Genomic DNA, 144,179 nt, shown 5'->3' with positions numbered 1-144,179 from the left:
ATTGCTTAGAGACTCTGCTATTAACTTCAAAGATTCAAATGTAAATGTATGACAGAAAGAGCAGCAACTGATCAGTGGCTATGAGAAATGGGAAGTAGTTTCAGTTTTCTTTGGATAATTGTGATTTTTTTTTGTGCATTATCAATAGATGATACATTTGGAATCACAAAATAAAAGCACAGCGGGTTGCAGTTAAATTATGTATAATCAAGCCTCAGCGTCCTCACATGGATTAGCTATCATTGACAATGTTTCACTGCAGTGATTACTCAGTGCTTTTAAATCAATCATTTACATCTACTGCATATCAAATTACCAATAAAATATATGTATTTATATCCTGCATTAGCAGCATCAATGCAGTCCACCTTAAATGCTTCTTAGTTTAATTTTCATAACTCTCTCTTTTAATTGATGTTAGTTGAACTAGTTCAGGACATATTGAGGACAAAGTGTAAACGACATTAAAACAGTTTTAACACTGACAGAATGTGGTTTAATGAACATGTGATTTAAGTTACACAGCGAACAAGCACCTTCACTTCTTTGCATTCCGTGATCATCATATTACTGTACATGAACAAAGCAATTAAAGGTGAATGAGTATTTTAAAATAGCTGCATGTGCATGTTCAAACATTTAGATCAGGAAATACACTTGGGAAAGTCTGTGGTGAGGAACATGCATTTATTAAACAGCCCCAGGAATAAAGATGGAGCTAATGGAGGTGGTGCAGGTGAAGAAGGTGAAACTGCATGAACAGCTTTAGCTTTAGGTAACAAAATATGGAGGGACGTTAGGAGAGAGGCTAACAGGCTAATAGGCTAACTCTAACAGGGGCTGGATTACTAAAGATGGAGGTGTGTAAAAAAAAAAGAAAAAAAAAAAAAGCTTTGTTACCTGTGGAATAAAAAAAAGATTTAACATTCAAGCCTGCAACTAATTTTTTTTCAATTATTCTCTCAAAGTTGCAGATTGCAAACCGACTGAATGTCTCTCCATTTCCAAAAAGAGTAGGACAATTAATGGTTTCCTTCAGGTGATCAGCCGTCTCTGTAGCCATTGTTTGGCTTGTCTCCTCTGGGCTTCTGTAGTGCAACAGAAAAGGCTCAGTCCGAGCTAATGAAAACACAACGATCCCCAGTTTCAGGCGATTACACACTAATGAAAATATAATGATGAATAATGTAGTCTGTTTCTGCCAATAGAGCCCACCTCCTGTCTGGTCCTTTAAAAGGTCACATGAAATTCTGTCCGTAGGCCTTTTTTTTTTTTTTTTTTAGTTTCCAAAGCCCTTTTTGTGGTCTGACAAACACACAACAGCACAAAAGCACAAAATATGATGATTGCCTCAGGTCCTGTCAGATGAGTTGTGTCGGAAGATTTCAGGTTGGAAAATGGAAATGTAACTGTAGTGGCTTGGTGTTCACCTCTGCTTCAGGCTACGACCTCCAGGCGATGTTAATTACACACCTGAATCTCAAACTGAAGCTGGTCAGTTTGCATTGTGGGACGTGACAACAGGAAGAATGTGTGGAATAATAAATAACATTTTGGGTTCTGGTGCATCAGCTGCACCGAGGAGACTTTTTGTACGTTTTCTATGTTGTCGAACATTGTCTGTTGTTGGGAGGGGGGGAGTTGATGTCCCGCAACCCCACAACTGCGGCACGGTTCATAGTGTCAACACAACAGGCCGAAGAACGCCCCTTAGCTGTGGTATAGTGAGCGTATATACAGTATGACGGACTGGAGTGATATTGCTTTTATAAAACCGTTACCAATAACGGCAATATGACAGAGGAATACACAATCGATTTAACATTGTCAAAACACAGGCTACCTTTTAGTTTAACTTCCATTACTTGCCTGACGTGGGGTGATATGCTGTGATAAGGCTATAGAATAGTAGCTGTGGTATACACTCATTATATCACAGTTAACGACTCAGATTGCTGGATTTCACCTTTCCGTTTTATAAAGTGGTTATAATATGTCCTCCGAGCACATGGAGACGTCCACATCTTAGGGGCAGAGCTAGGGCAAAAGTTACAAAACCGGCCAGGTCTAGTTAGCAGTTCAAATGTTGTCACTTATCTATTCTCCCACTGAAGTTAGCATGCTAAGTTAACAGCTGTTGCAAAATATTTCCTTTAAAGGGACAACGAGGAGTTTTGGAAAAGCGAAGCGTTTTCACACTACATTTATGAGCCTCCGCGCGGTGAACTCGTACCAGATCGAACTGGTACCACTTCACGGTCGGAAAAATACGAGTTTCCTTGAACGCACCATAACAGTCCTCGTCCCTACGTCACCACATTCACGGCGTTCCTTGGCTGCACACACAGCCCTGCATGCCGTTCTCTCTCCTCATTGGATAAAAACTGTAGGATACGATAAATGTTTTCTCCTCGGCTCAGAGCAGAACAGAGGGACTGACAGACCCGTGATTCAGTCCAAACACTCTATGTAAGTGATTGCTGTCGGAAGATATAACTATTTAAGACTTATATTAACACAAATATATCACTTACTTCTGCTTTAACAAGTGTGGGTAGCGTAGATTCATCCACATTAACGTGAGACTTTTTTATAACCAAATAGAAACTCCTCGTTGTCCCTTTAAACTGTCCATCATGTCTACGAGTGTATTCAATACTAAAAAATCTGTGAGAAATTCCTTCTCAGATAGTTATTACAGCGACTAAAATGCTTCTATTTCATAAGAAACACCAACACTCTGTTCAACATCTGCAGAGATCAGTGAAATTCAGTGGAAGATTTTCCTAATATTTTGGAGTGAATCATTTCAAATGTAGGTACAACAACAATGAAAACCAATGCTTCAGAAATTCAAGGCTCAACACTCACACTGCTGGGTAATGTAATGACACTTTTTTATTGTCGAGATTTATTACGCTGGTCCTCAAAACGATTTGTTCTGAAATGAACTACAGCTCTGTTCAGCTCAACACGAGTTGGTGCAGGACAGAGAAATGCAGCATCGATGCGCATGTAGCTGCTGGTTTTTTAATCTTAGATGCAAACTGCACAACCTGCAAGGAAAAACAACTGCATGGCAGAGAAAGAGGGAGTTAGACAGAGGTTAGTGGTTTCCTCTTTCTTTGTGCAGCCTCATTTCCCATGACATGGCCTTTTTTAATGGATTTTCTCATCTATGTGTGTGAGGTAATATGATATGTACTCATCTGAGTGTGACTTGCACCACATGGGACGGGCGACTGATGGAGAGGTCGCTCATGTGAAAACATAACCTGATTTCTTTTCCATCACTGCGATCCTTCCTGTTCCTTCCTTTGTTTCATTCGGGGCTCAGCTCGGTGTCAGCAACATTATGACATCCTCACTATGTTTGTGGCTTTTCTTTGCAGCCATGTGTGTATATTACTATCATATCATTTTCTATAGGATCTTGGAAATAAATCTGCAGCTGTATTCCAGGATATAGTGCATAGGCTATAGTACATTTGACAAAATATGTTGGAGATGTTGTGGAAAAAGGATGAAAAAAAGGTTCTGTAAATGAGATTTAAAGACAGGTATATCAGCAAATAACTGTTTTCTATTATAATCTGAGTTTCTATAGAGAAATTCAATATATCTACAGCACTTTGGACTATGTTGTACAATCATGGCACCGCTGCACTTTTTTTTTTTAGATAATACCCCATTTCTCCCTGAAAATCATCGCAACTACAAATGTTTTGGTATTCAGAAGTGTATTTCTTAGGTTGCTATGGAACAACACAAAAAACTGAGGGAAAAAAGTAAAATCTGACATTTTACGCACACAACTCCAAAAACGAAATGGAGAATGTCATTGGCACCTTTTCAAAAATGAAAGAAATTATTAGATTTGAAGCATGTGATGCACCTTTAATTTATATTTTAACTTACCTGTTACAATGAACAGAAATCACACTCGTGTCCTTCTCTTGCCCGTTCTAGGAGGAGCTCTGTGGCCAACTTGGATGCGTGGCCACATAAAGAAGGTGCCACTTTCAAATAGTTGACATTAGGACGTTGATTGTATTCAGACACAATCAGGAAATGCTCCGAAGGCTAGACCGTCCCATTTACCAATGGTTGATGCGGGCGATGAAAGGGGCCTCCAAGTTGTTGCCTCGAAGTCGTTGCTTCCTTAGACCACGTAGGCTGGGTCCTCTGAAGGAACAAGCCCCTGAGTTGGGACACATGCCATAACTTACAGTGACATGCAAAAGTTTGGGCACCCCTGGTCAAAATATTGTTGATGTGAAAAGTTAAGCAAGTGGAAGATTAACTGATCTGCAAACGGCAGAAAGTTAAACATGAAACACTCTTTTTCAATATTTTAAGCAGCATCAGTGTATCATTTTTGTTTTGTGAAAAAGGGAAACAAAGCAGCAGCCTGCAAAAGAATGGGAAACCCAGGAGACTTGAGCTCTCAGATGACTTTGACCAAGGTATCAGACACTGTAATAGTTTCCAGAGGGGGGGCTACCAGGTACTAACTATGCAGGGTGCTCAAACCTTTGCAGCAGGTTGTTTTCCTTTTCTGTCATTTTGAAAATGTAAAGGATGGAAAAAAAGTAATCTGTAACTTTATGCCTTTGGAGATCATTTCACTATCCACTTGCTGAACTGTTAACAGTTTTGACCAGGGGTTCCCAAACCTTTGCATACCACTGTATGTGGAGAAAATCAGCTTCGTACTTCTCCCCTCACAGCACACAGGTAACTTTTTCCTGTTCAAATTAGCAGTCCTTGACACTGTCTGACTGACATGTATAACATTTAAAGTCCCCCTCCCGCGACCCTTTTTGGTTATTTTAAAACATTCTCTGTGGTCTTTAAATTGTGATTATGAAGTTTTTAGCCAAAATCACAAAACCTGTGCTATTTCCCAGGGCTCTGCTTCTGCACAGCACCAGCAGCTCATTAGCAATGCACCTCTGGAGGGTGGGCGGAGACTGCTCTGCACCCGCCCAGCCCCCCCCCCCCCCCACTGACAGCAGGACATTGTACAATTACCGATTCAGCGCGTTTAGCATAAAACTGCACATTGGGATTCAATCCCAGCCTTGCTCACGGTGCAAGCTGCTCTACCAGGTGAGCTATACCTGTAATACCTTGACCGCTACACCGAGCTGTCAAGCCTTTCACCTCTGAGCCAGATGCAGAGCGGGGCGGGAGCTTGTAGCACTAGTGCCCTCCCCTGGAGCTGTGACACGTCAGCTCCAGTCTCCCTGAAACGGCCAGTTTGCGTCTGCCATTGGTTCACAGCAATTTGAAGGCAGAAAAACTCAGAAATGCAATTTTGCACTTCCTTCCTAACACAAGAAAAATGCCACAGGAACATGTGAAAAGCACGAAAAACACTTTTTTCATGGGAGGAGGTCTTTAATACGAAACCAAATACATCATCAAACCATTACCGTGGTACGAAGCCAGAGGCGACCACTATTAACTTCTCCCACTCGTTCGATCATTTGGCCGGTGTTCATTTCCCGTCTCTGGCCACATTATTCTGCAGCTGGCCTGTATGAATCTAATCTCTTTGTGAGCTGCATTAGAGACTTAAATGTCTGTTTCTTCTCTGTGTGTATAAGTGTGTGTGTTACACTCTGACTCACCCTTTCTGATGAAGGCATAATTGAGTCCATTCGAGGCTTTTAGGCGACTCGGATTCAGCCGCAATGCCTGCAGACAACTGTGTAATATTACATTAGCCTGAGAGCTGCAGCCGCCGACTCCGCAGGTAGTATTTGCATAATAATAATAACGCTTAGCTTTTGTTGACCTACTCTCAGAGAACAAATGTGTGGGGGTTTACGGGGCTTCAGCACAACTCAGTGTTGTGCAAGTTGTCAACCGATTGTCTCCTGAGGTCGGTGAGAAGAACAGGACAGAGGATGTGTTAATGCAGGAAAATCCGGGTGCGTTTGTTTGGTCTTATCTCACAGAGACAATCGTACCATCTTGATAGAAAAGCCTGAGGATTTACACCTTTTGGACGAGGTCAAGAGGTCAGAGTTTGGTAAATATAAATGTTGGTCTTCAGCTCAGTTCAGTAGCAAAAAGAAACAACTGCTCACAATCCTAAAAACCTTTAGTTTTGTGAAAAGAATGTTTCATGTTGGACACATATTGAGATGCAGAACGAGAATCTGGACCAGACCGACCGGATCATTTCTGTTCAGACTTCACAAAATACCCCAACCTTTCTACATCACGTCCTCCAATAGCTGTGGCTCCTGAATAACAGGTTTCAAACTTACAACAGAAAATAAAATCTGTTTCATTTTTCATCATTTGTGAAAGAACTTACTTGACGACAACATATTTAATTGTCACAATGCAAGATTCATAAAGTATGCAGATATTTCAAGACTTCAGCTCCTTTTTTGGGGGGGTTTGGTTTGTGGTTTAGCCTACAGATCGATGCTGAAATATTGGTATTTCCAATTCCAAATGTTTCTGTTCTAGGAACGATTCTGGCACAAACTGGCTCAAGGTGTATGACACAGAAGGACACAAGTCAGCTTTCAGAGTGCCAATGAGAGATGTTGTAAAGTAAATCATATAAATATTTAGAAGCATCATCAGTAGTGAATGTAGTGTACAGAAACACCAAAACAACACAGAACCTGTACTAGAGAGATAGAGAGAGTATATGTATTGTATACCTAGACAGAGGCCTAGCCAGGTGTCAGCCAGTCACCCTAATAAACCCTCCTCAACTGCAAGCTTCCTGCAGAAGTGACTACCTGCATAAAAGTGAGCAGAAAGCGGGGAGGGGTCGTGACAATTCTCACATTTAAAAATTGAAACCAGGACATCCTTGAAAAAGAGATTGTTAAATCTCAATGGATCCTTCCTGGATAAATAAAGTTTTTCCAGTTTAGTTTTTTTCCACAGTGCCACTAGACCATATTGAGCTTTTCTACAAAGTATTGGTATTGTATTGCTAACATATCTGTATTGGCAACACCAGCCTGCAGCCAGAAAGCAAAACTGTGGTATGGTACAAAGTGAAGGAGATACTGATACTAAATATGATAATAAATATAGCAACAAACACTACATCCTGTCCAGAGTTGATATTCTTCCAGTATATGATTTTATATTTATATCACTTTAGCTTATATGTCACGTCTACGTGATTTGCACACAACCACCTCTGAACTAAAGCACAGAAACAGAAACAGTGCAGGTAGCGCAGAGGAGTGAAGTGCAGAGTCTCTACAGGAAGTAACATACAGGCTATAAATATTCATCATGTTTTGAAGATACTTCATTACGGTATTCATCACCATGGGAACCCACTTATTTAGCAGAACTGCCTGGTGGAGGCAAAACACTAAAAATCTTTTTTACACATTTACACACTCTGTAATGAAACTGGATATTTGCTCTGCTTTGTTTAAATGTGCTCAACCTTTCCATGAATGTAGGGGGGGGAAAGCTTTTCATAAAAAAAGATGGTCTCTATATCAACACAAGTGGATTTCTAAAAAGCAGCTCTTGGATAGTTGAGGATAAAATCCCCATTGTTTTCGGGTTGTTATGGTTTTAGCTGCAGGAACATCTGCTATGCATGTCACAAAGAAGGGATCAGTGAAATCCATATTGAGTTTCCACCCTGTCTACATCTCTATCTGATATCCTTGTGTCTGCAGCATCACGATTTAAAGTCGACATCTGCTCCGTGCAGTTCATGAGTCATAAGTTTACAAGGTGAAACTCACAGAACTCCTTCGACTTTGAGCAACAAGCTACTGTAACTCTGCAGTGTCTCAGGATCAAAGAGGCCGAAGCTGTCGGGAACAACAGATTGTTGCAGCTCATTACGTGCATCATATGGAAACCAGGGTCAAGAGTTTACAAAAGGGACTGCAGGTGACAAACTTGGATTTAAGAGGGCAACACGCCTTCCCTGTTTATTCCGGACTTTCAGTCGTTTGATCTCAACCAAATTTACAGGTGTGAAAGCACCCCTGGACCCTGGTCCGGACCAAAGACCAGAAATTTGGTCCAACCAAAAGAGGCGGTCTCGGTCCAGACTAAACTAAACCATGGTTTGGACTTCTGCAGTGTGAAAGATTTTTTTCTTTTTTGCTATGGCTTGGACATCTTCTCTTTTCCTTCCAGTGAAGATAAAGCCTGAGCGTGACAAAGATGTTCATCCGGGGTAACACTAATAATAATAATAATAATAATAATAATAATAATAAATTTTATTTAGAAAGCGCCTTTCACGCCACTCAAGGACACTTTACAGCAGTTAAAATCATCAAAAACACAGAATAAATCATCAATAAATAATACCAAAACAAAACACACAGCACGGAATAGACAACATTAAAAAGCACAAAATAAACAACAATAAACACATCAGTAAGAATGAATAATGAAGAGAGCAAATAAATAAAACTGTGCAGAATAAAAGGGAAGTGTTAGGGTGAGGGGTGGTGGGGTGGATAGGCAATTTGAAACAGGTGGGTTTTGATTTTTGTTTTGAAAAGAGGGAGAGAGTCAATGTTACGGATGTGAGATGGTAAAGAATTCCAGAGTCGGGGAGCAGAGCGACTGAAAGCTCTGCTCCCCATGGTGCTGAGGAGAGCAGGGGGGACAGTGAGGTGGAGAGAGGAGGAAGATCTGAGGGAGCGTGCTGGAGTGGCAATGTGGAGAAGATCAGACAAGTATGGAGGGGCAAGGTTGTGGATAGCTTTGAAAGTATACAGAAGGATTTTGAATTGGATTCGTAATGTGACCGGGAGCCAGTGAAGTTGCTGTAGGATGGGAGTGATATGGTGGGAAGAAGGGGTTTTGGTGATGACACGTGCAGCAGAGTTTTGAACCAGTTGAAGCTTATGGAGAGACTTGTGAGGGAGACCAAAGAGGAGCGAGTTGCAATAATCAAGACGGGAGGTGACGAGGCTGTGGACAAGGATGGAGGCGGTGTTGGGAGTGAGGGAGGGACGGAGTCGATTGATATTACGTAAATGAAAGTAGGCAGCCCGAGTGGTGTTATTGATGTGAGATTTGAATGATAGAGTGCTGTCAAGGATGACACCCAGACTCTTAACCTGAGGGGAGGGGGAAACTGAGGAACTGTCGATAAGAAGGGGGAAACGGTCAATTTTGGATAGTGTAGATTTGGTGCCAACTAGAAGGATTTCTGTTTTATCACTGTTTAATTTGAGGAAGTTGGAAGTGAACCAGGATTTGATTTCGGTTAAGCAGGTGATGAGGGAAGAGGGTGGGAGTGCGGAGTTTGGTTTACTGGAAAGGTAGAGCTGGGTGTCATCCGCGTAGCAGTGGTAATGGATGTTATATTTACGGAAGATGGTGCCAAGGGGGAGGAGATAAGTGATGAAGAGAAGGGGCCCCAGGACAGAGCCCTGGGGCACACCTGTAGTGACTGGGGAGGGGTCAGACTTAAATGATTTGAGCTGGATGAACTGAGTGCGGCCTGAGAGATAGGAGTGGAACCAGTGAAGGGGGGTGTGGGTGATGCCGATGGAGGAGAGTCTATGAAGGAGGATGGGGTGGGAAATGGTGTCAAAAGCTGCACTTAGGTCGAGGAGGATGAGGATGGAAAGTGAACCGGAATCAGCTGCAGTGAGAAGATCGTTGGTGATTTTTATGAGTGCAGTTTCGGTGCTGTGGCGGGGGCGGAAACCAGATTGAAAAGGGTCATAGAGGGAGTTTTGAGTTAAGTGGGTGTGTAATTGGGTGGCGACTATTTTTTCAAGGACTCTCTAATAAGTTCACACTATTAAGCATTACTTAAGCATTAATAAATACTGAAGGTATCATTTATAACGTATGAATAGTCATTAGTATGTAGTTTATAAATACAGTTAGTGCTTATCAGTGATGAGTAAAACAGTTTTAACTGTGTTTATAAACTACATACTAATGAGTATCCATGTGTTATAAATTATACGTTCAGTATTTAATGCTTAATAGTGTGTACTTATTATAGTGTAATATGAAGTGTTACCTTCATCCAAATTCGAATTAGGCTCCATACTGGGGATGGCGTTGATGCTGCTGGTAGCACCACAACGGCTACTTTTCTAATGAGCTAATTTAAGGAGAGCTTTGGTGACACAACTACACTACGTCATATGCACTCGTCAGTATGTCATAAAATGTTCTTTGGTCTTCTCCCATTAATGCAGAGAGAAACCAGAACCAACCGGATCAAATGGAGACAATGAAGCAAAAACACCTTGGTTCAGACATTCAGATGTGAAAACCCCCAATGTGACAAAGTCCCACAATCCTTCAGTGCTGCAGCTCCAACAACAGACTTCACAGACACATGTTAGTTTGAACATCATTCATCCAGGACTGAACGCTGCCTCTGTTTGAATTAACACACTCTTGCTTCATAGGAAGGAGGTGTGTGTTGTACACAATGAACTACAATGAGTTTGTGGTAATGAAGGAAACTTGTCACCCAGTACAGTAGTAAGGCTTTACTAATGTGTTTTTAATAGTTTGTTGACAACAATGGAGCTCTGTGGCTCAGAGAAATAAGACATATCAGACTTTGGCTACACAAACAAGACTTGTTTTGTTTGTTGACAATATAGAAATACTGTCTATAAAATTGAATAGGAAACTGTATTCATCCCTTTTGCAGAAGAATAAATTAACATAGATGTGACCTGGTTGGTCAAGGACACACAGATGATATTCATAACTTGTTTTCGGCAACAAGGGAAGAGGAACCTCAAGTATTGAGAGCAACTTATTATATATACGGACACAATCTCACAAATAAAAAGAGAGTTCATTCAGGTAGGAGAAGGTGAAGCTGTAATAAGGTGAATCAGGGAAAGGGTTTTTGCATTAAATGGCAAATACATGTCCAGAATCAATAATGAAATTTCTTCTATTTAATGCATTTTGACTTCACCTGTGGCCAAACTATTATGTAAAATAACCAACTTTGAAAGACAGTGTCTCTCTTGATGTTGCAGAAGTGAGAACTAATGAATGCTTTGTAGCTTAAGTCTAAAGAGATCACATATTTTACACTTCTCTACATTGTTTTGCTGGAGTTTTGATCTCTAAAATAAGGTATATTTGTTGGTTTATTGTTTACAGGCTTCTCTCTGAAGCTCTAGTAACAACAGCTTGGTGTCAGCCGATCAGAAGAGAGGAGGAGGCTCTGATCTTCTATTCGGATTGGCTGACTGTTTTCTTAGAACTACAAAAAAGATATAGCCTATAGCAGAGTTCAGAATAAAACACTCGGAGAAACCAAATCCTGCAAATGTTGATTGGGGGGTCCAGGTGGTGGTGGGCGGGGTTTGGTGGCTGCTTTGTTGTGACATCACAAGGTTAGAGGAAGCCCTTTAAGGCTCAGTTTCTGAATACAGGCTGTGTCTATTTTTCTGTGGACTGAGGCTTTGATACTTTCACAGTATTAGTATAAAACCTGATCTATAATCAAACAAACACATGGACATCTCATTTTTATATAATAGGGGACCTTTAAAAGCTGCAGTGTTTGTAGCCTTCTCACTTTTGTGTGTGTGTGTGTGTGTGCATCTGTGTTCAGGTTTAATGTCTCATCTGTTCTGTGGCTTTTCTTTCAGCACTAATGGCATATATTAGCCACACTGACAGAACAAGCCTTTCAGTTCTTTCACATTTGAGAAGAGAGAGAGAGAAAAAAAACATGAAATTACTCATCACAATGCTCAGTGCAGGGAGTATTACCTTTCATCTGTTAGAAATAAGAAGATATGAAAAACACATCATGGTTGCAAGCAAAGCTGTGCAGTGTAAATAATTAACAAACAAAAGGAGTCTCGGCGAGTTCCTGAAGCTGCTGCCACTGGTGGCGGTGGCGGTACAGATGCTGCATTTAGTCCCCGGTTACTAATGAGGTAAAGTTGAAAACAGGTTATTAAATCCTGGCTTCAGTCTTTTCCTCCAGTGCGATGACAAATCACTGTCATTTGCCTGAACGCCACATTCCTCTCACTTACTCCAATGTACGCCGCGGTAACAACAGCGACCTTCGCAATGAGCCCGAGAGCCACGACGCCGGTGAGCGAGTGTCGCCCTCATTAGTGTGGCCCTGCGCTCGCTGTCTGCTGGTCGTCTCACTGGGGGAAACAAAAAAAAAAAAAAAAGAGACACGTTTGCTGTTGAGGCGGCGTCTCAGGTGAGAGTGTCCCTGCAGTGTCCTCGTCCTCTCCCTCCTCTCCTCCTGTTGTGAAGCCCGAGCAGGGACAAAAAATGTCAGCAATGCAAGGTGCCAGACAGGCCTTCGCCATCTCCACGGGTTGAGTACTATTTTCTGCTCATTAGGAGGTATAACAAGATTTCACCCTTCTGCCCAAATCAAATAAAGGCTGCGTGATGATCGCCTCAGTGACCTTCAGGCTCCTAATGAATCTGACTGGACAGCGTCTCCGCCCCCCCATCACCACCACCACCACCACCTACACCACCCCGTGTGTCCAACAGTATTTGTCTGCTCTTGTCTGCCGGTGTTTCCTGCTGTATAAATACATTAAAGTGACCCGATGATGCGAATAAGAAGCCGTGGAGGTGAAAAACATTGTAAATAGGTCTGTAATGATTTGTATTAGACTCCGTATTTGAGGCTAATCTGTTCGCATGTTTACAGCCTGGCTGATCATTGGTAGGTACAGTAGCCGTGTGTGTGTGTGTGTGCGGCTGCTGGAGGTGACAGTGTTATTAAGTTTTATTTGTCACAGTGGAGACGTTTCAGGAGTGCACTGGTTATTGAAAATCCACAGGCACCGAGCACATTAAGCTGTTTTGCTATATGTTCCACTTTCTCTACAGTCAGTCTCTAACTTCCTCTGTCTGTCTGTCTGTCTGTCTGTCTGTCTGTCTGTCTGTCTGTCTGCCTGCTGACTTCTCATGTTGTCTGTACTTTACACTGAAATAATTAGAGGCTGGAAACAGTCACAGTCACGGCGTCATCCAAGATGGCGCCGTCCCATGGCGACTCGGTTTTGCTGCTCAGTGCAGAGAAGGAGCCATGTTTTACATCAACGTTATCTGTTAAGGATAGCACCACTTCATATTCTTTCTTTTCCTTTTTTTTAATTGTTGTTGCTTGGATAGCACTACTGTTGATTGTTGAATAACTGAATGTCGGCACTGATTGCGTTACTGTCATTGTCTGTCTTGTTTCTATGTGTGGTTGCACTATAAGGTTTAGCTTTTTAATCTTGTTGTGCTGTTGTGCAATAACAAATAAATTCTGATTCTGATTCTATACAGGCACTTTAGATAATCTATATTGTGTTTTAATCATCATACTACCACTATTATTCAGTGCAATTTTGATGTGTTTTTTTAATAGGCTATACCTGCTGCTATAATTCACATTTTATTAGTGTACTTTTTAAAAATCAAATATAGGATTTTGAATGTTGTGTGATGCTGTGTGTGGGAATGTGTCGGTACTTTATGTTTTATGTTAGGACTATGGAAAGTATCTTCCTGCTGAATCTGGTGCACACATCTTTTCATTTTTTAAAGATTAATACAAGTGCGCACTGTCCTCAAACGCAATAAAATATCTTAAAAAAAATTATATTTGTTTTATACATTTTGAAAAAATGACATGAAGCTGAATGAGGACTTTTAGTGGAAATGACAGATACAGGAAGTGGTGACATCCAGCCAAAACAGAGATAGAGCAGAAAGAAAGGAGACATAATGAAGTTAAACTATTATGTTATTAGTTATTTCTATGTGTGTGCGCAGCACTGAGACAAATCCTAATTGGCTGCTGCTGTTTTTTTTTGTTTGTTTTTTTACCATCCCACCAACCCCCCCACCCCCCACATCCCACTGAGGCACTGGACAGATAAACATCAAAAACAAATCTACAAGCTGAAGGAGGCTTAGAAGTCTCTGTGCAGCTGCATGTCTTTGTTTGGAGCTTTCACTCACATCTCATGGCCTTCATCTTACAAACTGACTTCACTCACCTACTCTGCATTTTCTCCTCATTTTGTATTCATTGACTTGTTTCATATCATCGCTCCACATTTTCCCCCCCTGCTCTGTTTTGAATTTTCTCTTCTTCACTTGGGTCCATTACATGTGATTATTGACAATCACGGCATAAATAATTGATTAATGCAGCTTCAAAAGAGGAAATGACTTAATTTCACAGAAACTGTGTCACCTGCAGGCTCCCTGCAGAAAAAAGGTGCCTGTTGTTTTGATATATTTTCACTTTTAATTCATCTCTTCTTGTGGAAGAGCTCAGGAGATTTGATATGTCCTGAGATTATGTGATTAGGTTTTTCATTTCCAAGTGTTAATGTTTCTGTTTTTCTCAGTAAACTACTTTTTGGTGTTTTTCATCAAACCTCCTCTCGCTTTTTTGGGCTAGACATAATTTGGTTAAAAGGATTTGCCCATTTTCTGTCTGCATTTTGTGTTTCTGAAGGGAGTCTTCCAGCCTTTTGTCAGGCAGATGGTGTCTGGATGTTTTTTTTGCACAGTGAGGTGACTATGACAAAAGCGACAACGAGGACGAGAGCAGCAGAGGAAAAATGATCTGTCATCTGTATAAGGCGATGCGGTGAGCTAGTGCTGCTCTCTTCATCAGATGTCTTCACTTCAAAATGTCAGGTTTTACAGGTGTTTATGCATCAAGATAATAAACTGTCCACTTGTTTTGGTCGTTGTGCTGATCTAATTTTTTTTATTTTCTCATGAAACCGATTACATAGAGTTAGAGTACATCTACAAACTATGTCTGATTCCTGATGGCCCATGCAGGTTAACACAGATGCAAAAACATAAACACAAATTACATTTTTTGTATTTGTCCAGTGACTATTGGATCGTGTTGAGGTCCCCCACACCCTGCATTAATTCATGTATTGAGTTTAGGAATTCAACACTTATGACTTTTTCCTGCACACCTGTGGCCCACTGCAGCTTCCAGAAAGGCCACACACACACACACACACACACACACACACACACACACACACACACACACACACACACACACACACACACACACAGAGGCCGTCATTAAATATTAATCATTTCTATTAATGCGATATGAGGCCATGGCATGTAAACAATGGCAAACCTCCACTGTGTTCCAGATTGATCATTTTAATTAAACTGGCTGGGGGACAAAGACGCCTCAATACATCATGGGGTAACTGGTGGTGTGTGGGTTTTATTTTTTTTTAACGTGGTGATGGTTTTCTCAAGGCCGGAGCGGTGTGTGTGTGTGTGTGTGCGTGTGTGTGTGTGTATATTTTTAACTACAGCCAGTAAACACACTGAGCTTTTCTTTTCTAATGCATTATACTTTGACTTTGTGTTTTTCATCTTTGTCTTTGCTCTGAAACCTCATTTTAATTCTTAAAAAAGTTTCCATAGCGTTTCCTACTTTGTCCTCTGGTTTCATTCATGCCAGGATTTCTGTCCTCTGGGACTCGGCTCTGATCAAACATGTTATTTTTACCATCAGTAGCCTCATATCTGATTGAGATTGAACACAGCGCAGCGATGGCCTCTCTGGTTTCACACTGGCATGTAGGAGTAGAGCAGGAGGAAGAGGAGGAAGATTTCCTACAATCACCAAGTAAAAAAAAAGAAAAAAAAAAAAAAGGTAGAAAAACAGGACCTGAAACCTCATCTGAGCTCTGATCCAGGGTCTGATTGCTTTTTGAAGGCGCAGAGTTATTTGGGATGTAATGGGATCTACATGTGGTCTGGTGATTGCACTGGATTGCATGTGAAACAGCAACACAAGCCTTTTGGCTGTAACTTCCACTGGTCTGATCAGAGGAGCTACACACTGAAGGAAATTCATACTTTTGGTCAAAAATAGACAAAGTTTAAAATGGCAGCAGAGTTCAAACTGTCTTGTGTCGAACACATCACCCACCATAACCTTCTCCAAGGTGTTTTATGGTGGAGGAAATTGGTAAATGTTGCCATGAGCGTGAGAAGTGAACCTTTAGAAAGTATTTCTCACAGCTGTCAGTTTTTCTTTGTGTTTCCCTCAGGAGTCAGAATGAGACGGAAAATAGTTCCTCTGCAGTTGCATGTGACTCTTTGATCCAGTAAAAACTACAAATCCAAACTGCAGGACATGTTAGATTTAGATTTGCACCCTCCATCAACACATGTAGACCACTATCACCTCTTCATTCTGATCCACTCTTGACTCATGTTCACATGTAGCCAGGTATCTGAAATAACTGATATCTTTTAATGTATTTTCTTGCTTTTAGAAAACTATGGCCAAAGTGGAGTTTTGGGCAAACTTGGGAAAAGTTTGCAACAGAAAATGCACTGACGTCAGTTGTGTGACCTTTGTTTACTGTGACATCTTTACATCCACAGTGAGATCATGGATGCTGTTTAAGTAGCGCTCTTACTACAGTATGTTTGTCCAAACGCTGTTCACTTGTTTGCATTTGCAATGAGATGGAGAAGGAGAAGAATTGGTCTGAGGTCACTTATAGCATGGCTCTATGTGTGTGTGTGTGTGTGTGTGTGTGCGAGAGAGAGCGAAAAAAAACTCTATCCAAAGCTCTACGACATCTGGACTGCGGAAGTCCAACTCAACTTAAACCTTGGCTGTCCTTTCTGTCCTGAGATATGAGGACATTGACTGTTCCCCTGAAAATCCCATAATCCCCCTCTGCAGCTGAAGTTCCCTTTGATTTTAAACTTTTCTATAATGAAACTTTTAAACTGAGCTGTGCTGTTGTGCGTTGTTTTTGCCTCTTGCTGAACCAACTCGTCAAATTAAGAGCCCAAAGTGTTGAATTACTTCACCTTGCTGCACATTGTGAGTCATTCCCTCCATGTTTACCGTGCTTTGCATATCTGTATACACCCAGTGAAATATTTATTATGTAAATATGTGTTTTTGTTTTTCACTGTTATAAATAAAATATTCATGTAATATATGATGCATTTTGAAACCTTATCCTCATGCAGCTCTGCACATTTGCTAATTTCCCTCTAATGCAGCAGAAGTGAAACAAAAGTGAACTTCTATCAAAATTTACTGTGAACACAGGCTCATGTACACAAGTGTTGATTAATGTTCATTGTCCCTGTAAAATAAATGACTGAATGAATCATAGGAGGCAGCGACAGCCAGGGAGGAGGGAGGGGAGTTATTCATCATTAACTGCAACTCAAAGACATTATGGAGGTCTTCACAGTCCAGAGCATTATTTAGCAATGAAGTGTTGTTGTTTTTTTTATTCAGGTCATGTGCCTTTTTAATTATTGGACCAGTATCATCATAGAGGAGAAACCACACAACTGTAAAATACTGTTTTTTATTTTCCAGTGTGTTTTTGTGGTTTTATTATGGGGCTTTAATTGAATACAAGGTGCAGGCCGAGGGATTCGACAACACACAGAATTTATACTGTTGGATAATTTAACCTCTGCAGCTTCACAGTTTTTAGCCTAATGGGTTTGATTAATTGGACGATGTGTATTCTGCTTTTTATTCGTCCTTCCTTTCTTATCTTCCTCTAACAATGAATATCTTCAGTAATTATGGGACTATAACAATATTTCCTATAATAAGGAATAATAAAATAAAAGATTTCCAGACTGACAATAACTGACAAATAAAAACCCTGAGCTTTCACAGACTGATGGGAGACAATCTTCAAAGCCTTAAATTCCATCAGAGACGACACTGGGACCAGCTCTTCGTTGGCGACTCACTAAAAGAGATGTTTTTTCTCGTTTTGTCAGCAGGTACCTATTGATTTTCATACTACACAGGCTGCTCTTTATCCAGTGGGGGGTTGAGGCTAAAAAAGCTTTTAGCTTAACATTAACCAAACCAACCCCCCAGGACGCAGCTCTGTATCGTTTCAAGGAACATTTGCCGCTGGGCCGGAGGGAAACTACAACTCTGTTGAGTCGTGATTATAAAACTCCCAAAGTCATTAAAGCTTTTCTGTTTTTCAGCTGTGATTATATCGAACTCTCTGCTGCATTTTTCTTCATTACTTCCTGTCACACCCACAACAACAAGCTGACTTTTAATTTGCACAAAACACAAGTGCATGAGGTAACCACGGCAACACAATAAGGTATATTATATTAATCTGACTATGACTATGACTGTGGTACCATGAGGTCCTAGTAAGAGCACTAGACGTAATGGACCTTAACTGTCATGACGACAATAATAGATGTTAAAGATGCAAGAGACACTGGTTGGGAAGTGGTTGGATAGTGATTGACATCTACAGTAGCCAATAGTATTGAATGTAGCACCAGCGGGATTAGACAGTATACAAAACAGGCTGCACTCTGTTGTGGAAGACTTCTCTTCTCCACCTCCACGTAACGACCTCACAGATGAGTCGGGAGGAAGATGATGATATGGATGATGAAGATGTTTCTGGAGTGAGAGCGTACAGTGCCGTTCCTGTTGTTCTTAGTTTTTTGCATACGTATTTACACAAATATATATACACACAAACACAGAGGAAAAAGCGACCTGACTTGCATAGAGCCCATTCAAAGGGGAACTATGCAAGTCCGGTGGCTTTTCCGCTGTTTTGCTAACCCTCCTCTCGACCATGTGCATTTGTTTTTAACGAAGCCGACGAGAAATCAATACATGGACCAGCGGACAACGTTACATAATATATACGATGTTGTTACAACGTGTGTATTTGTGTAGTTTTAACTGTCATAAACAAAAGATTGTCGGTTACAGAGCACGTTTGTGTCACAGTGCCGCAGAGACGAGAGCTGGGACACCGGGGCAGCGACCGAGTAACTACACTGATGTTGCAAGGTTGATTTTCAGTCGCGAGATGCCAGGTGGAAGACAGAGAGCCTCCGTTCTCACTCGTAGCTCGGAGCTTTTTAATTAAGATAAAAATGTAGCATAGCCACAGGAGATATCCTTCTTAGTTCCCCTTTAAAGCTGGAAAATGCATATTTCATTTCATTGGGTCTTTAAAAGAGACATATTATGCCCCTTTTCCACAAATTAAAATGTCAGTGACATGCTTTGGTCAAAATACCCCAAGGATCAAACAACACAGCTCTTCTCATCCTCTCAAAACAACCCTGTTCAGAACGACTGGTTTCAGTTCCTGCCCCTTTAAATGCAATTGAACCACTGCTTGCCCCGCCCCTTCTACTGGTACCAGGTAGAGGTGGTATTATGCAAATTCGAAAACTAATTACATCATAGCCAGACAACTGAGGGAACATCTTGTAAAACCACATGGATTTTAACTTAGGGAGCCTGGTAATTACAGATATTTGTTTGTCAATTCTCACATTTTGGGGGCCGGAAGGCAAGACAAACATCCAAATATATGTTAAAGAGCCTTCAAAAAGTGATATTTCTATAATATGTCCCCGTTCAGGTTGTGGAAGTGCCATGGTTTGGTATTTGGCTAGAACTACTGTAGAAAACACTGTGTTCTTGGTTTAATGAAGGGCCTCCCTAATAGGTAACAGGACATCCATCATCACTTCCCCTTCTCCTCTTGTCAGATTTACTACTATGGCTCTTAATAAGCTTCCTGCACGAATGACCTACAAGCAACTTCATTTTATTTCCCATCTGTCCTGGTGAAACCTTTGGATCCCCAAGAGGCCCAGGGAACTGCAGCTGCAGCTCAGTATAAGAATAACATTTGGGTTTACTTAGATAACTGCCTCTACAACAACATGTATCTGTATTGTTGAGAACTGATATTAACAAGTTTCAGTCTCTAATTGTAGCTACATGCTGTAGAAGACCCCCCCTCCCCTCCCCCTTCCAACCTCCTGCAGAAACAATGATTCTTGCACAGCCCACAATAACTGATGACTCGTCATCGCTCCAACAAAGGGACCTATTCACAGACTCCCACAAGAGCATTAGATTTTACCCAACCCTCTCTTTCACTTCGAGACAAGGAGCCAATTGCACACGCCTCATACATTTCTAATAAACATCACCCCCGCGCCACACCCCACGCTCAACACTCAGGGGCTGGAGAAAAAAATAAATAAAAACTGGCTGTTTATCAAATGCCTCTCAAGTCTGTGGATGAAGTGAAGAGGAGGAGGAGGAGGAGGAGGAGGAGGAGGAGGAGGAGGAGAGCGAACAGCTTCCTCCCAGTGGCCCAGAGAGATACCAGTATAATCATCATGAACTCTAGTCTGGTCTCAGGAAAGTTTACGAAATGAAGCGCATGAGCTCCAAATAGCAGAGGTCAGAGAATTAACTCATCGTTAAGTAAAAAAACACCACTAACAGCACAGTGGAGGTATTTTGCCTCTCTAATGAAACAGGATGTGATCACAGAGCTTTTGCACAGAGGTTCGTGTGGGGGTGGTGGACCGTACCCGTGACATTTTCCACCGAGAGTCCAAGTGGCTTTTTCTTAACCTCTTCAACACCAGACCTGCTCCGTCCGCCATCGCTGGAGTGAAGCTACGGCGCCAAAATGATTCAGGTCGAGTGGAGAGATTTACAAGCGACATCACCAATCAGGCTCAAGTCCTACAGGGGAAATGTGGATGCATTAGTTCACAGGATAAAGTGGTGAAGCCGTAAATAACACAGAGAATTACATTTGAACATTTTACCTATTTGGACTGAGGTGCTGGAACAAGGTGATGAAGGAAATTGTTGAATTTCATGTCTTTTCCAACCGTAAATCTGATTGGAAAACAAAACAGGACCTGAAATTAATCTCCAGCAGGACCTGAGGAATAAACCAACCCTAAAATACAGCCCCAACCTCAAACCATAACTCCCTGTGCTGTGTGCCACATAACTTATTTCTTAAACATTATTTCAACCGTGAATTCTGATTAAAAGCTTTTAAATGTGACAACCTTGGGTCAAGATGATTCTTTCAGACATTTAACACTCGTCTTTATCCCGCCTCAGTCTGCTCTCTGTGAATATTTTTTGTGTTCATCAGTGAAAACCAAGTTCAAGCTGTGACTTGACTCAAGTTCATTTCTTTATTCTCACTTGAAAAATGCGTTACCTTTACAAGAGGTCATTTATATCATTTATGTATATGTTTTCACAGTTGGAGAGGAACTTGGGTGAAAAATCATCAGATCATTTAGACGTATCCCCCCAAAATCGATGTCTGCAAGACAACCAATTCAGGTAAACTAGCATTTGATTGGCTGAGAGCGAGCCTTTTATCAATCTATGTAATATTGCTGTTTTGAAATTGTCAAGACATCTGTTTTGAATCAGAACAAAGATCCACATATTTATTTCCTGTTTGTCTTAACACACATTTTAAGACTGAAGGAGTTTTTTGAGCCTTTAATTAACTGTTGCTTCTTGTCCAGTCACTAAAACAACATCATGTTTGACTAGAGTCTGAAAAGCAACAATTAATCTTTAAAAATGTTAATTTATGAGGTCATTAGTGACTTATTATCAGCCAAAATGATCCATAATCATCCACACTGCCCTAAATACTCCCAACTGAAGTCCTCCTTAATAAAATACTCTTGAGATATGATCGATGTTCTCTGTGGTCATATGTAAATAAACTGCTGATATGTTTGTTTTCTCTCTGTCACACGTCAATTAAACAAACACATTTCCAACACTGAACCCATTCAACATCGTGGTTGGTGGTGATTCATGTCAGCAGCCCATTTCCTCCCAGAGCACATACCCATGATTCATTTCCTCCTCATCATTAAGCATTATGGTGGCACGGTTGAAGATAAAAAAAAGAGATCATCTAACAAATACATATGAGTCAGATGATCTAATACTGTTATCTCCCCCTGTAGAGGAGGGATTACACTGTGAGCTTAAAGAATCTGACCGTACAGTTAGTGATAGTTTAGTCAATGTGCAGACGCTGCACTGCCTCGGTCGACCCCGAAATAAGAGACGAGGACATCAGGGAGGGAACAAGAATTTGTGAACACTGACCACAGACGAAGGGAAGTTAATGGAAGTTAACTCGAGCTGACAAATCCAAGAGGACGAGGTTCAGACCAGGACAAAAAGGAAAGTACATCTAATGGTCACACTTATTAATAACTAGGCCTACACATTACTTTAAGCATTGTTTTACTTCATTGATACATAATTGATGTGTGATTTATAAACAGATACAACATGTATTTAAATCAAGTAGCCTATTATATTGATTACAAACAGGTGATTAGGAGTCAGTGGTTTATGAGTGAAAGTAAATTATTGATAAGCTATTTAGATGAACATTATTACCGTAGGCCTACATGTTGTGGCGATCATACACATGCCCCAGGTGGTGCGATCCATTTACATTGGAAGCAGAAAAACTAATATGGAAGTTTTTAAAAAATGGACGATTAAATGAAAATACAACTATTTCATACTAGTGGATGATAGATTTCAATGCAGTGTTATTTTTTTATCTGATAGCCATTGTTAACAAGACTATTTTGATAACAACACTAGGCAGTTGTTACACACACACACACACACACACACGCACAGTGTAGGAAAATGTCCCGGGATAAGAACTTGAACAGTGCTACCATAGACTGTAAAAAGAATGGACGTAGCACCCGTGACGTCACTCATTGTTGGGGGAGTCTGTTTTGTGCCTCTACTACGGGCATTTGAACTGCGCCATCAACCCGCCCACTGAACTCGAAGCAATTAACCAATTAACGGCTGACAACTGCGAACCTGTCACTCAATGTAACCACGCCCCCATTTATTTATGAATTTGAAGCCTAAACAACACTGAAACGGTTGTGGTAAACCCCCCCCCCCCAACCTTTTTTTTGCCTGGCTTTGTCTTTTTTTTTTGGCTGGCCCATACTCCTTCGTAATTTTAACATGGGGGTCAATGGAGAGTTGCCCACTTCCGGTCCCAGCCCCCAGTGGCCGCTGGAGAACTGTAGCTTTTTGAACGCAGAAGTGGTATTCACTTGTAGAACCCACAACTTGTGCTACACATGACTTAAGTACGAAACAATTACGAGAGAAATAAAATAACTGTATAAAGAGAGTGACTTCATGCAACAAAGTTAAATATTCCGACTTTCTAGTATAGCCCGAACGCATCATGAATGGCGGCTTGTTGGCCTTTTGAAAAAAAGGAAGATGGTGGAGCGGGGCTCCGGAGGCAGTGCGGGAAGGTTCAGTCACCCAGCAGCAGCAGCAGCAGCAGCAGCAGCAGCAGCCTACCTCTGGCATGGCGCTTCCCAGTCCGTGTAGCTCAGGCCGCCGTCGATCCGGATCCGCAATGGATTACTTTTTCACTGGGACCTCTACTCTCCTTTCCTCTCCTCTGTCCCGCGAACACACGGCTTTCACTGGGGACTTGGAGGACAGGAACCGCCGCCGGAGATCCTCCACGGACAGCAGGTGAGCTAACTAGATAATATAACACATCCATGCAGGTGAGCTGTCTGGGCTGTCTGGGCGGGAGGGGGCTGGCGCCTGGCGGCAGGCAGCCTGCGGTTAACAAATACAACAGTGACGGACTACGTTACACTAAATCAGTTTTCAATTCCCACACAACTTTGAGCACGAGTGCGGTGCGTTTGGGTCAGAGTTTTGTGATCGCGGCCGAGTTTGAGAGCACCAACAACAATAGTACAGCCAGAGTATTTGCATTAAAAATCTTTTTTTGCAGACTGCAAATCATGTTTATGTTTTGAATTTACGTGTTTACATGTTGCGCCACATAGCGCTCTCTCCCAGTCACGGCGGCATCAGCGGCATTTCAGCCTCAGTTTAACCCTAACCCTGCCTCCACTGAGCTGCCGCTACGACTGGGAGAAGAAACCAGATCACTGTGTTTTGAATTTGACTGCAGTAACCGTTTTTTGGCCACATTCTTATATATTGCACCTTTAAAACACAGCTCAAACTGCCTAGTGTGCGCCGCAAGTTTGAGACAAAAAGGCTTCCGTAAAAATTAAATGACCAGTGCTACAGACTTGTAACAAACATAACACTCGACCAGTGGTGACTGGTGGTTGGGGGGGAATTAAATTGAAATTTTGTTTTGATGGTAGGCTAATATGTTATTTCACTTCCTGTAAATACCCTCTGATAATTGCATTTGGGCTGTGTGAGATACTTTGTGCTGCTTTGGGAGTTTGGAGTGTTGTTGTTGGAGTGAGTGAATTTGAGAGGGCTGATATGATAGCTACACCTTAAGTGTGTAGGGCTGGCTGCTTTTTCACAATTCATCAGATGCATTTTGTCGCCCGGTGACCATGACAATAGGCAATAATTTAGACATGTAGGCTACTAATGGTTAGTGAGTCTATTAGGCTAATAGATGTTGTATTGTAGATTGATAATTAAGCTTACATAGGCTACTAATTAGTATCAATGCAGGCAAAATACTTAATAAATGATGAATTATTAGTATTACAAAGTGATATAGTGCCCAGTGGTGTGTAGTTATTATAACTTAACAGCATGACGTCAAGCATTTAATACAAGACTAATTTTAGTTCTCAAAACATTAAACACCAATGAGAAAACACATTATGACATTGTTTAATAACAGAAACAACAACAGTAAAAGTAAAAGTAGTGAGCAGTTGGTCCAGTTGTAGTAATGAACAGGTGTATGTAAAAGACCTGAGTGACTTTGAAAAGGCCAAAGTGGTTTCAACCTGATGACTGTGTTGGAGCATCTCTGATAAAGGGCAACACTGGTGGGGTGCCCCCCCAACCCACTGCCCCCCTTGCCTCCCCCCAGTCAGCAGTGGTGAGTAATACCCACCGACTGGGGTCCAAAGACGGACGGACAGTTTATAACTTCTCAGTTTTTCAGTCTATTGAAATATTAATGAAAGGATCCAGCTCGTCTTACTCCCACAGTTTTCACTCTTCATACACAAGATCAAGGCTCAGAGACTTTGCTGCCTCCACACAGTGTAACTAAAGACATCTTGTGCTTAATGGATAGTAAATGGAGAGCTTTTCTCGTCTATTGACCGCTCAGAGCGCTTTGCAAGATATGTGTCGTTCGTCCGTTCCCACACACATTCACACATTGATGGTGCAGCATCGCAAGCAGTTAGGTCTGATCTGCAGCTCCTCCTGCAGCAAAACCCTGAGTATAGATTCCTTAGTAAAACAGAAATAAAGAATGGCAGTTTGTTTTGTGTTTGCAACTTGTGAAAACTTGTGTTTAAACTTTTTATTCTCTGACAGAAACACAGCCGACTGTGACGGGCTGATTAGACATCAGGACACTGTGGCAGTTGCTCTTTGTCGGCTGTTAATGTGTCAAAATCTGCAGCTTTTCATCTCGTCTCCCTTTGCCTCCCCCCTCTCTCTCTCTCTCTCGGCTTTTCAAGCTGTGCATTTCACCTCCCACTGATCACATGACATGTCCTCTACCTAAACTAAAAACACACGTGTGGGTGTGCAGGGTGCTGGACAGTTTATGGCCGCGTTCAGACTGCCAGCAAAAATCCGATTTTTAGCCCATCCAGATTAGAACCGGATGACTCTTTTGAAGCCTGAACAGTCCCAAATCACATGAAATCCGCCACCTCCGGGAGGTAGTTTCAAATCGCATTTGGACAGATGCGTCTCAGTCTGAACAGCTCCAAACACTCAGATCGGTTTTGACTGTCCGTGACGTCACTCTCCGAGGCGCTGTCACTGTGTTACAGGTCCCGCCAGGTCCCGTGAGCTCCAGTTAAATATCAATTTCCTTCTTGTTACTTTTTTTTAATGCAAACTACCGTGTTGTCGACGACAGGAGTGACGGCGACGGCGAGCTCCCAGCTCTGGGGTGCTGTTTCCCCGTCTCTGTGGCTACACACACACACACACACACACACACACCAGTCTCCGGTACACGCACACGTAGCCTACACACACACACAGCAGGCGGGCTGAGGTTGAAACTAGCGGGGTAGTGCGGCTGCAGCACCGGGCAGATCACTGTGCTGCAGCGAGAGTAGCCGCCGCGTCCGCAAGGCATCGCCTGTCACATACCACGTAGCCTCCGCTCCGACGTTGTTGCTACAGCAACCTGTCAGATGGGTCAATAATGTGGCCCAGTCTGAACAGAGCCAAATGTGATTTGGACACTTGCTAAAAACAGTGTGGACAGTCAGCCCTAAAAATCGGATATGAGAAGGAATCTGATTCGAATCAGATTTGCCTGCAGTCTGAACGCGGCCAAAATGTTCTGTTTTTGCTTAGTGTGTAAGTGTTTTTTCATTGGCCCAGTTACAAATTAAAGTGTAACACTGTTAGAGATTTTCTGACTTCAGGGAGTTTAATTCATCTCAGGTGTTTTAATTTTAAGTGTTGATCCATAAGAAGATATATTTGTGGTTTTAGGAACCCAAAAACCATCTCAGTGTAATTTTCCATCTCCTCTCTCAGCTTCTCTCTGGAGCTCTATAGTAACAACAAGTCGGTGTCAGCCAGTCAGAGGAGAGGAGGATAGGAGCTTCTCTTCTGATTGGCTGACTGTTTTTCCTGAGTGATCCAATAAAAATAGAGCAGATAAAACACTCAGAGAAACCAAATCCCGCAAGTTGTTGGATGGTGGGTCCAGGTGGTGGTGGGTGACTGCTTTGGGGACTACGGATGGAAAGTAACTAGTAAGCTAAATCCGCTACAAGGCATCTCTTCTCATTTCGAGACTAATGTTATTTTGTACATTGTACTGATACAAATAAACTTATTAAACTAAACTAAACTTTGTTGTGATATCACAAAGTGACTGGAAGTCCTGACGGAAGGTTTTAAGACTCAGTTTCTGATTACAGGCTGTGTGCTTTTCTCTGTGGACTGAGGCTTTGATACTTTGACAGTAGAGCTGCTTTATAATCACACTACACATGGACATCTACCTTTATACTGTATGGAGCTTTAATACAAACATCTACCTTTATACTGTATGGAGCTTTAATACAAACATCTACCTTTATACTGTATTGAACATTTGAACCTCCAAAACTATCACTATAAAACGATTCGTACTAATGCTCCTTGACAAAATGCTTGTTTTGATTTATATCCTCCTGTCACTAATTATAACACCTCACTTGTTTTCGTTGCTAAGCACAATTACCCAAATCTATGTTCTGTTTTTGTTTTTTTTGCATAGCAACATTATCATAGTAGAGTCTCCTCTGCTGTATATTGTTTTGAAGCATTCGTAAATCCAGTAGTGCTGCCTCCAATTGTTTGACATTTTGTAGAATGATGGTTCTGGTGCCAAGAAAACAGAGTCATTCCTCAAGGTCGGACAAGCCACATGGTATAAAAGCCTCAAAATGTAGTTTCAGCTCCACCACCATAATCATGCTCAAAGTGATTTTTGCAGTGAAAATGAAAGTGCACATACCAAGCTACTGCAAAGAGAGCAGTGTGCACATTTTTGTCTGTTGCTTTCCTTTGCCCACAGTGAGCTGTCAGGGGTGATGGAGAACAACTGCTGCACGTCTCCAGTCGATTCCCACTCAGATCCCAATTGCTGGAGTTGCTATGATTGACTTATTGACTCTGAGTCCAAAGGTTAAGCTGCTGCAGACATGTTGCAGAAGAGAAACCTGAAACAAACTTCAAGAAATCTGCACAATTAAGAAAGATAAATGTTTTTTATTTATTTATTTTTTTTTTTCACAACTCATGCCCATGGCTGCAAACAAAATACTTAATAAAAACAAATCAAGCTCTTTGATTCTGCTGTGTTGAAGAAGAAGAACACTGTTTTCCTGCAGCCTGGATTTTTCCACCAAGCACTGGATTGTTTTCTGAAAACAGGGCTGTTTGTATGTGAACTAGGCCTGTGGGTGGCATTTGATGGCCCAGCTGAGCAATTTGGTTTTATTATGAAAAAAAAAAAAAAGGTCCACAACTCCAAAGCAGCACTTCATGGTGAGAGCAGTTTAATAATGCAAGCTCAGTCACTGTGAATGCATATTAAGGAAGCTCCAGCTCCTCCTGGTATAAACACACACTCGCGCACACACACATAATAAAAAGCTACAACACTAAGGGGACCGACACAGCAGGAGTCATTTGTCAGTGGTTTTCTCTGGTTAAGCATAAAGTTCTATGTATTATGAGATTATCTATGAGCTCCGAAAACTTGTATGTAGGGACGTCACGATTACTTGTTTTCACAATTAATCGCGGTATTAAACGCCACAATTAATTGATCGTAAAGATTCCTAAATACCGTCACTTTCTGAAAAAGATTATGTCGGAACTACTGTATATCAGCAAATGTGCGCCAAAGTAAAGGAAAATGCACAGACACTGGTCCATTTATCTAACGTAACGCTGAATTGGTAGGAATTTAAATGTTAGCGTGTCATTTGTAATTTTAAAAAATGATTAAAATGAACTTAAACATTTGGTATCGATGACAATTAATGACTTAGCTAAATATTCCAAACACTTCCCCCGGGGGATTAATAACTGGTCCTATATTAAAGGGGACATATTATGCTCATTTCTGCTTCTTGACATGGTACCTTGATGTCTAAAAGTAATGTTAGTAACATTTGGACAGAAAAACCAAAAGATTGCGCACAGCTGGCTTCTCTACACACCAGTTTCACAGCACATTTTCTGACTATGGCAGTTTACAAAATGTTGATGTAGTTGTCAAAACCTACGTTTAAGGGGTGAGGAGGCACTCTGGATACGCAAATACACATACTAAAGCAATGAAAAAGTGAGTTTTGCATAATATGTCCCCTTTAAGAGATTACTAATGTAATTATATTTTAACTTTATCTGATTTTCCACATTCATAGTGTTGTGAAATTTATTGATGCATAATAATCGTGATAATCATAATACCGTGATTATTTCTCTGACAATAATCATATCAAGAAAATCTATAATCGTGACGTCCCTAGTTGCATGCATTTTGATTTTATCACTTTCTGAGGACTCTGTGTGTATAAAATAGTGCTTGGATTTAAGGAAGTGAGAAAGTTAACAGACTGTTTTGTGTTGATGTTTTAAGCCGAATGTAGAACTTGGATGACTAGGAGTGCAATCTTGGATCGTATAAGTGAATTGATCCGTGATCGGACAGTTTGTGGGCAGTTAATGGTGTGGAAGTCCGTGCTGGAGCTTGGCACAGGAACCAGAGGATGACAGAGTGTAGCAGGTGAAACAGGAAGTCCACAGCATGGATCATAATGTGTCATATGAAAAATGAGGAGTGTTGCTGTATTATTACTACACAGTGTGGCTGGGAGCGGGACGATGCACTGGGGCCTTAATGCTGCTGCTTCAGGTGTAGCTGCTGAGCTCACAAGTCACAGGTGCGCAGGTGGGGGAGGGGACACAGGAAGTAGACGTACATGCACACAAGCAGAGACACACAGGGGACAAACCAGAACCACGAGGGAAGAAGGAGGGAAAAGAAAACAGAAGGAAACACAAGGGATGAAGGAGAGACGGAGCCTGATCATGATGACACACTGTGAATACGACTTCCTGTTGTTTACAGTGCAACGCGCACATGACTGCAGCAGGACAACTGGAACAGCTGTTACCCGCCAATCAAGTCAAACACCTGGTTGTTTCTACAGGAAACACTAATTTAAAAAAAACTGTTTATCATTTAATGAAAAGTCAACATCAAAAAGCCAGAGCAACGGATACAGTGATAAACATGTGGTTACGGTTGGGAACAGACGCTGACCCGCCTCCTCACACGACCACGACCTGACGTCATAACGGCCGCCGCCACTAGATGTCACCTGACAATACAGTTTTTCTCAATTGCTAAAACACTAAACCCTATTGTCTGAACAAAATCCTCAGTGCCCTGAACCCATTTATTAAAGTGGCCGCCCTTTTGTCAGAACCTTAAGCACTTTTCACCTAGTTAGACACAACTTGCAAACCTATTCTCACCCACTAAAACACATTCTGCACTGTGATGCACTTGTGTTGCATAATGGTAAGCACAGGCAGCAAAAGTGAAACTCGATCAAAGCACGGGTGTCTAAACTTAAATACAGCAACTCAAAACTGATCACACTTGTGGCTAATGATGTGATGAAAGAAGAAATTTCGCTATGGATAAAAACTAGGGCTGTCAAACGATTAATTTTTCTAATCGCGATTAATCGCATTTTTTCCATAGTTAACTCGCGATTAATCTCTATTAAAAATATTATATATGGCGCTTTGGACTTTCAACACTCCAAAGTGTTATAATCTCTAGACAAACAACTTTTAGACCAGACCTAGCAGGCTTACCGCCACCTACTGGACTGGAGGTCCCACACTCCAGTCCTCCAGTCCAGCAGACAGAGGACAAAATGGGCCGCGATTAACCGCGATTAAAAAATTTAATCGCGTTAATTTTTTAAATTAATCTCATCGCGATTAACGCGTTAACTCTGACAGCCCTAATAAAAACAATCAGAGAGGCAGAGTACAGTAAGTACCCAGCATGTTGACATGACGCTGTAGATGAATAATTGTACAGTAGATAGATACTGTATGCCCTTTTGAAGTTGTAATGTGATTCTTGTTTATCTTTTTTACTTTTTACCACAAGTGCTAAACAGGAATTTTGTTTTATTTTGCAAAATGCATTTTCCTATTGTGAACATGTGATCTTTAGTAAACTTGTTAACTTGCCATTCTGAGTCGAGACAAAATCAGTAATTTAAAAACATTAGTTTGTTCAATTTGCAACTTTAAATTCAAAAGCTGCCTTAAAAACATGAGCTAAAGTCACTTAAAATGCAATATAGTAAATAGTTTGAACTAAAATCATCAAGTTTAAATAGTACAAAATCACGAGTTAAATAACTAGTATAACTGAACTTTATGAGTTGAAACAACATATAATCATAAGTTAAGTTAACAAGAGAAACGTTTTATTTAATGTACAATGTAACATTGTAGGTAATTTCAATTCAGAGTAAGTTCAAACAATAAATGGTCATTAATTAAGCGATTTATATAACTTAGCTTCCTTAGTTGAAATAAAGCTTTTGTCAAAGTTGAGTTAACTCATGTTTCTAAGGCAGCTTTTGAACTTAAATGTATAAGTTAAACCAGCCTGAAATTTGTTACAGTGTAATGAGCTGCACTGAATGTAAATCCTCATGTTTCCTTCTTCCTCTGCTTCCTGGACGACGTTTGGCAACAGTAACCAAACACAAACCGTAGCTATAGCATTGCATCATGTACCTCCAGCGTCCAGGTCGGTCACTCAAACTTCGTCCTCCAGGGAAATCTGCGGGGCTGAGCTCAGATCAGCGGCCTCGCTGGGGAATAAATACGATACGTCGATGCCGCTGCGCTCGCTCCCCGTGTTGATTAACAGACCACCTCGCCACTTAAATGCACAGATCAGCTTTGGCAAGTCAGTGGGGAGAGAGTCTGAGTCCTGTGAGTCACAGAGCGAGCATTTCTCTTCAGCCTGCACTGGAAACCAAAGATGTATCATTATACTTTCTGTTTGTGTGTGTGTATGTGTGTGTCATAGGAAAAGAAGCAGTGAGAGAGAGAGAAAGGAGAATATAGTACATTAGAGTTGGCTGGAGTTGCATTAACAAGATGTCAGGGGAGTATGGGTGAAAGAGAGGGGGAGTGTGTGATAGTGTGTGTGTTTTGGGCTGTTCCACATAACAAAAGTATAACCCAGCAAAGGTGAAACTTTCCCACGATCAGCTCCTGAACAAATTGTCGTTCACATGGGACTTCAAAACTTTGTTCAACAGAAAAATGAAGTAAATTTAATACTTTGGACTAAACTCCTGAAGTTCTGATCGTGATCTAAATCCACATCATGTCTCTCAAACCTGACAGACAGTAAAGTCCTATCACTTTTTTTTCTCCTTTCTTCGTGAGCTGAAATGTTTCACATACTTTTATCCAGAACTGCTAAATCCATCACATCTTCACCTAGGCAAGGCAAGGCAAGGCATCTTTATTTATATAGCGCATTTCATACCAAGGCAACTCAATGTGCTTTACATAAAGACAAAACATTTAAAAAGAACAGCATAAAACGGCATGAAAACAAACAATTTTTTTTAAATGAAAAAAAGAATTGTAAACATTAAACATAGAGTTAAAAGCAAGAGCAAAGAAGAATAAAAAGTAGAGAGAGAAAAGAAAATAGATAAAGTTTAAATTTCTACTGACATCGAGTCAGTAGATCTCAGCGCTCTACTGGGCTTACACTCTACTAACATGTCATTCATGTATTCTGGACCTGAACCATTCAGTGATTTGTAAACCAGTAGCAGAACTTTAAAATCTATTCTGTAGCTGACTGGGAGCCAGTGTAAGGTCTTAAGAACTGGGATGATGATCCGATCTCTCTGTTCTGGTTAAAACTCGAGCTGCAGCTGTTTGATACTTTTACTATCATTACATTCGGACAGCATTTACTGTATGCATGCAGAATATCTCTCAGAGATCAATAAACCACTTCGGGGTTTAATATTGTACATTTCAATTTAAGGCATGAAAAAACGTCACATTGTTTTATCTGAAAAACTACTAAAGTGTCAATAGTCACCGATGGATAATTACAATAACACCTTGAAGTGATTTGCTGTGTGACTGGCACAGTGTCGGCTAAGCTTGTAATCTCATTTACAAAACATAATGGATAACGACTGGTCTCAGCTGAAGGAATAATTAATTGCCGTCCTTCATTTCAACGTCACCTTTTGATATTTCCTCTCAAACTGCACCTGCAGCTGCTCCCGTCGTTGATTTGCATCAGTTTCATCATCATTTGGCAAAGTGCACTTCGCTGTGACACATGTGACCACTGAAGTCTCCGGAGTCGGCACGACACGCTCTGCACATTTCACACAGCTCCATAACTGATCAGTAGAATTGATCAGGAGACACAATGAACGGATCAAACACGGTCAAAACTGCCCCGCAGGGATGGGCATTGTGCAATACTGGCCTGACAGAAATGGCTTTTAAAAAATATCACTTAATGTGAGTTGCTATTGATCTGCATCAATAGTCATCTCCGAGGCCGGTGGGTGCACGACCTCTGTGCTTTTGGCCAACCGGCGTCCTGGGAGGCGACCTGTGGAAACAGCAGAAGTTAATGGAAATAAATAGCAACACAATTACAAAACAATCCTCCTGTTTATGTTAGCGATGCTCGGGTTTTACTCTGTGCTAATCACAGATGGTTTAAGTACAAGATCAACTGTGTAGATACAAACCATTGGGAGTTGAAGGTAATTTGTTTGACAGATGTATATTTGCTTCCTTTCTATATCCTTTCTCCAGTGGATCATCATCATATCAAGGCAAGGTGAAAAAATAATCAATATGCCAAGAAATATCAACTCAGATTTTAAAAATGTATTCCTCATTTGCACAAAATTGACTTAATTTGTTTTACAGTAGGGATGAACAATAACTACCAGTACTAGAGCCAATTATAATTAGCCAGCATTGCTTTATTCTGCTCATTGAAGTTGATTTGAAACAATGTTGATTTTGAGTCATAACTGTGTTTGTTTTTGTTGTGATTACAGCAGTGATGTCAGTTTTATCATTGTGTTTAGTCAGAGGCAGAGCTATAATGTTAAATTCATCTTTACTGCTTTCTTTATTCTTTAATTATATGGCACTTTTCATACATTTGGGTAGGACAAAGTGCCTCACAGAGAATAATAATAATAATTTCTTAACCTCAGGGGTGTTTATAAACTATTAAAAATGCCATCAGTTATCTATATCATTGGGGAAAAAATCAGTTATCAAGAATCCTTGAGTCAGATCTACTGTGTCAGTCTTTTAATTCCCTAAAACATCTGTACAAAGCAGGTTGAGGCAGAAAGAAGCTGCTGCAGTGTTAAGACTCTACTCAGTATCTGTGGAGAATATAAAGGAGAGGTCACTTTAATGTTTAAGGACCTGCAGAAATCCTTAAAGGTGACATCAGTGAGATACGCAGCATGTGCTCATGCTAATCCGCCCAGATGGTCTTTAACGCTTTGTGTCAAAAAAAAAAAAAAAAAAAAGGAACCAGAGGGATGATGGTAGTAAATCCAGTCCTTGGTTGTTTTTACTGCTTTGGGCGTCTGTCTTCACACAGTCTCGACAAATCATATATTTTCCTTTTTTAAAAGCTCCAAGTGTCCCAGTTTGATGTGTGCAAAGCATTTTAGGATCCTCAGATCACTGCAACAGCTGCTGAAGCAAAACTGGTTCAGACCTCCTCCAGCTCCATAGTGTTTCATTTCCCATCAGAGGTTTTAAATGCCGAAATATGCTCTACCTTGTTTGTGCCTTAGTTCGCTCTTTCTGAAAAAGCACATCTGGCATCAAGCAGAATACGATCCTGGAAATTATGAATTTGGTTTAACCTACTTCAGTTCTTCTCTGCTCTGGTCCTTCTATCAACGATGGATGTTTTCCAGTCTTCCCTTGTGCTCCTTTAACTTCAATAGAAACACTGCATACATCAGCTGTACGCAGGTTAACACCTCCTGTGCCTCTATTACATCATAGCAGGGATTGATGCGAACTCAGCCGGGCTTGTTGTGGGGATTTGAGGAAAGTCTAATTACCTTGAGTTTGAGTCAGACTGTTCAACCTTTCGTTACCGAGAGGCGAGATAATAAAAAAAAAAAGAGAAAGCAGGGATTAAAATTCTCTACATGCAGCCTAATTCCAGGAAACCTGTCAAGTCCCAGCTATGCGACTGAATAGTGAAGGGTCTCGATGGAGTTGGCACAATTTTACATATAAATTACGCAAAAACCTGAAGAACATCCAGCGGTAGTCTAAATGAGATGATACAGAGGAAAACGGTGTTAAGATGTGAAATTTTAGTGTCACAGCTTTGCATACATTTGTGGATCTATCATCTTTTGGGATGAAGTTTAATAACTGTATTATGTTTTGTGAAAAGAACAGGGTTAAACCTCCGCGCAAGAAAGATAAAGATCTGGAAAAATGTTATGAGCTGGGAATGAAAAGGGCTCAAGTGGCTTTATAGACTAAAACAAGCTCTATCAAAGTCGTATTAAGTCGGTCGTCACTGGGAAGAATGAGGCAGCAGCTGTAAAACCTTCCTGTGGCACAGTTGTGGATGCTTTTTTGATCAACCACTGATTAAGCTCCAAAAATGCACAGTAGATCAAAGCCCAAACAAAGTGAATATCTCAAATTAGACGAGGATTTAAGAAAGTAGACAGATGGTTAAGGAAGCCACTTTGAAATCTTTTAAAGGTCCCAGGTTGTATACAATGAGATTTCCATGTCTTTTTAAAATAAATTATTATTATAAAGCAGCTGTAGGTTTTATATTAATACTGTGAATGTATCAAAGCCTCAGTCCACAGAGAAATGCACACAGCCTGTATTCAGAAACTGAGCCTTAAAACCAGCCGTCAGGACTTCCTGTCACTTTGTGATGTCACAACAAAGCAGCCACCCTAAGCCACCACCTGGAACCACCATCCAACACTTTACAGGATTTGGTTCCTCTGAGAGTTTTATTCTCAAATTTGCTCTATTTTTCATTGGATCACTCATAGTCAGCCAATCAGAAGAGAGGCTCAGAGCCTCCTCTCTTCTGATTGGCTGATACTAACCTGAGAGAGGAGATAAAAAAACTACATCCAGATGTTTGTTTGTTTGTTTTTAACCACAAATAGGATATCTTCTTATGAATCAACAGTTTTCTTAAATGTTAAATATGGACTTCCTGTAACTTTGTGATGTCACACTGAAGCAGTCACCAAGCCCCATCCAGCTGGACCCACCCGAACCATTCAAACCCTGCAGGATTAAATTTCTCTGACATATTTTTTTGTTTGCTAAGCCAATCAGCCAATCAGAAGAGAGCATCAGAGCCGTCATGGAGCCTGTTGCCATGCATGCACTGGGATGGAAACACTTCTATAAAGCGCAGGATATGTCAGGGTCACACTTTGATGTGTCATTTTTTGCACTGCTGACGCCTCTGATGCTGTAGTGTAAAAAAAACAAACACAGACGAGGTGCCTGTTCTGCCCCCCGCCCCCCCCCCCCACAATACCTCACAGAGTCTGTGCACGCCCCTGGCTCGTCCTCATGTCTCTGATTATAATGCAACAATGGGATATAAAGAACAATATGATCACCACCACACACTGTCAGGCAGCACAGACACTATAGACCCCCCTGCAGCAGCAGCAACAGCAGCAGCAGCCCAACGGAACATGCTGGGATTTTTCACGTCGCTCCACCACCTGGATTCAAACCGAGTGCAACACACAGACACATCAAGCGACAACTCCCCCCCACCACCACTATCCATCACATCACATCACATATCTGCTCTGTTCAGCTCTGCCGTTTTAAGTGCAAGCCGAGTCCCTCTTCCCCGTTGCAGAGGAGAGGAGAGGAGAGGAGAGGGGGGCGGGCTGTAAGCACGGAGCAGCCATCCAGCGTCAGGGGCTGAATAATTGATCTCTCTCTATCGGTCGGTTAGTGGGACTTTTCTCTCTCTCTCTTTCTCCATGTGATTCAGTCGCTCCTTCCCATCACGGTGTGAACGGCAGCTGCTTCACCCTCAGCAAACCACCACCACCACCACCACTACTGCCCCCCCTTCTACTCCTCCTCTTTCTCTCTACGTGTGTTTGTGTGAGTGTGAGAGAGAGGGAAAGAAGAGAGAGTGTGTGTAAGAGAGATAGTGTGTGTGTGCAGGAAGACGAAGCAGGCAGGCAGGCAGGCAGCAGCAGGAAGAAGCACCACCAAGGACGTCCTTTCCTTTTTCCAGCCCCGGGGAACCAGCCGGAGATGCGAAGAGGGACGAGCAGTTAGATTAAAGCCCGTGCTGCTGTTTGTTTTCCCCGCTGCAGGAGAACTTCGCTCCGGAGGCTCGAGCTTTTACATACAGGCTATATATAGGGTATATATAGCTTCACGCATCTCGTTCCCGCTCTCGTTCCCGCTCCCCTTTCTCGGTGTGTGTGGAAGTGTGTGAGGAGGATTTCATCCAGGCGCCGGACGGAGGTAAATCGATGCCTGATGTGTAGCCTGTGTGTGTGTGTGTGGGGAGCTGTCCAGTCGCCGTGGTGCTGAAACCAGCCTCACAACGAGGAAGTGCATGTGTAGGCTATACCTCCGCTTTCACACCGTCTCTTCTATCTTTGCACGCGAACACACCATCGGGTCGTTGGTTTAAATTATAAAAAAATATATATATAATTACCACATATGTAGCTGTGAACACGCGCATGCTGCGTAACGCACTGTACAAGGAGCAGCAGCTTTTTTTTCTGTTTGATGCCGGAGTCGTTGGGATGGCTCCGGTCCAATGTCCCTCCAATGGAGAATGGAAAGTTTTACCACATGATCAGGTGCAGTGGTTCAGTCCGGCGTGCACACACATGCATGACAGCAGAGCGTCCTGCCAGAGCTGGGGACTGGCACCGAGACCGAGTGCACTTTTTTCAACCCCTCCAAACTCGCCTGGCTGCGGGCAAAGCAGAGGTTATTACCGATGGTCGTGACACACACACACACACACACACACACACACACACACACACACACACACACACACACACACACACACACAGATAGGGAGACACTGTCTGACTCTGTCCGGATCCTTTTTCCATAAAATGATCCAGTGAGCCACAGCGGCTCAGCAGCCTGTGGAGGTTTGGCGTTGCTCCCGTGTGCTCTCCGTTGTGCTCAGGTTGTGATTGAACCATTGACCTTGGTGTCCTTCAGTTGGCGCATTGGAGAGACGTGCCTAACATACACACACATGCACAAGCCTATAGGCGTGTAGGTGACTGCAGGTTGCATCTCATAATTGATCCTTTCATATTTCTATACTGTTTGAATATTCAATCAGGAGCCTGTGTAGTAGTCTAAAGTGGCATTTGAAGTCATTAATATTCTATATGCTGTATAGAGATGAGCTTTTTCTGTTTCATAAAGGATGATGATTGATCCTTTTTCATGAGGCAAACCTCAAATTTTTTTTGTGTGGTTGTCTTCTCAGATCTGGCACCAAAAGGACTTCTACTTTTCCGCTACTATTGAATGTAACATTGCTTGGACAAGGAAGGCAGGGAATTAAAAGCCATCATCATGAATTTCGTTATGAAACAAGCGTTGGGAGGTAAGTCTGACCTTTCTTTCTTTCTTTCTTTCTTTCTTTCTTTCTTTCTTTCATTCATTCTTTCTTTCTTTCTTTCTTTCTTTCTCTCTCTCTCCTCAGCCTGTCTGTACTGTGTGTGCACGTCCGATGATGCTCGGTGTTTTTTCCTCTGGAGGTGTCTGAACTTTTTTTTTTTTTTTTTTCGAGATTCAGTGCTTCCACAGTTTGGTTTGTTGCATAAATTTTCACCTTTCCTTTTACTTTTTCCATGATCATGGACAGATGTGCTTTCTTTCTTTGTCATCCCTTGGGGGGGGGGTTGTGTGTTTTTTTTTTCTTCTCCTCCACATCTGCTGCTGGCTCTCTGCACACATGGTGCAGTTGACCCCTGGGGCAACACTGAGTACAGCTTACTGTAACAGGCTGGTGATTTGTAACGCAGACTGAACTGCCGTGGCCAAAAGGGCATTTCATGTTCCAACGAGTGCAACCTGTTTATGGGGAGGTGTTAAAACGGGGGTCTTTGCTGCAGCTCGGTCTTATAGCATTAATCAGGCTGCGTGTGTGGACGTTGCAGTGACTCTTATCTCCACATGCTGAGTCCACACATTGCACCTGAAGAGAAAAATAATCAAGGCAAGAATCTAATCTTCAATAATTTCATTCCAGCATGCCCGGCTTGTGAATGATTTTCTAATTGCCTGTGCTTGCAACGACTCCCCGGACATGAGATTATCATAACAGAGTAATGAATTTTGAAGGAACATGGACTTGTTATCGTGTGTGAATATGCAGATGTTGAGATGGAAGGTGAAAGGACCTTAAGTGGGTTTTAGCAGAGCGGAGGCGCTGCGTGATTTTGTCCACAGCGGAGCCCTGAGTAGAGCGAGTGTTTGTACAGAGCAGGGTGGAAATAAAACACTGCGCTCTGCTGCTGCTGCTGCTGCTGTTATCTTCAGGAGGTGAAGGGAGAATCTGTGCTGTAGTTTCTCAAACACAAACCAGGAAACAATCAAATCGAAGTTCAAATCCAACACTAGGCTAAGCAGAGGATGTGGTTTGGTCATATTTGGTGCACCCAAGCATGCAGCTGAAGCCACAGCTGCACAAAAATCACCATGAACGCCACTGAGTTTGGCAGAAAATTGTAAAACCTCCACGGCCCAGGACATGTTTTCATGGCCTTTTAATATTTATATTTCACACTGTTTCACACTTTTGCCTCTTTTGAAATGGCTTCATTAAAATCTACAAAGCTGCAGCAACTGTTGCGTTATTGGAGCCAGGGGATGATGTAACCACAGAATACAGTTCACACACACCCCACCCCCCCGTCCCCTGACAGAAGACAAACTTTGGTTCTTTTAAACATGAAGTAGATCCCCCCCCCCCCCCTAAACTTGGTGGAGTAGACCAAGTACACCAACGACCTTTGAACATAATCCACTTCTCTGATGAACCAAACAGCCGTCAAAGGGCCATGAAAATGAAAAATACTTTACTGCTAGTGGAGCTTTTGAGTTGTGAGGAGGAGTGGGGGCCACTCTGCAGTGTGTTCAGATATGTTGTGGAGAAAATCATTAGTGCTGCGCATGTAACAGTCCGATACCAAGAACTTCGATCCAGACGTAGATCGAATAAGGTTTAGGCAGCAAAGAATTAAAGGTCCCATATTTTAAACGTCTATCGTGTTTTATTGGAAGTGTGTATCCATATTATTTGTTGTTTTAAAAAGAAAAAAAACATCCCAGTGTAGGTTTCGATCTCCTCTCTGGAGCTCTGACACCGACCTGTCAGCCAATCAGAAGAGAGGAGGCTCTACTGATTGGCTGACTCTTTTCTGACTGATCCAATAAAAAACAGAGCAGATTTCAGAATAAAACACTCAAGAGAAACCAAATCCTGCAAAGTGATGGATGGTTGGTCCAGGTGGTGGTGGGCGGGGCTTGGTGTGACTGCTCAGTTGTGACATCACAAAGTGACAGGAAGTCCTGGCTGCTGGTTTTAAGGCTCAGTTTCTGGCTGTGTGCATTTCTCTGTGGACTGAGGCTTTGATACTTTCACAGTATTAATATAGAACCTAGAGCTGCTTTATAATCACACTACACATGGACATACATACACATACCTTTATACTGTAGAGCTTGAACACAAACATCTACCTTTATACTGCATGGAGCTTTAATATTAGGACTGAATTAAAACTGTTACTGTGTCCCATGGTTGGTATGATATTAGTAATGAAAAGTAATTGTGCATTAAGATTTCAGTATTAGTGAAATTAACATTTTTATTGAATCCAGGGAACAAAAAACCCCACCTTAAGTTCTCCTTGGGGACGAGTAGAGTGTATAAAAGTCTATTCATCTGATAATTAAGCACTAGAGGCTGATGGATGAAGATATTGTCAGTGAAATTAAATCCTTGTGGATGGAGTAATAGTGGAGGAGGAGGAGGAGGAATGAGCTCCCGTTTCATTACATCATCATCAGCGCATGAGACTTTGCTTCCTTGACCACCAGTTCTCCGTGACGTGACTGTGTGGAGCACGCACACGCCGTCATCACTGTTTCCTCTGGAGGTGATGGAGGATCTGAGGTCGTGTCACAGTGAATCTGCTCAGTGCAGGTGTGAAAAAGCACACGGGGCTGAGCAGGAACCTCTTCATTAAACAGCCACTGAATGTGAAGCCTCGTTGTCATCGTCCTCTCGGTGGAGGACAGACATTGACATTGACACGGGGGCAACTGATGCTGATTTGCCTACTATTATGACAGTTGGTGAGGTTGATTTGAAGTGTTTTTGATGTTATGTTGATGTTTTTGACGCCAGTTGAGCAGGTTGCCTCTCTCCAGTGTTTACAGATCGGCCGCTCTGCTCCTCTTCAGTTTTGTCCAGTGAAAGCTTCCTGAAGGAGCGCATTGATTCACAAACATTAAAAATGTATTACTGCTGCCCGTGAGTGAGTGAGGGAGGGAGCTATAGCAGGAGTCCCGGGGAGCTGCGGGCGCCTCACCACCGGGTTCGTACAAAAAAAGGATCCTAGTCAATAAAGACAAGAAGTCAAATCCGCTGAACTGAGCATAAAAGAGATTTCACACATGAGGAAAAAAAGCAGGCAGTTTGTGCCAAGGTCTTCACCTTAGGCAGAGCGGCGCTCACTCTCCGTCTTTTGGGGGGGAGCACTTTTCTTCTTTTTCTTTTTTTTGTGTTTCCTTCTTGAGGAATAATGAGTTTTCAGTGTGCCGTGGATTAGCTGTGGGCTATTATCTCACTTCTCTTTCTTTTCCTCTGCACTCCGAGGAGAAACTCACACTCCATCTGCTCCCGTCCGTCCAGGCCGCGCAGAGCAAGGTCGTCTCACCAGGCACAAAGGAAGTGCTCGTCTCTGTCACCCATGACCTTTACTGCCTCGACCAGAAGTTCCCAAAGACTTCAGAGGAGAGATATATATATATATATATATATATACATAATACAGAGGCAGAGCTTAACAGTCTGTACTGAGAGCGACCCTGCTAATCCTTTACAATATTTAAGCCCATTAAACACCAGTTATGTGTATTTACCAGTAATAATCCTGCTCGTGCTGCCAACTAGTGGTGACAACAACACACTCTGCCCACAACCCATGCAACACAGCTTGTACAGTATAAGTGCAACAGAGCACAGCTGTGATGAGGATGATGGGTGTGGTCACAGCAGGAAAAGTGTTTTTATAATATATTTTATTTAAAATAATAACATTTTATTTAAAAAGGCGCCTTTCAAGCCGCTCAAGGACACTTTACAGAAGAAAGCATCAAATAAAATCATCAATAAACAACATCCAAATACAAGAAACAGAACAAACAACATTCAAAACATCAGCAAAATATAAAATGTACACAAGTAATGATGAAGAGAGTTAGATGGTTTCAGCGTCATGAAAGTTGCTAATAGAGCCAGTAAAGAGAGGTTACAGCTGATGTCTCCATGGGAGGTTTATGATATGGAAAATAAGACACAGTAAAGTAAAGAACGTCCGTAACCGACTGATGTCTGCTTCTGTCATTTGTGCATGAATTTCAAAATGAAACTTGATTGAGAGCCTCGTGAAAAAAAAAAAAAAACTACTTAAACGATGACGTCTCGAGTCTCTAGACCCGAGATCTGGCCACAGCTGATCAGAGACGAGTCGGGAGTCGGGACAAATGAGGAATTGATTCAATCTGCCGGGCAGTTACAGCATCGTGCGTGCAGGGGGAGCGGGGAGGATTTATTGCAGATGACATCATCAAAAGTGCTCGTAAATAGAAGTCGGCTTTCTCACCTCTTTCCCTCGATGAGGTCACAACTCCAGCTCCTCCTCCTCCTCCTCCTCCTCCTCCTCCTCCTCCTCCTCCTCCTCTGGCGTCTCTGCTCCCGGTCTTCGAGGGAGAGGAAGAGGAGGAGGAGGAGGAAAATGAGGTGTAGGAGGAGATGAAAAGTGACAAATTGATCTTTAAAACGGGGTGTTGTATCATCAGCGGCTGACAGCAGAGGTTGTAAAGTCGCAAAGCACTCTGGGCCGGCAGAGGCTGTAATCTCCGTTTAATGGGAGATGTTTTCTGTCCTCGGCCTCAGAGTTTCTCTCTCTCCTCTTTACTGCTCTCCACTTCTAATCATCCCTTCATTCATCATTTCTTCCCTCCACTCCTTCCTGCCTCCAACACTCCCATCTTCTCCTCCTCCTCCTCCTCCTCCTCCGACCTTCCTCAGCTTCCCAGTCACGTTTCTTCCCTTTGTTCCATCCCCCTCCTGTCCTGCACTCCTCCCTGAAATCCTCCCTCCTTTTTACTCCATCACTCTCTCCCTCCCCTCCGTGCTCCTCCATCCTTCAATTTAACCCTCCTGTTTCCTTCCTCCATCCTTCCTTCTTTCCTTCCTTTCTCCCTTCGTCCTTACTTCTTCTTCCTCCCTCTTTTGATCCAGTTGACCTGGTCTGTTCCCTCCATCCATCTTTCTTTCCTTCCCTTTCCCCTTACTTCTTTCCACAATCCTTTTTGCCTCCCTCCCTTCCTTCCCTTCGTCCTCACTTCTTCCTTCTTTTTTGACCCAATCTGTTCCCTCCCTCCATCTATCTTTCCTTCCTTTTTCCCTTCCTTCTTTCCTCCCATCGTTCCCTTTGTCCTTCCTTCCTTCTTTCTTTCCCTTCATCCTTCCTTCTATCCCTTTATCCTTCCTTCCTTCCTCCCTTCTTTCCCTTTGTCCTTCCTTCCTTTTCTCTCCTCCCTGCCTTCCTTCGACGATTACAGTGAATCTAAAGGGCGAGGCACGGAAACCTCAATCAGGCAGCCACACGGGGGAAACTGGGACGTGCGTGTGTGCATGAGAGAGAGAGAGAGCGAGAGAGAGAGAGAGAGAGAGAGAGAGAGAGAGCAGTAAAGTGTGTGACAGACAGACAGACAGACAGACTGGGGGTGGGCCTCAGTAGTCGGCTTTAGCTGGCATTAGATGATAAAGTGAAAGTGTGTTCGTGTCCGAGTCAGGTGCAGAGAGAGAGAGAGAGGTGATTGATGCAGCACAAAAACATCAAATCCAAACCTACTGACACACTGATTAACCCAGAATACACACACACACACACACACACACAAACACAGAGGGGTCGTAATCAGTGGGATGCAACAGACCTCCCTCCCGGATGAAAACCACAGCAGGGGAACCAAACTGCAGCAGAACAGACAGAGCAGCTGCAGTGACGCCCCCCACACACACACACACGCACATGCGCACACGTACACACATGCACAGACACACACACACTGGACAAACATGTAAACACCCTCTGAGACGACAAACTTAATGTGCGTGAGTGTACACAGGAAAGGAGGCTGGATAAATAACAGCGACTGTGCTGCAGGATGAATAAACACAGAGATTCACTGAGTCTGAGGAGCTGAAACTAAAAGTCCAACTGTTATTGATCAATTTGAAAATCAACTCCTCTCACCTCCACTTCCTGTCAAAAGGATTCCTGTAATAAAACAATGAAAGAGGTTATTGATCCAATGGTCTTTAGTACATTTTCCTCCTGTGTAGGCGGCGTTGCACATTAATTAATTCATACTTCTGACTGATTAATCGTATCTGAACATGCAAACATCAATAAACACATTGCAAAAGGCTGCCTAAAATACGATGAGTAAGGACAGTGAATCAAACCAAAGCAAAAACAAAAGTTTTACGGTAGGGTAGCGCCTGACGTTTCCATAGATACAGCCTTGCATCCATGGTACGTTGCTATCAGTCACCTACTGTATAACTGATACAGACACATGTACTACTGCTGGAGATGGTTTGCTTAAAGTGTGTGTGTGTGAAGTGACAGATGGGGAAAAAAATGACATATGCAAATTCTACAGAGGCTCATGGGATTTCTTGGTTTCCCTCATCAAACTCATCAAATACACAGTCCAACAACTCCAAAACGCTCTGGTGGACAAGTTGTGACCTGCACATTCACCACGCTATGAGATTGCGAGACTGAGTTGTTTTAGAGGTAAATGCAGAGACTGCTTGCAGAAAAACTGTCCCTGAAGGCAACGCGCATCAGCAGTTTTGCATGAATTTACCTCTAAAACAACTCTGTCTGGTAATGTTCTGTTATTATCTCATAGCGTGGTGAATGTGCAGGTCACAACTTGTCCACCAGAGCATTTTGGAGTTGTTGGATTGTGTATTAGATGAGTTCGATGAGGGAAACCAAGAAATCCCATTAGCTTCCGTAGCGTACCTCTGAGCAGCTCGCGGCTCTGCTCTGCCATTCTAAAAACAGCTTGCATTGCATTGACAATTAAAGGTAACAAACCTACTCCTAAAACTATAGGGATTATGGCAATGGGCCAATTTGCCAAAATGTTGAACTATCCCTTTACGAAGTAAAATATATTTCCAATATTACCATTTGAATGTGAATTTAGTTTAAAAACGAACCATGAATGTGAAAGAGTTCATATTCTTCTGTATGAGCTTAACTTTGACTTTTTCGCTTTAAGTGTGAACTGTTTCGACATCGTGTGCAGGCGCCTGTGACCCTGACATGGTTTCTACCTTTATTTATTCAGCGTGGGTTTACTGTGCAGAGATGTGCAGTGGAGCAGATGGAGGATGAAGTCTGTTTTTTATTTATTTTTTTATTTTTTGGCTCTTTTGCCCAAACATACTTGACCTGTGGTGATGGAGGTCAGAGAACTGAACCGAGGACTTTCAGTATCAGGTACTCAACACTGCTGCTCTTTGAAATGGTGGAGAAAAACAGACCTCAGGCCAGTTTGGAGTTTCGTATTGATCTGGACTTCAGATTAATGTAATTAGTGAATAAACAGAGATAAAGCTTAAGTGGTTGGAGGTTTGGTAATTGGAACTGATTTTGCTATAAATTGCTAATTTGCTAATAATTACGACAGGGAACCCACATCCCTTATTTCAGAAAATAGTATAAACTTTTGACAAATTGGAAAAAATTATTTCCCTACAAATCACCACACACACATACACATACAGTACATACGTGAGATAATGTAGGTTAGTAAGAGACACCGTCAGGTCAAAAACATGCATTAATTACAAAGTGTCATCAGCAGTATTGATAGTGAAACTGTGAAGATGTAATGTGCAGTACGAGGCGATTCCCTGAGTTCTGGTTGTGCAGTCACACAGGAGATAAAACGTAATTATCCTAAAGGATTAATTAGGATTAGCTGAAGAACCCTGGAGAATATGAAATATATGAAGATACTATATGACTCACGTGCGACCTTACAAACCTCCCCTCCCCCGGGGGCGTAAAGGGACTCATATTTATTTACTTTTTCAAAGACAGAAAAAAAGACTATTTTATGAATCGTGCTGGGATTTCTTCAGAGTTCATGCAGTTTATTCACGCGCTCTCTCTTTTTTTTTGCACGTCCTCCCTCTTTGCTCATCCTTTTCATCCTCCCCCTCCCTCTCCTCTATCTCCATCTTGCTCTGTCCACTCTCTGCTAATGAGGCTGATATGGGCTGTGCCTTCATGAGCTGCAGGCATGGCCTCCATCCAAAGAGCTGTGGGACACACACACACACACACACACACACACACACACACACACACAAACGCTGTCTCTGTGCAGTTAGATGATCAATTCTCTTTTCATGTTAAGCTTTGATTCAGTCACGCAAAGCTAAAATGGGATGTTTATGCATTAAAACTCAAATATTAGTTTTTCTTTTTCTCTATGGTTAACAGGAGTGACCACTTAACCACCGACTGAGATAACGTGACATGTAATTTCTATATGACACAAGCTTCCTGCTGGATTTGATATAACACCGCAGCGCATGGGTGGGCAGTGTCCGAGAGCAATCCAAATGAGTTCCTTCACACTTAGCTGGCTTTCAGCTGACTTGGCATGTAAGAATAATGTTTTATGGTGGATAAGAATATATATATACACTATATATATATATATATTTTTTTTTTAATGCAGAGAAATGAGCGAAAAGGGAGCGAAGAAGGCAGCGCTCTGTAATCCTGATGAATTGATGTGCAGTAATGATATCTGGCCTCTGTAGACACGTCCGCTGCTCAGCACAGTGGCATTTTTTATAATTTGTGCTGCAGAGCGACTCAGAGTGAAACCACAAATCTGGACTGAAATGTTGACGATGGGTTCAATGATTGTGATTTTTCTTTTTTTAACACAAAAGATCAAATTTGATGCAATGGTTCAAATTGAGTCAAGTACACATCCAGTTATCTTTACCCAGGGGCGTCAAACTCATTTTAGTTCAGGGGCCACATACGGCACAATTTGACCTCAGGTTGGCCGGACCAGTTAAATGATAGCGTAGTAACCTGTAAATGATGAGAACTCTAAATGTTTCCCTTTGTTTTAGTGCAAAAAAGATGTTTACATTTAATGAGCAATCCTTCTACAAAACATATTATGAACAACCTGACATTTCTTGAGAAAAATATTGCAATTATTAGTAGTATGCCTTACCTGTCTTCTGTCTGCCTTTATGTCATTTTTATTGGACCGGATCGGACCCTATTAAGGCTTAAATACCACCCATCCATCCATATATCCAATAATATCCATCCAAACCTCCAATGGGAGGAACCCAGGAGGCGTCCTCCAAACCAGATGCCCCAACAAGCAACAACCTCTTGTTCTTTTGGTCACCAATCAAAGTTTTTGAACATTGAGAAATAATCAACTGATAAACTGAGATCTTTTCATTCTTCCCCTCGACAATCCAATAGCCGTAATTCATAAATTTCACTTGATAAGAAGCCATGGTCAGGTATCCTCCTGATATTATAATAAGATGAAGGTGTGACTTTATGAACAGGATACATGGTTCATTATTTACCCGTAATCTTTTGTTTAAAAAACGACTTGTGTCCAGTTAAACTCTGAAAGTTTGTTAATGTTTTAAATTGTTAATTATGTTCATACATGTTTTAAACATTAGTTTTCCATGGAAGGTGCCAACGCCACCAGTTTTGCCTTCTCCTCCTCGAGGAGCGTTGTTATCACAGGCAAAGTGTTTTAATTAGCTCAGATGCAGAGCTACAGAGGGCTAGAGAGCTACCGGTGGATCTTCAGGGGAAACAATCCGTTTCTTTTGCAAAACAGAGAAAAACTTTCAAATTATTCAGCTCATTCAAACTTAGATGCAAATAAACTTCCAGTTTTCCCTCTCAGGGTTCTTGTTTATTATTCAAACTTTCATTATCGCTGCACTCAAGACGGGAAACAGGACAAATTAGCATCCGTGTTGTTATTAAGCTCCTGAGGTCGGTGGCTGGACCCGGCTGAGACAACACGACACCTCTGGCTCCTCTGGATGCTGATTCAACATGTTGCCTGTGATCACAGTTTTGTCCCACTGGAAGAAAACAGACGCCGGTTCAGTGTTTCTGACGTCCAGAGTGTCTGAGTTTGACCAGACTCATGAATCATTCATTGGACTGAAGAAGGAGAGAGACGGGAAGAGAGGCCACTTCACTCTTCACACAGTCAGAGCTTCATACCTTTAATGTGACTAACAATTAAACTAAACCATATTCACACCACGTCAACCTCTTCAACAACACAGTACAAATATAACAAAAATACCAAATTACAGCTCCTACTATTGGAGCCCAAACTGGTACAAAGCCTGTGCTTTTATCAATGTTTAAGTTTGGAAACGACATAAAAATAACTTAAATGCTCATTTTTATTATTATTATTTGTCAAACTTAGCTTATAATGATCCATTACCTTATATTTTAGAGGCACAATATACTTTATCATCAAATTTTTGGCATAATTTTTTGTACCTCTTGAATTTGTTGGAGTGAAATAGCGCCCCATAATGCATCAGGTGTATCAGGCCTTGGTTGTCATGGTTATAACAATAAAAACAAGGCTTAGTAAGGCTAAGGAAAAGATTGACGAAAGTATTTCCTCTACATTTCGTAATATTTGTTGTCATGGTTACAACCAAAATAACACATAAGGGCCTTTCACACCGAACGCGGTATGCGCTGCGCCCACCGCGAGGTACAGCGCAGACAGGCGCAGAGCAGGGCGGCAGCGCGTACACATATGGCGCGAGTTGCTGAGCAACCGAACAAACAAGACAGGATTTGGGGGGGTATATGCAAAGATATGTTCGCCAGGAGCTACAAAACGACCGCTACCAGGTGAACTTTAGCGTCAGGCTGAGCAGGGAGCAGTTTAACAGCCTGTTAGAGAGAGTTGGTCTGATCCTCAGGAGGATGACAACTCACTTCATGCATCCCGTCACTTTAACTGAACGTCTGGTCGTTTGTTTTCTCTCTGCAAGCGGCTGATTTTTTTTCAGACTCCACTACATCCTCTCCTATTGGACGCGCCGAGATGTCGTCACAGCGCGCTGCGCCCAGATTAAACATTTTTTAATTCGGGCGCAGCGTGCCGCCGCGGCATGCGCCCACCTCGCGTGCCGCTCAGCTCGGTGCAGAGCCGTTCGCCGGTGCGCCGCGGTAGCACGTACACAATGAATGGGTTTGCTGCCGCCTTCCGCCGCCTGCCGCGTTCGGTGTGAAAGGCCCTATACTTGCGACTGCTACTTCCTTGTTATATCACTGTTTTGACCCATCAATCCACCAGAACCTCCTCATAATGTGGATTTTATCTCTTTAAAATGCATCACTACGCTGCATCAATGTTTGCCCTTGTCATTATTACTGTGACCACTAGATGTCGCCTAGCAACAAAATGTAACTATGGGTCATAAAAACCTGCTGCACAAACGACCTGTGGGCTTGTCTCTTAGGGACAGATAAACACTATCTTTCTGTTCAGTTCCCCCACTCTGAGCTGACGGCATGTTCTTGTATGTCGCCTTAGCGCTTAGACTAACGTGTTCAGAAACAACATGGAGAAGAAGAAAAATTACCCAGACTCTTTTACTCCACCACCACCAGGCCTCCATGTGTCTCTGCTGAGGGGGCAGATTTGAAAGAGTGTCAGACGAGCACAGATGATTGATGTATTGATATTTTACTTGTCATCATGGTCCAGCGACTCACCCTGAAGGTCTTCGTGTCACACCGTGTGTGGCGTTTTTGTGTTATAATCATGGCGAAGTGACAGCGACCAACCCACAGGGCGTTTTCTGAGTTTCACGTCACAGATCACTGCTGCAGCAGCAGCCATGTCCAAAGGATCTGTTTTAGTCACCTATGAAGCCGACTGTGGCCTCAGCAGTATTGGAGTAAATGAAAAAGAATAAGGCTTTTTCTTTTAGCCGGATTTGGTTCTGTTTTTTGTGAGAAACTCTTTTTCTATAATACCATTTGAACATTGAGGGAAGTTTCAAGAGCTGCAGTCCAGACCACCTTAGTTAATACCAGGTCAGGTCCAAGACCATGTCAAAAACAAGAACGCCCATTCAAAAGTAGGTTGCGAAAAGTCTGTTTTTCTACAGTCGAAGTGATGGAAATAAAATACAGTATATATATGCAAATAATTGGGTCAAAATGCAAATCAAAACATGCTTCTAACAAATTTGAGTAACTTTCACTTTCAATTAAGTTCACTTAGTCCACTTCACAGTTTAATAATAGACTAAACCCCTGTACTATAAATTCAACATTGACAAACTCTTTCAACATCTCCACTTTCCATTATGCCACCAAACTAACTGTCAATCATATCAGCGTTAAAAACTCACTTAAGTGCTCTGTCAAAAAATGAGCTTTGAACAGTGCAGCACGACCATATCACATAAGATTATCAGGATCTCTTAAACTGTCTAAATGTCTTAGTCTGTTGTTTCCTCTGGACTGCAGATATCTACACTCGCCCAGACGCCCTTTGTGCATTGCTGATCTATATTTCTCCCTTATGTAATAATGACAATAGATTGACATTCTCCGATCTGTGGGGGTTTTCTGCCCTGCAACAGCCTGCCGGGGGCGGGCCGTCCAACGACTGCACAGGGAATCCCCATGTGGCCAACGTGGCTGTCAATCACAGCTTTTCATTTTCAACATGAAAATTCCCTGAAGTATTCTCTATGCAGAAACATTAGCAAGATAATGGCCTCTTGCATAGATGAATGCACACCTATTCAGGACACACACAGGAAACCAAAACATCAACTGTTTGACTGACAGCTCGCCCACGCTGTGATGTTTAGATCACTGGGTGTCTTTGGGTTTCATACTGTCTAAGTTTTATTATGTGTTTGAGGCTTTATTGTGAACTCAGCGCTAAACCTAATGCTGGCATCAGACACTTTATCTGTATCTCCACTGATGGTCATTGTATGTCAAGTTACACACTGATACCTGACCAATAATAGCTTCCTGCCTTTCATTAACATGCATGATGTTGTAATACCAAAAATCGTCAACATCATCTGATAATTTGCCAACAGGGGCAGTAGAAACATGTAAACTATTAGTAATCAATTGCCCAGTTCCTATAGATAAACCATTTGTTTGTCTTGTTTGGTAAAAGTTGTCTTTTAGCTCTGTGTTGGTCTCCACCAACTCCTGATGAAAACGTGGCTTTTTTGCAGCTAAATAAGGCGAGTAGTTGCTCACTTTGTCCATTTGACATTTGATTTTTGGTAAATACTCTAGATTTTTCAATAAAACCTGTGCTGAAAGATGCTAAAACAGTGTAAACTGCAAGATTGGTCATAATTCTGTATCGTTTGATAAACTACTGGTTATTGTGTATTTTGTATGCTTCATTTATGGTAGTTAATGGTAATATCTAATCTTAAAAACGTATTTCCAAACAGAATTTATTTCTATTTATTTTATTTCCATGTGGCATCATTATTTTCTGCAGGAATGGATGAACTGTGTGTGTGGGATTGATGTCACAAAGTGATTAGCAGCAGCCAGTTTGAAAAAAAATGCTTTCAGACAAAAACCTGTGGACATCTGTGGTGTGACAAGCACTAATGATGAGGAAGCAGGCTGAGATTCCTCAGTTAATTGTCTTGTATTTCTCTTTTATTATATCTGGTACAAAGAATATGATTAAATCTATTAATTATGGTCCAAATTTCACAATAAAAGCACCAAATTTCACCTTGTGTTCATTGTGAATCATGCAAATTCCTTTACAGTTTTTTTAATACTAGTTTTTAATGATGATGCTCTTCACCTTGTGTGAACCAGAGAGTGATTTCATGTCAATGGCTAATTAACTGTGGAAGGTAGTAAACCCATATTTACTACACAATACAAATGGTTTCTGTAGACCGCCATGGGCATCGACAAATAAACACACACAGACGCCGACGTAAACCACATGGTGCTCAGTCATCCATGCAGACAAATGAGCCTCTATGAACCCGCAAACACATCAGCTCTTTTTCCTTCTCTCTGCTAATTATGTCTCCAAATGTGTTTTTTTTTTTCTTTTTTCACTTTCTGATCTTGGTGGAGAGTTCGGGGAATCAAAAACACTCCACCTGCATTCGCTGGGGAGTCGAGAGACGCCGCGTTGCATGAGAGACGATGCTGATGCTTATTACTGATTCATGCTTTGACCTAGAAGGCAGTTAATAGCGTACGCTGAGGCTGCATGATACTTAACTACACGCCATGGTGAAAGGGATGACTAGCACACATTAGCGTTATGGAGCACCCTCTTGATTGTGTGTGTGACTGTGTGTATTTGTGTGGCTGTGAATGCATAGGGTGTACAATTTATCATCATTATTCTGCAGAAAACGCTGCTGCTCTTTTTTCCCGCTGAAATTTGCAGTTGACTCGCTGATCTCGCCGTAGTTATCGTTTTATGATACAAGTTTTTATGGCTCTCAGTTATAGGCCAGTACCTGATTTGTGACCTTGAACGTTCTCAGTTTTATATGCAGCATATTTTTTTGTCCTTTTTCAGTATTAATGTGAAGAAGGAGTCTCTTTTTTTTATATTTAGTCTCACATATCCTGGACGGTAATAAAGGAGCATCTTACAGGTTTGTTGGCAGAGCTCAGACAACCTAAACATGGACATGATCAATGCAAAGCATCTATAACAACACCAGCTGGCGTCCTGCCACCCTCATCCACCCTGCCAGCCAGATGGGTGGTGTGGGACTAAGAGACTGAGGCGACCTATAGTAAATCCCAACCTTCATAAAATCAGAGCTGTACCGTACAGTATAGGTGTTCACATTTTTACATCAATTCAACATTTTACTAACCTTATTGAGATCTAGGGACAGAGGATCAATGCACCCATTGCAACATGTTCAATCAAACAGATTCTTTAACCTGCATTTGGAGCCACAGATTAAACTCAGCTCACCCAGAGTGACAGTTTTAGGTTTTTATTATTGAGAATTAAAAACAAAATCTTGTATACAATGTATTAAATCAAATGTAGGAAATACTGGCAAATAATTCAGTTAAAATATTATAAAATAGGTTCGTTAAAACTTGGTTTTAGTTTTTTTGATGATGGCCTATGCTCCGTTGGCATTGATTTGGAAGGAAATTGAACCAGAGTATCATGGAACATTTTGGGTTTTTCTATTTCTGCAAACACAAACCATTAAAAACACTAATTGAAAACTTTATGTCGTTAAACGGCGAACGAGAGCCTGGCACTAATGGGTCACCATTAGCATTGTGACTTGTAGAGTGCTGTACAATATGTGATGTGCAGGACGAGCTAATGGACCTTGGTGCAGCGCTGCCAAGGTTTCTGCCACGCAGGTACAATATGAGTCACTGTGTCAGACAAATAATGGATGAGGAGCTATTTAATGTTGCATCCTCTCTTGGCAGAACTGCTCCTGTAAATGAGTAGCTGAGTGACAGTCACCTCTGCTCTTAAATAGAAATGAAGATGTCAAACCAGAAAAGTGTCCAACAGCCCATCTTTTTCCTTAAAATTAAAATGAATAATGTTGGTTTAAAGACATCCAGTTTCCATTATAGATCAGCTAGGGCCTGTATTATCACTGTGAAAGTATGAAAGCCTCAGTTCACAGAGAAATGCACACAGCCTGTATTCAGAAAGCCTTAAAAGGATAGTTCAACATTTTGGCAAATTGGCCCATTGCCATAATCCCTATTGCTTAGTTTTAGGAGTAGGTTTGTTACCTTTAATTGTCAGTGCAAGCTATTTTTAGAACAGCAGAACCGAGCCACGAGCTGCTCAGAGCTACGCTACGGAGGCTGATGGGATTTCTTTGTTTCCCTCATCAAACTCATCAAATGCACAATCCAACAACTCCAAAATGCTGTGGTGGACAAGTTGTGACCTGCACATTCACCATGCTATGAGATAATAACAGAACGTTACCAGACAGAGTTGTTTTCGAGGCAAATACAGAGACTGCTTGCCGAAAAACTGCCTCCGACGGCAACGCGCATCAGTGGTTTTGCTTGAATTTACCTAACACTTGAAGGATCTGGTTTCTTTGTTTCCATGAAAAATATGCTATCCCAATTCAATCACTCTTGAAACAGTCAGCCAATCATAAGAGAGGCTTAGACAGATCTTATTGGTTGACCTTTTGTTGTAGCACGAGAGAGAAGCCTGAGAGAGGAGACATACAGTAAAACTGAGATTGATTTTGGTATTCAACCACATATGTATTTTCTTTTTGATCAACACTATATAGATATAAAACACAAGAGAAATGCAAGACGTTGGACCTTTTTTTTAAATACACAAGTGCACAGATGGAGAACAGACACGAGAATTGGCCAGGACAGCAGGTCAGTCAGCCCAGCAGCATCCAGCACTTTCTGCAAGGGTCAGCAGCTGCACACTTGGCACAAGCACACACACACACACACTCACACAATCACAATGGCACTGCTGTCTCAGCTGAGGGCACGGGGAATCAGTGATGTGTTGCGGCCTGCAGAGCCGCCCAGAGGACGCTGATGCAAAGAGACGCCGCCCGCTGCTGTGACACACAAAGCGGGCGTGAAGTTTATCGACAGCTGCTGTTGCTGCTGCAGAGTTTGTTTTTTCTCAGACACAAGTTGGGTTGTGAAGTGAGCTTTCAAAGCACGTGGCCAAGAAATTACTGAGTCACTGTTGCTGCTCAACAACCTCAACAACCTCTGCAGATGCACTGAGGGAAGTTTGTGCAGAGAAAAAATAAACTTTTTGCTCTTTTCATGGTGAAACACAAACTCATGAACATATGCCTGTCCACTGAGAGTGACATGTGAACATAAACATAAAAAAGTGAACATGCACAGACACTGCAAATGGCTCAGGAACAAACACAGAGGTATAATGACAACAGATACTAGTGAAAAAACAACATACATGAAGAGTTGTTTCTGATTCACAGAGATCCAGCACATTAGTTGCACTCATGCACATCACAGATGGGCTCCCTCGCTCTGCAGCGGCTGTGCTGTGAGGAAGTGACTCATCTGTTTGGCCTGAACATTTTTTTACCGTTACCTACATTATGCAACATTGCTGTGCCGACCTCCGCTGTCTGTTTGCAGAGATTTACCATCAAACGACAGTGTTTAGTGTGGGTTGGGAGGAGAGGTGAACAGGTAAAGTTTTTTTTTTTTCATAAGTGCCAGGCCAAATTGAAATATAACGACATATTAGGCTACTGAGGTGTGAAAGTTACTAAAAATCTTCCTGTTTTCAGCGAGACTCTCAATGTGTCAGTACATTTGATTTTCATTGGGGTCAGGCTGCTCTGAAGACAGAAATAATCGGATTGGTCGGCTGAAAAACACCAGTGGGAGGAGCAATCTACTTGGCAAATTCGTAATAAGCAAAAAACATTAACAAAGTTTCCAAGTAACATAAGAAATAAGATATATTTCTATGGTTCTAAAGAATTAAAGTTGTTAAGATGATATCATACAACATCAATTCATTTTAGGCACTAACAGCATGAGGAAGAAATCAGATAGCTATTTCAGAAATGTTTACGCCACAAGAATTTGTCCAAGAATCTGAAAGTAAAAAGTTTTAAAGTGTCATCAGGCTTCTACAAAGTTTTATATTTAATTTAGTTAGCTCACCATTAGCAGTGCATGCTACATAACTTACAGCAGAGTTTAAGGCTAATAGCTAGCTAACATTATCTGAGCAGAAAATACACTGCACTTTTACTTCTAAAGGAACTACCTGAATAAATGTCTTCTGCTTTCCGAAAGATACAAAACTCAACCTGGAAATGTGTTTTTAAGTAAATATAGAGTTGGTTCTCAAAACATTAGCATTCATTTAGAGCTACAAACTAGCTTAAAATTAAAAACGAGACTGGATTCATGGCAGCCGATTGAAAATTAACAAAAACTTTAAATAATTCACCTTCTCAATATTGTTTAGGTCTTTACAACAAGCTGTTGTGATAAAACTAATGATGAAAAAATAAAAATATAATTTATGACTTTATTCCAATCTCATCAAAATGTAGGCTAATTGGAGCTGATTATGTAAAGGAACCACTGTTTCCTAAAATAACTCTGCTGACGTCTTTCCTCCTTAGATAACCAACTAATCTTCCACTTGGCTCGACATGACTCATCACGCTGGGCTGCTCCGCCCAGTGAGAACTATTGTAATTCTTTGGCGAAGGGCAAAAAAGCAACAGCTGACCTTCGCTGCTTCCTTCTTGACCGGCATCCAACATGGCCGCCCTCTTCAATATGTCACTTTGGCATTAAACGACCATCCTCCTGCTCCTTGGCCTGATTTATGGCTTCATCACCAAACACTTGGAGGATTAGAAGTGATTCCCTTAAGGTTGCAAACACATGCTCATGCTCGGATACATATTTTTCCATGAAAAATAAAAGATGGCCACAGAAAGCCCATTAATCTGCCTATGTGATGTTAAAACAAAGAAACCACACTCTCTCTGCAGGTGTGTGTCCTCACCCTGCACACATGTTTCACCAGTCGGTAGGTGATCCCGGTGCTAATGTGAGTCAGAAAGGCAGAGAGAGTCTGGAGGCATCAGAGCGACGTCTTTGTCTGAGATTGAAGCTCAAGGTTGAGCTGAAAGCGTCGAGGATGAAAGACGCAGCAGTGGAGACGAACCACAGAGGTTTCACTCAAGGTCACACAACGAGCTGCAGCTTTTATCCTCACTGTCATTAAAATCCTGGAGATTTTTTAACCTGAGAGCAGAGTGGCTACGGTGCTGCTGCTTAGTCCGACATTATCACATCACACAGTCTCAGAGTGTCGATCAGTTCCCATGATGTGGGTTTTTTTCTGAGTGAAACATTTGAGGGAGCTGAGCTGAACTACCAGTGTTTTAAAGGGCAGGAGGACGAGATGCAGATACACAACCAACCTCCACCCTGTGTTCTGTGAGGTTCAATAGGATGTACACGGTTTGTTAGTCACCGCAAACTATTCAGAAAGAAATATAGAAATTGTTTTTAACTGATTCCTGAACAATTAAGAAAGGAAGAGAAGACTATAATTCACTTTCACTGTGTCTGCTCAGTCTAATAAATATTGCATGCACGTACCATTTGAGCACAATCCCACATTTTCCAGTCTGGTATTTGTTTAATCCTGCACGCTGCCCACACACTGACTTCTAAATGTCCACATACAGTCTGCCACTGTTTTTATTGTCTGAATTGTCCAGAATTTTTCTGCCAGTTTCTTGTGTGAGGAGCCATCAGCTCGACAACAGCTCAGTGCATCTTTGAATAGATAACACTGTACTGTAAATCAGGTTCAGGTTCAGGTTCTTTTTACTGTAGCCGTAGGTAAAATTTTTCCGCAGTTGAAGTGTAAAGCGTCCACACACATTCTCGAGCAGACAAGACGGTAAAGTAAAGCATTTAAAATGATTAAAAACAGTTAGGACAACTAAATAAAAAAGTAAAATTTAATTAAAATGAAAAGAAATGAATGTACTAAAAAAAACAACAACAACAATAAACATTTCAAAGAACAATTAATGAATAAATAAATAAGCCACCAAGAAATACATCCATAAAAAGTCAAAGAAGAAGAAATTAATGACAGCCAAACAGGTGTTAATTTAGGTCAAGTGCTGCTTCTTTCCACAGTCTGATCCTTTAACTTCTGTGACAACATTAAGTTATCTGGACATGAATGACTCACTGAACAAATATTTGCTTTTAGATGCAGCAGATGAAGCCACTGCTGGTTTCCCCGTTTTGCCACATAACTGGTGTTAAAAGCGTTTACCTGCCCCCCCAGGTGTAAGACAAACGCTGATTAACCGGCAGGAACAAGAAGCAGCAGGACGACGACCTTTACAACCAACAGAGATTCACACTGAGTTAACACATCAAGTAAAATGCAGATTCACTCTCATTATTACCCCATTTGTTGCTTAAGTTGTAATCCTATATCACAGATAGTTAGTTTCTGTATGTTTCTCCACATGGGTCCATATAAGTGTTTCCTTTCCTTTCCCAGTCCGAACAGGCCGGCCTTCACGTCCCGCTGCTTCACATATGCCGAGTGTCCTGAACAATCGTTGCTGCCAGAGCTCTGCCAGGTTCTCTGTGGTTTCATACCCACTGGGTCAAGCCATGCTGAAAATGTTTGCTCTCACGATATTGAAGCCTACGTTTCTGTGGATTAATAACTCGTAGTATTCGGCGGAGTTGGACAATGCGATGGGGAAATGAAATTTGGACGTGTGGACGGTGGCCGGGTGGTTGAGGTGCGGGGGGGTGTGTGGAAGGCACACAACGCTGACCTGAAAAGACCGAGGCGACGTCATCCGCCATCTGTCTCAGGGAAATTCCTCCTTTCTTGCAACAGGAGTTGGATGCAGTGTGACCGCGGAGGTGCACGCATGCGGAGGCTGAAATTATGGCAGTAGCTGGGTGACACCAGCGACGTAAACCCACGGAGAGGAAGAGGTAGAGGCAACATTTAAACGTATAGCTTTTTCCCCTCAATTTCCTGCAGTGCAATCCTGATGTGCTTTTAATCAGAAGACAAGGTGGTGCAGATGATCACACTTTGCAAGATTGAGCTAAAAAACCTCCAAATTGGAGCCTGTCAGCAAAACTAAATCCAAAAAGCTGCATTTACGACCTGGACTCCGAGGTGTTTGCACCGTGTCGAAAGCACTCGTGGTGCCTGTGCGGAGGAGAGTAACAGTGAAGGTTAAAACAAAAAAAACTCCCACACACTGTCACCTGTTCCTGAGAGAGCGGTGATTTTGCACAGTGGTTTTCCATCAGGCTTGAAATGCCAAGGTGACTTCACCTGTGTGGTCAAGAAATCGCTGTCAGTTCACGCTGCTGCTCCAAACTCATAATAAGTGGGTAATTTTGGAGCAGAGAAACAAAAAGCTTTGTTTCGTCAAAGCTGAACGGAGGCAGGTTTTTTTTTATGTTTTCAACACTTCAGACGTTCGTTATGTCTCCAGGGATTAAAACGTTTTCATTCTTCTTTACCTTGACATGTTTTGATGGTTGTCATCCGTCTTACTTAGAAGTTTCACCACTTCATTTTACGAAACACTGTGCCACTCATGCAATAAAACAGGAATAAATCGGAGAAAAAAACTGTCAGATGTTTCATCTCACGAAAAAAGAAAAATCAAAAAGAAAGCGAAAAAGAAATAAACTCACAAGAGAGGAAAAAGCACAACAAGAAAACTTAAAATCGGCCATTTCTGAACCACTGTTCATGCAAAAACCACATCATGAATTGGGAGGAAGCCAGAGTCATCGTCGTGGAAGATGAGCGGTACCGAAGCTGGATCATGGAGGCAGTGGAGATTAAAAAACGAAATAATCACCTTTCCTCGTTTCCTCGTTGTTTTCCACCATTTGAGGTTTGATTGGTCCTCTTTTAATGACATCATCACATTGCGCCCCCTTCTTCTTCTTCTTCTTCTTCTATGGTTAAATGACACATGAGTGGAGCCTCAAACTGTTCATCTTGAGGAGCTTCATTTCTAATATTCAACGACTGCATTTCGATGAGCATCTATTGACATTAGCATCATGTGTATAAATGGCTCTTCTTCTTCATAAGGTCTTTGTTTATCATAAAACTATGAATAGAATAGAACAGAAACGTTATTGTCATTGTATCAAATACAACGAGATTGGAGATGCTACTCCTAGTGGTGCATAAACACAATGCATATATAAATAGAATTAATTAATAAAAAAAAAGCAGCAGTCATCTCACACATCACACATATATAAAACCATCATAGTCCAAGTCCATAGTGCATATTGGCATCAGCTGCCATATTACTGTTTAGGCCTATACTGTAATAGTGGCATAAAATGATAAGAAAAAGACAATTAAATTGTTAATCACAATTCCGATTAATCATCTGAAACTAAAATTTCATGATTGTTTCAGCCCTACTTGTCTGCAAAAAACGAAAAAAAAGAATTTTATATTTCCTGTCTCCTCCGTGGTACAGGAGGCAGCATCACATCTTTTTGCCAACTTGTAGTAAAGTAAGTTTGCGCTGCATAAAATTAGCAATGAGGTGAGAAAAATCATTCAGATGGTCTGTGCACACACATCTGCTGCTTCCACAGCTCCGTCCTGGTAACTGGCCAGGTCGCCTCTCCTCTCTGAGCTGAGCTGAGTTAAAGTGCAGTTTAAGCTGGAATCTCCCCACGGCATTTTATTTTTCCTTGTTTGGGGATTACTGCAGCCGGGGGCTTTCGTTTGAGTGTGTGTGTGTGTGTGAGTGTGTGTGTATGTGTGTGTGTGTGTATATCCCTGTAGTGCTGAGTCATGGCAGCGGTTCATCTGTCTCCTGAGCTCAGGTGACGCCTCCCGGGAATCGACTCACCGATCCTGAAGCTGGTTTCTAAGCTATCAAAGGCTGAATGTGCCGTCCGCAGCAGCAGGCTGCAGTCTGGGCTTCATGCATCTCTACTGTGTGTGTGTGTGTGTTTGTGTGTTGGTGAAGCACAGAAACACTCTGTGGACACCCACACACCTCAGGTTTGCTTGGAGCATTTATCTCGGTAAAGTTAGTTGTCAGGAGAGAGAGATTTTAAATGGAAGACACTTTTAAAAAATCAATAACAAACATTAAATTCACATTATTTCAGTCTTTTATCACAACCACAGTCCTCACTTACATCCTAAAGACATTCGTTCAAACAAAAACTCTAAATAGAGACTACTTGATTTTTTTTATTTGTCCCTGTCAAATGGATGTGAGTTTTTAGATCTTTTTTTTAGAAAGAGAGAAAAAAAAAGACAAGTGTGCACTTTGAATACGCTCCAGTTTATCGACAAGGTGCAAAACACCAGTGTGTAAAAGGCTGGTTTTTGCACAACAAGCAGTTTAGAGAAGAACTTTGTAACAAATCACAGGTATTTGGTCTGTGGGTCTTCTGAAACGAGGACTTTATTTTCTTCACGGCGTTGGAGCTGCAGCACTTTCTCGCTTTGTGAAGGTCCACACAGGTTCAGGAGATGTAGGTGTGCGAGGTAAGAAGCTGAACCCTGAGTGGGAGCTGCTACTAAAGCTTTATGAAGCCTCCTGCAGCAGCAGCAGCACGGGGGCAAACTGGAAGCCGGGTTGTACCATTATTGCTGGAACCCGGGGGGGTCACAGGTCAGATTCACCCTTTAACTGACTCTGACTCCGTATCTCTTCTTTGCTTCACTGAGGGAGCTTTCTCCGGAGCTATTCTTATCCACACGCAGGCAGATTGCAAAGGAAAGAAAAGAAAAAGAAGAGAAGGACCACACTTTTATTTCTCGTATACAGTGTGAAGATTTGAGTCTTTTGATGATGGGTATTTGCTCAGTTGAAGAATGCACGCTGTGTGAAAAAAGCTATAAACAAAAGCTCAATCACTGAAGGGCAGTTTATGGAACTGAGCAAATACGTTCTCAGTGAGACGCCAGCGGAGAGCGAAAAAAACAAAACAGACACAGAAACGAAGCCAAACTGACACAATGCTGCTCTAATTAGTTTGCAGATGTGAACTGGGATGGCAAGCGCCTTGATTTTTTCTCTTTTTTTATTTCTTTTTTGGAGGAGGAGGGTTGGGTTAAACATGTCACTGGTGAGGCATGAAATTAGGCTGCTTGTGTCGTCGCTTTAATGAATTGACGGTTAAGGTGCAGGTTTTTAACACGACTTGCATGTTTTTCCAAACAAACTCTGCAAGGACGGCGAAATCAAACTACATCAAACAGACTCTGGGATATTAGGGATTGTGTTGACGTGTGTGTGTGAGTTTTCTTAGATGAAGAGAAGTTGTGAAACATTAAAGGAGAGAACAGAGGTTGAAAGGAAGCTGATGTTGTTTGTGTGATGAGTTTCAGTCGTAGCTTAGCATTCGTAGCTCGTAAGCTAGTCTGGTCCGTTGCTATGAAGACGATATCTCAGTAACGCCTTGACTTGGCTTCTTCAAATTTGGTGCAAACATCCACAAGGACTCAGGGACGGACTGGTTAGATTTTGGTGGCTGAAAGTCAAAGGTCAAGGTAACTGCCACCTCAGAAATGTGACACAAACACTCATCAGCACTCAAGGACATGGTCAAGACTTGACTAGACTAGATTTATATTAGATTTCATGCACTAATTATGACAGAAATTTTGCAAAAAGGTTGAATTTTTTATGACGCAAAGCAAGGTTAGTATAGTTTCATTAGTTTTTTTTAAATTTTAATTTAGCTTTTCAGTTTGTTTGTTTTTATTTCAGTTTAGTTTTAGTTCAACAGTTCAAGTGATTGGGCAGTTTTAGTTTAGTTTTCACTTAGTTTTAGTTTTTCAGCTATTATAAGGAGGAAAGTCTTGGACATTGGTCTGTGATGTTTTCCTCATGCAACTTTAGCCATTTCTAAATAAAAGCATAAAATCCACGCTAAGCTAATTCTCTTCTTGCCTTATGCGGCAGCCGATGTCCGCTCTGCTGCCCCCTGTGGAAGCAGCCTGTTATCACAAGGAGTGAAACTGAACAGGAAACCGTAATCGAGGAAGAAAACGAAAAAAAAAAATTTATCTGCAGTTCAGTTTAGTTTTAGTCAGTTTTGCATTGTTCATTGTAGTTTTTATTTAGCTGCTAGTTTTATTCTTAGTTTTCGTTAGTTATAATAACCCTGCTCAGGAGCAGCTTTGTGAATGAGTATGGTAACATAATGAACACATTATTAGCATGATGCTGCCATGTTTTTTTCAGCCCTGAGAGCAGATTATCTTGCAGAGCAGCAGGACATGTATCCTGATGGTGCAGGGTGGAGCCGCCTTTCAGGGTCTCTCAGGATGGTGATTTATTCTGTGGTGCTGAGGGGTCAGGACTGAGGGCGAGGCTGACGCTCTCCTGTTAAGACGTTTTATTTCGACCTCCAGAGCTCACAGACAGGAATAGACTTCACAGGACTGTAAAAAGAAAGTGCAGACAAACATTTGCTGTAAAGGTCAGCTCCTCCACCGGCATCCTGGCCACCACCGACTCACATACATTAACACTTTACAGCTTGTGTGACATTGCTGAAGTTGTGTCACCTCACCGACTCCCCAGAGGTAAGAAAAAATAAAAAAGCCAGAATCAATAGCGGCCTGAGGGTCAGAGCTGAAGAGGAGAATTATTCTTTCTGTTGCCAGAGTGATTATGAGGGTGAATTGGCAGCTTTGTTATCAGGCGAGTGCACAGTTGAGACGTCAATGCCAGTTTTTTGTCCTGCAAGACAAAAGGGGAGGAGATATCTTCTCAATCCATATCTACAGTGCCACTACAAAGGGTGCTGTGTCCCGCAGGCCAGAGAGAGAGAAAGAGAGAGAGACATTAAAGCTCATCTGACTGAGCAGATGGAAAAGCACTGATGGAGTCGACGGAGGAGAAAGCTGCTGCAGCTTCACATGGGAGAACGTAAACACTCAACATGAAACAATGAACATCACAAACAGTCGACAGTGGACATTTTGAGTCTTCATAATGTTGCAGAACATGTAGCGTCAACAGATTTAACTTGATTTTTTGTCTCTGTGCATGAAAATCATGAAAAACGATACTGATTGTTGCAATTGACAGTAAATCAGATCAATTTAAATTATGTAAATTCATCTTGTAATAAAAAACAATTAAGAAAAAAAGAGAAGAATATGCAATATGCAAATGAGCTGCTGATTTTATGCACAGTAAATCTTACATTGTCTTTTCACTCAGATTTTTAATGATTGTCAGATCTGGAAATAATGAGTCCAGACTGTGTTTAAGGCCTGAATCCTGTAATAGTTACGATATTTAAAAAACCTTATAATTTGCATGAACCTGGAACAATTTACAGCACATACTTACACTCAATACATCTATTACCTTGAGTCAATTTAAAAACTATGATCACAATGATCATATAGATACATTTTGAATGCCTCTGCTTTTAATTATATTTGGTCAATTGCTAAGATTTTGGTTGATGTTGTTCTTCTGAATGTGCTTCCTATCTTTCTTTATTTAGATGCACAAACTTTCAGAATGACTCCATAGACCAGTGTTTCAAGTTTCAATAGTTTATTGCCATGTCAACAACAATGTTGACTGGAATTTGTTTCAGTGGGCTTCACACACTGACATAAAAACACAAACATACACCCAATACAATACATGATAAAATCAGAGTAAAGTGCACAAAAAGTAGTAATAAATAGATAATCATCATACTAATACTACTACTGCTACAGATTACACTATCAATAAAGTTTGGTTGTTCCTCTCCACCATCCTGACCTCCTCCAATGAAGCTACAGACCGAGACACATTTATTTATATTTCATGTTTAAAGAATTAGTCGTTGTTGCTTCGAGGCGTTCGAGCTGCACCGACTGAACGCGTCGTCAGCTACATCCCACGCGGTTTATTAGAGCGACTCATTAACCAGCTAATGAAGACAATGACAACGACCACAGATTAAGATTAAAAACGTCTGCTATGAGAAGATTAATGTCGTCCACTGAGTGTCTCCAACTGTTCCTGTTGTTGTGTTTCTTCTTCTTCTTTTCCTTCGTCAGGCTCATTTTAGATGCTGCTTTGCAAAGTAAAATCATTTATTGCAGAAATATAAAACATGAACAAGAAACAGTCCAACGTGCCCAAAAGCCCCGTTAACCCTCTGATTATAATTAGTTGCATTAAGAATTTAAAAAAAAACTTGTGGCTGAAAACCACGGTCACGGATCGACAGAAAAACCAAATGAGAGTGAGACTCGATGATGAGATTGCAAATGAAAGCAGATCATTTACGGCGCAGCGGCGGCGATGGTATGCTAATACTAAAGCTGCTAATTACCAGTGATGCTGCCGGGGTGAAAAGCGGAGATGATATCGAGTCATGTGACGGAGAAGAAGTGTTGATTAATTAGTTTCTATTTTCACCTTTGAGGGCAGACGGAGTTCAACATCTCATCAAACAGTAAAGACTTAACTTTTTTCGTTCTTATTTAAAAGTATCTGCTGTGTTTTGAGCTCTGTCTCCTGAAACAACTTGTGTAGCTTCAGTAGAAATAACATAACATTGGTTTTTGTCTTAAATGACACCCTGAAACCGTGTTTTTCATAGGACATAATTAGAGAACAACTTTCTGGAAATGATGATGACAGTCAGTATGTTTAAACTGAGCTCACACAGAAAAAAAAACTTGCATGGACAAGTTAAAAGAATCAGTTTACAGGGTTTCCAGCTCTCAAATCTTTGGGAGTGCATTTCAGTCTCATCTCAATTATGACTTATGTCATAATTTTAACTTTAACTGAATATTTCAATAAAACCAAGAGGCAGAAATCGACTCTGAGTGCAAAAGAGAGGAAATGGGGAATCGAAATGGAAAAGAAACCAATGTGGTCTTACATTTCTATTTCTTGGGAAGTCAGTTAGTTTATGTTGAACACCCAAAAATGTCAAAATGTAGCCTACAAACATTTAGTCAGTTCATCTACTTACATGTCTGAGCACTTTTTTTAAAAGGTTGCTTTGGTCACAAAGTGTGGAGAGAAAAACTGAAACCCTTAAGTAGCTTTCGTATTTAAAATATTGAAGTTTTCATGAGCGCAGATCAGTTCAGGATCTGAAAACTTGAATCAGAGCCTCATGAAGCTCAGAGACTGTACTGGATTATAAATAGAGACTTTTCAGCCTCAGTCGTGGGCTCGTTCTGACAGTCTGGTGTCCAGAGGAGAGTTTTTAATCATCAGCCAGTTGAGTGATCTAAGCTGCTCTGACATCAGTTCACTCCCCATCTGACTCCTTCCAGGTCCAGTTAGCCTCCTACAAACCTGACACCCGCCAACGCCGCCGCCCCCTCCCTCCCTCCCCCTCCGCCGGGGTCAACACACCCACCACTGCCGGGCGTTCCCCCGTTCAACCCCGAGGAATAAAGGTTAATTTTCCGAGTGAGCTGCTCCTGTCACATGCACTAACGTTGTAACGCTGTGATTCATACAGTGCAGCAGCTGCAGCCGTGTGTTGGTATGTACAGTACACAACGTCTCACTCGCCGTGAGTCACAGACATGGAGCCTGTCAGGACCGATGCGTCGCTGCTGAGCGGGGAAATCGACCGCGGCGGCTAAACCAGGCGGTGGCAAGTGTGATTATGTGCTGTGTTTATGTGACAGCGGAAAATCTACTGAGTTTATCCAGTCGAGTCGCACAGATAAACTTCTGCCTCACACATGTTGTTACAGGACTCAGAGATAAGCACATCAACTTTTTAAAGCCAGAAAAATCATCCACTAGCCCAGTGTTTTTCAACCTTGGGGTCGGGACCCCATGTTGGGTCGCCTGAAATGTCTAGTAATTGATAAAAAAAATTATATTTTTTTAAAGCAGAAGAAAGCGATCCGGTCGTTTTGGCTAACTTCCTGTCAGCAGATGGAGTTAGCAGTCCCCGCCCTCGTCCCTACGTCACCACATTCACGCACATCCCTTGGCTGCACACACAGAGAGGACCGCCCCTTTATGCCGTTCTCTCTCCTCATTGGATAAAGGTTGTAGGATACAAGGAAAGTTTTCTCCTCGGCTTACAGCAGAGCAGAGTGGCTGACAGACCTGTGTTTCGGACCAAACACTCGTCGGAAGATATAACTATTTAAGACTTATATTAACACAAATATTCCGCTTACTTCTACTTTAACTAATTATTAATCTTTTTTAAATTATGATTAAAAACACCACACACAATCTTAAACAACTGTATTCTATACTTTAACTTTCTCGGTAACACTTTACAATAAGGGTCTCTTAATTAACGTTAGTTAGTACATTATTAAGCATTAATTAACTATTTACAGATATATTAACAATCATTATTATGTATTACTTAGGATTAGGAAACACATTAATTAATGTAGCCTATTAGTAAGCAGTTAATTAATGTTTACTACTCAAAGTTAGTTAATCAGTTATTAAGTAATAATAAAAGTTGAATAATGTAATTAGTTATCATTATGTATGCATTACTCAGCATTAATTAACACATTAGTTTATATATTAATGCTTAATAATATACAAACTAACGTTAATTAAGGGACTCTTAATGTAAAGTGTTACCACTTTCTCTAATATAAATTGAGTTCAAATAAAATGCAGCATATAAAAATATCTGAGCTGGCACATCTTGATTGACGAGGTCGCCAGGAATTTGTGATGTCAAAATGGGGTCACGAGCCAAAAAAGGTTGCCACTGCGCTAGTCCATCATCACTGAGAGTAACAGGTTTATATAAATGTGTAAACCTGCTAATAACTGGAGCAATGTCATCACATGCAACTACACATGAAGTGTGAGCTGCGAACTGGTAAAACAGATTTGATCCCGGCTCAGCACTCCTGAAAAATCTGAATCAGAAATACTTTATTAATCCCCCAGTGGGAAATTGTTGTATAAATAATAATAGTATAACCTCCCTGTACTCAAAATGTAAAAAAAAAAAATGAAGAAAATATACACATTCCCTGTCAATAATACACAATATATAGTGAATCAATAACAGACTGTTTAGATGACTAATTCATCTACATAATTGTTATTGATTGTTGCACATGATGGAAGAGGAGTTGAAGGGTTGATACTAACCTTTATAACTGTAAAAGGGAAAAAAAAAAGGATCCGATCTTCCAAAGTACAATTTTTGTTATAAAAACTCATTTTCGTGCTGCGTTCGCCGTCTCCCCCTGGAGCTCAGTGTAGCTGTAGCTGTGGTGTTTCTGGTCACACGTCACCTGAGCAGGTGACAGGTCCTGACTCACAGTGTCGGCGCTCTGAGGCGTTCACCCAGATGTTGCGTTTACACCTGATCGGAGCCGATAAAAACCTGCGTCATTTCATTTGACCTCAGTGTGAATCCAGATTAAACCATTTTCCACTCCGATGTTCACAGGTCACTTCATTTGAAATCAGTAGCAACATGGCGACCCAGAGATACACAATTTAAAATATTTTCTCTCTCTTCCTGTGTTTTTTTTTTTTTTTGCCATGAATTCGGTTTCACATTCTCAGGCGGCACAAAAGGTGTTTGGATGACAGATGGAGATATTAAAGTTGAAGAAATTGGGTCATATCCATTGTTCTTCCATAAACAAACAAATCCTTGAGCAGCAGTCTGCTCCACTGATAATCCTCCACATCGCACTCAGTGTTATTCTTCTCAGTATCAGAGTGATTTTTAGGTCTTTGTATTTCTAGTTATCTCATCAATCTTAACTGGTTTTTATTTATTTTATTGTGTTTAAAGATGAGAGGATGATTAGAGACAGGATATTCCTCGCTGAAATACACTATATTGCAGCAGCCAAAGGAAAATGAAGCACAAATGATGATAAATACAGCAATAAAGTTTAAAAAAGATAAAATTTGTACATAATATATACAATCCAGTAGTGAATAGTGACAAAATATGCAATAAATTATATACTGCCCATCCAAAAAAAAAGTCACACACTAATATTTCGTTGGACCACCTTTAGCTTTGATTACGGCACGCATTTGCTGTGGCAGCATTTTGATTAGCTTCTGCAATGTCACAACATTTATTTCTGCCCAGAGTTGCATTATTTTTTTGCGAAGATCTTGTATTGATGATGGGAGAGTCGGACCTCTGCACAAAAGTTTTCTTCAGCACATCCCAAAGATTCTCAATGGGGTTAAGCTCTGAACCCTGTGGTGGCCAATCCACTCTCCTTCCAGTTTTTAATAATGCGTTGGACAGTTCTTAACCCAATTTGAGTAGTTTCAGCAATCTCCTTAGATGTTTTATTTGCTTGATGCCAATAATTTGACCCTTCTGAAACAGATTAACTTCTTTTCCATGACCACAAGATGTGTCTTCCGACATGGTTTAAGAAATGAGACTGCATCAGTTAGGGTTAAATAAGTTGTTGCCAGCTGAAACATCAGTCTTTGAAGGGGAGGAGAGCGCACACCGGCGTTGATGAGGTGCTCACTAATGGAAAATAGACAGAGGAGAAAGGATGTGGCACACTCGTAGCCTTAGATGCAGGAAAATGTATTAATAAAGTTGTGTTAAAACCAACGTTTCGACCATGATGGTCTTCATCAGGGTATGAGAGACAAAGCAAAGGTAGGCTACATTGTTTAAAAAGGGGAAACTTGATCCATGCAGTAATTATTCATTCATTAATGGGAGGCTCTGACCTATTAGCTTAGTTAAGTGTAGGAGGTGACTTTTTTTTGGACAGGCAGTGTATGTACAGGTGTATACTAGGTGTTGTCCATGTGCAGTTGCATTTTGCAACACTAACAAGTGTTAAAAGTTGTTAACTCTGCAGACTGTGGTGCTGAACGCCTCCATGTGCACGCTCCCAGTGGGAGGATGCAGGTTTTTACTGAAACACAGCGACATAATCCAAAAGGCTTTGTGTGGAAAATCTCCTTCGTTTTACCTGCTCGTTTCTAATCAGGGTTCATGAAGGAGATGTAATAAAAGAGCATTAATGAGTCAGTCTCAAAGGGACAGAGCTCCTCTGTGTGTATATATATATAGAGCATCCATCTTCGCTCCCGGGCTAATAATACCTCAGAGTGTCCTGGCTGACCTCACCTTCACAGCCTCCTCCCATGATGCAGCAGGAGCAGCAGTCGGATCCATTTAGAGCGGAGGAGCTTTGAAATGTGTTTTGGTAATGTTGTTACTGTTGTGTTCAAGGGTCAGAGGACCGGAAACAGACTCAGTTAATCCTCCAGAGTGATGAAGACAAGACGAGAGAAGCAGCAGTAACTTCATGTGTGACATTTTGGACGACGCTTTTAGCAGGACGTTGATGTTCACCATCACCCATAATGCACCTGAAGTGTCGTCTCGTCCGCCCACTGACCAAATAGCTGAACCAAACACGGTCTGTTCTCCTCGCGCACTAATGTGAGAGACACGCACATCAGTATCATCAGCCCGTTTTTCACATTACACAGTTTATGTAATGATCGTCCCCAAATAGAGGCCACAGTGAAGCAGCTCATCCAGTTGCTAAACTTGTAACCTGGCTGTTTTTAGAGAGGGGGGAATCTATAGTCCTAAAAGACAGACAAGAATACCCACTGATACATTAATTAAACATTTTACAGATCAGCCTGTGACTGACATTTTTAGATACTGTCAGCTTGTTTGCTCATTAAAGCTGAAAATATGTTGTGTTTATTTCTATCAGTTCATCATTACTACCTCTTCATGTGAGTGTCAGGTTAAGTTGTTGTAGACGAGTATAGGGTATGACTCTAGACTTTAGACTATTATAGAGGTTATGAAGTGCATAAGTTGTGCAGGCAGACAAATGGAAACACCTGTAAACATCAGAGAGGATAAATAGATGAGATCACTGTGATTCCAGACACACAAGACACAATTGGACTGGCTATCTGAAAAAAAACTGACATCTTTAAATGCATCTCCTCCTTTCATCCACACAAAAACTCAGTTTCAGGTCAATGAAAACAATTATTACTGAAAACTCCGGCCAAAATGGAGATTTGCTAAATATCCAGTTTCATGTTTGTGTGAATAAATATGGGAAAACTGAGTTCTAGGTTCCTATGTGACAGAAAATGCATTGACCGTGGGCGGCCTTCAGGGGGGACTGGGAGGGCCATGCTCTGTGGGGTCCACAGGGGCCCGTTACTGTGACAAGGATTTTTCTTTTCTTTTCTTTTCTTTTTAAGTATTTTGTTGGGTAGGCTTTTATGCCTTTGTTTTGAAAGGACAGCTGTAGAGAGACAGGAAGTGGGCAGAGAAAAAAGGGCTAATGACAACACGCAGGACCCAGGTCTGATGCCTGTTCTACTGAGTGAGCTATACAACACTTATTATAAAATGCTTTGAATTGTGCGTCAGAAATGCAGTAATGCTTGTGAGCCCCGCTGTTGCAGGCATGACCGTGTGCTCCACCCCTCGGCTCGGCTTCGGTTTGTTCCTCTGACGTCAGGTGTGTGACCTTTCTTAACTGTGAGATCTCGCATAAAGATAGTGTAAATGTTTATTTTTATAAATACTCAGCTACATGTGCACACGTCCTTAAACACACTAGGGAGGGAAGAGGTAGCTGAACCCAGGTGAACCTCCACCATGAGGGCGGGGCAGGCAGGTAACTAGACAGAGACAGGAAGTGCAACATCCAAACAGACACAGACACAAAGCTTTGTCTCTAAAAAACCCCACCAACACTGTGCATGAAGCAGGTCGTCAGCAGATTCCTCAGATTTAGTCAAACACAGAGTGGAGAAGTGAAGACATTGATATTCTGTCCTGCTCCTCTTCCTCCGTCAGCCAAGGTCACCGGCTCGGATGAGTCAGCAGCACAAACCCGCCGCCGTCACACTCTACTTCCTTTCTGTCGTCTGCGACAATACAGCTCTCAGCCTCTTTCTTTCCTCCACACCCCTCCCTCTCTGCTCTCTCCCTCTCTTTCTTTCTATCACTCTCTCCTTCTGTCGTTCACACCCTCACCTTCTCTCACCTCCCATCTCACTCTCTCCATCACTTGGGGATTTTTATTTCTTGAAAATCACACAATACAAAGACCGGGGGGAGTGCCTCTTCCTGCCTCTTCTCGCCCGCCATGGAAAACTCGCCGAGGATCCAGCGCTGACCTCAATTCTCAGCTCCCTCTCTCTCTCTCTCGCACACACTTTTTCTTTTTTGCCCGAGAAGAACTTCAAAGAGCCGAGGGAGAGGCAGGGGTCTGGTCGCCTGGTGGTGAACATCAGAGGACATCTAGAAATACTCGAACATCAACCCAGCCTGCTGAAAGTGTGCCAGAGCCACAGCGTGCGGCGTGACTGGAAACTCAGTCAGGGGAGGGAAAGGCATGATGGGATTTATTTTTTTCTACTGCAGTTAGTTAGACTTTTTTCTTCTACACCTAAATGGCAGGATGTGGTGATTAAACTACAAACACAAGGCCCTCTGAATATGATAAATCCTAATATGCCCTCATAAGACGATCTCTGCAGCTTCCAGCTTTAATCACGCAGCAGCACAGATGAAAATCCGCCCGGTGTGGATGGGTCACATTCTCTCTACTTGTTTGCAGTTGGATTCCTTTCAACTACGCCCACTGACAAGTAGGAGTTGTGTGTTTGGACAAAGGTGTGAGCCAAACAGGTTCACTGTTTGTTTTGGTCTGAAATTCAAAAAAGTCCAAAACACTGAGACGACTTATCTGTCCAAGAGGAGAGAGAGAGAGAGGGAGACAGAGACGGTCTCAGATGTTTGGATCTCGCAGGATAATTGAACAATTCATGTAAAATTCATGATCAGTCAAAGGAGAAATTATGATAATTGGGGGGAAAAAAAACAAAAAAGAAAAGTTTTGCCATTTTTTGTTGATTTCATGAATCACTACAGGTTGTTATGCAGAGTCCAGTGTTGCCAGATGTTTATTTACCTTCAGACGGAGCCAGAGAAGACGTCTCCACCTGTTCACAGACTTTATGTTCACATGAACAAACCGACTGTTGGCAGAGACATCAGATATATGAGGGTGACATCTCACAAATAAGCACATCTCCTAAACTGATATACTATTTTTTTTGCTTTGGCTGCATTTAGACATTTAAAGGGACAACGAGGAGTTTCCCTTCGGTTATAAAAAAGTCTCACGTTAATGTGGATGAATCTCCGCTACCCACACTTGTTAATGGGCCCATTTTCGATAAATATATCGTTCTGTCTCTATCGTTATTTTGTTATTATTAGTGGTGGCGGAAATGCTGGTCGAGCCGACCAGCGTTTCCTTTGTGGCGAGTCATGAGAATAACGTAGCTGAATCGCCGTTTATGGTCGGAACTACGACGGTATGTGAACCTCTTTGAACCTCTGACTTTAATTATTGATGAATGAAAACATGAGTCCGTCTTGCGCCGGTCAAAGAATTTTACAGTGCGCGCGGAGGCTCATAAATGTAGTGTGAAAACGCTTCGCTTTTCCAAAACTCCTCGTTGTCCCTTTAACCCTTTATAGGCTGCTCATTAAAGTACTTGGAAATTCAACCCTGGACCAAAACTGGAGGGTATACAGTAAGAGGATTTTTTTGTTTTTACTTTTTAAATGATATAGATGAATAAAATAAAATGCAAATGACTGCAAATCAAGATCAGTGAAGTTACCATGCACAGTTCTTCTCTCTGCTTGGGGTTATAAGAATATTTATCAAAACTTAACAATGTGTAAAACTTAGCTCAAACTTAAAGAGCTTACATTTAAAGGATTAAACAGCTCCTGCAATGTAAATAAAGTTATAAAGCATACAAAACATGAGTGAAATAACGGGGTGTGTACATCACAAAGTTAAGGAGCCAACCCTGTGAGAACAGAGCTGATGTCTGAACTTTCAGATTTTAGTTAAGTCAAGTTAATTTGTAATTCGTACAACAACCCAGCCAAATCACAAACACCAAGACCGATCCTTCACTGTCTCCACATGCAGGTGACAGATACAGATCCGTCCACACGTACTTTTAATTAATCCAACAAAAAGTCTCTCTGCGTCAGGCTGCAACAAATTCATGAGAGTGAGAATGAAATGTGGTCGCCCTTTATGAAAAGGGATGGAAGTGTTTTATTACACAGTACCACATCATTTCAATAGAGAGAGAGGCTGCAATTATTCAGCAGGCTGTGATTCACTCTATGAATCAGCTCTGCTGTATTTTACTACCAGCTGTCTCCCAGACAGGACGATGGTGAATAACTCAGGACGTCGAACTTCACAGCCGAGTTTGGAGCTTGACAAAAACTTGACAAAAGAATATTTTGATGCTCACACATTCGATGCATCTTTGCGCAAGTTCTTCACCAGTCAGAGTTGTGTATTTAGCAGGGGTGGAAAGAGTACCAAAAAAATCTACTCAAGTAAAAGTACAGTTACCTTGATGAAATTTTACTCAAGTAAAAGTAAAAGTACTGGTGTAAAAATCTACTCAAGTAAAAGTAAAAAGTAGTTCATTTAAAATTTACTCAGAGTACAAGTTACTTAGTTACTTTTTTTTTTTTTTTTTTTTTTTTTTTGGGGGGGGGGGGGGGGGGGGGGCTATAATGGCCAGAGATTGGCCTCACATTCTCCGTGCATGTCTCTGTGTTTCAAATGTGTCCCTTCTCCATCGATACACTGGTCATCATCTTTTAGCTCCTGTGGCTCCAACTTGATTCTGACCTTCTGACACTGCAGCTGTCCAGAGCCAATCAGATGGACAGTTACATTTACTGGCACTAAGGTCGTCACGATCATGATCATGATACTAACATTTTCAACTCAATATCGATATTAAGGAAAATATTCGATACTCAATACCATTTTCAATACGGATAAAAAAAGAAAAGAAAAATCTCTCTCTCCCTCTTTCACTCACACACACCTGTTTTTTTACTGTCTTTCCTGTCTGCTCTCAAGGAGGAGGAGGAGGAGGGGGGAGGTTACTGTAGGTTCTCTCTCTCTTGCCTCTTTACTGTAACTGCCCTGAAGCAGTGGGCTGCTTGTCTGTTCCTCTGAGCATGGCCATGGATCTGACTGGGCTCCTACATTTAACTCAACGGACTGCCGGTCCGGCCTTCAGCCCCGGTGTGTCTGGCACGGTCACCATAAACGTAGCCGAATAGATGGACATGCCTGATAACGTTGTCTTTAATCATTAACGTCAGCTTTTAACCGCTAGCTGTGGCTAATGGCTAATATTAAGACGACAACATAGCGACGAGCCCTGTTACGCACTAACTCACGTAACAGTGAGGGGGAAAGAGGTGTGTACCTGCCTGCATAGATGACCTGCCTGCTGCTGTGTGCGTCTGTGAAGGGGGAGAAATCGAGGCGGCAGCAGCGTAGCTACTTTTGACAACCCACACAGAGTTATATATTTTTTACTTTGTAACTTAAGCTATTCAAAATGTAACTAAGTAAATTTCTTCCAACAATATGTACTCAAGTAAAAGTAAAAGTACTGATTTTAAAAATTACTCAAAAAAGTACAAGTACACAAAAAAGCTACTTAATTACAGTAACTTGAGTAAATGTAACTAGTTACTTTCCACCCCTGGTATTTAGACACTTTTGGTATTGGTTCTTTTGCGTCCGTCTGTTTGAAAACATGACCAACACCTGAAATTTGATCTGACCTGAATTTGATTTTCAGATTTTAAAATCCTACAGAGGGATTTTTGATAAGTAGATGGTGGTAACTGTGGTTTATGATGAGGATGCAGATGGTTCAGGATGTTTGCACCAGATCTCATAATATCTCATAAAAGGAATAGTTCTTTTTATTGGTGTTTTATATCTGTGCAGCAGCAGCAGCAGCAGTAGGGAAAAGTAACGTGCCCTAATTCAGTTTGTGGAGCTTGTATACTGAGGTTACAAGATCTGTTTTGTCCAAATTGACTTCTGAGTTCTTTAATGTCTCTGATACGTCCATGCGACATAACTCCTACTTCTCTCCCTCTCTACATTCATTGCACCTGACAGATTCACTGCTAATTTCTCTGCACGGCATCTTAAAACGTAGGAATGTGCTGCCTTTTTCAGGATCTAAGTGCAGCAGAGAGAACCATACTTAAGCAGATGTGGGTGTGAATGAACCGGAGCAGCAGCTGTTGTCGATTCTCACAGTTGTGTATATGTACATTTAGAAATCATGACCCAATCTGAGCCATGCAGAGCTCCACAGTCTCACTCTGCATGTGCACGACTCTCTTTTGCTCCCACATGACCACTCATACTGTGTGGGGGTGTGGAGATGGTGGGGAGGGGGGGAGTAGTTGGCATGAATTGCATTTTCATATTTTCACACACTCAAAAAGCTCCAAAGCTGCACAAATCCAAAGCCACGGGGTGACGGTGTGGAGGTCGGAGCGATCTCATGTTTTAGTAATGGTGTTATTTATCGCTGAAATCTGATTTCACCCTCCCTCCCCTCCCCTCCACCTCTCCACCCCCTCCCCATGTGATTGATGAGTGTACTCTGAGAGTGGCAGGGGCAGGGTGATTATGCGTAGTGGGAAGCCGCGGCTCCGTCGAGCTAATTCACACACCGAGGCGCTCTCCAAAAGCCATGAGGAGCCACCGAGGATTGAATCATACTTCCTCGTATTAGCATAAAGGCAGGAGGCAAAACTGGAGCTAAAAGCATAACTGTAGGGTGGGGAGGGGAGAGGGGGGAAGCACAAGCACAGCCGCCGGGTCTCGGGGATCAATGTGCATACATAATGCTGAGAATACATTCCCGAGGAGGATCTGGACCAGCTTAGCTCCACGGGGGTTTTCATGGTGATTCTTATTCCGGGGAAGGTGACAGCAGCATCGTGAAAGGGGCCCGGGGTTTTTTTGAAAAAGACGACTTTCCTCAAAGATAGCGCAGCAATTTGGGATTTGGGTTATATTTCACATTCACCTTGGATAAATGAATAGAAATATTGCATCTGAAACACATTTAAAATCACGTATTAATGTTTTTTTTTCCCCCTGAAATCCATTCAAAGGTTCTTTTAATTCTTTTTGCACGACCCAATTCTTTGTTAATAAAGTAAACAACTTAGCTGTTTTGATTAAAAAAAGTTGATGACCCACTTCTAAATACGATACAGTGAAATCCTTCAGCCTGTAAAAGCTTTGTAGATTATGATTTTTCTTTTTTTTCCTCTCTTGGAAATGCTGCAGGCTCAGATTGTCAACCTCTCGCTGTTTAGCTGACGACTTCCTGCCGTGTATGTGTAATTTTAAATGAACATCAGTTTTTAGCCTTTAGATGCTGCACTCTTTCAAGCAGACAGGGGTGTCATCATCATCATCATCATCATCACCATCGCCATCATCATCGAAGCTCGGCTCATTGATTTTTATTTTTTGGTAGATGACACATCCGGAAACAGGGGCCATGTCAGAAGCTGCTATTGTCCTTAATGTGAAAGTCTTTTAGCTGCAATCGATGATGGGGAGCTGGAGACGGAGCTGCATTAGTGTCTGTACTCATGTGGGAAATACTGTTTCTGAAATTGCAAATGTCACGTTGATGGATCGTCCTCAAAAACACACTCCCCTGTTTGTTTTTTGTTTTGTTTTTTTGCCCGATTAAACAAATCCATTTTCCATTCATGCATGTGGAGGAAGTCAGTGTTTTTACTAACTCAGATCAAAGAATTTATAACTCCTGATGATATCATGTCTGGAAACACGGTCAACGACATCTTTCCATCGATCACACGAATACACAGAGGATGTGAAGTAGAGAAGAGAACAACGTTTTATTTCTGTGATCATTTGCATACAGAACTGTAACATGGGGGTGGCGGTGGGGTATGAATCTGTTAGAATTAGTTAACCTGCTAATTGGCTCTGGTATGTTAAAATTCAAATGTGTTGGAAGTCACATCTCAGGTAGGAAGTGTAGAAAATGACAGCTTGAGAACAAAGTGATGGTTTCAGGTGTGAAAGAGTAAAACACAAAGCAAAGAGGTAATTGTGTAGCCTATTATTTTTTGTTTTTGACAGACATTTAATTAAATTCAACTCCTTTTATTGTTCACATTTTTATTATTTTTTAGAAAGACTTAAACAATATCTAATTTGTTCACTGGCATTTGCATCTTAAAGGAGCTAATTGCTTTTGCTATTGCTATGTAGCCATCGTTCGCATCATCAGTTGTAGATTTGTGCAGCAGATAAAATATATGTTGTTTATGTCATGTTTATGTTCAGGTAAACGTTTTAAAACGTAAAAACATTTTGTTGGTTTGAAATTGCTGCAATTGCAATGCTTAGGCTATGTTTGTTAGCCTAGCTGTCTATGGCGTTTTCACTGTAAACTGAAGACAACGTCCACTTATCTTCAGTATTTTAGCAGTTATGTCAGCTGCAATGAAATACGTTTAAACACTGTTTCAAGCTGTCTCGTTTTAGATTGGACATGTTTTATGATTGAAAATATGTTTAATCCTCTTTCCTTATGTTGTTAAAGTAACTTCATCTGGGAAGTGACGAATAAACAGCTTGAGCCAGTTAAGCCTTTTAGCCTGTTTAGCTATCTGCCAATCTAGACACTTTAACGTGACGACAATGGGCCAATATCGCTATGCAGTTAAAAAAAACAAAAAAGGGGCAAAGAACATGCAAGAAAGAGCCTATAAGCTAATTCTTTCCTAAAGTTAACTGGCAGTTAATTTTAATAGCGGGGGAAAACATATTTAAACACAGGCTGAATCGGCTGTAACAGACCGTGGATGGAAACCAGAGGACGTCTCATGTCAAGTGAACCAAGGTTATTCTCATCCAGGGATCACTGACTTCATGTAGCCTGTTGAAATGTTTAGACACGTACACGATACGAGCTCAGAGGGAAAATGACAGGTGAAGGGAAGTAGGTCTAGTTCGTCCATCATGATGTTGGTGTTTTAGCTTCTTATTCTGAACAGGAAGTAACGTGATGATTTAGTTTTTCTATAAAAACCAATTATATTTCTTCAGCTAAAATTAAACACAGAGTGCAGGACTCCCTGTTATCCCACAGATGCATTTAATGACCCATTTGTCAGGCTATTTTCTAAATATTACCTGTAATGTATGCACACACAGGGACCAGAAAAACCAGACAAAGCCATTTAAAAAACGCCCTTGTGTAAGATTATGCTCTCAAAGTACCGTCTGATACCTTATTGATCCCTAAAGAAAATAAATCTTGTTGGCAGGGCTGGGATCAGCAGATCTGCTGTTTTTCTCTTTTGACTGGGGCCCTTAAAGCAGACAGAGGTTCAGTAATTTGCTCAAGGACGCTCTTCAGACACTGTCAGAGGCTGCACCTTCTGAATCGATACCGTGACCTCAGCCACAGCCACGTACATGCATCACGTGTTGGATGTGCTACATGTAATATGTGCAAACAACAGCACCTACTGTATATGTTGGAACCAGGCCTGCAGGCTTATTAATAGAGCATCGCAGACCTTGGATCAATTTCTGTTTACTTGAAAAAGCAATTTATTACAGGGAAGTTGTGCATGAATTGGACATTCAGAGTTGTTCTTATTTAAGTTAAAAAGCGAATCATTTTATTGCTCATCTACAGGTACATAGTGGATTACATACATGAGCTCCAATGAAATGCAGTTTTTGTTGCAAAACTTTCTTTACATGTCAGATTTTGCTCCATTCAGAATAGACTCCACTTTATTTCTGGTGTTTTACTTCCCTGTGTAGTGGTTGATGTTGTCCTTGGTGTTGCTGGCAGGGGGGAGCACCCTGCAGCCACACAAACTCCATGACTCATTACTGCAGCGGCTCTAGAGTAATTGCTCGTGAAGTCGTTCAGCAATCCTCACATCGTCGTCCTCGTCCTCCTTCTCCTCTCCGTGATCTCTGGCACGCGACCGAACGTGCCACCCCGAGCTGTCGCCGGTTGTTAGGACACGCTCCAGCGGAAAGTGTTTATCTGCGGAGCCAGAGGAGGCGATCAGACCTAAATTTAATACAAAGTCAGTTATCATATAATGAACATCGTGATGATGAGAGTGGCAGCTGAAGTGATACGATCCCAGGGAGATTTTATTCTAATAGGGTGGAAATGACTGAATTTGGGGTTATTATTATTATATCTCACGCTTTTAAATGAAGTCTTTGATGGAGGCTGGGATTTATGACTACATATTGTTTCTTTTAAAGCCCACTGGGTTTTGTATCTTTATATATAAGACACAGTGGGGGTCCTATGTATGTGTATTTTCCAATCTCATTGTTGATATATAGTGTTTACCCGGCTGAATGTGCCTTTGTCTGATTAGAAACTATAGAAATCCTCCAGTAAATACCTGTCACTGACCTGCAATCTGTGTGTGTGTGTTTCTTTTCGTCCTTGGTGCCAACCTCAGTGCTGATAAATGTGGCCTGTCCCTGCTCGCTCATCACCAAGGCCAGACTCTGTGGGGCTGTCTCCCAATGATAATGGCAGCAAACGGGTGATAAAGCACAGGAGTGATGCTCCTGAAGCCTCTGTTCCCCACGAAGCCCCACAGAGTCACTGAGGTGTGCTGCGGTTCAGAGGAGGAGGGAGAAGGTGTAGGAGGAGGTGTAGGTACCAAACAGCTCTCACCTCCATTTTGCTTGAGGCACATGAAAAATCATTCAGTGTTTCTGTCTGGTTTTCTTCCAAACACTGGCATATTGTTTATATTCTAACTCCCGTATAAGTGGCTTCATTTAATTTCATTTTCAATAAAATTAACTTTAATTGCTTGTTGGCTCAATTCATATTTAATTTCCACATAAAATTGCACAGAAAAACAACATAATTACTACAAACAAGCCTCAAGTTACAAAACTGGAGCACTTATTGTTCTATACGGTGGCTGATTAGTAAAAAACTGTAACTTCTCTCAATGTCTTAAAGGTCCCATATTCTGTGAAGTGACTTTTACGTATAATTTTTCATTATAGATCAGCTCTATTGGTTCTGTATTAACACTGTTAAAGCTTCAAAGCCTCAGTCGACAGAGAAATGCACAGTTTGTATTCACAAAAACTGAGCCTTAAAACCAGCCGACAGCACTTCCTGTGACTTTGTGATGTCACAACCCTCAGACGTCTATGTACTAAGCCCCGCCCACTTTTGCCAACCTTGCAGGAACTCCTTCCCTCTGGCAGTTTAGTTGTTATGGTAACAAACCCTTGATGAATCATACAAACGTTAAAGCGAGCAGATTTGACCCTGACACATTTTTCACTGTAGCTTTTGATGATCAGCTCATCAGTTGAAGATGCATCGATTATCTTGTCATAAACAGTCTCATAGACACATCCTCTTTATTCCATATGAAGTGCACCTTCATCATGTTGATGACATAACGAGACTGAGATGATAATAATTGCTCTGATAGACATGTTGATGCAGATCTTTTCATGTGAGAGAAACATGAACTCTCTTGTCAGTTTTCATTTTCATTCATTTCATTATTGAAAGATAAACACAGTGATTCAGATAAAAGACTCAGTGACACATAGGAAATACGTCTCCATATGAATGTATAAGGGCTGAAAAGGAAAACAACTCTGGGTCTCGCACAAGGACACTTTACTGGAGATTCATCCCACCCTGCCTACTCCCTCCCCACAGTGTTGTTAGCTCCTCTCAAAGGACGGCCGTGCTCCACAAACCCAGACTGGTCTCCCAGATAGTCGATAGCTGTGAAGAACCATCACAGGCGGCTCGGTGTGAAAAGTGACTCAGTGCTGCTTTTAAAGTTTCCAAGGTCTGACATTGATTAAACTTTGAGTGGGAGTTCAAACTACAACCACCAGGTCTTTGAAAGCATCACGATGCGGCAGCCGTCACCTCTACGCGACCTTTGAAAACAATTTGGAGAGAGCAACTTTTGTGTAATGTTTTTGTAGACAACAACAACACACACTCCCTCAGAAACACTGTTTTTACAAAGTCAAGACAAACTTGAAACTCATAAACCACATGATGCAAAATCACAGCTCTTTAATGGCGTCCTGCATCCTCTGGTCTTCATCGTGAGGTCAATCCTCCGTCAAAAGCTCAGTGGTTTGATTCCCGTCTCCTTGGGAAAGATGCCGAAACTCACAATGTCCCTTTAGGATGTGTGTGTGTTTATAGTCAACTTTCTGCATGAACATGAATGAATGTGGCTCGTTGTCTGATGTGAGTTGAGTGAGTCCATTTATCTTGATCTAAAAAGAGGCAGCTTCTTTTTTTTTTTTTTAGCATTGAGATCCAACTACTACTTTTTCCCTTGTAAACAAAGGAGAGGAGTGTAAATAGACGATAGATGCATCATGGGAATTGTGTTGTGTTTACAGCAGCGTGGTGGCAGGGAAACCTTGAGTTAAGATTTATGGCGCTGGCATCAATTTGAAGCTGCAATGACAGTGGGCGTCCTTGTTCTTCTGGTTCTCACAAAAGTCATGCAACTGCATCAGAACTTGATCGATTATGTCAAATAAGTTTCAAATGAGCCATATTTATGAACAGATTAATGTTATTCATAAGTGTCAAAGGAAGAAAAGGAGTCAGAGTAACATTAGCTGTAACTCACTCAACTGTTTGCTCTGTTTTGGTCTCCACCAGCTTCATTTAGCTCTTAAAGGGATAGTTCAACATTTTGGCAAATTGGCCCATTGCCATAATCCCTATAGTCATAGCAGTAGGTTTGTTACCTTTAATTGTCGGTGTCTGAGTTGTTTTCGAGGTAAATTCATGCAAAACCGCTGATGTGCGTTCCCGTCGGGGGGCGGTTTTTCATCAAGCAGTCTCTGCACTTGCCTCGAAAACAACTCTGTCTCGTAACGTTCTGTTATTATCTCATAGCGTGGTGAATGTGCAGGTCACAACTTGTCCACCAGAGCGTTTTGGAGTTGTTGGATTGTGTATTTGATAATTTCGATGAGGGAAACCAAAAAATCCCATTAGCCTCCGTAGCGTAGCTTCTGAGCAGCTCACGGCTCTTCTCCGCCGTTCTAAAAATAGCTTGCACCGACAATTAAAGGTAACGCATCTACTGCTATGACTATAGGGATTATGGCAATGGGCCAATTTGCCAAAGTGTTTAACTATCCCTTTAAGCATGTTCAGTCAGGAACCATGTTTTAATATGAATAAACCTATAAAATTAAAACGAGGCTTCTTGTCTCTGCACTCTGCTGCACGTTGATGTCTCCTCTCTGGTCTTTCTACTGGGTTTTCAGCCCCAGGGCAAGAGGCTGCTGCTGCTGCTGCTGCTGCTGATGATGATGATGGTGGTGGTGGTGGTGATGATGAAGGTCTGTTGCGCCTGGTGTGGGCCGTGGGGGTTGAAGCAGCGCCCCGTTGGTCGGCAGCCGTGGGACTGCTGAGGACGGTGACAGATGGGAGAGCAGGAACACTGAGTCCTTGAGCTGGTCCCGCTGTTTCCTTTCTGTTTCACTCGCACTTTTTTTTTTTTTGCAGTAACATTTTCTCTCTCATGTTCTCACACCACCCGCGTCTCTTTATTTCATCTTTCTTCCTCTGTTTTTTTTTCTTTTAAATCTGCTTCGTGTCTCCATCCCTCAGTTTCCTCTCAGCTTCTCCTCTGTGCTTCCCTTCACTGTCCTTTCATTTATTACTCCTATATTCTTTTATAATCCTTCTTTATCGCAGACATACTTTTTTCTGACCCTTTTTTTTTAAACTTTACTCTCCCATTTCTTCTTTGACTTTCTAATTTGCTTCATTGTAGTGGAAATAATCTCACCCTCATCCCAGTTAACCTCACTCCTCCGTCTTGGCCTGTGTCCCTCGCTTCATTTTCAGCCATTTCTCCATCCTTATGCACGAGCCCCTGGGCTCCACAGGGAGCGTGCACCATGAAATAGGCAAATCATAACTCATGCACACACACACACACACATGGAGTAGGTCTTGGAGCTAAAATGCACCTAGAGGACACACACTTGATCTTCCTCCAACACACCATACGTGCACAAGTCACATAGTGGGAAATTAAGAGCTTCACATTTTGTTCCCATCCTACAGACCCGTCCTCCACCTCCACCTCCACCACCCACACACACACACTCTTTCCTCATACATACATACAAATCATATAATTCACAGTCTAATCCTCTATAACTTCCGGACTTTTCCTCATTTTTTCATTTCCATCCTTCTCCTCTTTAATTTCTTCACTAAGTAGCAGAAGAAGCCTTCGACTTTTTTTTTTTTTAAATTAGCCTTCAGGCGTCCGATGACCTAAAAAGCCCCTTTAATGCTGTAATGAGTTAGCAGGGATAACCAGCTCTCCACGCTCCTGGCAGCCGTGTCACTGTACGAGTTAAGCTCTGTGGTGATAGTGGAGTGGAAGCTGCTCTGCTCCGGGGATCGAGACGATGGCGGTTCAACGCTTTGGTTGCAACTGAAATAAAATATCTCAACACAGATGAACAGGACGAACATGAACTTGATTCTCATTGACTTCAGTGTGTTTCACAGTGGGAATGTCCCAGCAGCTGCCATGGTTGATGGTTGATGCAGATACGTTGTTCTTGAACCCTTGTGATGTGTTGACATCTCATCCAATAATCACCAGTTTAGCTTTATCAATGTACAAATTTGTGGTATAAAAAGCTGTAGTGTGACTGCAGCCGAGGCAACACTGTGTTGTCATGTGCTGTGTTTACATTTCTACAGCGTTGAGTTTTGAACAATTGAATAGTGGACAGAATGAGACTCGATGGTGCCGTTACTATGTTATCTTGTACTAAATCTGACAATTTTGTGTCTTTTATTGTGAACGCAGACACATTAACAACATAACTGCTTGACTCTCTACTGTGGTACAATGTACTGCAGTCACTATTATTCATATACAGATTCAGGAACTTTATGTCGTGACAGAACATTTTCTCTGATGTGGCTCATGTACATAAAAAATAATGAATGGGCACTTGGACTAAAAGTGTAACCAGCATAAAAAAGTATGATTTGTTTAAAGTGGCATTGTGCATTATTGATGTTTTGTCTGTGTGGAAAAACTCTTGCTTGAAGAGGTTTTGACAGGAGTTTTTTTTTTTTACTTTTGTGTCACCTGCCTATCACCTGAGAGTGTTGGAAATCCGTCATCACATTTAATTGGAACAAAACATCCCGAACTGAGAAAAAACTTTACTTTATTCACAAATCATCTCTCGATAAAACCACGAGATCAGTCACAGATGTGTTTTCTCAACTTTCTGGTTGAAAAAAAAAATCACTTTTGTGCACAAAGTGCTTTGAAATCTGGAGCTCTCCTCTAAAATAATCAACTTTCTCTATACAGCAAGACCAAATGAACTCATGCTGAGGAATGACTTTTCACTCATTAAGTCCGTTACAGAGCGTTTCAGTGTTTTTCCTACAGTAACTGAGCCCGAGGTTCTCGGCTCCTCCTCCTCCTTTGGAGCGTTTGTCGCTTCGCGTGGCGCTCCCAGACTCCACAGCTGGCAGCGTTTCATGACACCGAGGCTTTTGGGAACGTCAACTGTCTCACGCTGCTGCACGGCAACTTTGTCACAATCAGACGAGCTAATTAGCCCTGAGCATCGAGATTAATCATGCAGAGGTTTGGGAGAAGCTTCGCCACACGTGGGATTTGGGAGACGAGGGCGACGTCGGTTTCATAGAGAGTTTCAGTCGTCCAGAGATAAAATCAAATCTTCCTAATTTATGAGCTAGACTGTCTGGTCTCCAGGTAGGTTTGATCGCTGCAAACGTTTCTTTGTAAAAGAACAATAGAAAAACCTCCAAGTAAAGTCTGTGATCACCACTTTTCTATATTTGCAGTGTAATTATAAATCTACAGTTCATGCATTTCGAGAAAGTCAGACTACATTATTCTAAGAGTAAGAAAAAAAACTCAACAGAATAAAGTTTGCTATCCTAAATTAGCATTAAAGTCTGAATTAGCATTGCAGTAGCTATCAGTGGCAGCGCTAATGAGAAGGTGAGAATAGGTCATGATGACAGGAGCGTAGGAAGATCAGGTCTGCTGTGATGAGTTTTAATTTGCAGCTGCAGATTCTTAAGTTTTTCTTCACTTTCACAAAAGTTTCTGTTGAGTTTGGCCCAAAGTTGAATTTATTATCCCTGCGGTGATGGAGCTTCACCCTCGACTTCTGCTGCTCCAACACGATTTTGGGGAGAGAAAAAAATCCCCTCAGGCTACTGACAGCAAACTGAGACGGAAAGTTTAGTTCCTATTCAGCATTTTTACTTCAGCCTGAAGGCAAAAGCTCAGAGAAACGTGTATTTATGAGTTATTAACTGCAAGAAAGTAACTTTACAAAGATCAGCTCCATGAATGCAAACACAGAAATGTTAATAATAATAAAAAACATAAGTGTTGGTCTTGTTGTTTCCTGATCCCAGAGAGTCGAGGCCACAGCGAGCGTCACTGCATTATACAACAGGCCACTGTTTAGACACTGTAATGACTGATAGTGGATGTCCAGAGACTCCTCTGTTGCTAAGGTAACCAAGGTCTTATAGATAAGGAGGTAGTGAAAAGCATAAACTCAGAGAATACTGCCCTAATCTTGTTATTGTCAAAGAGTAGCTTAGTGAGGAGAGGACAAGACACACATGATAATAATGTGGTGATGATGTGACCAACACACAGAAATGTGTAAGATTAAAGGGATAGTTCAGCATTTTGGCAAACTGGCCCATTGCCATAATCCCTATAGTCATAGCAGTAGGTTCATTACCTTTAATTGTCGGTGCAAGCTATTTTTAGAACGGTGGAGCAGAGCCGTGAGCTTCTCAGAGCTACGCTATGGAGGCTCATGGGATTTCTTGGTTTCCCACATCAAACTCATCAAATACACAATCGAACAACTCCAAAACGGTGGACAAGTTGTGACCTGCACATTCACCACGCTATGAGATAATAACGTAATGTTACGAGATCGAGTTGTTTTAGAGGTAAATGCAGAGACTGCTGCTGAAAAACTGACCCCAACAGGAATGCGCATCAGCGGTTTTGCATGAATTTACCTCTAAAACAAATCTGTCTCATAACATTCTGTTATTATCTCATAGCGTGGTGAATGTGTGAATGTTTATTTACTTTCTATATAATAATGGATTTATATTAGGAGCTTTTCCTTTTGTTTATTTATCTCCTGTTAGATTGTGTTTTTGCTTTTTGAATTGTTATGAAAAGGGTATAGACACTAAAAGCATGTCAAATGATCAAGTGGACCAAAGTTAAACCACATTTACTACTTTGAACACGGCTTGGTCGTGGCCTGGTCTTCAGAAACGGCTGATCTTCTGGGATCTCCAGGGTTGACAGAGGAGAAAAAATCCAGTGAGCTCTGGGCGAAGGTCACCAGACTGGTTCAAGCTCTCAAAACCTCGGGGGAGTTTGTTGAATCTATGCAGCATAAAGAATTAAGACGGTTCAGTTGCAAGGAGTACTACTGTACCTAATAAAGTGTATGTGATGCAGATATTCAGAAAGCACAAACATGAAGCTGATGAAACATATAAAGTGTCTGTGTGAGTGACAGCAGAGCTTTCACCCTCACGTCCACTGAACTCATGTCGTGTCACAGAGCTACACATGTTTCCACTGACACCAAACAGCCCTGAGATAATGGATGTAATCCATTCTCAACATGCCAACACATCATGTGTAGGACGTCTCAAGAAAACGTTGACGTGTCTGTTTATTAATTAACACTCGACCCCCCTCTCCTCCTCCTCTCGCCTCCTTCTTTGACGGGACTATGGACTGGGGCTCGTCCTGCTCCGTGTTTCGGACCAGAGCCAACAACCCCAAGGTCGACGCCGTCTCATCAATTTCACGGCGGAAGCAGATGGTCGTGTCTTTGAGTCCCGAGCTGCAGAGAGGCTGCGGGGCTCAGACCTCCTCCTCCTCCTCTTCTTCCTCCTCCTCCTCGCTCTGTGCTGGACTCGGAGCAGGCCGGCCGATCTCATGTTTTCTCCCGTTGTGGCTCCTCGAGGTCCAGACCAGCTCCTCATTAAAATCAATTTTCCTTACCACCTGCGAGTTGGAAGTGGGCAGCAGCGTGGTGGGTTCAGGGTGCGTCAGGGCCGCTGTTAGAGCACTGGCTTGTTTCCAGTCATTGAGCTGGAAAGAGGAGTTCATGCCTCTGGAGTGAGAACACTGTGCAGAAGGACAACATGGAGACTCTCGACATGGAGGCTGATGCTAAACCTTGACCTGTGTGAGAGCTCACCAGGTGGAAACACACTAACAAGACCGAGTCGTCACAGCAGCAGATAAAACATGGACGAGTTCAAGTTAAAGAAAAGTGCTCATATGAACTCTGATCTCTCTGGTTGTTAGAGTTTAACGGAAAATGCCAGTATTACCAGTGTTACTGAGGAGACTTTATGAGATGTATGTCTAGTTTACATTACCTATTTTTATTATTAGTATTAGTAGTAGTAGTAGTATAGGAAATAAATCAGAATCAGAACCAGAATTACTTTATTGATCCCTGAGGGGAAATTCTTTTGTCCCAATAGAAAACTGAAAATATGAAGTGTAATATATTTCAGACATTGGTAGATATTCAGATATGGGTAGATAAGATTACTTACCTACTAAATAAAAATAGAATATAAATATATTATATATTTACCTGTACTCAGACAACAAAATGGCAGCAGAACAGGAAGTGACAAGCAGTTTTCGTTGTTGTAGAAAAAACAAACATCTTGAGATCCTGACAGCTCCTGCAGTGTTGTGTGAAAGTAATAATATTTATCCTTCAGCATTTGAAACGTCTTTCCTTTGCACATGTGTGAATGTGACTGTATAGCTACATACTGGAGACTGGAAGCCAGCGATCATGGTTGTGGACTGTTTTTTTGTTTTCAGTGTAAGAAGAAGTCAAGCGTCAGGAGGATATTAGTCTTTGATGAAGTTTTGGTCTTTTTTTTTTTCTTTTTTATTATTATTATTATGAAGTTTTGTTCTCAATCAAACAATGACAAAGTGATCTTTAGGAATCTTTGTTTTCTGTCCTTCATCAATGACGTGTAAGCGTCTTCAATTCTAACTCCAGTATTTGCATTTTGATGCAGTGTGTGGGAAGTCTTCATTCATGTCCTCAGTGGGGATCAAACCAGTTAAAGCTGTTTAATAAATATCTTTAGACCACATGTTGGGCTGTTTAACAGATCTGACAAATGCAGGCTGCAGATTGGATCAGTTTATTACCGTCGTTCAAGTCTTTTGTTCTCTGGTCTCGACCTCCGATCCAAGTAGAGGCTCTGCATGAGGATGTGACTTCATGGTGGAGATAACAGAGGACAACATCAGAGCAGCAGTCGAGAGAATCGCTAATAATTTATTGCGGTGTCGTTTTATGTCCGGCTCTTGTTCGTGGCGTCACCTCTTGTCACACACTTTTGTCTTTGTTTCAGCCGAGGACAGATTGTCTCAGCTCGTTCAAAGAGGATTGAAGCACAGAGCAAAGTCTATTGAATTATCTAAATCTCAGATGTACGACTGTGCGCATCAAATACTTCAAGCAGCCGAGATCCATTATGTGCAATTACTTGTTAACTGATTTCTGTTTGACATCTGTTTCATTTACGACTTTTTTCTTCTTCCTCCCTTCTTCGCAGGGGCCACCAAAGACATGGGCAAGATGCTGGGTGGTGAGGAGGAGAAGGATCCTGATGCTCAGAAGAAGGAGGAGGAAAGACAAGAGGCGCTGAGGCAACAGGAGGAGGAGAGGAAAGCAAAATATGCAAAAATGGAAGCAGAGAGAGAAAACATCCGACAGGGCATCAGGGACAAGGTAAAAATACTTCAATTCAGAGTTTGCATATGCATGTTTACTCCCTTGCTTACTTCCTTCATGCATCCACTCACATTCAGGAGCTGCTCAGTATTAATCACCTACTTTATTTTTTAAATCAAGAGTTTATTTCAAACCATTCGGCAAACATGTATCTGTCATTTGTGTTTTTTTGCTCTGCAACTAGTCAAGACTTGTGTTTTTACTAAAGTGAAAAAAAATCAGAGCACTTTTTCCACCACTGAAGGTAAAACAATGACACAAATAAACTAAGCAACCGAGGCGGTGGTTGTGGTTGCCCGGCAACTCCTGTGCTACATGTGGTTTAAATCACTGTTTTTATGAATGGAGTCTGGTAGCAGCAGGAAAACAGCTGTTTATCTGCAGGAAGTATGTCCACGTTACAATATGAGCCCGTCAGTGGTAAACCAACCTCTGTACTCTGATGTGACCAGGTGACACATTGTTCATATGTACGGAAACAGCATTAGGGACAACAACTGAGTTTTTTGGGGTTTTTTTTAGATTTGTCATAAAAAGTCAGAGTTTTTATCTCAGAATCTTAAAAAAAAACAAAAAACGTCTTTGTTAGCCCTAATGCTTTTCCGTACATATGAAATCAGCAATAGCCATAAAAACAAAATCAAGAAACAGTGTTTTTTTTCTCCCACAAGCAATCAGCACTTTAAAGGTTGAGTCTGTAGGTTTGTTTGTTGCAGTTTGTAAACACAACATTAAATTTGGGACTATGCCTTTAAATACAAATCATAAAATGAACACTATTTGAAGTTGCAACTCTTAATTACGTATTTTGTAATAGAGTGACAATAAAGGCTTTCTATTCTATGCAGTTGACAGGTTTCATGTTGAGTATATACTGCAACAATTTGTCTCTCTTTTTATCATTTTGACACAAAAACATGGTGAAATAAAGAACTAGATAATCTCATCAACACTTTATGAACATGTTTATGTGTTTTTGCTCATGTTTAGGCAGCATCCTTGTGTCTCTCCTGGATGAATTAACTTCTCCGGCGTTTATGTAGCTATAAAACATTTCAGAGTATAAACACCAGTGAGCCACATGAAGTTCAGATGGTGAAGTCTCTGAAGCTTCAAGACCTTTTTTTTTTAACCTTTTTTAAAAAATCTGACTGACCCGTCTCTTGTCTCGCCCAGGCCCTCTTGTCTTTAATTAAATATTAAACATGACTTACTTGATCAATCTGTAATGAAATGTCAGATGACGGTATCAAAGCACCTGCAGTCTTTAGTCAAACTTTGCTAATATTTCATATTCACTATTTGACTTGAAGACAAGAAGAGTTTTCGGCTCCTCCATGTTGTGAAACTGTCCTCAAGAGTTTGCAGAGCGGCTCCGACTCAGCCGCTCTTTACTTAAGTTTGGGAACAATTGCGAGAGAAGTGGAGAGGAGGCAGCGAGCACGATATGACAGCATATCTTTGGAAAGTGTTTGATTATAGCGAGCGGAGAGAGGGGCTGACTGAGCGTGACTGTCAACTGATGCAAAGCCTTTGTTACCGAGGAGCGAGTCTGAGAGTGACACAGAGACTGAATGAAACAGATTGCAGCAGAACAAGGCAGAGCGGCGTGCAGCGAAGGAGGAGAACAAACAACGGAGCGGGAGGAGATCCAGAGGAGAGATCCACCGACCAATCACGACTCACCAATCATGGTTTCTGTCAGGGAGGAAGAAGAAACATTTCCAGTGTGTTGAACTAAGACTTCTGCTTCTTGAATCCTGCAGCAAAGTGTTTCCAATCAGGCGAATTCATTCCCTCTTATTTGACTTAACGGATGAATATGTCTCCGTCTCTCTGATGCTCAGATATTTGAGGTTCATGCAACATCTGCAAAATGTTCACTGTCAAAGGCTTTTACTTGGTTATTCCTTCAGTATTTTTCGTTCATTGTGCAATAACATTAATCATTCACATGGACTGAAAAGATGGTTGCACCAGAGTTAGCAAAATGTTACCACTTTGGCAGCTGGACTGGTTGATGCACATTTAAAATCAGGTCAAATTGCATGATTAAATTAAATCAAAAGCATCATTATGCTGATTGCATGTATGAGAAAAGAGCTGGGGAAAGCAGCAGTGACAACCTGGCTCTGATGCTATGACTAAAATGAGAGAAATGCATAAATAATCGCCATTTATTTAAAATAAATAGTAGAGTTAACACAAGAAGAAGTGAGGAAACCCACAGGGGGGAAAACCAGTGGTGTGGGTGCATGTGTGCATGAGTGTGAAGAGATGTTGGCTGGATGAACACCAAACACTGTGGGGAGCTGAGGAGGGAGAGAAAGTCTTGAGGGGTGGAAGCACAGAAACGTCAAACTAAAGTAGGACAGAAAAGCTGCACAATATCCTTCAATATAAATAAAAACAATTTGGAGAAAGGTAGGGAAAAAGCAATAAAGAACAATAACAGGAAGACACCACATAAAAGCAAGTCGTGATCTAAGAGAAGTCACTGATGCTGCCTCATCTCCTCTAGCCAGTCGTTCCCAATGTAACAAATCAGTAGAAATAATAAAATAATAAAAACACAAGACAGTTTCGCCAAAGTGTGGATGTTGTGTTACTTCCTGTTGGCCAACCTCAGTTTAGTCTAATCCCAAATGTTTTCACAGGATCCATTTCCTTGGTTTAGTCATAACGTTATATTATATTACATCATTGAGCTTCAGGCAAACTTGGGAAGCAAACATGTTAAACAGCTGTTGTGTTGGTGTGCCCCTGCCCTCCTGCACATCCTCACACCAGGTAGTCCTCCCTCCTTTAAGATATTTATTGCTCCAGAATCGCATTAACGCGTGCCTGGGAGAGCAGCTAAGAGGTCACGGAGGAGTCCAGCTCATTTTCCACATCTCTGCCTGGAGCTCAGCCATCGCTCAGCCTGTTGACCTCCCTGTGCTCTGCAACCTTTCCCTTAGCAGTCTTAGCTGTATTGATTTGTGCTCAAACTATAGGACCGCACATGCACAAAATCTACTTTACAGGCTTAATGCCTGAAGAAAAGGGGCGACAAGATGCTGGTCACATTGGAGTTAGAGCTAATATCATGTGCTGTCCATCTGTTCAGATCCATAAAAGCTCCAGGTTCAATAAAAGGAAACAGGATTTAAACTGACAGGCTGCATTAGGAGTGGATCGTCTCAGCCTGTCCAGACTTGTTTGTTTCACATCGTTGCTGTTGTGTAAAATCTCATATCTCTAAAGTATGAGCTTCCCACCAGAGACGGACTCATTTTTGACATCATTTGCCGGATTTTCCGAAATAGAAGTCAGTCCCAAGGGTTCAGAGCTTGAATAGAGGAATAAATGACATCCTATGGTCTTCATCAGTGTTAAAATTGACAAGAAAGGGAAAGATTTTTTTTATATCAGGTCATATAAAGGTCCCATACTGTTTAAATATAATAAAACAGCTCTAGGTGGTAAATTAAGCACTGTGAAAGTATCAAAGCCTCAGTCCACAGAGAAATGCACACAGCCTGTATTCAGAAACTGAGCCTTAAAACCAGCCATCAGGACTTCCTGTCACTTTGTGATGTCACAACAAAGCAGTCACCCAAAGCCCCGCCCACCACCACCTGGACCCACCTCCAACACTTTACAGGATTTGGTTTCTCTGAGTTTTTTTTCTGAAATCTGCTCTGTTTTGATTGGATTGCTCAGAAAACAATAGGCCAATCAGAGGAGACAATCAGAGCCTCCTCTCTTCTGATTGGCTGACACCGACCTGTTGTTACTAGAGCTCCAGAAAGAAGCTGGGATGTTTTTTGTTTTTTTTGGTTCTTGTGGATCAACGCCTCACATAAAACACAGGAGAAGTGGTGAATTCATCAACGATTAAACTATTAATCAAGTTATTTTCATGTTAATTTCCTTTTGTCTTCATTTATTGAATTGTTAAGAGAAGAACACAACACTGTTACAATCAAGGTGTCGGAGAAGCTGATTTCCCAGCAGCTGTTGTTCTCTTTAATGTTTCGAATTGCAATTTTGTGCTCAAACATGCTCTTGATTTAATAAAAGTCTAATGGGACCCAGGGTTTTTGTAACCTAATCTGTAAGTATTGTATAGCACACCTACCGAGTGCCTCTGTCTGTAATTGGAGCATAAAATATCCAGGAAGGTCAAATTAGAGCCAGCAGCGGTTGGAGTTTCCAGTGTTAGCTCAACGAATAAACAAAACAAAGCAGTGAAACCCACATTTTCAACTCCTGCTGCTGCTGCAGGGGGCGAAAAGCTCTGATGTGCACTGTTGTTTAACTTCATATGGAAGCAGCCGTATGCTAATTTGTGCAAATGAAGAAATCTGAATGACTCTTCCAACAGTACTAATCATTTTCAACCAATTTACCTCAAATGCAGGAGATGATCTCGTCACACCTCACACATTTCTATCTTTAGACTTAAAACTGACGCTTTCTGAAGTCACAGAGACTTACCCCTGTTCAACAACTGTAAAAATCATGACTACGTTAAACCCTAGTTTTTAAATATATTCTTCTCTCCTCGTCTCTGTGCTCACAGTATTTTAATACAACTGAATTCACAATGAAGCTGTTCGCATTTACATTTGACTGTTTCTGTTGTCAGACGGTGGAATAAGTTTGAAATACGACTGAAGCACAATGAGACCAGCTCATTTCTAAGCTGCTGCTCAGACAACCATGGTGCCATCTGACACAACCACACAAATGGGAGTTAAAGATGACAGTTGTGCTGCAATTTCGTCTACATTATCTTATCAAACGATCACTGACAGAGAAAAGTTGTCAGTACATGTCAGATGCCATGCAGTCACCATTAAAACCCAAGGAATTTCTCCAAAAAGTTGCTAAATAGGTGCTGTTTTAGAAAAGTTGGCAGAAGGGTCATACAGGTCAGGAAATCCAAACAGCAGCTAAATGTCTTTCTTGTTTGTGCTAGATCGTTTTGAAAGAGCAATGATAAGAGAGTAAACTGTAATACTCATCTGCTCGTCCAGTGGTGTAACTTTGTCACTCAGTCAGTCAGTACAGTAAAAGAAGGACAGATACAGTAGCTAGTCAAAAACAGTGACCACTACTGTCCTGGCAATTGTTTTATACACACGAGTCATTTCCTTCTCCTCATAAAAAATGTAAATACTAAAATGTTAAATTGTTCCTCAGAGATTTACTAATCTGATTTTCGAATTGCCTAACTCCTTCACTCAGTCAGTCAGTCAGTCAGTCAAAGTAGGACCGTTACAGCTACTACAACCACCAATCTCCTTATTTACATTTTATACACAAGTGAGTTGTTTCAATCTCCTCATTGAAAGTCTTAAAAACACTACTCCCTCATCTTCACAGTCCAAAGGTTCACAAAAACACCAGAAGTTTCACTTTGAGACAAAAACGCAAGGCACTAAAGGACTTTCTTGTTTGTGCTAGATTGTTTTTTTTTTGTGTTTTTTTTAAAGTAATTGTCAGAGATTAAACTGTAATACCCGTCTGGTCGTCCAGTGGTGTAACTGCGTCACTGTGTCAGTCAGTAAAAGCAAAACACCAGAAGTTTCACTTTAAGACCAAACCACTCTCTTCTGTTTCCTGTCCAGTACGGCATCAAGAAGAAGGAGGAGAAGGAAGCCGAGGCAGCGGCCGCGATGGAGCAGGCCTCCGAGGGCAGCCTCACCCGTCCGAAGAAGGCGGTTCCCACCGGCTGCGGCGACGAGGAGGAAGAGGAGAGCATCGTGGATACGGTCATGAAATTCATCCCGGCCCCGCTCATGGATATGTTCAATAAAAAGTAACAGTGTTTTTTTTGTTTTGTTTTTTTTTTGGGTGAAATCTCATTAACTTCTTACAGCGCTCATCTAAACCAATGCCGGACCACCCTCCCCTGCCCAAACCTGCAGTCACACCTTTCTTCACCCCTCTCCCGCCCTGTCAGCCCAACTTCTAAGTGTCCTGGTACTGCATAACGTGTCATGACTTTGCCCCTGAGTTTAAATATCTAATCTCTGACGGTGGTAGTGACTTTTTAATCTCTCGTACAGAGCGTCTCTCTTGACAATTTCTGATTTACTCTACATTAAAAAGCAGGTACCGCCGGCAGAGATCCCGTGTCTTCTAACCTCAAGTCAAACTAATGCCACGTTTTGCCACAAAGTGTCCTGCACTTAGAAAAAGCTGAGACATCATCCATCATCCACCCTTTTGTTTGTAAATAGACTCGGGTTATAAGAAAAAAAAAGAGAACTATATGAGTGAAATATGACATATAACAAGATGACTAAGAGTATAAGCCATATTTTTAACTTTTGAGAAATTATCCAAATCATATCAAAATTTGATTGAATTTTCCTGTTATGTTCTTGCTAATATTTGATACATACGATGTATATATATATACTTGCATTTTTATTGGTTCTCCGTTGTGAGGATTCACCCCATGAACTGTCCCTTATGTTCTCGTTGGTTTACTGTGAATGTGTAAAACGAGCACTGGTAAAGTCAGAACATCTGTAAAACCAGAAAGTGAAGGAATTAATCATTTGAAATGAGATTGTTTTTTGTTTTAATTTGTTTTGTTTACTTTTTTCTTTTTTTTAAGCATGCAGTAAAACTTTGGTGAAGTGAAGTACACTTATGGATACCATTTTATTAGTTACAATCAAGCGAAATACATTGATATTTGAGGCAATAACTGGTTTTCCATATTCATTTAATTGACGTCATACCCACCGTGTACAGTAGGCGATAACTGACTTTGTGTCTGAAATGTTCTTCCATGGGGTAAACTGTAAAATGTTCTCCATACCTAGAGTCCATCTCAAATCAGTTAAAGGAAATTATTCTTATTATAAATTCACTTACTATACATGTCTGTGGTTTAAACATTCAGTTTAATCGTGTCCTGTGGCAGGTGTCGCTCGCTCTGCTTTTGCAATAGGACGAGTAAAAGTTTGACCAGACTAGCTGATTTCTTTCTTTTTTTTCCTACATTTTCTTTTTTTTTTTTTTTTTGTAAAAACAAGAATATAAACTTCACAAACACAACTTTTGTTGTGAAAACACTATATGTGAACAGACAGTGACAATAGTGCAATATATAGTTCGAAATGAAGTTGTCCTGTGTCCGTTGGTTTAACTGATGGGAGTGAAGTCCCAAATCAGCAATAACAGACAATCTTCATTGTTGTGTGTGTAAAAACTTACTCCTTAATGTGTTAGTCAATGTTAAAAGGCACAGACGTGTCTTCATTGTGACAGTGAAGCGTTTGTAGGTCAGACATATTTGATTATTAAAAAAAACTAAAGAAGGAAAGGGGGAAGGTGGGACGATATGTGTCATGTTGTTAAACTTTGTTCAGTCACATCACAGAACAACGAGCACAACCGAGGTTTGTGTTCACAATCACAAACCAAACGTTAAATTCAAACTGCAGGTTTCCAGAGGCAGGTGTTAGCACGAACGCTCCATGATAGATAATGTTTACCTGTCCTATAGACTCTGGGTACAACCAGTCTAATGGCACAAATCTAAAGGGGATCATATGAGCATAAAACCCTAATACTTCTCCATATGCCTTGTTGTTGTTTTTTTATTTTATTTTTAATTTCTCATTCATTCCACAGTGTCTTGTTAAAACATTCCAGATATTTCCGACATTCCTCCAGACAAGTGCTGGTTAACACACAACCTTGGATATTTACAGTAGGCTCCAGTCAATGCCTTGTTCTCCTACGAGTAGCCTACGTCACAATGAATAATCTGATGTTGTTATAACCTGAAAATAGAGTACACTAGAGTGAATCTAATATACACAAAGATTCATAACACGACCAAGTGATTGCAGTTTCTTGAGCTGCCGTGTAGGATACAGAAAAAATATCAATCCCACATGAAGTCTAAGGGAAAGCTTAAATGTGCTATTAGCAGTGATCAGTCGACTCTTGTGATAAATTTTGTTAGAAAATGTTTTTGTGATCAACATGCGCACAGTAGCTGTTAGTTGTAATCAAGGTTTTCTAGACCAACTTTTCTGCCACATTGTTTTTTTAATCAATGCTAACTCTTGAACTTGTGCATTCCTGTGGCATAGACGAGGGAAAATTTAGCGTTTGTTAGCGCTTTGTGAGCTCTGTAATCATGTTGAATATATATATTAAAAAAAAATTACAAAAAAATACATCTAAGGACACAGTGTGGTGTGGTTTCACCCTATAGCACATTTGTTGAACTTCCTGTGAGTTAACGTACTTGTAAACTGCCTTTTTACCAGCCTCTGTTTTAAAACAGTGTGTTAGCATTAGCATCCTTCTGCTATGGTTACCGCGCAATCATCAGCTCTCCATTGTCAAAGCATTATCCAATCAAACCAAAGAATAGTGCTGATAGTAGTAGTAGTAAACTTAGACAAGAGGTTTCATTCTCATTTAGTTACTGCATATCTGATTTATTTTGAAGTTCTCAGGTATTCTAGCTTTAAGTTTTTAATAGACGTTTAAACCATAACTAGCCTTCTCTTAGCATGATTAGCCTTCTCTGCTAAAAACTGGACACTTCGATTGCCAAGGGCCTAGCAAGCCTGAACCAACTTTTTATTTTATGAATGACATATCTTCTTGTTTGGCCCTAGAATAATCTATAAAAGCTACGATTACTGCCCCCTGTATAGGACTTTCCCACCAACATACACTTCACAAATACATTGTTCACATGTGCAGTGCATCAAGCTGCCCTGAAACTTCATTCAACCCTTCGCATTTTATCAACCAATGTCATCATAAACCCATTAATCATCATCTCATCAATACCGATTGATTGCGCTCTAAATGGCTTATAGACCACTGCCCAAAAACAAACTGCCCAAGTCATGCGTAATCAATATCTCCAGCCGTCCACAGTATAGAAACCCTCCTCAGTTCGGAGTCGCTCATTTGTGCCGCCGCCGCTCATACAGCCATTAAATACAAATATTTAAAATACTGCCTGAAAAATATGCCACTTCAAAAAGAAAAAAAATTTACTCCTTTTGATGTGACTTGAATGTAACTTGTCTGATGTTTCTCTCTCTTTGCATCTGTCTTTCTCTGTTCTGTACGTGTTGAGAAGATGCTTAACTCTGGTGCAGTATTTTTCTCTTTCTTGTCTGTAGCGGTCCTGTTTCTGTCTTTTGGTGGTTGGTATTTTATGAAAAACAAAAACACAAAACAAAACCAAAAAAAAAAAAAAAAACATGTTTATTTGGTGCAATTTTTTTTTTGTACTGCGAAATCTTCTCACCCTTCTCCCTCAGTCCCTCCCTCCTTCTCTTCTCTCCTTCTCCCCTCCCCTTATCTGTTGACAAAATGTATGCATGCTTATGGTGTGCGATGTAGGCAAGGTTGTTGATATACTTGTTTCGTGTCCACTGTGTTTCAAAAGCTCCACCTGTTAGCCTCACTGCATGCCATTTTAGACAGATATTTCAGTCTGTAACTTTCCTGCAAAAATGGAATCACCGCACACTCTGAGAATAAAAGTGATTTCATATAATTTTTTCATCGTCTTGTGTTTCTGCATTCAAACGGTTCTGTGGCAGCCGACTTCTGGCTGCCGCTCCTTCTGTGTGTAAAATAAGAATAAAAATTAAATTAAAAAAACAAAACTTCTCATACATTGATAGCCTATACAGTATGGAAGCAGACGTGCAGTTAATTTCTGGTTTGGGAGACGAGATCATGTGACTGAGACGTGACCTGCAGTCATTTCCCATTGCATGGCATTCATTCAAGGAAGTAAATGTGCAAAGACCTTCAATGTATAATCACATGTTACTGTTTCTGTCTTTCATCTCAACATGGCTGTTGTTCTTTTTTTCTTTTTTTTTACATTTGATTTTTTTTTTCTCAGAAGGAATTTCAACATCTATTCAATAAAAGCAAAAAGGGCTGTAAACAGAATGAACTGTGTCCTTCAAATCGTGATTGGAGCGTTTAAAAAAAAAAAAGACCAGCTGACGTGATCATGTCACAGCGAAGCGATGTACAGGGCAGCGACATCAAAGTGATGCAAACAGCATCTCTCTCTCTCATTGCAATGTATTTGTTTGTCATAAGTGGCTCTGTGATACGAGTATCAGGAAAACGTCTTTTTTTTTTTTTTTTTTTTTAAATCAAACAAATCCACTGAAAAGATTATGGGGGAACGCCAAGTAAGGATTAGGGATGGCAGTGACTTCTGAGCTTTTTGATTCCAACAGGAAAAAGGAGGCCAACATTAAGACAAAATTAATTGAATATGACGATTTAACGTTTTCTGGTTTAATGCTCATCAAACTCTTGGGTTGGATCTTTAAAGCGAGGGTTGCTGGCCTCACCTTCAACACACATGGTGCAAAAATACTGTCATGTACTCTATTTACCCTCCACTTATGAAGGTTGGCTGCCGTGCCAAGACAAATGAACACAGTTGAATGCATTAATGTATTTAGTGCTCTTCTGTGTGGTACATAAATAATTACCTTCAGTTGCCTGATGCATCAGACATCTTGGTTGTACGCTGTCATGCTTCGAAAAGCACATGCGGTTTGCAGAGCACAGGAGAAAACCAAATCTCTCTCACTGTCTGCTGCAACAGATGTTGAGTTATTCACGCTCTGCTACCTCCCCAACACAAATGCCACCATAACAGAGACAGGTTTCTATGAACCAGGTTCCTGTGCAGCTTCCAGCCTTGGCTGAAATGATGAACTGACTTCTAAGACAATTCAGGGCGTTCACACTTACTGTACAGATATTATTTTTTAAGGTGTTTATTCCTTCAATATATTGTGCATGATTAGGAGCTTCACCATGATCAAGGTTTGGTTCAGGTCTCAAGCATTTAAAGGAGCTATTTCTATGTTTTGCTAATGCTACATAGCCACTGTTAGCATTAGCAGCTGTTTGGTTACCAGTCTTGGGAAGACGTCAAATCATCTTGGTGTTTAAAGACACAAGACCAGACAAGTTTATTTGTATAGTCCATTTTGACAAACAGTTTACCCAAAGGGCTTTACACAGCAAGCATTTCAGACACAGAAATACGTCCTCTGACTCGGTATCGGAAGATTATGCGAACTGGAGTTAACTTCACATCAGAGTCGAACACCAATCTCCTGTGTCTTATTATTGTGTTTTATTGACTGATTCCTAACCTCCTCCTGATGTGTAATTACTATGGCAACTAGATAAGTCATAACCTGCTACACAAACGACACATGGGGTATTTTTTCGCAGTTTGTTGTTAGATCAACTGTGCTAAATGTTTTCAAGAGAAAGTTCTTCGCCTAAGAAAAAACAATTTGCAGCTTCACCTTCACATTTCACCTTTTCCAACCTGAGAGACTATCAGGTGTCTTCTCTCCTATTATACTCATGTGCCATCATGTTCACTCAGACATTTCTCAGCAGACTTCACTGCTCTGATTCTAACAGAGCTGCAGAGAAAGCTTCACTCTGCTTTTCCTCCACTTCAGGCCCATTGAGCACACACAAGGGTCTTGGCTCCTCCTCTGCAATAAAAATCAACACGTTTCCCTGCAGGAAGTCGAGGTATAAATCAATTCCATTAGTATTCATGCTCAGAGGTAGCCGTTTCACACCGAGCTGCCTTTGTGCTTTCTGAGAAGCACCAGGGCTGCGGTGGGGGAGAGCCATGGCTCGATTGATAGCCTGTAGACATGCTACAGTCAATGTCAATTAACTGCTCTCCACTGGGCACCGCAGCCAGTGTGCACAGGATGGGAGGTAAAATCCGAGAAATATCATTTTGTTCGGAGGCTGGATGGAGAATTTTCCTGCGCGATGAGATGGACAGAACTACCGTTACTTCAATATTGCACATGCACATTGTTGTTTTGATTGAACTACCTTAATTTTCAAGCAAGTGCGACTAATTATTTTATTTCTTTAGATCACTGAAGCCCAAGGGGGGAGTTGTCGGTCTGAGAAGTGAAGCTCTGCACACTCTGAGGGGGGTGAATGTTTTTTTTAACTCTACCGTTTTACTATTATAAGGTTTAAAATTCTTGCATAAATTAGGGCGTGGAAACATTGAGTGAAAGGTTCGGTGACCGCTACCGGCAGTTAGCTCCTTTGCTGAAGCATCGGTTGGTTGCTTCGAGGCCAGTGGGCGGGGTCTCGGCCGGTTGACCTGTTGAGTTACCGCCTCTCCTCCAAATATGGAAAGTACACGCCCACCAAAATCCAACATGGCGCTGTTCAGGCCGCCATATTTGAGTCACAAAAACGACTCCCCAAAACCGGAAAGTGACGTCACGGATGCTACTTCCATGTTTTGTACAGTCTATGTTGAAGCCCTGTGGGTCATAGTCACATGCAGTGGCTTGAACCACAGAAACAGACCTTAACAAGAAAGTGTTGGGCATCATAACTGAGTAAGAACACCCTGTTATCTAGATTACTATAGCCAGCTTGTGGCCATCTACTTTTAAATAGCCACACTTAACCCACTTGTCAAACACAATGTTGACGCCCGAAGGTTCAGCAAAACACACTGCATTACAGGGAAGATTGGTGTTTTCATAATGAACCATTCCTGCACAGCGACTAAAGTGTAACTCAGACACTGAGACACAAAGCATCGGCAGCAAAACACCCAGTTGTTTTGAACAGAGCAGAGGTCGGTTTGCATAAGAGAAATTGTTGATCCAGGTCAGGACAGGAACATCACTATCTCATGTGCAGCAAATGGAGTATATGACATCGAAATAAACAACCAACAACCTGCACTTCCACCACTGGCATGCAGTAAGCAGATGTTCAGGTTTTCAGCTTTGGTTTCCCTCAATCACAACCAAAATGTCCCAGTTTTCATGCTGCATGTGGAGCTTGAACATCACCTCACATTGGCACCAACTGACTCACTCATTGAGGTCATTTCTGTTTTTCTGCCTCTTGTTGATGTAAAAGCAAACAGTAGTCTGTGGACAACAGGCTGCACACAAACACAACAAACACAGCGCTCATATACTGTATGTTTACATGTTACATATCTAACAATAGCTGTGTGTATGTCTGTGTGTGGGAGCAGTGTGAAGCACAATAGGCTCTCATCTGTGTGAGCGACAGTGCATGACCAGCAGAGGGGAATTTCCATAATGCAAGACTAATGCACAGAGACAGCCAACCACCCTGAGAGAGCTTTGTTGGTTTTCTCATTGCATTACATCCACTGAACGTATCGAATGCTCTGCACACAAATTTCTCCTCTTGTTTGCATATTTTCATTATATGCAAATGAACGCTTGAGCGGTAAATGTGATTTTTTTTTTTTTTAATCCATCAGACTGCACAAGAGGAGAAGTATCAGCCTCCACCTCAGCTGTGAATCCAGGCGACCTCGATGGGTATCAAAGCATCCCGGAGAGGCTCTGATTGACAACTCCATTGGCGCGAGATTGCAGCGGCCGCGGCGGCTCAGATGAAGCTATAATAGGTCTGTTTAATGACTAAAGTAGCTCAGAGAGCTCCTCTCTCTCCGCCCGTATCAGCGACAGCCATGCGAGCCGCTTTTCCATCCACCTCAGTGGCAAGAGGTCTGACGTATTATAAGGCGTTTAATTTGAGCACAGGACTCTGAGGGGACATTCCTGCTTTTTTTTCTCTCTCTCTCTCTCTCTGTGTTAAAAAGAGCCGACAAATGGGCTGAAAAACGATATATATTTTAAAAAGTTCAGTTAAAGAGCACTCCTGACCTCAATTAGTGAGCATTGCTCCTCTGAGTCTGGCTGGAATATGATGATGATGTCTAAGTCTTTGCCACACAACCTCTAAACCACCGATCTAATCCTGTGCGGAGGCCTCTGCATTATATATAAAATTGTCCTCCCTCCATAAATAGCAGATGAAGCCCGGTCGTATGAATACTGCATGTTTCTCCGTAAGGATTTCAGTGGAGTAAACAGGATGTTTTGCTCCGTCTATAAATACTGCTGCGCTTCAATAACGTTTCCTACGGGGAACTTGTCACTCTCGTACTGTTCTGATGTGCTGCTTCTCCTGTCTGCTAAAAAGACATCATCTTACATTTCATCAACCAGTGCCCTCGCTGTGAAACCAGCTGTGGTGCAGATTTAACTTAATATGGTTCAGGGAAGTGTTTGTTTGTTTGCGGTGCTCTGATTCACAGCATCTGGTGAAAGTAATATTCTACTGCATTTAAAAATATTTTTCCTTTGCTTCGCTGCTTTTCTTGCACTTTCTGTCTTCAAGTGTTCAGGTAGGATTATTAAGCAGTAAGTTCCCCCCCCCCCCCTACCTGTCATGCTTCAATGTCAAACAGACAGAAGGAGTGGAGCTACAGTTAACAGGATCTGCTGATCTGCAGAGTGTGTGTGGTTAAATTGATGCTTTTCAGGGAACTAGATGTGCTTCAATGCCCGGAAATAAGAATAATAAGAAAGTATCTCCAACATATTGTGACTCAGTTTGACAGCAACACGATCACTGGCTTCAAAAATTCAGTCGATGGACTGTAATATGAAAGACACTTCTTGTCTTATCAGCACTTTACAGTTCATACAGTGGTTTTTCCCACATATTTGGTACTTTTCTATCACTACAGCGTTCATTATTTTGCTCAAGGACTGGAATCGAACCACCGATCGTCTCAGGGGTGGTAGAGCACATCGTCCGCTAACCAGTGAGTTGGTGGTTCAATCCTCGTCTCCTCCAGTCCAGATGTCAAAGTGTCCTCGGGCAAGATAAGCCACAAATGTCAGGTCAGTGTTAGACATAATGTGCAATATTATGTAGATAGCAGTGCTGCGTTAAAGTGACCAGAACTGTGTAAAATGTTATTTAAAGGGATAGTTCAACATTTTGGCAAATTGGCCCATTGCCATAATCACTATAGTCATAGCAGTAGGTTTGTTACCTTTAATTGTCGGTGCAAGCTATTTTTAGAACAGCGGCACGCAGCCATGTGCTGCTCAGAGCTACACTACGAAGGCTAGTGATTTCTTGGTTTCCCTCATCAAATACACAATCCAACAATTCCAAAACACTCTGGTGGACAAGTTGTGACCTGCACATTCACCATGCTATGAGATTATAATGTAACGTTGCAAGATGGAGTTGTTTTAGAGGTAAATGCAGAGACTGCTTGCTGAAAAACTGTCCCTGAAGGCAACGCGCATCAGCGGTTTTGCATGAATTTACCTCTAAAACAACTCTGTCTGGTAACGTTCTGTTATTATCTCATAGCGTGGTGAATGTGCAGGTCACAACTTGTCCACCAGAGCGTTTTGGAGTTATTGGATTGTGTATTTGATGAGTTTGATGAGGGAAACGCACTGAGCAGCTCGCCGCTCGGCTCAGCGGTTCTAAATATATCTTGCACCAACAATTAAAGGTAACGAACCTACTGCTATGACTATAGCGATAATGGCAATGGGCCAATTTGCCAAAATGTTGAACTATCCCTTTAAGGAGCAGAAAAGCAAAGTGTGATATAAATGTACTGTAAGTCCATTTACCAATTAGTGCTCAACCTGCCTGCAGAGCCGCACTGTTCACATGAGTGGGTGATGGCACAACAGTTTAATCACAAACACTATCCCAAGTTTCAGCACAGATAGATAGAGGACAAATTTAAATTATTTTTTTTACCGGAGCTCAACAGCCTGAGAGAGGGGGTGTAAAAGTAAATTTTTTTTGTTCCTCTAATAACAAGTGTATCATCTTGGATATAAAAACTCCAGGTACAATACACAGGAATACGATAAGAGTCTCTATTTGAAACGCTGAACACCCGACCTGACCCGACAGCGTGTCAGAAACCTCTGCTGTTGTTCCCCCGGTCTGTTTCCTCTCATCGCTGAGCTACGACTTCTCCTACTCCGTCCGTTTGTGATGTGACATCACAGTCTTGGCTCTGGTGTTTTTTACTCAGCGTGCAGGTCTTATTACTTTCAAACACAATGCACTAAATATTACAGCACACTGGACTAAAATCTGCAGCTCGACTTCCCAGAGAGGGCCTCCGTTGGATTAAGCTCTGCTGAGCCGCAAAATTGAACTGCCAGTCATCTATGGAAATTTGATAACGGAGGGTAAATGCTCTGAGCCTGACATCTGAATTTTGACTCTGGAGCAGCCGAGGCAGAGGGGGCTGTAAGAGCAAATCACGCCCTCTATTTCAAGTATAGAGTCAAATTTGTATCACCGTGTGGCACAAATTTGCCTCATGGGGCTTTAACAACCTGTACACCGGGGCTATTCAATTACAAAACTCAGTCGGGCCAGGTTCTCAAACCAAGACGTTTTATCTGGGCCAGACATTTTTTTAGTGGCTGGTGAGCAGCAGGTAATAATGTAATATTAGTGTTTATTAATCGTTTCCTTTTAAAATGTGGTCACCTTTGACACAGCCACATCAGAAAGGTGCATATAAACAATGAAACAAGCTTAAAGGGATAGTTCAACATTTTGGCAAATTCATGCAAAGAGGTAAATTCATGCAAAACCGCTGATGTGCGTTCCCGTCGGGGGCAGTTTTTCAGCAAGCAGTCTCTGCATTTACCTCTAAAACAACTGCCTGGTAACGTTCTGTTATTATCTCATAGCGTGGTGAATGTGCAGGTCACAACTTGTCCACCAGAGTGTTTTGGAGTTGTTGGATTGTGTATGTGATGAGTTTGATGAGGGAAACCAAGAAATCCCATTAGCCTCTGTGGCTCTGCTCCGGCGTTCTAAAAATAGCTTGCACCGACAATTAAAGGTAACAAACCTACTGCTATGACTATAGGGATTATAGCAATGGTCCAATTTGCCAAAATGTTGAACTATCCCTTTAAACTGAACAGAAACTGAGGTCGTAGTACCATCTGAAATAAGAAATGAAACATTCTGATCATATCTAAACCTCAAAGTGCATAAAGAACAATATAGTATTCACAGTCTGAGCCACTCGGAGGTTGCTTCAGGGCCGCATAACAACAGCTTTGACCTAGACACGGAAAACTCAAATAAAACGATGTTAAACTGTATGTCCACAATAAACAACAACAACAACAAAAGAGAGAGGCAAAACCAAGCACATACAGTGAATCACACATCATGGGAGAAGGAAACAAACATCCTGTAAAGCTGCAGAGGTGAGGGGGAGTCTGGTGGTCCTGGAGGATGAAGATAAAGTCCAAATCACCTGGAATAAGACACCGGGAGCAGGCGAGAGGAGAGGATGGTCGCTGGTCCAAAGAAAGGACAAGGAGAAAAAAATAAGTCCTTTACTGGATCCACTGAATGTGTAGTGGATTAACTGAAACTAAGACTGTGACCAGGCCTGAAGTAATCCGAGTATAAGGCTGTAACAGAAGGATTTCAGCACCAACCACAGAGAGAAAAGATCAAATTTTAGCAGCTACAACAGTGAAAAAACAAGGTCTTGGTGACTTCTTTAATGTGCTGATCAAAAGACGATGCAATCAAACATCGGCTCTTGGCTACTGTTAAATAATCAAACTGGTGTCAGTGTCGAGGCCAGGCCCATGACAGGATCTCGGTTTTATTTTTATTTTTTTTTCTACATCCATCTTCTCTGCAGAAGACAGACTGGCCTCTAATTCGATCATGAGAGAACGGCCTTGAGCTTTTACAGGAAGATAGAGGAGAAAGAGAAGAGGAGGAAATGCTAGTGAGGCAAAGAGGCTGTACTGGTTCCCAGTGGAAACACTGTGATATCTTATTACCAAAGTGTTTGATGAAACATCTGGGCCTCTTCAGCCCATCTTCCCTTGTTGTGCCTCTTACCCCGCCCACATTTCCTCTCATGCAGACTCAAGTTGTGACTGTTTGATCCGTCCAGAAAACCAATTACATATAGTAGCTGGGCAGCCCTAATTGTCTCAAATTTAATTTAAGACACTCATTTGTTCCACAGTCAAGAGATGGGTGAAGATTTATGCAGAGGGACCCGGTGCTGCTTCAAGCAAATGGGCAGCTTTGAAATTGAAATGCTGGCTTTTGTACGAGAAGCAGCACTGGGCAACTCGTGGTGTTCGATGTGAAGTCAGTGGCTTAAAGAGAAGGTCATTTAATTTGAGCTCCTTGTCAATGTATGATATTTATGCATGAGAGCTCGGTGCTTAAAATGCAGATTCCCACTCACTTTAAGTGTAGTGTAATGTACAATAGCTCTAGAATTAACGGTTAACTTCAGCTTTTCAATTATGTGCTCCGGGGCAGTTCAATATTAAAGGTCCCATATTGCAGCCAATACAGTGAGATGTGCATGTGTAGTGTGATTATAAAGCAGCTCTAGGTTCTACATTAATACTGTGAAAGTATCAAGGCCTCAGTCCACAGAGAAATGCACACAACCTGTATTTAGAAACTGAGCCTTAAAACCAGCTGTCTGGACTTCCTGTCACTTTGTGATGTCACAACAAAGCAGTGGCCAAGCCCCGCCCCCTCACCACCTACTTTAAGTGTAAAATATTGGACATTTAATGAACAAGTCTAAAGACAGGATATTAAAAAAAATCATTATCTAGACCATAAAAAACCCAATTTAAGTTTAAAGTTAGACAATTATTGGGTCATTTTCAAGGGTGTACAGACTCATTATAAACTGGGACAGTCCACAACACAAACTTTTCCAGTTGGAGATTAAAATAGGACACTGGGATTTTTTTCTTTTTTTTTTTTAGACATGCTACTTATCTGTGACACACCATGTGGATGTTTAAGCCTGGGCAAGAATCCGCTGATCGAGGCGGAAGAGATGGCTGTGCTGATGTTCAGGAGGATTTTCTGGAAATGCAGGTGGAGTTTCTGACCCAGAAATGATGAGAGCAGATGAAATGGACATAATATGGGTGTAAAGTCTACACCATGCAGTAGTGAACCTCACATCACACATTAGGGTTTTTCCCTTCTAAGGGATGAATGAAGGCGACACATTTATTTTTTTTAGATTTTCTTTAAATAAAAATCATCCAAAGAGGTGGCACAGAGGCGACATGGCTTTTCATTAAATACATTCAAATATGCTCGTTAATGCAGTGAGTCAGAACCTGCATGGGATCGCTTGAGTGCTTTAAATTGTAGTTACTGCACCGGAAATTCATGCAATTTTCTCAGCGGATTGTGCAACCAATAGAGATCCTCACTGTGCAAATTGCACCTAAAATAGAGGTTGGAGCAGACTGCATCATATATTAAGTGAACTGCAGAACATACGTTTGGTCGGGCGGAGTAAGAAAAGCTACGCTCCACTTCCTCAACTGTCAACAAAATAGTGAAAAGGAGTGGTGTGAGGGGTTATAATTGGGATGTGGGAAAAGGGGGAAATACATAGTTGCCATAAAACCGGAGCAAACATACAGAGTCCAGAAGATCTTGCAGTGGTCACACAAATTCATCCAATAAAATAAATGTTTTCATATTTTAAAGGTAAAATTCTTGCAATATCTCTACAAAAATGTGAAATGGACAACTCAACAGCTCGCATCTAAAACAAACAGCAAGGTCATGTTTATCAGTCATGTTGGAGGAAACAGCTTCTGTTTATGAAGGTTAACTGAGCGAAATGACCTGCAGTGACCTGAGAGGCAGCCGTGATAAGAGCAGGTGAATTATGTTAATGCTGAGGCAGATGTGCTGTGGTGCTGCCTCTCTTATCTCCTTTAGCAGAAGGAACAGTGGACAATACAAGGCCTGAAGTGATGCATCCTGGGAATGGGGATGCAGAGCAACATGTAGCAAAGATACTGTGGCTTATTATTACATCAAGGTTTTTCAAGGTCATGATATCTGAAGAGTTACACAAAGGCATCGCAAAGACTTGCTTTAGATTCCTGAAGATGTTTTATTCCAAAGGATTCTTCAACTCTTTGTGTCTGTACAAGCTTTAAAACCTTGTGTTCCTATGTGGAGTGAAGCTGTAGAATGGACTGAGTGCAGAACTAAAGCAACATCCAATCATGACCTTGTTCAAAAAGCGGTACAACAAAAACATGGAGTTCATGAAGTGCAGAAAGGAAGACGGGCTTTGACATTGTTTAGTTTGTTCATTACATCATTATTTTTTTTAATGAGTGAAGAGGAGTTCTGGGAATTTACCTTATTGTGCGGTTGTTCAGAGTTGTTGATCGACTCTTAGAGTCGCAAGAGTCGAGGTCAGAGTTGCAATCAATCCCCTATAAAACAGCAAATACATTGAAATCTGACCCATATTTTCTTACACATCATCTCCTCAAAGTGCTGTGAATAATGTGATATCAAGTAAAAACCAACCCAGTTGGAGAAGTTTATCAATTGGCTGCAAAAAGATGAGCTGTAAAAAATGTCTGTCTTCACATAAACGGCGGCGAGTCTCGTTCCAGTGTTAATGAGACTGCACTGTAAGCGTTGGTTTGGAGCCAGCCACTACATTTAAGATGCACTTTCATAAATCTAAACAGCACCATCACTTCCATCGAGGTCAGTTGCACGCAGTCCAAATGAGACTGTTAATACATTAGAAGCTACCAGCTGCATTATCATTAAAAAGGTCTAAGTCAACCCACACAGCTCTTGTCAGGACTTAATGGGTCTGTGGTGTAGAGACGGCATTGATTGGCATCTCTGCTTGGCTTGGTTCCACCATTAATCAAACCTTTAGATGACTTTCCTGCTTTTCTATATATTTTTCTTGTATTTCAGGTCATAAAAAGAAACATTTTGAAGGTTTGTAATTTCAGGTTTGTTCTCAGAAAAAGAAGCAGCTCCCCTTTGTGTTTCAGTTTAATTGCGGACGCTCCTGTAGTTCATTTTCTTTTCTGTCGTCTCCAGAGAAAGATGTGACCCCATGAAAACAAACGGAGCTAATAAACAGAGTCTTTGTGTCGGGGGCCGACTCCACATCTCTGCTGCACAAAAGGAAACACTGACTTTTTATAATAGCCACGGCAACCAGGTCCCATTTCCCCAGGTGTCACTGCGAGAAAATACCTTGTTTTTTCCTCCGTGCAGAAGCAACGTGTTATACAAAAGATGCCCTGCAAGTGTTTGTCTCTTTTAGTGTCGGCGTTTTTAATTGGATTTCTTTGAAAGTTCAGATTAACCTGGAGGGGGGGCTCCATCTCCAGTTGTGGCCTGACACCCAGTTTCAACCCCCGTCTCTCTCTCTGTGAGGCTGATTACATCGCTCCACGTTTCTTCAGGCTGCTATTCATCATGTCTAGACTTGTTTTTGATTGATTCTTGTTTCGCAAACAGAAAGTGTTGTTGCAGGGTCACGGGGAGGAAATCCATCCCATCCCATCCCAGATCAGCTCAGCTCACTGTGAGGTTTTAAAATTTAAAGTTCATGATCCAAACATGGGTATAAATATCATTCACTTGACTTAAAACTTTGCAAAAAAAACTAAACTAAACTTATTTTGATTTGTTTAATATCAGCGCAGCAGACCTTGCAGCACCGGATACAGTTGTACTGTACAGTATGCTTTAATTAGAAATTAAAATAAGACACAGTGGCAGTTTTTTAAAGTGCTCCGTGACATTTAATTAGCTTACTCATTTAAATCTCATTTGGTACTTAGTAACTCCAGTTGCTATCTTTCCACGATGCCCTGTTCTTAAGCCTTATAAATATTCAGTTCATCCATAATTATCTTGATTAAAATCAAGTGTTTATCAATCATGTAATTAAATGCTGTAGGGAGCATGAGATACACCTCTCTCCATACTGCACTTACAGTAACTCAAGTTCAAATGATGAAATTGATGGATGTAATAATATCAAAATAATTTTTAATAGTTGACCAAACAGAAGTTGGTGAGTCAGATGGTGAATTTTCAATTTCTTATGAGTGGTTAAGGATTTATTTTCCATGTTGGCTTTCCTGCCCTATCAGCAGCTTCAGTTTCAGCAGGATCCTGGATCTGCATATTTCAATATTAAATGAGTTCCCATTCGTTTTGGCCCAGAAGCTCAGATGAGGATTTATTGTTGACCTTGAAAAGTCGTTGGCAGACCAGTTTCGCCTCAAGGTTAATCTATTAATGGTTGGTCTAAAGCTTTAGTTTAGTCTAGTAGCTTTAGTTTTTGACTGACTGATCATATTTCCACCACTGGCCGGTCGAATGCCTCATGACAGATTTGTATTTCCCCACTGGCCGATGCTTTTTCATCAGGAGTTGCAGTGTAGCCAACGCAGCACAGTTGATGTGGTCCAGCTGGCCTCAGTTTTGTGCACTGACACCACCTCTCCAACTGCACCTCGAGTCCATGCTACAGTTTAGTTGACCTCTGAATTGCAAGCACCAATCTCTCCAGGGTTGCTGCAAAAAAAAGCCTAAAAAACCCAAAATATTGCACCCAGTCAGCTGGTACAAGCAGCATCTATGATGAGCACAGAGCAGGTGAGGAGAAAATACATTTTTAACCTCATCTTGGTGACATTTCCGATTGTTGGGTTGGGTTGGTGATCCTATTCTGGAGCATTTTTTACTAAATTGTTTGAAATCCTCTTCACACAACCGATTGCAACCAATTAATTTATAGCTTTTTCATAGAAACGAAAAAAGTCAGTCACCTGTGGGATGGACAATCCTGTAAAAACAGCATCCAATCATCTTTAACGTCACATAAAAATCAATTGGATCATGATATGTCGATTCATTTATTTGAAGGGGAACTATGCAAGTCTGGTCTCCTCTCCTCTGTGTTGCTAATCCTCCTCTCGACCATGTGCATTTGTTTATAACGAAGCCAGCGAGAAATCAATCAATAGAGCGGTACATAAGGTTATATATCATATACCATGTTACCATGTGTATATTTGTGTAGTCTTATCTGTCATAAACAAGAGATTACGGGTTACGGGGCGCGTCTTACAAGGTTGGTTTTCAGCCAAGAGACGCTAGGTGGAAGGCAGAGAGCCTCCATTCTCCCTGGAACTAGTTACAAATCATTGATTTAACCAGCACTAGCTAGGACTCTGAAGCTGGTTAATTAAGGTAAAAATGTAGCATAGTTAAGGTAAAATTCCTACATAGTTCCTGTTTAAACATCTGATTTTTTCAACAATCAAACCTCCTTTCTGGCATTAGCTGGTCTTACCATGCAAACTCCTCTCTATATTCTCAGACAGTCTCTGCATGTTTCCTATGTTCAGAGTGTGCAGCAGAGAACATGGTTCCTCCTTCGCTCTCTGGATCTGTATGCAGCTGGTGGCCTGAAGCGAACAGGCAGCAGAGAGCGCAGCCCCGGCCTCCACAGGGACCAGTGGAGTAAACAGATCCTGAAACATTGATGTGGAAAAGCACACATGTCCTTGTTCCCGCCCGGTCGGTGCTGCACGGTTCCTCAGTCACCTCCCTGCACACACTCGTGTTGTAGAATCTGACAGAGTGAGACGCCGTCACGCTGAATGGGTCATAGCTCAGTATTTACTATTTATCCGGTTATAATAAGAAGTGGAGGTGGATGTTCTGGGCTCGAGTGAAAGCAGCAGCTCATCGAGCAGCAGAACACTTGTGTTTGAGCTTGTGGTGATTTTGCTCGCAGTTCCCCTCGGCTAACCGAAGCATGTGGCTAACTGCAGTCATGTGGCGTGCTGTAGTTAGCCGTAAATGCACAAATAACAAGATTTATAGCGTGCGTTCCCCAGCGAGGGCACTGAACCGCTCAGAGTCCAGCTGTGACAAAACTGTGACGGCGCACAGAGAAGATCTCATTAAATTTCTATCATGGACCCTGAAGACGTCTGGTTCTCCCTCCCTGATGTTGACAGCTGCCAAGTCTTTCTTTATTTCTTTTTTTTATTTAAATCTTGTCACATTCTGATTGGAGGTGTCATCTCCATGGAAAAGATGGAGAAAAGTGACACTGTTGAACTTATTAGAGGCAAAGTAGTAGGTGTGCTGCTGGTTTATTGATCTTTTATTTAATATCAGGTATGTCTTTGATGGCAGCGCAACCTGAACATCCTGCAGTGATGATATTTTCTTCTCATTGCTGATTAAAACACCTACTCTCACTTCAGAGAGAAGGACTTTTTTTTTTTTTCAGAAGTGCAAGAAGTTCTGCAAATTAAAAGTGTGGTTCTTTCATACATCTGGGTTTCTGACTTGTAACGGCAGAAATCTTTAAAACACCGCAGAGGTTTTTCCACCTGATGAGAGTAAAACAAATCATGAGATTCTTCTGCTTTTACAAATTAGCTTCACTGCGACACTATGAAATCAAATATACTGCAAACAATCTCCCTTATCAAGGCCATTTAGCCTGTAATTGCATTCTTGAAATGTTCATCACCGCCGCTAATCAGATTGTTTCATTTAATTTCCAAAGTCCTGCTTCATTTTTCCTTGCTCAAGTGCAGCACAAGTTTTCCTTTGTTTTTTCAAGCTAAAGTGTTCATTTCTAGAAAACCAGAGGATTTCTGTTGAGATGACGACGACTCACTGTGGATTTACATGGAGATGAATAGTTAAGATGTATTTAACACAACTTCTCTTCACTCGACAGCTTTTAGTTTAGGTTTGGTTGGGTCTATAAAAACCTAAACACTTTGAGACAGTGTCTACAGTCACAATCACAGCAGTGCAACAAGACTGTCCCATTTCAGAGGCTCCTTCAAATACGTCCTTCTTTATGTGCAACAATGGATCCAATGAGTGGCTGAATTTTTCCCAAGAGTCATTGCACACCAGTATTGAAAGCCTCATTAGACGAGCTGTTGCAGTCTATGACAGATACGAAGGGCCACACCTTTATAGACTGCATCCTGTTGGGGCCATGGTGTTGTGGAGGTTAGCACTATTGCCTCCTAGCATGAAGGTTATGTGTTATGGGCCTACCTGGGTGAAGGTTGCATGTTCTCCTCATGTCCAGTCCAGCAAACAAAAGGTGGTTTGATTCAGTTAAGGCATCGTGGAACAAAAGCACATGGACATTTTTAAAAAATATATCAGTTGTTTGTACCAAACACCTCAACAAAAAACAAAGGTTACCAAAATCAAGTAAAAAATCAGAGCATTCGATCCAAAAACTAAAGAGAACAACACAACTGGCGAAGAGTCCTTAGGGAAATCCACTAGTCAATCAGTCCAAAAGCCAAGGATAATTAGATCAAAGTGCTAAATAGAGGTTTACTCAGCAGGTTTTAAACAAAGACTCAACAAGAACCAAACCTGGTTTAAATACTGAAAGACAACAGGACAATGGATGAACACATGATTAACTCAACGAGATACAGCTGCGCAAAACAAGACAACGCACACTCGAGCAAATGTCCAAATGATGAATGGTTCTCCAGCTTCCTCCCACAGTCCAAAAACTCTAAATTGTGTGTTTATGTGAGTGTGTGTGCGTTGTTTGTCTCTATATGTGGCCCTATGATGGACAGTGGCGACCTGTCTAAACTTTGCTCTCACCCTCTGTCAGCTGGGATTGGATGGATGGATCCTTCCTCCCCTAAACTGGGACACCCAACAGCATAGGGCAGATAAATTATAACATCATCAGTGGGTGCTGAATGCTCTTAAAGCCATTAAGATAATACCCATAGTCTAAATGAATGAATACTCTCTATATATGTATATATATATATATATACAACAGTGCAATAGCACTACTAAATGTAGTGATGATTCCTCGATTTGCACTTCCTGGATCATTTTAGATTTTTATATTGTTTTTACTCTTCTTAACGTGACCAATGATGACCCTCCTCTTTACACTTTTTCATTCTAAGCTGCTGTCTTTTTTATATGTATTTATTTATTATTTACATATTGCTGGTATGAATTATTTCTTTTTTTTAAAAAATTGATTGTTGGCATTGTTCTGCATCGCGGGGGGACTGTAGTCCAATTTCATTGTATTGTTGTACATTTAATGCCACATAATTATCAGTATGGAGCTGGAGACGCTTGTAGTATTTTTACCCCCCCATTTAAATGCAACTACCAAGTAAACTGTTATTTTCACGTGTGTCTTTTATGTTCTTTTTTATGTGGACATCTATTCCTGGTTATCTATCTATCTATCTATCTATCTATCTATCTATCTATCTATCTATCTATCTATCTATCTATCTATCTATCTATCTATCTATCTATATGAAACACAGACGAGTAAACAGGGATGATAATTTGATAATTGCTTGATGTATCGGTCCTCAGACAGACTGAGACGGTTTCCCTGACAGAGACCACCTTCCAGCTTGTGATCAGTGTTGGTTTATCTGGGTCTTCACATCGGGGATGATTTCTCTCTCTCTCTTTTTTTCCCCTGATCCACCATCTGAACTGAACACCGCTGCCAAACCAGCTTTTTGCCGGCTTCTGTGTTCTGAGATCAAAACGCTGAGCAGACCTGGCATCAAAGCCGTGACTGTAGAGCTATTTATATATCTCATGCTATGGAGCTTAATGCACAGAATTACCAGCAGCAGGCAGCGGGAGGTGTTTAACCACACCGTCAGACGTGTTGGCCTACTTCTACACTCCCAGATCCCGCAGGAAAGAGGGCAAATAAATTATTTACCACCGTACTAGTGTGGTTGAAAGGGCATGTGTGTCGCTGTCTATGAAGGGGGAGAAAAAAAAATCCATAGACTTTGCTGTGGAAACATCCAGAGTGCCCTGTAACCATGCATCACCCAGTGTGTCGATATGCAGTGGGCGTGGGAAGAGTCTGAAAACCCAAAATGATGGATGGCTGCAGCGCAACGCGTGACTCCCTCGTTGACCGACACCCACTGCTCCTCTGCCATCGATCAGTCCACGACGTCAGCAGCCGGGAAACCTGCACTGTGCAGCATGTGGGGTTGTGATGAGACGATGTTTGTCCAGATAAGAAAGTAAATTTCATCCTTTTAAATACGTAAATGAAACTCCTTTTAAGTCTTACACAAATACATACATAATACACATGACTGTGGGAGGAAGCAGCTTCAAAGTTCTTGTTCACATGTGAGGATGAGACAGAATGAGAAATGATGTGGTGTCGTCAGAAACGCCGGCTTTGTGCTCAAGTGTCATGTTGAAGAAGGAGCTCTAGATTTTATATATATATATATAGATCAGTCATTCGTCTTCCCAACCATCACTTTTGGAGACTGCAGCCACCATTTAATGCCACATAATTATCAGTATGGAGCTGGTGACGCTTGTAGTATTTTTACCCACTACCCCCCCCCCCCCATTTAAATGCAACTACCAAGTAAACTTTTATTTTCACGTGTGTCTTTTATGTTCTTTTTTATGTGGACATCTATTCCTGGTTATCTATCTATCTATCTATCTATCTATCTATCTATCTATCTATCTATCTATCTATCTATCTATCTATCTATCTATCTATCTATCTATCTATCTATCTATCTATCTATCTAAAATTTAAATCAAAAATAAATAAATGAACAAAAAGATTAGAGGTTTCATCTATGCCAGTGTTGCTTTCCAACCTGTCTGTGTGGATTTACAGGAATATTTACTGCTTTTATTTGCATTATATGACTGCAGCTACATTCACCATTCACAATCGCTTTTGGGGGGCAAGTGGTCAAGGGGCCCTAAGCAGGTGCTTAGTTTGCTTATGCCTCGTGCCGGCTCTGTATAGTACATGATGTTTTTTATATGTAGTTGAGTGTTTTTTATTGCAATGACTTGGAAAGGCACCTCCAGTTTTGTACTGTGTTAAAGGGATAGTTCAACATTTTGGCAAATTGGCCCATTGCCATAATCTCCACTCCAAAACGTTGGACCTGCACATTCACCACGCTATGAAATAATAACAGAACGTTACCAGACAGAGTTGTTTTAGAGGTAAATACAGAGACTGCATGTTGAAAAACTGTCCCCGAATGCAACACGCATTAGCAGTTTTGCATGAATTTACCTCTTAAACAACTCTGTCCTAATCCAGTAACGTTCTGTTACTGTATTATCTCATAGCGTGGTGAATGTGCAGGTCACAACTTGTCCATCAGAGCGTTTTGGAGTTGTTGGATTGTGTATTTGATGAGTTTGATGAGGGAAACCAAGAAATCCCATTAGCCTCCGTAGCGTAGCTCTGAGCAGGTCGCGGCTGCGCTTGGCGGTTCTAAAAATAGCTTGCACCGACAAATAAAGGTAACGAACCTACTGCTATGACTATAGCAATTATGGCAATGGGCCAATTTGCCAAAATGTTGAACTATCCCTTTAATGTGGTGACAATAAAGCTTATATTCAAAAGTTTTAGGTGAAGAGTGAAACAAGACTTGAGATGATCCTACTGACAGATGTTGACAGATGTATATTTGCTTGACAGATGTATATTTGCAACCTGTAAAACCCAAATGCTCACTGTCAGAGGAGCTGAGACCAGGCAAATGTTTGGGGCTCCCAAGAAGTTACGGGACCCTCGACGACCCCTCACACTGGTGCATTTTGTAGTGACAGTGAACTCACAGCTCCAAGTGGGTTGCTCCCACTGCTCCAAACCCCCACTAAATGAGTGTGTGCTGCAGTCAGTGTCAAGTGAGGCATTCAAGGAACATGGGTTAAGTGGGTTTTTAGGTGACACTAAAAAATGTGCCGACATGAGGGCTCCACTTTTGCCCTTGGGAGCTCCTAGTATCCCTCTCCTGCCAGTCTGGGGAGCTCTGTTGACCATTATGCAAAATACAGAACACAAGCTTTGTACTTAAGAAGAAGAAAAAAACTGTTTAAATTAATTAGATATTCCAGCATATAATTAAATGTTGCAAAGAACTGGGTCTGAAATGTCTCATTAAGGAAGGAAATGTTTGTCCAAACCAAGAAAACTGGTGCATTTTTTTGACAGTAATACACACATTTTTGAACGTCTCTTCATATTGCATGAGCTCAACAAGTGGATAAATGTCAAACGCATGCATACTCCTCTGTGTTAAGTGACACAGAATTAAAAGCAGAGAGTGTGTATGTACATTTTCATGTGGCTGGTGAAAAACAACACAACACAGCCTTGAAAACAGTGGAACTCTTTTAATCAAGAATCTATCATTTGATCAGCGGCTCAGCACGCTGGCGACGGCAGCGGCAATTAAAAAAAAAAAAAGATTTGAAAGAATTAGTAATGAGACACATAAAAGCTTGAATGTGAATCCAACCTCTGAGCCCTGAGTCTTTTCAGCCTGCTTCACTCCTGACGTCCCTTAATGCCTCGAAACGAAGCGCTGACATTGTGCTCGGAGACGTTTTTGGGTGACAGAGACGATATTGAATTTTCAATTATTCATTAGAATCATAACAGGATAATGAAGAGGAGGGAAATTAATGATAAGGACCACCTTTAGCTCAGAGTATCAATTTGTTCCCCTGCATAATTTAATCGATTCCCTGTGGAGCACACTCGGTCCAAACACAGGCAGTGAGATATGATTGAGAGGAAAATGGAAAATTAATGTAGCAGCGCTCTTAAAATACATGTTGTTTCATTGTGGAAAAGGTCCCTGCAGCAGCTGTGTGATATTTTGCCCTCCTCCTCTTCGTCTTCTTCTTCTTCTTTTTCTTCATTTATGTAAATAGTGGCCCTGAACTGAAGAACAGAGACAGGTTAAAGTTGCTGCTTCATTCTGTAAGTGAGAGACACGACAATAAAAGCAGGTCCTCGACTTTAAACTAAGTATACACAGTAAATTTGCCAGTGTAAAAAATGCAGTGTCAAAGTATTTTAATTCTTACGTAGTTATTCCAACAATGGACAGAGTAAAATTGAACAAAAAAAACGTCCAGTGTTGGTGAAAATAATCGGAGTTGACTGTGGTTTTACTCTGTCAGTGTCATTGACTCTCTCAGAGTTAAATCAACACCCAGTGTTAAAAAGAAAATACTCTGAAAAGCTCCGCCCATCAACTTCCCCGGTCAAACTGAGAACGTGGACTCCAGGTGGACTCTGGCATCGCCATCTTCGTTGCATCGATACTGTGGTAAGTTTTTCTAAGTTAGATAAACTATTGCCGTTGTTGTTTTTTGTATAAGAATAAAGGGACGGTAGTCCCATTTACCACATTAGTCAATGTTGGTACTACTACGTGTCTTCAAATACCGCATTTCAAATGGCTAACGTGATATCGGGTCGGTGGTTAGCTTAAATGTACCAGCCACATGGCTGACCACGCAACACCAAACTGAACAAAAACGACACGAGGTAACCTAATGTCAGCCGAGGACGGCTGTTGTGGTGTGTTAAGTGTCATACTTGCACATTTTTTTTTTCAGTAAAATGACGACAAAAATTCGTCGACGCAGTCGTATTTATTATTTATATTTCTGAGCCAGCAAATCGCTTTAGCGTCACGTCACAATTTGGTTGAGCATACAGGGACATGTCACGGACTTGCGGACATGCTCATTGGACCCGCTGTTTCACCGGCAGACTGAGAGGAACGCACCAATTCGATCCTCGTTAACGTGAACCGAGCCGCGGCTCCAAGAGGCTCAGTCAGCTGCTGTTAGCTGTTAGCCGTTAGCCTTTAGCTGTTAGCTAGAGCAGCAGCGCTACGAGGCTGGTTTAAGCTGCTTTCGCACGGTGCGCAGCACTCGGTTCGTGTTCAGACACATGTGTTTTCACTCTAGTCCAAAAAGTAGATGAGTTACACGTTTTCTGGGGGGAAACTATTTTAAAACAGTAGGCTATGTTATCCATCTTTCAGGGGTTTTAATTTGCTCTGAGAATATCAGGTTTAGCCTACTTAATATGCATATTTTCATTTCTTTTTTCTTTCAGAATGTACTGTAGTGGCACTGTGGTAAGTAATAAGTTGATGTAGGCTAATTGATATAAAATTGAATTGTGTAAAGCTGAAATAGGCAAATTTCAGGTTGTCAGCTTGTACTGTGTTGTGTATCATAATGTAGATTTCAGTTGGCTGTCTTTGCAGATACCATCATGTTGATCAAAACCAGAATCTACATTACACAGAAATATGTCAAGATAAAAAGAGCCAAGCTTTGAGGAATTCTTAAATTCTGGTAAGATGTACCCAGTATGACACTGTCAGTTGCACACCGTTGGTAAAACTAAAGGAACTAAGCATGTTGGTGTGTTCATTGTTTTTTTTTGTTGTTTTGTTTTTTTAATTGAAAATAATCCATTGTCTTAACCTTTTGGCAAGCTACCCTATGGGCATGTTTTAAGGGGTCAGCAATTAAGATCTGAGTTTTTGTGGTTGGTGGTAAGTTGTTAAGTTGTACACCATTGAAAGATGCCTGCATCAGTGCCTGTTTGCACCTGCAGACCATGCTACTAATGCATCAATGTGTTTTTGGAGATATGGCCTTGGTTAATCTTGAGCATTTTGTATCGATTGAAATCTTGTTTTGAGTTTTTTTGGTCATAGCTTTCTTGAAGTTCTCAGTTCCGCCAGTCAATGAAGGTGTCAAGGTTTTTGATGAAACAGGAACTGAGGTGGACGCAGAGGTCTTCACTGACATAGCGCAGCAGCCCAACACTGCATACTAACCATCAAGTTTGTTGACGGTATAGTTGCTCACTATAATCCATGGAATGTAATGATGAACTCAACTTTTTTTATTGTTACAAAATAAAAACAAATTGGTATTATTCTTCCTGTCTCTTTCTCCCTGAACTACAGATTTCAAGGAAACTTTGTCCAGCAGTTCCCATGATGCAAATTCCAGTGCACTGTCTGCTTGTAGCAGTGATGACACAGTCCATCCTCGAAATCATGTCCTGCAACTCAGATGACACAATCGTACTGGAGGCGAGTGAAAGTCCATCCAGAAAAGCGACAGAGGGCAGATGAAGAGGCCAAACATGTAAGTTGGTGTAGGAAATCTTTTTTGCAATTCTTTACTCTGGGAGTTACCATGTTTTGTTAGATTTTTAAGTGTATGTATTGTCAGTTGTGAAAAGCTTGTCCACTTCACAGGTGGTTGAATTGGCGCTAACAAGGAGACCTGGGGGTGACCGTATCATCAAAGAGTACCACCGCACTAAAAGTCTGACCGACTCCTCACGCCGACAAATGGTCAACATACTTGTGGCTGATATGACAGAAGCACATGGGTAATTTGGTTGTCTCTATGAGAACTTTTTTTCTGTGTTTGTGCTGAAAACATTTATTATGTTCTTGTTATTGGCTTTGTTTGAAATCACTGGAAGTATGTCATTTAACAGTATTGAGTTTACTCTTGTCAGGACGGCCCCGCCACGGAATGTGAGAGAGATGTACGCTCGCGGCATAGTTGAGCTCTTCCCGTACTTGATGGATCCCTACTCTAAAAATGGATATGTAAGCATACATTTTAAAGGGTTTTGCAGACTGAGAGCAAATTATTGTGTGCATGTGCTAATAAAATAGTTTAGAGAACTGATTTTTAAAAATGAAAATTGTTGCATTTATATTTCCCACACAATGATCCAGTTTTACATTAATTAAATATAACTCCTTAATTTCAACTATCTTGCTGCTGTCTGAACTAATAAACTTTTTGTATTTTCGAAGAACATTTCTATGATGGTGAAAGTGGCAGTGGCTATCTCGGCATGGCGGCTTTAAAAAACTGTACAAAGAAGAAGTGCTTCATCAGAGAGCAGAGATCATCACGTCAGCTGAGTGGAGGGCCATAATTTAGAAAAAGAGTAGCCAGAAAGAGCGGCTTTCCTTTAGTCCTGAGATGACCTTAAATGAAGAGCAATGCAAGGAGGCCATGGCCTTAATGAGATACTGTACTGACGAGGCTACTATTCAAGCAGGAAGATGAAAATGAACGTTTCAACATCGTCGCAGTATGGTCCTCGATGAAGAGAAATCCTCAGATGTCCTGACTGAATTTCCCCGCTTCAAAGATGTCAAAGGCCTGTAATTGAATTTTTTTGCATTAAAACATGCAATTGTCCTTTCAGTGTGAATTACTGTTAACAGCAACATTTATCTCTCAATCTCTTGAATTGAATAAATATACTTTCAAACTGTTTTGCACATCCATACATTTAGGTGTATACATACATACTGTATCTGCTCAATCTGCCTAAATATAAAACGTAATATTTTTCCAGTCAGTCCCAATTAAAAAAGCTTTTGGTATTTCATCTTTCTGTTGCAGATTGAGCAAGACTTCATCCTGCAGTTTGGAGAAGGTGTAGCTGCAAAGATTTATGAAAGGTTAGTCACAACAGTAGTGGTTTCAGCTGAGGGTTTTATGAGGAGGTCTTCCAAATGGCCATTGTTTTCATTCTGTGTCACATCTACACCTACCTTACAGTGGGAAATTCTGGGATTTGGCATTGCCATGTTAATATGCCAATGGAAATATGGTTCCTTGATATTTGTGGCACTCAGTTTTTTATATTCTAGTAAATTAACATTGATCTTCTCTGTTTCTCACTATCTATGGTGTTTGAATTTCTTGATCATAAATATTTTTGTTTAAAAAAACTTTTTTTCTCTATCTAGGTGGCCAACAACATTCAAGCAAAAGGTGATTGATCAGTGTAAGGCTCTCCCTTCTACAAGTGACCTTGAAGAGCTTTATCCATTGTGCTGAAGCTACACCGGATGAAGAGGAAATTGATGACACTCTTGCCCTTGGTAGTGTGTGTTTTTTTTTGGTTTTTTTGGGGGGGGGGTTAGGGGTTGATTTCTTTTCCTGTTTTATTGCCCCTCATCTTTTTTGTTACAGCTGTAATTTCAAATAATGGTGTTTTTTAAATTATAACACAGTACATTTTGCTGTTATTTCTAAATACAGGCTGGGACATCGCGATCTGGCATCCCATTATCCTCCTCCTCCACCTGATACCTCCTTCAGCCCAAGGTACCGGAGAAGACCAGGCAAGGGTGTCTGCAGCTCAAGCTGAGAAACAGCTTGTCGTGTTCAAGAAGGTTTGATGTTATTGCTTATGAAGATTATCTTTACAGATGGCAATAAGAGAACGGGACAGTTTTTTAATCTGTGATTTTCAACTTTTAATTTTGACATCTTCTTTATCCTCAGAGTGGAACCAGTCTTCAAGAACATGTTGATGCAATCAAATGCACCACTCAACCGTATCTTCTTGCTGTTGGAATGAAGAGGAGCACTATCCATGAGTTGTTTTTTTGTTGTTGTTCTTCATTATTCTGGACAAGCAGGTCATACCGTGCAAGTCAACCAGTACCCTAGGAGCTTTTGACGAACTCTTTAAAGCACACTTTTGTATTTGGTACCATGTACAACCAGATGCTCCACAACATGTACACCTTCATACAGACAACCATGTTACAACATAGATGTTGGTCAAGTCCAGGAGAGCCCACGTGTTGCTGAGGTTAGGGCCAGGCTGCTGCACTAGGTAATAGATGGGTGGGCAACATATTTGTCACTTTTTCACTAAAAGCTCTTGTATCTGTATTTTGATTGATATTTCCCATCTCACTCAGTCTTAATCGATATCATGGGCCTGATTTGTTTTGTTTGCCACTCACATTTTGTGGGAACCAATGATCTTGTGAGGCATCTGCGGTTGATTCATGGTTTATGTCAGGTAAATCACTTCGCCTTAAATGTGCACAGAGAGGAGTTGTCATGTTTCTTAGTACCTTTTCAGGTTCAGGAAACATTTTTTAAACTCTAAACATGCTGAGAACATTGAGAGTGAAGCTGAAACTGATAACATTTAGACAGTTATGATGCTGCAGATGATACTCGTCACAACATTTTGAAGGAGCGGCCAGTAGCTCAAATGTCCTGCCAGCACCCAACATCAGTACTCGTGATATGTGTGCATCTGCTATTGCGCAGCTTCAAGTTGCTGGTGTAGGCCAGTCCACTTTAAACAATTTTGTATCATCCATGGAAGAAGTCATAATGGAGGTACAGAGTCAAACTAAAAGATGCAGCTTTAAATGTTTATCTTCTCAGGATACAGATGTGAAAGCTAAAATTGAACAAACTTTTAAAACACTTGAAAAACCCTCTTACTGCATTGAACACTGAATCAAAACGTAATGCATATTTTGAACAAAATATGGAAACTGTTGAGCCTGTTGAAAAAGTACTTGGTGTCAGATTTGAAAATAGAAGAAACAGAAGCACCGAACTTATGATCAAGTAGTTTGTAACTGACAAATTTGCCTATGTTCCAATTCTAGAAACATTACACTCTATTCTCAGAAATCCAAACCTCAGTGATATGTTTATGTCAAGCCACACTCCCAAGGACGGTGTGTATTTGACATAAATGATGGGTTGTATGTGAAGAGACATCCTCTTTTTTCTCAAAAAAAAAGATGCATTGCAAATTCAGTTATTTTTTGATGAGTTCGAGACTGCTAATCCATTAGGCTCCAAAAAGGGTATACATAAATTGGTGGGGATATATTTTACACTGAGAAATTTTCCGCCCAAGTTAAATTCATGTTTAATCAACATACATTTGTGTGCACTTTTTTCAATGCCCAGCGACCATTAAAACCTATGTTTTTGACACCATCCTTGAGCCAATCATAAAATGACTTGAAAGTGCTTGAAACTGATGGGATCAAAGTTTCCCTTGTTCAAAGATGCAGTTCCTATGGCAGTACTTGTGCAGGTTACCGGCGATAATCTTGGTATACATGGACTGTTTGGGTTTGTTGCAATCGTTCAGTGCCCGAAATTGCTGTCGTTTTTGTATCATTGAAGAAGAGTGAATTTCAAACTGTGTTCTGTGAAGATGACCAAAAACGTGATATTACGGACTAAAGACATGCTTGCCGAACATTGTCATACTGCACAAACAAATCCACAGCTACCTCATGTATTTGGTGTGAAGCGTTCATGTTTGTTAAACACTCTGCAGTATTTTCAACACAGCTGATAATTTTTCCGTAGACATCATGCATGAACATTTAGAGGGTGTTGCACAGTTAGAAGTGAAACTCGTATTGGGAGTATTTACAGGAAAACTTCTTATAACTGCTAAAGAACTGGCCTGTAGAATAGAGTCATTCAACTATTGTACACTGAGAGGAGAAATCGCCCCCCTGCAGTCAAGTTACTTGATGGAAGCAATGATTGGTTGGGCCTGAACGCCATTCAGTCCTGGTGTTTACTGCGTAAACATGCGTTGATATTTGGTGATCTAGTGCAGAGAGGACAATGGAGTATTGGCATCTGTTAATGTTGTTGCTGCAGATAGTAAATATTGTGTTTTCTCCCATCCTAACAACTGGTATGACCATCTTTCTGAGCACATCATTATTGACCATCATCAGCTTTTTAAAACGCCTGTTTTCCTACTAGAAATCTCTTTGCCTAAGCATCATTTCATGACGCATTATCCTCGATGTATAAGAAATATAGGACCACTCCTGCACAAATGTGGTGTATGCGTTACGAGGCAAAGCATAACTTTTTCAAAACTCAACTCAAAAGTTTCAAAAATATCACAAAGACGTTGGCCAGAAAACACACAGAAATACATGGCCTTGCATTGGAATCTTTTTCAGCCTGAGCAGAGTAACTATTGGTCCAGGGAAGATGTTACAGATTACAGATTTGCAAGAAGGTCCTGAAAATGGCTGCCAAACTAAAATGTAGACCACATGTGAACAATGTTCTTTTGGTGAAATGGGTAAAGCACTATGGGTTCTGAATATCGCCCTGGTTTAGTAGTGTGTCTTTGAGATTATAATGAGGAGTTTACCAGTATTTTGTAAGAATCAGCCATATTGTAGTGAAAGATGAGAAAGTTGTACTTATTGGCTCCGGTGTGGAAACTATTTGTTTTGACGAACATTTCCATGCATTTAAGGTTTTGTACAAGCCATCCCAGGCACCATAAGGCGTATTTTCAGTGTTCAAGAGTTGCTCTATTTTAAACCACATGGATGTTCAAATGGCATATGGTTCAACAGATGTTTCCCTGTTTGTAGTACCATATTGCCATATGAATGCAGCCTTAACCAGAGTTTTCGGTTTTGACATTGTATTCCTCTCACTGAAAATCATTGACTCGTCATTGTTCCTGAGGGTGGATTGTTTTATTAAAGCAAAAGTTATTTATTGTTATTCAACCTTAGATACATTTCTGTCACCATACTGATAGATTACAACCAAGATCTCTGCCGTCACAATGAAGGTTTTGTAAAGGAGAGTTTTGCAGACCTCCATTTGTCTGTATTTGTGTGAAAACATCTGTACACATACACTATATCTCAATTTCAGTGACCTATTTGGAAAATTTTGGTTTGACTTGGTTGATTGTTTCCAGGTGATGGCAAAGTCTGCTCATGTTTGAACACTGCTAAAATGATTCAGTGTGTAGCGTTATAAATGCACTTAAAGACATTTTCACGTTTTGCGGCTGTGAGAAATGTCAATACAGTATTATGAAGTTTAACATGAGATTTTCTCCAGCGTTTCAACTGAAAATATGTTTTTTAAATGGAGACTGATAAGATTTGAGATTTTACAAATGTTATTATGTGTACATTTAATGCCAATATTTCATGTTTACTTGGAATAAATATGTATTAAGGTATGGATTTGTGTGTGTGTGTGTGTGTCCTCCCCCCCCCCCCCCCCCCCCTCCCCGCCCCCTCCCCCCCCCCCCCCCCCCCCCCCCCCCCCCCCCCCCCCCTCGCCCCCAACCCCTCCTGCAAAGATTAAGCTGTGTCGTATCACTGGGAGAGAGTAGATTATATGTAACACTGGTAGGAGTTGGTTAAAAATCAACACTCTTTGGAGTAATTTCATAATCAACATAGTGTAAAGTAGGTTTAACACTGGAAAAGTTATTTCGTAACACTTAACTCTTTAGTGTTAATGTGAATAACACTATGGGTGTTACTTCTTACATAGTGTGAAACTTGATTAACACTTCTCAGTGTAGTGTAGTGTAAAACATTAACTCTTACCAGAGTAAAATTGACTCTGGAAATTTAACTCTGTGTTCAGTGTACATTTAACACTCTGTAGATAGGGACCATATGTTCACTGAGGTAGTGTTAAAATTAACTCTTTAAGTGTTATATTGACACTGGCGATTTTACTGTGTATTGATCAATAGATGGACTTTCTGTGTTCCACATTGTTGAATTAAAAAACACACTTATTATTCAGAACAGATGTTACAGATTGTATTTTATATTAGAGAAATCACAAAGAGTCACAGACAATAACAAAACGTCTTTACAATATTCAGTGTAATTAAACACTAGATACTGTAATGTGATTGTGTAGAGAGGCAGGAAACAGCACCGAGGGAGAGGAGCTGACACATTAGACCAGCAGAAGCCCCAGTGGTTTTGACATAAACAAAATGAATGGGTTAAGTTCAGAGACAGATCAGGGTTTAGGTTAAAACGACCAGTTCACGGACCGACGGTGGCGCCATGGTAGGGGAGCAGCCTAATTCACCTGCTCTGAGGAAAAACCCACAAAAATTAACCAAACAAACTAACAAAATTGTTGGAAAAAAATAAGTGAGGACCACAATGTCCATGTTTAATAAGGACAGACATTAAACGACTGAAAAAGAAGATAAAGAGGAGACCAAGTAGACGCCTCGTGGAACATGGCCGACACACGAGCCAAAAGAACGGTTTAATTAAAATTAAGGAAATGGAAACATCAATATGTTACTCAATGTGTTGTCATCCATTCATTCTCTTACTCCAGTCACTAACATCAGCTTCACCAGTTCATCACGTTGGTCTGCAAAACCTGCAACAACTAAAACTTCCTTGCCCCTGAAAGTCGTCCTTACATCACAGAAGCTGCAGCATCGACTGTTTATTCAAACTCTAAAAAACAACCTGTTACATAAGCAGAGACAAGAGAAGAAGGACACCGTTGCAGACCACAAAGAACTCTTCGAAAACTAGATCAAGGGACACCGGTGAAATAATCATGTTACGTAATAAACAGCTGTCAGCTGGAGGGATGAACTCAGGGAAGTAGCTGAGCTAACAAAGACGTTTAAGTTGAGAGAAAGAAGAACTCTCCTTTGTGAATCTAGATCTGTTTTTCATCTCTTACAGAAAAAAAATTGTTGCAATTATTTGGCATCAACAGCCTCTAATTACTAAAATCACTGTTTTGTTCTGTCAACACCTGTTGAAGGAGAAACTCTCTCCAGCTCACTGGGGATCGTGTTTGTGATCTGTTCACCTCTTCAGGTGTTTCACCGGCTGTAAACGCTGCAGAGATATTCCTGAACATGCAGCACATCAAACACCGGCACCGTTTGCTGATTTTTTTTTTTTGGAGCAGTGTGCAGTCTGGCCTGAAAACAGTCAGAACCCAGTTATTAGTACTACAACAGCAGTACTTCGACTCACTTGAACTATGGTCTGAATTGTTTCATCCGGCGGCCGACGGAGGAAGTTGCTCATGCATCAAAGACCTCGGCAAACAGAGGAACGAGGGGCGATCATTTAAAAAACCGGTGCAGCTGCTCTGTTGTCCGGCTCGTGCTTTTGATGGGCAGGATTTTCATTCAGCCATGTGAGGCAGTGAGACATGAGGAGAGAAGCGCATCAATCTCTCCCACCTCCTCCTCCTCTTTTATTCTCACACGGAGGCTCATCAATTTGCGGTCCGGTACCAAACAGCTTTGTGATGACTCGCAAAAAGGGATATTTGACGTGCCATTATCCACACCTGACACCGGGGGCCGGCTGGAAACTTCCAAACTTTCTGACATTCAACCCGTGACCTTCTCACCGCCGTTCTTCTCAAAGCTGCAGGTGAACTCTGTCGCCCCCGCCGACTTCCTGCTGCATAGTTAACGGATAACCCGAAAGGTCGCGGAGAAGTCTCACGTTCATCATCTGTTAAATGAGATAAAGGTTAATAAATATACCAGTGAGGCTCTCAGGTGGAGACGGCTCCCCGGGGCGTCTGTTAGCATACCAATTATACACTTTCACTTTGTGAGAGACAACATTCAACTTCCATTGTCCTGTCATTGTCTTTCAAGTGTCCAATTAGTCCCCTGATATTTGATGTGGGCGGCTCAGAGGTACAGCGAGGAGGGCTAATTTATTAGTGGCAGGACCTGGACTGTTGACAGACACCACTGCTCTGGATGACAACCACAGTTAATTACACATTGAGCCAGACAAGAGCACAGAGGAGGATCCATGGGGATGTGCTGCCAAAGCTGCCACGAGGTTTTCTAAAAATCTGGACCTGGACAACTTTTACTGGACTGGTTACTTTCTTCTGTTGCCCAGTGGATATCCAGACTTTGGCAGGTGTGGAGGTGAGGGCAACAAAAGCCAGAGAAATCACCTGATGCATAGAGAGCCAGATGTTAGAAGCCAGCATCTCCATTAGCTTTTCAAACACACATAAACACAATTAAAATGTATTTAGAAACTCTCATGTCATGCAAATATTGAAGAATAGGAAGTGAACACATCAATAAGGAGGCGTTCAGGTCCATCAAGGCCAAAACAAACCAAAACTAAGAAACTCTGCACTTTAACTCTTTCGTGACCACACTAATTCCTCAGCACATCCGCTCAGGACCACATGTTTTTGGCTATTTGTTTACCTTTTTCTCACGTCGAACCAAACTCTGTACATCACCTAGAAACAAACGGTCTTCACATGGTTGAAGAGTGACTTTCCAACGTGCTCCTCGAAAAAACGGCGAGTTTTTCCGCCATTTTGTTCGTGAGTACGAAGTAGAAGAAGAGAGCTGGGTTTCTCCAAAAACGAAGCTCCCGCTCTAGTTTCAGAGAAAAACGCACTTTTGTGTCAAGTGGCAATCGGCTCATTTTACCGGTACTCTGCAGTGTGGCATGTCTCCCAAATCATTTCTACGGCTAAATAAATATATTTGTAGGCAAATCTACTGCTGTGTGACTGGCTGGCGATGAGTGCTCTGGGGCGGGGGCGGCCGGTCACAGCGCCCGCTCCGCTGCACCGTGAAAACAGCAGAGATAACGGGCTTTCAGATCCGAGTCTCCAAACCAGAAACGTTTGTAACAGCACCGGAGAAAGTCGCCAGATTTGTCGTCGGTCGCTTCTGTCAAAAAAAAGTCACCAAGAGGGTTTGGAAAGTCGCCAGATTCAGCGAGAAAGTCGCAACACTGTAGCCGACAGCCGCACAGCGCTGCACGCCGTCCCCAGAGCAGCATTCAAGGAGAACGATTACTCAAAAAAAAACAAGATCACACAGTTTATAAAAAAACATTATGTTTTGATTGTAGTTTAAAACAGTTTTACATATCAGAGGACTACCATATTCACACACAGGGTACCTCAGAGTGTCTATTATCGCAATCTGTAAAAAAAACGGTTTTGACGAGTTAACTCGTCAATGGTCGTGAACGTTCGGCAGGCTGTGACGAGTTTACTCGTCAATGGTCGCGAAAGAGTTCATCAAAATGATTAATTTTTCAAAAATAATTCATCCACAGAACGTCTAGATGGATGCAGAATAAAAGTAGCCTATTAATGTTACTTTTTTTTTGTATAGTATATAAATAATTGTTTTAAAAATTTTGACGGGTCCAAAATATATAAATATTTACATCTGGTTACGTTGACAACGTCAGCATGATCTCAAATGATCTCTGCGCCAACAGCATTAGTACGTTGATGTCACGTGAGGTGGAGCTTGGGGGCCAGATCGTGATAGCTCTGTGGAGAAATTACATTGTGCTAATGCTAATGCTAATGCTAACTAACGGTCAGCCAGTAACGTTTCCGGTGCAGGCGTGATGCTGCGGGTTTGTCAGGTTTGTCTTCAGGTGAGTTAGTGTGGAATGATTCAGATGTGTTTCCAGTCCGCTGTCAACACCGGAGTTGCTGTTAATTAAATACGGTTAGCATTAGCTTAGCTTTAGCTATTAACCGCGTATTTGGCGTGCCTGGCAACCAGTATAATTGAAGGTTGAAGTGTGGGTGCGACACTTACTGGCCGGGAGGAAATAAACTTGAAGCTAACACCTTTAAATCTAAAATACACATTCAAATGATTCATTCCTCTGTGCAGTATACTATGTCCAATATCCTGTCATGCAACATCTTCTGGCATAAATCTGCATGGGTTCATTTACCTGTTGTTTTTAATCCAACTCTGCTGTGTCTTTTTTTGTTGTTTGTCTTTTTAATATCTTTTTTTTTAGCTCTGAACCTGAGAGCTTCTACCTTGGTTTCATTGTAGGCTACTTGTGCAATGACAGTAAAGATATTCTGAACTTATTCCAATTAAATAAAGCAATGTGTTTTGTGCAAGAGCCGTATTTAATCAGGCGGTAAAACCTCTTTAAACTGTCGGCAGTGAAGCCATGTGTTTTAAATTTAGTTGACATGTTTTCCTTTCACTTTTGCTTGTGTCTTGTGTCGTTGTAGTCTTCACACTGATGGGTCCCGTGGATTTATCTGTTCCAAAATGTTGTTCATCCTGTTTTCAATTTAATGCTCCAGAAGTTATCCTACAATCTGATATTAGGACTCTGTTAAAGTTTTCCACTGGGACCTGAAGTTGTTTTAAAAGTTTTATGAGTCTTGCTTGTTCCAAAAATGAATCAAGGAATTTTTATTCCTTATTCATTTTAATAATGCAAAAGTTTTTCATTTAAATTGAGTTGATACATTTATAAAAACAGCTGATTGGATTGATGTGATTTTTCCTTAATAGTCTACACTGCACTTTATAATCCAAAATTCACCACTGCTTGGAAACGTGAACCCAGTGCATCATGGGTAGTGTGAGCTCATGCCTACAGGAGACATCTGGGTTGGGAAGCTGCTGAGGCAGGTGGTCTTCACACCCCAGGACGTCTCCACACTCGGCTTTTTTTTTTTTTTTTTTTTTTGCTTCACCACAGTTTCCTGAGTCCCTAATCGGCATAGCCTCCAGGATGAGCTGGACTTTTTACTTCTTTCCATCAAAATACTGTAAAAAAAAAAAAAAATCTCTTGCTCAGAGCAGAGAAGTATGAAAAAAAAAATCTGAATTAGCTCTCGTGGGTTTCAGCTGAGACTCTGACAGAGATCTGACAGAGGAACCTGTGATGGCCACAGAGTCGCTGCATAGACTCACAGTCACAGACACTTACTACAAATTACTAGACTTCAAATGGTTTCCAATAGCAGCTTATTAACCTGAACACTAACCCTACAAATCCAAATCTAAGGTTTGATCTCGAGCACCAAAACACTAACAAATCATCTTGGATGAACACAAAGGGGCTTCAGACTACAAGGGGCAATCAGTGACCAACCCCAACTCATATGCTGACCCAATAACGGGAAGATAAGAAATCAATCACATTGATACTGCTGATCTAAATGTACCAAGTAATTCTTGTGTATCTCTGTTATTCCCAATTTCACTATCATAACATGGCAGGTAACAGATCCTGACGGTTAGAAATCTGGCTGTCAGCGACCGTTACCTCTGAGTTGATAGGGTAAAAGTAAAATCATGCATGAGTCAGATTCATACCCTTGATTTGTCTACATGTACCAAGTAGTCTCGGCAAAATTCATCCTGCCATTCCCAAATTTAGCATCATGACAGGGCGAAGTAGCTCAATAGCTAGAAATCTGTCTGTCAGATATGGTTCTTCCTTGGTTGAGCATGACAGGAAGATCAGAAATCAGTCAAACTCTTGACTTGTCTACAGCTACATAAAAGTAAATGTCATCCTGATATTCCCAAATTCTGCATTTAAACAAGAGGGGACCTGGATCCTGATGACTAGAAATCTTACTGTCCAACTTGGTTGTAGTATGACCCCAATATATATGTCACACATGATGCATACACTTCAAACGTATGGGTTTTGATGCTACTCACTGCAGGAGGGAAGAAAGGTTCAATCTATTGTTTTAAACAAGCCAATAGAGATACAACAAATCTGCATGTGTTATTCTAAAGTTAAGGTGATCATTGTGTTAAATTTTGACATAAGGGCTTCAATGCAACAAGTAAATCAACCTGTGGCCACTACAGCGACAACGACTGTATTCATTACACAAAGTTAAACTTGAAAACTCCCAGAACATCCAAAAACTGCAAGATTAAACTTTGCCAGAGAACATGAGGGAAGGACTGATTAATACTGGCAGCACATGCTTTGGTCAGATGCAACCAAAGTTAATTAGTTAGAATCAGATGGAGTGCAGCATGTTTGGTGGTGTGGACCTGGCCAGGGACACAACTACCACAGTGAAACACGGAGGTGGAGACGACATCTACAGATGGTTCTGTGGATGGAGGTTTGTTTTCCCTTTAATACTGAATGAAAAAAGATGAGTCGCTCCCAAACTCAATAAGTTTGGCGGCAGGAGAGGAAATTCAACAGGACAATTGATCCCAGACAGGAGCAAAAGTGGAAATGATCACCAGGATGACAGAATGTCTCATGCTTGGATCAGAAGGCGCAAATTTTTGCATGAATTTTTTGTTGTGGCCAACACATTTCCAGCGTCAGGCCTGATTATGAATGCTTGGAACAACGAACGTACGAGTGTAACATAACTGTGATATGTTGGAAGTTTTTGCATTTCTTTGCTAAGTTTGAATCTCCTACAATGTGCATCTTTACGTTGACCAATTGGATGACAGAGTGCTCCGATGCATTGCAGTAAAAGTACGTTAACTCGCTTCATATACGCAATGTAAGTCAATGTTTTTGGGGTTCGTTAATATAACCTAAAGTTTGAGCAAAAGACTTCTAGCACCCTTTGGCACATCAGTAGCCATGACTGACAGTTTCTCTTCACGCCTCCCCAACAACTAATGGGGTAATGATCAATGATTGTTCTGGATCATCATACTTTTATTGTTGTCAGTCTACCGACCAACATCTGTCCACAGATCAGTTTATCACACATTCTGTTGAGTTAATGTCTCAACTCTGAAGTTAGTTAGTTAATTAGTTAGTAGCTGTACCCAGTTGTAATTGATGCCTTGGTTTGTTGCTGAAGTTGAATTTGTTCGTTTCACTTTTTTGTGTGTTGCTCCTAATTTCTTACTTGTTTTAGTTTTTTATATTACTTTGGGCATTCGCTATCAGTTTTTTCACCTTTATTAAAGCTATTTTTCTTTTTACACTTTTTTTCCTCCTGTCTTTGACTCCTTATTTTGTAGAGTCAAATGGGAATATTAGTCTTTTTACCCTCAGGCTCAGATGTAAGGACAAGAAAAGTATTACTTTAACTTGCCTAGAAATGCTTTTAAGGGCCGGTGCACGTTGTATTTCTCTTTTTTTCTTTTGCATATTACTTTTTTCTGCATTTTAATATATCACAAGATTTAAAAAGGATTGTGAGGTTTTGGAGTTGCTACATCATATTTTTCATTTCGAGAGCCAAAGACAGTGGAGTAGCTCACATCTGCCGAGACACCGATCAGGTAAACACAACACAACCCCCTGAAGCTGGACAAAGTTTCCACCGACCAAGATGCACACAAGATGCATGATCAATCTAAGATAAACCAAAACATATTGAATTTGCAGGTGGAGCTCAGTGTGTCAGAGCGAGAGTGAGAGTCTGGGACATCGATTTACATCCACTCGAAGGGATTTTTGCTCCATACGTGGCTCCTCGTGCCGCTGTCATTGTTCTCGCCTCCAGGCTACATGAAAGGTATTGAATCTTCCTCGTGCCTTTGTCCTCATCCAGCCAATTTAGCATTGTGACTGTAGTGTGCCATGAAAGTATTGTCTGGAGGCAGACGCACGCACACTCCCTCTCTTTCTCTTTCTCTTTCTCTCTCTCTCTCTGGTGCATTGATTTATGGGCCGCAACCTCTCAGCTCTCATCCAACTGTCAGGACGAGTGAAACTGAAATCACAGTCAATGATGGAAATTAGTATTTTCTTTATCTCACTTAGTAGGTGAGTTATTTCCAGGCTACAGGGGCCGAGCAGGTTACATGAAGGGAGAGAGGGAGGAGGGCCGGAGGTCATGGAGCTAAATGACCTGGATGTGTCTGTATTATAGTTATATACAATTATAATTATATTTATATATAATTTATATCCATCCATCCATCCATCCAATATTTACTACCTTATTGATGACGTAATCAGGCAGTAAACATTCAACAGCTCATTGGATCACATTTGAAGCTAGACTTCCTGATTTTAATCCTCTTGTCTCAGTATCTGATGAGCATCAGTTCAGTCTCTTAATCCCGTCATTTTAATTCCTGTCATCAGTAAAAACCCAGTCTGGTGTTTGGCAAACAAAACTTTGATCCATTCGTTTGATGGAAGCCAACAAAGCTTCAATCAAATCATTTTTCCCTTTATTTCCTTCTGTCTCCGTCTCTCTTTTAATATACTGTAAATTCATAACTAAAGTTCAGTTAATCTAACTCTGAAATGAAAACTCTAATTTACTGCAGTAATATATTCATCCCAAACAAACCATGTTTCATTACACGATTGATTGCAACTAATATCCCAAGTACGACTTCACAGTCTGACTGAGTCTAAAATAATGCAATGTTTTCCTGTGTTGTTATTTACATGTAAATGTATTTTGTCCCTGGAGTAATCATGGCTCCACAATATAAAAGAGAACTACTTAACTTATCTTAGAAACATGAATCCCAGTAGAATATAGTGTAGCAGTATAGAGCTGTATATTTCTATTGAAGTTCATGCATCATGTGAAAATGTTCTTTTCTTATGGAGTTATCCTGCACTGTGATTGACTGAAAAGTCTAAATGTATTAGAAATAATAATTCAATGTTTTTCCTTCAGTTTGATAGATAAATCCCTAGTTTATCATTCTGTCCTTGTCTCCATTATTGAACCTTATACAAGAGGTGTGGTTGTCTTTTTATTCAGAATAACAACAACAGCAACTCAAACTTTGTGAGAACGGGAGTTTGCATCACTTCATATATTTACCGACAGCGTGGGACTCTGTGGTTGTTAAGAAAATTTGCCGTCATTCACAAGCAAACTGATAAATGACACTTCCCATCCCAGCCCGAAATCAAATCAACCACGAATATAAAATGTGCATTTTCAGTATTGAAATACATAAAACAACAAGGATGTGCATAGTAATGAAAAATGGGCTTCGATGTGTGTTTATGCAGACGGGGATGTTTCAGTAGGAGAAGATCCTCAGTGCTCTGCAGCTCAGGATATTGACTAAGGTTGTGTTGTTTACCCCTGAGCTTTATAAAGTTCAGATCAAATATTCCCAGAGAGGCAGAAAAAGACAAGACAACAACAACATTATATCCTAAAACTGATCAATTCCCTTCAAAACAAAATGCTCAAACGCTGCAGGAGTTCATGGTTTGTCTTCATCACAATCATTAATTTAACATTTCCAGATTCTACAAAGAACAAACAAAATGAAAACTGGGGGAAGACGCATGTCGTCATTGTGAAGATGGAAACAAACTCTGAGGTTTAAGACTGCAGCGTTGCAATGATTACCACAGGATCCATATGGAAATTTATGCGGTGAACAAGTGACTGGGGAGGGGTCGTCCTTCATCAGTGCCTCACATCCACCTCCCAGGGCAATATGCAGAGCAATGATGGGTTGTAGAAACATAATTACAGCCCCTGATGCATGTGCTTCAACTCTCCTCCTTCCATTTAGCAAGTTTCACTGAAGGCAGTGGCAACGAATGTGATCACACCACTGAAAGTTTCTGTGCACACTGTTAAAAAAAAAGATTTCTGTATTTATTTTTATTTAATTCTTGACTTTGTTCCCTCATGCTGCAAGTATGGCGATATAAACTAGATTCCCCCTGGGCATAATGATCCCTCACTGGCTTCCCTCCTGCAAACATTCCCAGTTGTGTTTTCATAAGAAAGCCTGAGGCGTTGCTGCCAGGGATTTGACCCACAGCTTTATTTGCCTGTTCTTCAGCCTTTTACTGTACTGTAGGCTCATAGCATAGTCAGCACATGTCTAAGCTGGCTGTGCCATGTATTGTTGTTTCCAGGATGGTTAGCTTATTTTGAAAAAAAAAAAAAAAAATCATATGGCATGTAAAAGGCCTGTGTTTGTAGGACACTTACATTCCTCCTCTGATATTCAATAAAGGTAGCTCTTGACTGGCTTCTGAGGTCAGCTATAACCTCCAGGTAACAGAGAATAATCTGTGACTAAACCTCCGGTGCAGAAGAAAGAAAAGCTGGGCAGATAAAGTTTGAGCTCCCTCCCAGAAATAGATAATTATTAGTGACAACTATGGTAAAACCTGTTTTCAACCTTTTTAAACCTTTTAATTGATTGACTCCTTTCAAAATGCATTACGTAAGACTGGAGTAGCAACACAAAGGTGAACCAACTGCATTTCCTCTAATGGCCACTAGAGTGTTGCTCTCAAAGTGAGTCAGTCCCCATAGACTCCCATGTTAAAATGTCCAGTTTTAGAGCAGAAATCAACATGTTTAAAGCCTGGCACAGAAAACGATATAGGTTATAGTGAATCTTTAAGGTTTAAAGTAAAGTAGAAACATCTGAAATCACACTCTGAAACTCGGAAGAACTTAAGTAGGCCTAACCGCTCAAAATCCAAGAGGGCCGCTCCATGCATCAACAGTGAGTAAAAGCTGAATTACACTGTTTAACAGCCACTTTATCTTGTGTTTTGTGTCATTTAAAACCAGTAACAGATTAAAAAAAAAAATCTGCAACTTCTACCCCTAGACATGTTGTTAAATTGCTTCAACATGCACAAAAGGTATTGGCTGTTTTTAGCTAACAATGCTAAACAACAACAGCTAATGTGAGGGTTTGCTTTTCTGACTTGTTACCAACTTTTAACTGGAACCTGGTCGTCTTGGATGTGACATTATTTCCAACACTGCTGAATACAGATCAGAACAAGACAACAAAAGGTGTTGTGAAGGAGACACAGCGTATATGAAAAAAACTAGGCTACTGTTTGATTTAAAAAACTACTTGTGTTCATCTGTATCTTTTCATTATCATTCTTTACGACTCACAAATATGAATGAATCGCAGCGGCCTATTCATTAGCATGTCATTCCCTCTCCACAGGATTGGCATTCTGATCATGCATTATGTAAATGAAAGCGCAATTCAGAGATGCCAGTGCCCATTTTAAACATGTTGGGAAGTATCTAGATTAGAATATATATGATCTGTGACATTCAAGTTACAAAAAGCATCCCCGGCGCCGAGCTCGGCACGGTGTCCTGGATCCACAAATTTGAACAGATGTGTTTGTGTTTGATCCACTGCATGATCTCGTAGTCAAAAAGACAAACACACCCATTTACATCAGCATTCAAACGATAAATTATTCACTGCCTGCACATCTGACCTTTCTGCTTATTGAAAGCCGTGCCCGCTCCAATGAAATGAAATGAAATGCAAAACAACTCTGCTATACGGGAATCACAGTATGCAATATATAAATACCTGGAAAAACTATGCAAATAGGTTTGTCCAAGTAAAGAACATACTATATATGCATGCTTTTGAAGTACAGAGGGCTTTGGATAAATGCCCTGAAGACGTACCTCTAACTAAAGACACCATACATATTCAGTGGATGAACTCTTAAAACTAACTGAGGGAACAACTGCGAGCCAAAGGCTGCAGATGGAGAACAGGAGGGAGGCTGTTGAAGTGTTGACCCTGATCTTCCTGCCAATGTCACAGGAGCTGCAAGGGTAGGGGTTTTGTGTTTGGAGAGTGAAAAAAAAAAGAAGCACTGCATGAAGACAGCAGAATATGGTGAATTTTTGTGTTGAAAGAGGCAAAAACTGGGCGAACGTATAAAGAGAGGATGCACAGATGACAAAGAGAAGGGAATTCTCTCTGATGACGACACAGAGCTTTGAAGTCTGGTGCTGGTTTGATGTCGCTGTATCCAAAGCTGCTCGCTGAACCACCACAACAACAACAACCACCACCACCAGTGTGTGTTCACCCTGAGAGCTATATCACCCACTGCTCCCTCTCTGTCTATAGCAACATTGCAGTAATTGGGGGAAAAAAAAGAGGCTTTCCTCATTGTGCCGTACACATGCAGCTCCCTGTAAGCCACATCTCCCTCCTCATTTTTACCCGCAGAGGCAACCAAAAATAATCCAATCAGCTCTCTTCCATGAATTTCATTGGCCGTTAATTGCCTTGCCTGATGCTTAGAGGTCACTCGCCTGCACGCCGCAGAGAGCTGGCCAAGGGCACAGTCGACCACATCTCCATAATGGCCCCTCGATTCCATTCCCGACGGGATTACCGGCGACGGCACCTCCACATTCTGTTCGCTGTTGAAGCCATTAGCCTCAGCCCGAGCCCTGCAGTAGAAACCAAACGCTGCTGCTGCTGCTCCAGCCATTTAGCACCACTTGCCCATACATATGCTGTTGGGGTGGTTGAGCATGAGCAACTACATTTGCTGTGTCCTGCCAGGCCTCGATGGATCTGCTGCTGCTACATCTCCATTTCCTTTATGCCTTTTTACGTGTTTATTACGGCACCTGGCCCTTACAGCCATTACACGGTGATCTGAGAAGAAAAGAAACACTTTCAAATGGTTTTTTTTCTTTATGTTAACATTTTGAAAGCCCCCTCACCACCTGTGTGGACACCATACAATATTTTAAAGTCTCAGGTGCAGAAATTTCCAGAGCTGTACAGTCCAGCAGCGATAGGCGACCACAGCTTTGGTTGATATACACAGTCACGACTATTCTCAATTCATTTTCCCCTGACTAAAGAGCAGTGTGTGTTCTTTTCTTTTTTTTGTTTCTCCCAGCGACTGAATTTTGTGTTTGAAGCCCTCGCTGCTTTTACAGCTTCCCTTCTGCAGAGAGAGAGAGGCAGAGTGGGAGGAGAAAGAGTAAATGTAGGAGCAACAAAGAGCAGAAACAGCAGAAGAACAGTGAGCGTTTTTTCTTTTTTTTTTCTGTCTGTGCCGAGCGTGTGTACACAGATAAAAGCGATTGTTCGTGGGGGGAAATACATTCATTATACATTGGAGAAACCCTGAATGAAAAACAGTCTATACCCCTACAAAGAGATAACAGAGCAGAGAGGGAGCTTCAGAGGAGCAGACAGTGTGCTGCCGTGCATTTACGCGTGGAGACCTCATTCATCACAAAGACCATTATGTTATAAATTAACTTAAATCATAGCTGAGGGTTTCTGTTCTGTCCTGAAGGAACGAACACCACCTGGTTATTTTGGTTTTTACATTTATGGCACGACAAGCTTTTCTAAGAAAATAAAATTGGACATTTAAATATACATATTTGCTACAGCTACAAATATGTTGTCAATTTATTCTCACAACTCAGATATTGCAACTTAAAATTGCATCCAAAACAATCCCTGTTTGCGGACCAGATGTTCCCTAAATGCCTCACTGTAGAAGCTACAATACCCACATTCTTTGAACGCCACACATGCAGAATACAATTTACAGATCTCCCTTGAACGCCTCACATGCAGAAGGTAGACACCAGCTACATCACAGATCATTAAGGCCCCACCGAGGGGATTTTACAGAGCCAGCAGCAGCAGCAGCAGCATCAGTGCACTGTGCAGGGCTTTAATAGGAGGTTTAAGGGGGCCTGTACTTTCAAAATGTGCTAATATGAGGGGCCATCGGGGGCCCCTTTACAGCTTGACCTGATGCTGTCTATGACCTGTAAGCAGTTCAACCGTTTTCACCTTTTACACAAGTGGAAAAAATCACACTAGTGCTTACAGTGGGAAAAAAAAAACATTCAGCAAATTTGAGGAGAAAAATGCACAGGTAACACAGTAGTGAATGGTTGGCAATTTTAAATAGTTGTAATAAAGAATAATCTCTAAAAACCCAAATATCTGCATCTGAACAGCGGCTAATCCCGTGTAAAGGAGATGAGCCAATCAGACTTCCAATGGTCCAATCATCTGACACTTACAGTATATTGTTGATTAAATAACATAATGGACCTGCAAAAATGATGTAAATACTGAAGGTCATGGTTCAACAACGTGAAGTCTATAAGATTAATTATTGATATACTGTATGAATTGATGATGTGAGAGAAATATCACAATCCACTGGAACGACGATGTCTCAGAGCTACTCGGTTCTCCTGTAGCTGTACAGCGGAGCTCCTTCCCTTATAAACTATGTTTGACAAACAGTGACAGCGGCGTGCAGACAGCCCACAAACCGACAAACAGGCAAGTTTAATTAAGGCCTGTCGTCGTGTTACTGACAGCATTAACACTAATTAGTGAGAGCTGATATGACGTCGTCGCCGACCACTGGAGATGTTTGTCATTTTAAGTGACGCTCAGCAGCGGCTGCAGCTCAGTGTTTCCTACACTGTTGTAGTGAATCTGTGTGTCTCTCCAAGTAAAACAAGCTCTTCTTCTACGGATCTTGTTAATCAAACAGTAACATACTTGCCCTAACTGGGATTCAAACCTTAAAGCCAATACAAATACAAAGTGCCAGGCATTACCCACTGTGCAATCCAGCTGAATGTGTTGAGCCATCAGGTTCACCATGTTATTATGTTACATTACACCTAATGTCAGTCCAACAACTGAAATGTTCTGCTACCAATTACAGCCAATACTTTTCACAACTATTCATTACAAGAAAGCCAATCTTGTTGACCTAGGCAAAGATTAGCTGTGACTGGGATTCAAACCCCAAGCCTCCCAATCCAAGCCCAATACCGTTATCGCCATCCAGCTGAATGTGTTGATCAGAGACTCCTCTGACTCCACACTCACACTCACACTCACACAGACACAAATACACACAGGCCGGTTGACAGCGCCTTCATGTCAGTGGTCAGAGAGAGCGGTCTGTCCATGTGTTTGTTTATCTCTGTCCATGCAACGTGTGACTCCTGGTTTTAAGGTCATGGGTTTGATTCCTATGTTGACAGAGATCATAGCAATACCCCAATGGCACAAAAATTCTGATAAAAGCACCAGCAGTGTAAATGAAACCTGAAATCTTTGTGTTTATTTTTTAGACTTTCTTAAACTTAGTTTCAGAAAGCGGAAGTGTTTTCACATTTTCCATGAGATGATGTGGTACCTCAAAAAATATTTGATGCATGGTGAAATTGTTGGACCGGCACAAGACGGGTGAAAGCGAAAGCATTTGCCAAGAATGTTTTCATTAATCAAGAACGAAAGTCGGAGGTTTGTTAAGGATCAGATACCGTCATAGTTCCGACCATAAATGATGCCAACTAGCGATCCGACGGCGTTATTCCCATGACCCACGCCGGGCAGCGTCCAGGAAATCGAAACTAGGAAATGCTGGGCGAGTTGACCACTAAATAATATCAAAATAACAATAAAGACAAAACGATATATTTATCAAAAATTGACCCATTAACAAGTGGTAATGTAGATTCATCCACATTAATATGAAACTCTTTTATAACCAAAAGCAAACTCCTCAGGGTCTCTTTAAAATCTATCCGTATTTTTGACGACCACTGCTATCAGTAATAGCCCTTTACCTCCAATTGCTCAATTTAACCAATCCAGCTAGAACCAGCTCCAAACCTACCGTATATAATGAGATTTTCAGAGGAAGAAATTGCTTTGTTATGAGGAATAGATGTGAATAGTATTTGCTGAACACTTAACTTACATGGCCGACCTTGTTCTGTATCACACACACATGTTATGTCAGATAATATAAGGTGGGGCAGAGAGTTCAGTCCATGTGGCCGGTCTTAATAGAATGACAAAAATTGTTTTTCCCCTGGCAATATCTTAATGTCTTGAGATGATGTGATACCTCAAAAAATATTTGATTTGATTTGGAAAAAAAATGTTTGAACATGGGTAAGCAGTGAACGGTTACCACACAAATTAACCATTCATGAAAAAAAAAAATTAATAAATAAATATAAAATCCCACTACATAAACAAAACAAAACAAATACCATCACTCAAAGCAGAAAGGAAAACTGCTTTTTTTTTTCCTTTCTGCCAATTAACTAACAATAATAAATAAAATGAAGTTAAACATGTTCAAAAAGGAGTAGGAAGAATTTTTTTAAAAAGAAAAAGACAAAAAATCACTTGTCTGTCACGATCAGATTTGTTTTCATTTGTTTGGAAATCCTGGAAAAACTAAGAAAAAACCCAAACAATTCAAGCAAACATATACAGTATAACCATGACATAACTGTTCACCTCTATTTGTTTCTGCCGTCAGACGACGGACGTTCACGCGCTGCTGCTCAGTAGCCAACAGGAGAATGTGGTGGTGCTGGTGAATGAGTTTAATTACATGAATGTAAGAGCAGCTGCAAACAAACAGCACACTCAGCAAAACTCCCTCGTGAAAAACACGAGAAGGGCTGGAGGAAGAATAATAACAGTTTGTAATAATGTTTAATGCAGAGCAGCCAGCATGAAAGAAACAAATGTGTTTAATGCTCTCGTCCTCCATTTAGTCCCTGTTGGTTTGCAGGAGCAGCACAACCCGCCCTGCACCAGCAGTTTCTCCACCAACATGATGCTGCTGCTGCTGCTGCTGCAACATTTTTTTTAAATCCTTTAAAAAAAGGAAGAATTTCAACTCATAAACATGGATTTATATTCAGTTTTCAGTATGAATGAGCTATCCAGCTGAATGTGTTGATCAGGACCTCGTCTGACTCACTCACTCACACAAATGCACAGACAGGTTGACAGCTCCAGTGGTCAGAGAGAAATACGAATGGGACTTTAAAACACCTGTAAATGAAACAGAGTATTACATTAGGTAAAATAATAAGTATATATAGAGAGAGTGATGTCATTAAAAAGTGACAGTGATATAACAGTGCTGTATTACAATAGTCTGTTGTTAAAGAGGATAAAGCAGAATTTTACCTTAAATATGCTACATTTGTACCTTAATTA

At 41.2% G+C, this 144,179-nt stretch overlaps 1 protein-coding gene and 1 pseudogene across 1 annotated transcript; both read left to right on the top strand.

Moving 5' to 3' along the window:
• Positions 1-36,688: 36,688 nt before the first annotated feature.
• On the top strand, positions 36,689-98,897 carry LOC146979398 (complexin-2-like). The gene is made up of 4 exons (XM_085789255.1): positions 36,689-37,009; positions 38,013-38,132; positions 89,175-89,350; positions 94,972-98,897. The coding sequence occupies exons 2-4, from the start codon at positions 38,102-38,104 to the stop codon at positions 95,164-95,166; spliced, it is 402 nt and encodes a 133-aa protein (XP_085645381.1). The 5' UTR covers positions 36,689-37,009; positions 38,013-38,101; the 3' UTR covers positions 95,167-98,897.
• Positions 98,898-121,399: 22,502 nt separating this feature from the next.
• LOC146979397 (uncharacterized) lies at positions 121,400-123,671 on the top strand (annotated as a pseudogene).
• The last annotated feature ends 20,508 nt before the right edge of the window (positions 123,672-144,179 follow it).

The sequence above is a fragment of the Trachurus japonicus genome, chromosome 10, assembly GCF_045865225.1.
Source record: "Trachurus japonicus isolate A0001 chromosome 10, Traja_1.0".
Taxonomy (NCBI): domain Eukaryota; kingdom Metazoa; phylum Chordata; class Actinopteri; order Carangiformes; family Carangidae; genus Trachurus; species Trachurus japonicus.
The sequence above is the reverse complement of the archived record's forward strand: the minus strand, read 5'-3'. Positions and strand labels throughout refer to the sequence as shown.

What these genes read in the sequence shown, in the direction of transcription:
- LOC146979398 (XM_085789255.1), top strand. Translation starts at nt 38,102, where the DNA reads ATGAATTTCGTTATGAAACAAGCGTTGGGAG. An exon ending in TATGAAACAAGCGTTGGGAG is followed by an intron (nt 38,133 to 89,174) that starts GTAAGTCTGACC and finishes CCTTCTTCGCAG; the next exon opens with GGGCCACCAAAGACATGGGC. An exon ending in GACAGGGCATCAGGGACAAG is followed by an intron (nt 89,351 to 94,971) that starts GTAAAAATACTT and finishes TTTCCTGTCCAG; the next exon opens with TACGGCATCAAGAAGAAGGA.